General features: G+C 44.4%; 3 protein-coding genes and 1 pseudogene across 3 annotated transcripts in view; all 4 read left to right on the top strand.

The window, feature by feature from the left end:
- LOC146041618 (5-hydroxytryptamine receptor 3A-like) overlaps window positions 1-38246 on the top strand; it is a 51603-nt gene extending 13357 nt beyond the window's left edge. The window contains exons 3-10 of the mRNA XM_083161556.1: window positions 11481-11638; window positions 14272-14316; window positions 16853-16962; window positions 27372-27541; window positions 33270-33427; window positions 35736-35940; window positions 36128-36355; window positions 37978-38246. Coding sequence (XP_083017682.1) covers window positions 11481-11638; window positions 14272-14316; window positions 16853-16962; window positions 27372-27541; window positions 33270-33427; window positions 35736-35940; window positions 36128-36355; window positions 37978-38246 — 1343 coding nt within the window. The remainder of the gene's footprint in view (window positions 1-11480; window positions 11639-14271; window positions 14317-16852; window positions 16963-27371; window positions 27542-33269; window positions 33428-35735; window positions 35941-36127; window positions 36356-37977) is intronic.
- Window positions 38247-43957: 5711 nt separating this feature from the next.
- On the top strand, window positions 43958-108297 carry LOC146041617 (5-hydroxytryptamine receptor 3A-like). Its single transcript, XM_083161555.1, has 9 exons — window positions 43958-44009; window positions 52663-52820; window positions 67884-67928; window positions 70033-70142; window positions 76642-76811; window positions 84559-84716; window positions 86527-86731; window positions 105110-105334; window positions 108032-108297. The coding sequence occupies exons 1-9, from the start codon at window positions 43958-43960 to the stop codon at window positions 108295-108297; spliced, it is 1389 nt and encodes a 462-aa protein (XP_083017681.1).
- LOC146042943 (uncharacterized) lies at window positions 99220-101791 on the top strand. Its single transcript, XM_083163229.1, has 3 exons — window positions 99220-99241; window positions 100273-100590; window positions 101670-101791. The coding sequence occupies exons 2-3, from the start codon at window positions 100383-100385 to the stop codon at window positions 101780-101782; spliced, it is 321 nt and encodes a 106-aa protein (XP_083019355.1). The 5' UTR covers window positions 99220-99241; window positions 100273-100382; the 3' UTR covers window positions 101783-101791.
- A 3829-nt stretch (window positions 108298-112126) lies between the features above and the next one.
- On the top strand, window positions 112127-113750 carry LOC146041616 (splicing factor 3B subunit 4-like; annotated as a pseudogene).
- The last annotated feature ends 4134 nt before the right edge of the window (window positions 113751-117884 follow it).

Here is a 117884-nt window from a genome sequence, read left to right as displayed (position 1 = left end):
ATATATGAGAGAGAGAGAGAGAGAGAGAGAGAGAGAGAATGGCTAAACCCCGGAACTCCGGATAAAAGGATGTCATACCACACCCAACTTGGGTGCCGGACGGCTCCTCGACAGTCGGGATTCCGACAGTCATTACTCCGACATCGGAATCCCGACTGCTCACTCGACCCCCATGGAGGGAGAATAAAATAGGTGGCGAGCGCAGCACACCACCGTGCCCGCAGCGTGGCAAGCGCAGCATGGCGAGCTCCCCCCGCTGTGCAGTCATTGAGCTCCCCCCGCTGTGCAGTCGGGATTCCGACATCTGAGTAATGACTGTCGGAATCCCAACTGTCGGTGTGTCATACCACACCCGGTAACTTGCCTGGAGCCTTCCAGAATGCAGCTGATGAAGCAGATTCCGGGTATAGCATATGTATGTGGACAGCGGCACTTTGGACCTGTAAATAAATCTCAAAACAGCATATTTTTAAGTCAACATTTCAGCACCGTGGTGCTTTTATCAAAGACGGCATGAATGTTCATACTGTTCTTCATAAAAGCACTACGGCACTGAAATGTTGACATACAAGTTTTACACGTCCTGAGTGCCACCACCAACATATGCTATATATATATATATATATATATATATATATATATATATATATATATATATATATATATATAATGTTTCCTATATGTATATGCTGAGTTATATGCAATTGAGGTATATTTACTTAAGAAGTTATAAATGTTGAGAAAGAATAAATGTGCTTTAAGAGCATCCAAAATGTCCCCAATAATAAATAGTGTTATTTTTATACAATAAAGACCGTACAACAGTATTATATTGTCTTCCATGGGTCCACAGGTGCTTCCAACCACCAATGTGAGCCCAAAAGTCCGCAATGGGTTCAGTATATGTGTGATCCTTATTCTTTTAAGCAGTATCTTTCCACAGACGTGCTACAAAAACAAACATAAAACATATAATAGTGTGATACTCTTATTCCAAAGCAAAATATAAATCCACACTAAGGGCCCGATGTACTAGGCTTGACAAGTGATAAAATGGAGAGTGATGAAGTACCAGCCAATCAGCTCTTAACTGTCATGTCACAGGCTGGGTTTGAAAAATGACAGGAAGGAGCTGATTGGTTGGCGGTATTTCACTCCCCATTTTGTCACTTTCAAGCTTATTACATCTTGCCCTAAATGTTGGTAGAGCTCATAGCCTCATACCAGAAAATACAGTTGACTGGATTAAGTAGACAAATTAACGAGAAAAGGAAAAGGCTGTGGCTTGTTAGGTACTGGTCTCATCCCTCTGTCCTTTTACCTCTGGTATTCACATTCTTCATACTCCCAAATGCATATTAAGACGGAAAAAAAGAAACTCCAAATTGTGTGACACAATATTTACTTAAATCAGTAAGAGGGACAAATTGGACTCTCACCTTTTAGGTAACTCTGCAAACAAAAACAGACAAACAAAGCAGAGCAGTGGTAAAATAATCACCAGGCCTCACCGGAAATTCCTATCTGCCAGCCTGGTCTGGTCCAATGTTCCCTCAAAGAAGAATCCTCCGACCAGTCCGCCCCTACTTCCTTTCTATCCTTTTTTTTTTTCCTCTTTCTTTTCTTTTCTTTTTTTTCTGAATTTTTCATTATACTCTATTTTTTCTATTCTGTTTCAAATAATATAATAATTCAATGAGTTGTCTGAATTGAATGAGGATTATATGCATTTAGAGAATATGATTATAATTTGAATGCACTAGACATATCTACATGTGATATTTTTTATTGTGTTCTTAAAATTTCATTATTGAATGTAAACATATATGGAAAATTGTAATGCTTTTTATTTGTATTCAACGACTTCTCATTAATAAAATGTATACAAAGATAAAGAAGAATCCTCCTTACCAACAACTTGTTTAAATACCTTCCTCATATGGCTGATAGATGTGAATTTCCAGGGACTCCCGGTGTTATTATATCACTGCTACTGTACATAGGTGGCTCTGAGGGACCACCACCAATAAAGACATCTGTCTGTGGGACTGGCAAGTTTGAGGTCACTACCTGAATATTTAAGCTGCCCTGCTGCTACTTGGAGATGTTCTGCGGTAGAGCAGAGAGAGTGATGAGGAGTGATGGTCTGTAAGAGTAGATGATGAGAGGAGAGTAGTGATGGTTTGCTGGAAGAGCAGAAAGAGATATTCAGTGATATATACAGAGATAGCAGAAGTGGAAACTGCCACAGTGGGCCTTATTCTGATCGGATTGGTGAAACGTGCATACGGACGTGCACACCGAGCGTTTTTCTCACTCTCACGGTGAGCGTGAGTCCGCCCACAGAACAGCCGCACATGGACGGTCACAGACACCGACAAAGGGGAGTGGCGTACATATGACCGTACGCCAACGTGCACGGGATGGATCTCAGCCTTTTTCGCTAGGAGACTCAGCGTGTCTCCCCGATCGTGAAATTTATGTCCAAGGTAAATATTAGTGAGATTGTGGGCAAAATAGTGTCCATGAGCATACGACATTTAACAAACATTGCAAGTAGAAATGGTGAACCAAAAACCAGAGCCGGATTAACAATGGGACTGATGGAGCTACAGCTCCAGGCCCACTCTCTAAATAGGCCCATTTTGTAGCTGAGGGTCAGGGCTTTCCAACGAGCCCAGCCCCGCGTCTCTAGCCCCCCGGGAACCGGAGATACTGCCAGGCAAAGCTGGAACGTTTTCCTCATAGGATAACATGAGACCCACAAATTCTGACTCCCACCTGGTTCCAATGGCATCACAGAAGCTCAAGGTTGATCTCAGTCTAACCCAAATTGGGCCTTCAATCTGATACTAGGCTGGTCCATATGGGTTCATTGGTTTTAGAGATATTTCGTGTAAACCGGATTTTTTTTTTTCATTTTTGAAATGTAATTTCATGGTTGTTCATGTTGTTTGAGGACAGATTTCTCTGGAACCAAATGGCCCAGTTTCACAGGACCAAATTAATTTGAAAATAATTCGAATCCCTCGTGTAAATGGGTCAGTTGGTTCCGAAGATATAGCTGGTTGTTTAAAGGGGGGAGGGTAGTTTTCTCTCCTCCTCACGCCAGAAAATGCAGGAACTAGGCTGGTGTAAAAGGGGCCAATCCGGGAATGTCCCTGCATGATCCTGGGTCAATATTCCTGGGTAAATCCCTGCATTTTCTGGTGTGAAAGGGGTATTATATCAAATAGCTGGGACCTACATTGCTCTGAATACAGCCGGGCAGCCCCCTGCTCTCTGTCCGGCTGTCAATGGCTGTCATTTCTGCCTAGTGGCGGCTGTCCCTCAGTTACCACAAGCATGTATTCCCCCTTGGCAATGAGCATGTAATCCCACATGGCAATGAGCACGGAAACTCTGGCAATGAGCATGGAACCCCTGGCAATGAGCATATAGGTAAGCAGCACTTATGTAGCATAATTTTTAATAGGCATTATGGTGTTTGGCTTAATACGTAATGGACATTATGGTGTGTGGCTTAACATGTTATGGATATTATGGTGTAATTTTTAATGCACAACTTTGGCGCGCAATGCCCGTTTATGAATCATATTGTGCATTTTTCCTATGTCAGCCCCCTGCTTTTTCCAGGCATATATGATTAGTTGAAAGTATTTACAAAAATAGAGACACACCCATGAGCAGACCACCCAACCAGAACACTGGTCACGCCCCCCCCCCCCACATTATTAGGTGCTGGCCACAACCCCTATTATTGCGCATAATAGGCCCTTGATCATTTTCAACTCCAGGCCCATTTAGACCTTAATCTGGCTCTGCCAAAAACACATTGTTGGTGTTAGATGTTAGATGTGATAGATGTGTTTAAAAAATACATTAGCCTTGTATGTTTGTGTTGTAGTGAAAAAGTTGACACATGTCGACTCCTATGAATTGTGTTTCCTGCTTTGTAAAGATGTAAAACACACTTTCACTAAGGGTGTAGGTCAGGGCTGGGCAACACCGGCCCTCCAGATGTTAATGAACTACACATACCAGGATGCTTTGCATTAGTTTTGCTATGTGGCCATGCTGAAACTGATGCAAGGCATGCTGGGATGTGTAGTTCATCAACATCTGGAGGGCCGGTGTTGCCCAGCCCTGGTGTAGGTGGTTAAAAAACAACTACCTGGACATATTGAAATGTGTATTTGGATAAATACTACATACAAATAAACCAACCTTTACATGGTAAGAAGTGTAGAAAGAGAACCTTCCTATGTATTTCTGGCCTGTGTGTGGCTTGCAGATAGTGAAATGAGGCATTTCACTTAATGGCCTGCAGCATTGCTTAATATTGCAGTCAGGAGTATGCAATTTAGTTGTAATTGGCGTTTATTAGCAGACCAGGGTGTCCGCACTCAGACAGAAACTATAGGAGTGGTATTAAGCACTCTTTGGCGTCCAACTGTTTTTGGCCCAAAATGCACGTTGCGCTCGCCGAGCGAGGCGGTTGTCCCTCCGTGCAGTTTGAGTGCACACCCCCATGTACGCCCAGGTATACGCCAAGTTTTGCCCAGTTTTCTAGCATCTCCCCTAAAAACGCCCACATCACATCCACTATCACCGTGTGATTGTGGATAGGATTTTTTGCTTGGGGCAGTCCGTTCATCAGCGGTTTGCTGACGCCGCACATGCGCATACCGAATGATACGCATGTGCAGAAGAAAAAACCTCCGGACCGTGCGAACACGGTCCGCCCGCACCAACCAGGATATCCCCCAGTATTATTGGCCACAGCTCCTCCAATGTTGCAAATATGTGTTGCAGCCAAATGTCTACTTCCTGTTTTGATGTTAACTATATGGGTGTAGTATGACCCTCAGACAGTCGGACCTCCGACAGTCATTTGTCCGACATCGGTATCCCAACTGACGGGACCCTGACAGAGGGTCAGGGGGTCACTGCGCTCAACAAGCTATGGGCTCGGTGGCTCGCTGCGCTAACCACAGGTTCTACTCTCCCTCTATGGGGGTAGTGGACGCCATTGAGTGAGAATAGCCCCTGTAAGTCAGGATCCCAACTGTTGGGCATTTAACAGCTGGGAATATGATGTTGGACTAATTATCGTCAGAATATCTGGCTGTCGGAGCCTCATCCAGGACCCCAACTATTTATTGTATTGTGACAGCTTTTCCACATTGCTCTTCTCCTTTTCCTTGTCAGCACTGCTTAAGTAGGAGAGCTGTGATTGGTTGATTGGTACTTGTGGAGTATCACGGCTCCCATCGTATGGCATCGTATGCCATATGTAGTGGCATACGATGGCATACAATGCGATGCGATGTTTTACCGATTTTTGAGCATTTTTGCTAAAAAATCGTATGCCATCGCATGACATCGTATGCCATATGTAGTGGCATACGATGTCATACGATGCGATATGATGTTTTACCGATTTTTGAGCAAAAATGCTCAAAAATCGGTAAAACATCGCATAACATCGTATGCCATATGTAGTGGCATACGATGTCATACGATGCGATACGATGTTTTACTGATTTTTGAGCAAAAATGGTGAAAAATCGGTAAAACATCGCATGGCATCGTATGCCATCGATGCGATACGATGTTTTACCGATTTTTGAGCATTTTAGCTCCAAAATCATATGCGATCGCATCGGATGCCATACGATGGCATCCGATACGATGCGATGGCACCCGATTTTGCACTGAAATGCATCAGAATGCATTGAAATGTGTATTAAAGTAGTGAAATGCCCCCAAATGCCATTTTTCATAGTGCACCACCCCCACTATCAACGTCAACCCGAAGCGTGGCGAGCGTAGCGAGCCCGCGAGGGGCGGCGGTACGCGTCCTACGACCTTTTCATACCCCCACTATCCACGTCGGCGTGGAGTTGAGAATAGAATAGTGTGGCGAGCGCAGCGAGCCACCGAGCCCGAAGCGTGGCGAGCGCAGCGCGCCCCGCGAGGGGACGCGGATACCTGTAAAGCCCGCGAGGAGATGCGTATAGCTGGGAAGGTATCCGCGTCCCCTGCGCTCGCCACGCTTCGGGCTCGGTGGCTCGCTGCGCTAGCCACACTATTCTATTCTCAACTCCACGCCGACGTGGATAGTGGGGGTATGAAAAGGTCGTAGGACGCGTACCGCCGCCCCTCGCGGGCTCGCTGCGCTCGCCACGCTTCGGGTTGACGTTGATAGTGGGGGTGGTGCACTATGAAAAATGGCATTTGGGGGCATTTCACTACTTTAATACACATTTCAATGCATTCTGATGCATTTCAGTCCAAAATCGGGTGCCATCGCATCGCATGCCATCGTATGGCATCCGATGCGATCGCATACGATTTTTTAGCTAAAATGCTCAAAAATCGGTAAAACATCGTATCGCATCGTATGACATCGTATGCCACTACATATGGCATACGATGCCATTCGATGTTTTACCGATTTTGACCATTTTTGCTCAAAAATCGGTAAAACATCGTATCGCATCGTATGACATCGTATGCCACTACATATGGCATACGATGTTATGCGATGGCATACGATTTTTGAGCAAAAATAGTCAAAAATCGGTAAAACATCGCATCGCATCGTATGCCATCGTATGCCACATGCGATGCGATGCGATGCGATTTTTAGCATACGATCTGCATACGATGCAGGTCGTGGGAGCCGTGATACTCCACAAGTACCAGTTGATTTGTTGTCATGTGCAACTAGGTACTGTGGGGAAGATTCTCTAAACTAAAAATGCAGTAAAAAACCCCATTATCTGGGTTTTTATCGCATTTTGGGATGCACTAAACATTCCCGACCAGGTTACCAGCAAAAGCTGTCGATGCCCCTTACCGCGACCCACCGACGCCCCGCACCGACCCCCCCCCCCCCCCCCAATACCTGTGTCCTCCTCCTCCCTGCACTATAATCCTCTTCTGGGTGCAGGGAGAAGGAGAGCCCGGAGCAGCAGCAGCACCGGGTAAGGGGGAGCTGCCGGGACCCGCTGGGACCCGCTTACTCACCGCAAAGGACAGCTCTTAAGGCAAGAGTTGTCCTTTGCCATAATTATCGCATATGTTAGAGCATATGTGATAATTATGTAGGCGATGGGCGGCGATGTAGGGGGGCGTAGCCGGGCTGCGAATGTTAGAACATCCCCCCTGTATATGTTATACTCACTGGAAAGCTGACATTCATTTCACTTTGTGTTATATCCACCCTACTATATGTCATATCCATCTCACTGTATGTTATATCCCTCATGCTATATGTTATATCCATCTTGCTATTTGTCAGATCCACCTTGCTATATGTTATACCCATCTTGCTATATGTTATATCCTTCTTGCAATGTGTTATATCCATCTTGCTATATGTTATATCCTTCTTGCAATGTGTTATATCCATCTTGCTATACTGTATGTTATATCCCTCTTGCTATATTTATATCCATCTTGCTATATGTTATATCCATCTTGCTATATGTTATATCCTTCTTGCAATGTGTTATATCCATCTTGCTATACTGTATGTTATATCCCTCTTGCTATATTTATATCCATCTTGCTATATGTTATATCCATCTTGCTATATGTTATATCCTTCTTGCAATGTGTTATATCCATCTTGCTATACTGTATGTTATATCCCTCTTGCTATATTTATATCCATCTTGCTATATGTTATATCCATCTTGCTATATGTTATATCCTTCTTGCAATGTGTTATATCCATCTTGCTATATGTTATATCCTTCTTGCAATGTGTTATATCCATCTTGCTATATGTTATATCCTTCTTGCAATGTGTTATATCCATCTTGCTATACTGTATGTTATATCCCTCTTGCTATATTTATATCCATCTTGCTATATGTTATATCCATCTTGCTATATGTTATATCCTTCTTGCAATGTGTTATATCCATCTTGCTATACTGTATGTTATATCCATCTTGCTATATGTTATATCCTTCTTGCAATGTGTTATATCCATCTTGCTATACTGTATGTTATATCCCTCTTGCTATATTTATATCCATCTTGCTATATGTTATATCCATCTTGCTATATGTTATATTCATCTTGCTATACAGTATGTCAGATCCATCTTGTATATGTCAGATCCATTGTTCTATATGTTATATCCAGAAAGCACCATTTAGCCATGTCATATCCAGAAATCTGTAATTTTGCATTGAACCCTCATAGATAATCTACCATATCAATATTTACCCCAAAGTGCAATAATCAAGCACATGTTAATCATTATGTATTGTGGTTGTTAAAACTATCAATATGGGTGGAAAGTTATTTCATTCAGTCAAAACTTAACACCAGAAAGTAAAACACACAAACCAGGTGGCAATTAATTATACATACACACCAGGATTAAACATGATATAGTTATTAAAACAATTTACAAATAAAAAATCAATCCTCCTAGAGGTTATAAAACAACATCAACCTAAAGGCATATGTGTACAGTATATTTGCACATAGGCAAATTGTACATAGTCAAAACTGTAAGTGAAGATAGTCAGAATTGTGTAGTCAAAATTGGCCATAAGCCAGAATTGCACCGAGTGTACACAGCTTTATACATATATTCAGCACTATGTGTTAATAGGTGAAATTGGATGTTTACTAGTATAGATGAAAAGCCATGAAATAGCTTATAAATACAAATAGAACTATGAAATGTCCAGAACACCTGCGCAGCTGATTACCAGGCTAGTATCCCCGCAATAGCTTAATTAGCAGATATAGGGCCAGATGTACTAAGCTTGAAAAGTGATAAAAGAGAGAGTGATAAACCACCAGCCAATCAGCTGTTAACTGTCATGTCACATGTTGGGTTTAAAAAATGACAGCTGATTGGCTGGTTGTTTATCACTCTCTATTTTATCACTTTTTGAAGCTTAGTGCATGTGGGCCATGTAATGCCCACTTGCTTATTTGGCAGGAAGGAGATAAGTCTGTGTCACTTGGCTCAGTCACTGGTATCATATAAAGTGCTATTTGGAGCATTTAAGTACTAAAGAACAGGTATACATTTACATAATATGTGGCTGATATGTGAGACAGAGAGACTACTCCCCAGTTCCCTATTATTCCAATATCTGGAGTGTGGATTTACTGAACGTCAGATCATTTACATCACTACGCATGATACTGGAAAGCCAAGTGGCCCAGACTGCCAGCTTCTACTTTTCATTTTATCGAATGTAATTACACAGAAACATAGGGGGAATTCAATTATTTTGTGTTTGAAACACCCCCCCCCCCCATAGAATTTGACAGCACTTAAGAGCCAGTTGGCCCATCTAGTCTTCCTTAAACATGCATTTACATACTAGGGTTAATTCTATGTGGTAAGCCAAGTAACCTATCGATATATTTTTGGATTGTGGGGGGAAAACCACACAAGCATGGGGAGATTGCACAAGCTGGGATACAAACCCATGGTGTCAGTAATGTGAGGCAATAATGCTAATCATTACATCATGTATACTGCCCCCATGACATACTTTATCTAGAAGCTGACTGATTGCCATAGGAAACTTTGAGGTCTATGAGGCTTGTAATACCTGCCTTTATCACACAAGCATCTCTTCATTTTTTAATTGACTCCATTCTTGGCATGACAGCATTTGTACAGTATATAGGAGGTCATTCTACTTCATATGCTCCCCTGCGCATTCGTACAGGGGGGGAGGGAAGGGCGATGTTTAGCTACTGCGCAGGCGCACAAACATTTATGCGCATGCGCGGCCTCTTTTTGCGAACGGGTGCGGCAAATTGATTATTCAATGTCCTGTTCGCACCCAGCAGTGCAGACAGGGGGCCTGGGCTCATGTGTACTTGACGGGATGGGTACAGCCAGGATGACGATGGTCAGAATACCAACAGAGGCATCCCGACGGCCAATATCTTGACAATTTTTGGAAGGTAAGCTAACCCTACCCCTTACTCTCCCTCCCCAGAGCCTAACACTAACAATCCCCTCCCACGGACTATCGAGATGCCAGCTACATCACAACTTGACACACTGGGCCAATTAATGTACGATTTAAGAACTAGATTTAAAGCCATTGTTTAAAGGCAAAATAAACTGTTTTGGTCCCTCCAAAATTTTCCACTTTAAGTCTAGTGGCTACATTGACAATATATCATCTCTGCTTCCACCTCGCAGGCATGGGTAGTCCAGTTTTGCACTGTGGGCTACTGAGACGCTCACTGGCTGCAGCATTAATCAATCATTGTGCATTCATCAAACAGTTGCACTATCAAAGATTGTTACAGGCCTTTGGAGATGCAAAATCTAGCCATACACACCATTCTAACAACCACCCAAAAATGCCCTCGAAATTGCATGTATCTCTATCAGTAACTGTTGGTATGCAATGCATGTGGCATGGATGGAACCCAGACTGAAAAAATATCAACTGCTTTTGCCTAATGCCACTACAGCATCCACCTCTGAATCAGACCCCATATGTTTCACATAAAATCCCAGTGCCCGAATAGATGCAACTTTCCTCTTGCAATAAAATAGCTTAATATTAGATCATCTTGTTTAAACTGCAATCATTTATGTATTCCCTGTAAAATTGTGTATATATGTGTAGGTACAGTATATATTTATATATATATATATATATATATATATATATATATATATATATATATACTGTAGCTTGTAATGGCTCCACCAAGTATAATCAGGCAAATGATAGGCGTCACTCTGGGTCTCGTGCAAAACAAAGTAACTTTACTTGTAGTACAGTCTACACCGTTTCGGGCCACTGCCCGTCATCAGGACCATCATAAACCCTTATTGGCTATCCAAAATGTGTGACAGCCGATAGCCAATAAGATCCCGCTATGAGAACCCTTGAGTAAATCCGGATAACATCGAATCCGCACATCTCTAACAGGGTCCGGTATGGGATCCTGGTGGTCAGAATCCCGGTTGTCTAAATACGGATGCCGGGATCCCAACCACCACAATCCCGACAGTGGGGCGAGCGCAATGCTAATTTATTCTCCCTCTTTGGGTGTCGTGGACACCTACAGAGAGAGAATATGTCGAGATTGTTGTGGTCGGTATCCCGGCGTCGGTATTTTGACCGCCGGGATCTTAACCGCATCCCGTCTAATATATATTATATTAGAGATATGAGATAGTTTGGTTTTGGTTTTAGATCAGGATTCATCTTCCGGTTTTGGTTTTGCAAAACCACCCTTGTGTGTTTTGGTTTCGACTCTACATTTCTTATAAATATAATATATAAAAATAGCAACAATGTAATCTAAATTCTGAGCCTTGGGGAAATCATAACCATGACAAAGATTTTTACAGATTTCCTTAGGAGATCCAAACATTACAAAGGTCTATCCGAACTCACAAAATAACTATACTATTAATTCACTCAGTATCTTTTTGTCATTTCTTTTTTTTGAAGGTCATGACAGAAATGGATCAGAACCACTTAAACCAGCCCTTGTCAGACTTTCAGATCACTTGATGGATGGCTACAGGAAGGGAGTAAGACCAGTGAAAGATTGGAGATGTAAAACAACAGTGTATATAGATATAATTATATATAACATTTTGGGAGTGGTAAGTTAATATTTCTAAATGTTTACCTATCTCTCTCCAGAATTTTTTTATTTTTTTCATAAAAATATTCTTTTGCCTGCCCCTAAAAAGGCATACATTCTGTTTCTTTTTTCATGTTGTATTTCCACAACCTTTACATATTAAAATATTTGTCCTATATGGTAGGGATTTGTAACTAAATTCTAATCAAATGACCAGCCCACAATGCCACCACAAATGAACATCCTAGGATGATATCCAAACTCACAGGAAATCACATCCTTACCTCATAGTGTATCTAAAAGGCCTCTAAAACAACAATACACATGTTCTTTGTGACTTGTACGACATTATTCAAATGTTTTTAGATTGAAATCACAAATAAGGAAAACATTTTTTTCTTCAAATTTGGAAACCAATAATTTGTTTAGCAAAATAACTCTTCCTCCGGTTAGTGTAAGAATACATGTGCCATGTTTAAACTTTATATAGCCCATAAATGTTGTTTTTCTTGACAAAGTTATCCACTCTAGCTCTCAAAGCTAGATTTTCACACAATTTACTGAAATAGAATGTTAGATTTCCATCAACTTTATGAAATCGCAATTTACTGAAATAGAAAGTTAGATTTCCATCAACTTTATGAAATCGCAATTTGATTTTGTTTTTCCATTATTGAATATTTAAAAGGATTCATATGGACCCAATAAATCCATTAAGGGAAGATGTATCAAACCATGAAGAGAGATACAAGTACAGTACCAACCAATTAGCTGTTAACTGTCATTTTACAGATTGTGTTTGAAAATTGGGTACTTGTTTCCTATCTGGGCGCCCGTCGCGGGCATCGCGGGTACATTTATGCCTGCCCGCGACGCGACCGACGCGATGCCCGCGATTTTCCCATTGAAAACCATGTTAAACCTGAAAAATCGCGTCGGTCGCGTCGCGGCCGGCCATAAACGTACCCGCGATGCCCGCGACGCGATGCTCACGATTTCCCATAGGGAACAATGTTAAAAGTCGCGATGGACCCGATTTTAGTGTTAAATGGCTCAATCAACCCGATTTTGCCATAGGAATCAATGTTAAATGGGCCACAGAGCCCATTAACCCTTAAATGTCCCCCCCAATTTTTGACGCCACCCCACGATCGACGCCAACCCGAAGCGTGGCGAGCGCAGCGAGCCCGCGAGGGGCGGCGGTACGCGTCCTCCGACCTTTTCATGCCCTACTATCCACGTCGGCGTGGTGTGAGAATATAATAGTGTGGCGAGCGCAGCGAGCCACCGAGCCCGAAGCGTGGCGAGCGCAGCGAGCCCCGCGAGGGGACGCGGAAACCTTCACAGTTATGCGCGTCCCCTCGCGGGCTTCACAGGTGTCCGTGGCGACCCGGACACCTGTGAAGCCCGCGAGGGGACGCGTCTACCTGTGAAGGTATCCGCGTCCCCTCGCGGGGCTCGCTGCGCTCGCCACGCTTCGGGCTCGGTGGCTCGCTGCGCTCGCCACACTATTATATTCCCACACCACGCCGACGTGGATAGTAGGGCATGAAAAGGTCGGAGGACGCGTACCGCCGCCCCTCGCGGGCTCGCTGCGCTCGCCACGCTTCGGGTTGGCGTCGATCGTGGGGTGGCGTCAAAAATTGGGGGGGACATTTAAGGGTTAATTGGGCCTAATTCAGGGTTAATATGGCGAAATCGGGTCAATTGAGCCATTTAACAGTGAAATCGCGGTCAATCAGCCTTTTTAACATTGTTCCCTATGGGAAAATCGCGGTGATCGCGGTCATCGCGGGCATCGCGACCAACCAATTTTACCCGCGATGCCCGCGATGACCGCGATCACCGCGATTTTTACCCCCGATGACCGCGATTTTGATCGTGGGCGCCCAGATAGGAAACAAGTACCGAAAATTGACAGTAGGAAGTTGGTTTTGGTACTTTTCTCTTTTCAAGGCTTGAAGAGAGATAATCATTCATCTTTAGCCACCATGTAAAACTATGGTGTCTTAACTGGTTGGGTTATATACAGTATCAAAAAGTTATGGTTAAATATTCTAAGATTTCATTTGTTATATTAATTCTGAATTTCAATCAAAACACACCAACATCTTTCCTATACCCCATGCCAGTCACACATAAGTGAAATGAGTACTATGCCAGTTGGCTAAGTGGATCAGGCATGAATTTGCACTGTGCATGTCTAGTACACTGGCACATGGGGCCTTATTCAGCATGAGTTACAATTTTGCTAAATTTAGCAAAATTAAAACTCCCTGCGGTAGGTTGCAGGAGGCTACCCAGGACAGGGCAAGGCGCCCCTGATTGTCAGATTCCACCTTGTAAAGCGCTCACAATATTTTGCAGGCCCGTCGCTGAAGCACTTACACATCACTGGCTGCGCAGAAAGAACTCCACAATCATATCAATATTGAAAAGTATAGTTTTACGATAAAAATCTGTTTTCATCTCATCCCTACAGCACACGTTTTGGAGAATTATTATTTGAAAAGTATTGAATTAGATTTGGATTTCATTTTTTCTTACCTTGCTCACATTTCTCTGTCTGTACTTACACCATCTACTTGCATGCGTGTAGTTTATTTTGTTTTATTAAAGTTAACTGCAGGTTCTTCAATATTGTCTCCTTAGGATGAAATACACCAATATCTGAAAACTTACCTCTGGCTTAGACAGGTAAATAACTTCACTAGCAAATGTAAGTTTACTTTCTATATGCGAATAGAATGTCATATTTCACAATTCACTGGCCTAATGCATTAGTATATCAGCAGAAATGTTGCTTTGTTTGCAATGAGGGACATTGCATTATAACCCAGAATCCTTTGCTGGTGTGTAGATAGTGTACACTGCAGTAGACTTTGGAAATTGTGGAACGTAACTTAAAACATAGCATTTGTATATGTGTCTCTCAGAAAACACAAAACATTAATGTCAATTTATATAAAGACTAAAAGAATTATGACATATACAGATGGAGCATGGCTTGTCTTTGGCCGGCGCTCGCCAGATCCCTTGCACTGGTGAGCACTGGCGATAGAGACTGGGACGCGCGTGCGTCCCAGTATCGCGGCGGCTGGGCAGCGTCTCCCCGGGGAGACGCTGTCCAGTTCGTGGGGGGGGTCGGGCCGGCGAGGGGGACCGGTGGAGATGGCGGGGGAGGCATCGAGGACCCCCGCCAAGCTCTGTTGCCATGGGGCGCTCGGGTGTCTCGTGCACGCTCCCCCTGGCAGGAGCCGGCCGCCGGCGTGGATGGCGGTAGAAACCCCATTCACTGCAAGGATAAAGCCGGCTCCATCTGTATGTAGCGTAATATAACGTACTTAAACATAATAATATAATTAACATGACATAGTGTGCATATAGTGAGTTCTGATATATCTCCTTGGGTATTAAAAGGACTCCTATCATATAAGGTAGAATAGTGGAGTATACGCCACCTGGTCTGAGTAAAATCCCGCCCCGTGTAAGTCTGAAAAAATTGCGCAGCAGCTGCGATAGAAACAGGCTGTTCGGGTCGGAGCTGATGTCCCACAACTTCCCCTGAAACGTTTGGGCGTGTCTGCATTTTCCCTAACACTCCCAGAAAACATCCAGTCACCATCTCCAAAGGTTGACTCTCTGTAAAACTCCTTGCAAACGGGCAGTGTTAACAAAAAAAGTAGCAGGATTTTATTGCAGGATGGCCTCTCGCATGTGTACTATGGGTATTATGGGCAGTATGCATGCGCCGTCTATTGATAATCACCAGGCCTGCTGATTTGCAGCCATGCAATCATGTCTGAATTAGGCCTTATATATAATTTGATGTTTTTCATGGAGCTCTCTCCCCTGTGAAGATAATCTTGAAAATCATCTTGATAAATGTTTGAGAGCTCCATGAATCCATAGAGGCCATCACTCTGAGCATATCAAAGGAGGACATACAGGATGTTAACCCAGAAGAACATGATTTGTCCATGAAGTTCAGCAAAAATATATATACAGCATACCCATCTTCCTCCGCTTGTTCTGGTATTGCCCCTTGATTGCAGGTAATCACTGAATTGATCTGCTTGATATGTTTGAAGTACTGAAGTTATGTATGATGAGATTTGTGGAAAAAGAAACCTTTATGTGCATACTGAGTACTTTATGTGCTGAGTGCTTAAAAGAGTAACTTGGCCACCTAAGTTGGAGTTAGAAAAGAAACCTTTATGGGTATGTTGCTGAGAATGCCATTGTAAGTATCAGTCCATATTTTGTAAGAGCAAAAAGAAGATCTCTCTTTATCACATATAGACGTATTTGTGGTCTAATAGATCCACACTGCGACATTGCATCATATTCTATTTATTTTATATGAAGCTTTGGTTGCTTTTCATTTTAAACTTTGCCTAATATGTTAGCATTTATTTTTGTATAATTAACAAGATTGTTATGTAAGCATGAAATGAACAATTCTAGATCACTATAATGCGTAATATATATATATATAATTTAGCACCACTATGCTATAGTTAAAAAAAAATCATTCACATCAGGCACGGCCCAAATTGGAGTTGACATATGAAATTCCCTAATGCACATGGTAAGGTCCATCTTCACAGAAGCCAATTAAGCCTATAGTATATGAACTGTGGGGTGATCTGGAGGAAGTTGAGAAAGTACGTAAATGTAAAATCAAAGGGTAATATAATAACTACTTACAGATAGTGCCCTGGTCAGACTCAAACTCACGCTTATTTTTGTGAGCAGCAGCAGCGTATGGCCATCCATTCCCCCTTGAGCCGCTCCGGACCACCTTACGCTGCAAGCTTGCATGCAATACATTGCATTTGGTGATTTGACATGTGATGCATCGCATGCGACTCCGTTCCCCACTGCTGGGAGGGAGCCTGAGTCGGAGGTTGGATGTGCTGCAGGTCCATCCTCTGATTTTGATCCAATGCACATGGGACAAAGCATCAGATCGGATATCAAACTCATCCAATTTGGCAATTTTTCACTCGATTTCTAGTCCCGATTCGTTGGAAGCGAGTGAAAAGTTTTGAAATTGAACTAGTGTATTGGAGACAGCAATTCTAACCACTGTGTGCATCATATTTGTTTGGAAGTATATTTGATGCTGTAGTTATTGATTGTAGTACAGGTGTGAAACGATGGTCAAGTTTTGAGCTCTGGCCTATTTTGCATGGTTGATGTTGTTTCTTTGTCTTTGTATTTTTTTTAGTCTTGGACTGATGAATTTCTCAAATGGGATCCAAAACAATTTGACAATGTAACTCAAATTTCCATTCCTGAACGAATGATCTGGTTGCCAGATATAATGGTATTGGAGTTGTAAGTATCGTAGAAACTATTGGGGATGAGAGATGAGAGATTCAGAAAGTGAAAGATTTGGTAAACAATCTCCAGGTTTTTCTTTAAAGCTGCAATCATTTACACTGCAAAACCACTTTGATTTTGAAGTGTAAATGATTGCCACTTTAAAAAAACTGGAGAATCCTTACCAACTCTCTCACTTTCTGAATCTCTCGTCCTATTAAATTTTACCCAAAGAGTTTTATTACAGAAAACAATACACAAGTCTATTTAGTGTATCCCTTTTATTTGTCTTGGATGTTAAACCTTTGAGTGCCAAGTGAATTTGTCAAAATAGGGGTGAAAATTGGCACGCAAACATTTTTGTTTATCATAATGACCTGTAATGTTTACCTTATATAGGAAATATAATCTTTTTTTACACAACATTTTTTATTTTCATTTATATAACAAATGTGAGTGGCCGTGGCATTTTTAGTGGAAATTTTGTACATGTCCCACAGAGATGTTGGCACTCAAAGAGTTAATATCTTAACAGCATCACCATTGTTTGTTTTATGCATTCTGAAATAATTCTGAGAACTTAATTACTGTCCCATAGATCGACCTGCTTAAACACATGTAGGTATATCATTTCAAACTTATAATAAAACTTATAATAAAAAATATGATTATAAAGAAAAGTGTCAAAATATTTCTACATTAACATACAAATACATAAAATCTTCTAAAAAATCATTCACCCACAATTATGTTACCCAGTTATACAGGACCATGAGCAAGCACTATGAGAACATTGTTAGATTAAAATTATAATTAATTTATTAAGTTTATGCAAGCAAATTCCAGTAGAATCCAAACTCTTTGTGAATTTCTCAGTCCCACATGACTTTTTATGAATGATTAAAACACTGCACTGTATCTTAAAAAGGATGATTACTTTAATTTATGGAGCATTCAAACCAAACGTTAACAGATTTAAGTCATTGTTCTTACCGATTTAAGTCATAGTTAACCACATTGAGAATATTTGTCTCTGGCATTGAACACACATGATGATACATGAATTGGAATTCACATTTTCAGTCTAATTTGCAGAAACTCATAGTCCAAGCTCAACATCTCCTTCTGTTTTTATTATTTATGGTGCGTTTCGTCTTTAACAGGGGCTTCCTCAAAGTGTATCATTTCATTAGGTGTATTCTGCCATAAATATATCCGTAGCTTTGTAATTAGGGCCCTTCTTGTGACATTAATTGCCACCTGCTAAGCTTTCCAATACATTTAATATCCTATTATAATATAATCTAAAGGCTTTTCTTTGTAATAACCCAAACGAGTGTATGTGATATTTATTTATTTCAAGGGAACATGCTATTAACTGTTCCTCTCCGAGAATATATTGGGCGAGATGTATCAAATGGAAAATGCGGTAAAACCCCGGTTTTACCTGATTTTCCAATGTATCAAAAATTATACCGCACTGAAGGGTATCGCCACCTTTGGGTGGCGATACCCTATAGAAGCCTATGGGCTTCTTTTCGCCGCCTGCCAATGCCGACGCAGACCCGCCGATTCGCCGACCCCCCTCTGGCTTACCTTCCTGAAGGGTCCTCCTGGATCCCGGAAGGTAAGCCCTGCCTCCCCCTAGTGAAGCAGCCGGACATCCTTCCGGCTGCAGGGGGGAGGAGGAAGTACCGGGGACAGCATGCATAGCTGTCCCCGGCATGAGGGGAGAGCGTGGAGGCAGGGAGGTGACGGAGACCCCCCCGCACACCAGTGTACAGGTATCGCGGGGGGGCCTCCGTCACCGCACCGCGATGCCAGCCGCATATGTTAGTACATATGCGGCAGCATCACGGCGGGGGGGGGGGGGGGGGCGCGGCGAAGGGCGGCGATGTATTTTAATACATCCCGCCCATTGTCTGACTTTATAAATCCATGGGCACATTAACTCTCACTACAGGTGGAAGGAATTAAGACACCTGACTCTCTGTTGCATACAGGAATTACACCCTGTCGGACTGGTATCGTTTTGGTCCCTATATTATTTAAATATTTATCTTTGCGCATTGTCATTTTTCTCTATTCACATTAAATATATCTATTTAACTTTCTTGTCACCTCTCTAATATTAGTGTAAAAACATACCTTAACTTATACAGAGGTTTTTATTTAAAATAGGGTGCCCTTCAGTAAAAGATCATGCAAATGTGTATTTTTAATAGTTAATTTAAATACATGCCTGCTGTTGCTGTGTTTACATACTATAAAAATCGATCTGCGCTGCACCTCGGTCCGCCCCTGAACTTTTCTGTTGCAGTGGGAGTGAAGAGGAGTGTGGTGGTGAGTCGCGTGACTGTATCGCCTGGAGTCAGACTGACTCTGCAAAGGACCATGGGAGGAGGGACTGCTGCTGGGCATGCCCTCCTTTTGACAAGCGCCATTTTTTTTAGTGGCATACAGCACTGCAGCCCCTCCAGCAGCCGCAGCACTAAGTACCCGCTCCCACTGGTGGGCGGGCAATTCATTTCAGCTGAGCGGCCCACTAATCACCAATGGTAAAGGACAGAGCCGGCCCTAGCCTAAATGATGCCCTAGGCAAGATTTTGGCTGGTGCCCTCTAGCACTGCCAGTAGTTCCGCCTCTGACTCTGCTCTCCTTTCCCAGCACCATCAACCCTCATTATAGCAGTCATCATTTTGGTGCTCCTGCCCGCAATATTTTAAATAGAAACAGTGCACACATTCGGTGCTCAGCCCAAACAGGGATGTGTTCTTTCTGGGAAGGGGCATGGCCACACAATAGTACCCCCAATTCAAATTATGCCACACAGTAGTGCAACTTTATTCACATTATATCATGCGATGGTGTCCCTTATTCACGTTACATCACACAGTAGTACCACTTTACCTTATATACATTACTCCTTACATTATTCACATTATACCCATAGAAAAAAATCCTGAGAAAATAATGTATATTAAGCATCTCCATGGCCACACTGCAACCCAGCACAAAGCAATGTGTGCTGGGCAGAGGAGAAGAGCTGCAGCTGCTGCTGTCACTTAAGGGGAGGGGGCCCAGGGCTGTGTGTGACTGTGGCTGTACCTGAATACGGAATTTTATGTTACAGTGATTTCCATGAATACACTATTTCATATGCAGATACAGCCTCACTCACACAGAATATAGGCATGCTGCATATTATTTTAATCAGCAGAAGCTGCTGATTCCCCTAGGCATTCCAAATGCCCTAGGCAATTGCCTAGTTTGCCTATGCCTAAGGCCGGCCCTGGTAAAGGAGGCTGCCCCTAGGCATAGGCCGATGCCCTAGGCAATTGCCTAGTATGCCTATGCCTAGGACCGGCTCTGTTATCACCCAATACACCACTAAGGGGCATATGTATAAAACAGTGGTAATAGAGGAGAAGTGAGCCAGTGGAGAAGTTGCCCATGGCAACCACTGTAACATCTATAATCTGCACAATATAAAATAATACAGAGCAGATTGGTTGCAATGAGTCACTTCTCCTCCCTTATCATTGCTTCGGTACTTGTTTCCTAGCACGGCCACAATCGCGGACATCGGGGGCGAAATGTAATAGGGTGCGATTTTTTAGACATGTGCGATTTTTGGTCAAAAACGGCCGAAATCGCACATTTTCCGAAAATCGCACATTTAATAGGTTAAAAATCGCGGTAAAAAGCGCACTTTTTACCGCGAAATCGCACATTTTAAAGATGCGATTTTCAGTCACACTGAAAATCGCATCCAGATGTTTTCCCATAGGAAACTATAGAACTCGCATATGTAATAGGATGCGAGTTCTAAAGTCGCATATGGGACCTTACCAAAAAACGCAAAAAAAATAGACCAGCTTCTTGCTGGCGATTTTTACAGAACCATGCACAAATCTGTGTGATCTGTGCATGGTTCTGTCCAAAAAAAGGCTAAAAGTTAAAGTAAAAAAAAAAAACGGCGTGGGGTCCCCCCTCCAGAGCATAACCAGCCCCGGGCTGAAAGAGCCGGTCCTGGTTTCATAAAATCACAGGAACAAACAAGTTGGGGTTCCGTGCATTTTATAAAACCAGCACCAGGCTCAAGGGCCGGTCCTGGTTCCCAAAATACGGGGGACAAAATGACTAGGGGTCCCCCGTATTTCAAGAACCAGCACCGGGCCCAACCAGCCAGCAGGGTAATGCCACAGCCGGGGGGAGACTTTTTATACAAGTCCCCCCGGCCAAAGCATTTAGCCCTCTGACCGGTCAGCATGGGCAGGGGTCCTGGGGGAGTGGGGACCCCCCCAAAGAAGGGGTCCCCCCCCTCCAGAACTTACCAGCCCATGCTGAAGCCTGGGGCTGTCCTCGATGCCCCTGGGCGGTGGGCATCGAGCTGATATTTGGTGTAAAAAAATAGATAAACTATTGTTTTTTACTGTGGCACTACAAGTGCCAGCAAGCCTCCCCAGCAAGCTGGGACTTGGAGAACCACAAGTCCCAGCCTGCTGGGCATTAAAGGGCCCGCTGGCACTTGTAGTTCCACAGTTAAAAAAATAGTGCACAAAACACACTGACACACATTTTAAATAAAACTTTAATACACACATTACACACATACTAATACTTACCTATCTTCTTCCCGTAGGTAGCCCTGGTCCTGATGTCCTCCGGTCCTGTGTCGGCGTTCCTCTTCATGTCGACGTCCTTCTTGAAGTCGACGTCCCTGTCGGCGATGGCGTCCGGTGTCCGGGTCCGACGAAATCCATGGAGGAAGCTGTGGAAGGAAACCATACTCACCTGTCCCAGCGCGACGTAGTCCAGGTAAGGGTCTTGGAAAAAAAAAAAACCGACACCCGAACCAGACCGGACTGACGGAGACGCACGTGTGTTTACATCGTGCGGCTCCGCCTCCCGAATGCCGCTATTGGCCGCCTTGCGGCCTAGCGGCCAATCAGGAGCCGCTAGGCCGCAAGGCGGCCAATAGCGGCATTCGGGAGGCGGAGCCGCACGATGTAAACACAAGTGCGTCTCCGTCAGTCCGGTCTGGTTCGGGTGTCGGTTTGTTTTTTTTCCAAGACCCTTACCTGGACTACGTCGCGCTGGGACAGGTGAGTATGGTTTCCTTCCACAGCTTCCTCCATGGATTTCGTCGGACCCGGACACCGGACGCCATCGCCGACAGGGACGTCGACTTCAAGAAGGACGTCGACATGAAGAGGAACGCCGACACAGGACCGGAGGACATCAGGACCAGGGCTACCTACGGGAAGAAGATAGGTAAGTATTAGTATGTGTGTAATGTGTGTATTAAAGTTTTATTTAAAATGTGTGTCAGTGTGTTTTGTGCACTATTTTTTTAACTGTGGAACTACAAGTGCCAGCGGGCCCTTTAATGCCCAGCAGGCTGGGACTTGTGGTTCTCCAAGTCCCAGCTTGCTGGGGAGGCTTGCTGGCACTTGTAGTGCCACAGTAAAAAACAATAGTTTATCTATTTTTTTACACCAAATGTCAGCTCGATGCCCACCGCCCAGGGGCATCGAGGACAGCCCCGGGCTTCAGCATGGGCTGGTAAGTTCTGGAGGGGGGGGACCCCTTCTTTGGGGGGGTCCCCACTCCCCCAGGACCCCTGCCCATGCTGACCGGTCAGAGGGCTAAATGCTTTGGCCGGGGGGACTTGTATAAAAAGTCTCCCCCCGGCTGTGGCATTACCCTGCTGGCTGGTTGGGCCCGGTGCTGGTTCTTGAAATACGGGGGACCCCTAGTCATTTTGTCCCCCGTATTTTGGGAACCAGGACCGGCCCTTGAGCCTGGTGCTGGTTTTATAAAATGCACGGAACCCCAACTTGTTTGTTCCTGTGATTTTATGAAACCAGGACCGGCTCTTTCAGCCCGGGGCTGGTTATGCTCTGGAGGGGGGACCCCACGCCGTTTTTTTTTTAATTTTATTTTTTTACCCAAAATCGCATATATGAAAATGCGCACATTTTCATGACTGAAAATGCGCACATTTTCATGACTGGAAATCGCGGCAAATCGCATTTTTTGCCGCTAATTCGCATCTCATTACATATGCGAATTCGCGGCAAAAAACGCGATTTTTAAAGGTGCGATTTCTGGCGAGTTTGGAACTCGTCCAAAAATCGCACCCTATTACATTTCGCCCCGGGTGTCATTTTTAGTGGTATACGACGCGACCGTCACGATGCCCCCGATTTTCCCATTGAAATGCATTGAAAAAAGTCAAAATCGCGTCGGTCGCGTCGTATGCGGCTAAAAAAGGCTTAAATGGTCCAGACGCGATGCCCCCGATTTCCCCATAGGAAACAATGTTAAATGGCTCAATGTACCCGCGATGCCCCCGATTTCCCATAGGGAACAATGTTAAATGCCTCAATTTCACCAAATCATCATAGGGAACAATGGTAAATGGGCCAGAAAGCCCCCAAAACACCCCAGAACAGTGAAATGTCCCCCCAAAAGTAGTTTACGCCACTCCACGATCAACGCGAACCCGAAGCGTGGCGAGCGCAGCGAGACCGCGAGGGGCGGCGGTACGCGTCCTCCGACCTTTTCATACCCCCACTATCCACGTCGGCGTGGAGAATAGAATAGTGTGGCAAGCGCAGCGAGCCACCGAGCCCGAAGCGTGGCGAGCGCAGCGAGCCCCGCGAGGGGCCGCGGATACCTTCACAGGTAAACGTGTCCCTTCGCGGGCTTCACAGGTATCCGCGTCCCCTCGCAGGGCTCGCTGCGCTCGCCACGCTTCGGGCTCGCTGCGCTCGCCACGCTGAGATGGAGGAGGCGTATTCCGTGAAAAATACACGTGCGGTCCGTTCGGCCAGCTTCTTACCGCGTACGGACGGAGTTGGCGATCCGTATGGAAGGCGGGGTTTCGCACGCACGGCCCTGGCCGCATATTCGGATCCGGCCGCACCGATCAGAATAAGGGCCTAAGTGACCTGAGAGTGATTCGATGGTTAATGGGGGAGGGGCGGCCCAGCATTCACCCGGCAACTCCACGCCGTCGTGGATAGTGGGGGTATGAAAAGGTCGGAGGACGCGTACCGCCGCCTTTCGCGGGCTCGCTGCGCTCGCCACGCTTCGGGTTCGCGTTGATCGTGGGGTGGCGTAAAATACTTTTGGGGGGACATTTTACTGTTCAGGGGTGTTTTGGGGGGTTTATGGCCCATTTAACATTGTTCCCTATGATGATTTGGGTAAATTGACCCATTTAACATTGTTTCCTATGGGAAATCGGGGGCATCGCGGCTAAATTGAGGCATTTAACATTGTTCCCTATGGGGAAATCGCGGGCATCGCGTCGCGGCCATCGCATGCACTAAAAAAACGATTTTTCCTCACGATGCCCACGATCATGATCGTTGTGGCCGTGCTAGGAAACAAGTACCATTGCTTCTTACATCTGCCCCTATGTAACCCATTTTCACACACAAATTCTGATAAAGACAAAGCATACTGTACTGTAGGTATATTTATATGTATGATAGATAAAATCCTTATGGTTTATCATATCCAATTAAGGCTTCTTACACACCAACATTTCCAAAAATAATAGAAACTATCATTCAGTCATTCGGTCTGTAAAAAGCAATTTAACCACTAATGCAGAAGCCTTAATTTATCTGTTTCTTAGACAAATAGAAAAACTGTGTTAAACCAATAGCCAATCAGTTCCTAAATCTCATTTTTCAAACCCAGACCATAACATGGCAGTTAGGAGCTGAGAGGCTGATGATTTATCCATTTTATCACTTTTCAAGCTTAGTACATCTGGCTAATAATCTGAAGGGTTCCTATGGGCAACATGCTTCCCATCTTTAATAGAATTCCCATCTCAGTAAATTTACCCCACGGGGTTTTCTCCTTATTTGTTTGTGCTAGTCAGGTTAAGTGATCCACAAAATTTTAGTTGTTCAAGTCAATGTATAGTCTCATCACAGATGCATATGAGGAAGGTGTTAATCTAGACAAAAATAGGCCATCAAAATATCCCCAGCACATTTCTATAGGCAGATATTTACACCCTACATAATAATAAATCATGCAGAGATCATAGTTACATACATTTGCAAGAAAATGGCAAGTCACCAGAACGGGCAAGGCATCTCTACTTTGGTGGTCCTACGCAAAAATATAGTAGCACCTACAATGGGTCAGATGTTTATGTATTTCTAACTTGAGAGATAAGTTACCTGGAGGCCCACACAGATCATCAAATATGGCACTACAAGGATAGATATGTAGTTTCACTCTCTGCCAGCAGATAGCAGTGTTTTGGGGACTCACGAACACTAGACGTATATATATATATATATATATATATATATATATATATATATATATATATATATATATAGATGATTGCTTTCTATAGTTCTAACAAAATACAAAACTATCAAACAATCCTATGTAGCAATGGTCCACCTCCACTCACATGGAAATAAAAGAAGATATTTAAAACAAAAGATGCTTTTATAATTCCAATCTGTTTAAAATATAATAAAATATAAATAGAATAAGTCTCTATAGGATATTTTAAATGTATCCAATAGGATTCCTATATCGAGTGATCTTTCAAGGTTAAAATACTGTAGTTGATTAAATGTCAAGTTGATAGAGTGGTCACATAGGTATTATACTCACAGTACAGGGACGTAGGACCTTATTCGCAAGGGGGGAGAGATGTTTTGCATCTGCATGTGCAGACGCAAGCTGCGTGCGGCCACGGTGATCATGGCGACACCAGATGTCAGCTGCCCGCCCACTTCCTCCTGAGGTTGCACACATATCTAAGGCCCTTATTCTGGTCGGTGCGGTTATATCCGCGTGCGTTCGGGCCGCTGATGTTTTGTGTCTGCGCATGTGCAGAGGCGTCTCTGCGCATGTGCGAGCGGGGCGTACGGCCAAATCCTGCATGATATGTGAACACTCCGAACAGGGGGTGGAGAGGGGCGTGGGGGCTATTTGGGCTCATTACCATATGCATACGCCCGCTTTTCATGGGCGTTTCCATGCAAACGCTGGGCGTACGTATGGTAATGCGCCCGTGACGCACATGTAGGGGGCGGACATATGACATCGCCGGATGTCAGCTGCCCGCCCAGATCCCTGCTTTTGCACGGAAAAATGTCCGTGTGGTCTGAGGTTGCGGGAGCTGGTGGACCAGTCGGTCCTGCATTCGATGGTCAGCGACCATCGAATGATGGGGGAGGTTCCCTGAGATGGAGGAGGTGTATTCCGTGAAAAATACACGTGCGGTCCGTTCGGCCAGCTTCTTACCGCGTACGGATGGAGTTGGCGATCCGTATGGAAGGCGGGGTTTCGCACGCACGGCCCTGGCCGCATATTCGGATCCGGCCGCACCGATCAGAATAAGGGCCTAAGTGACCTGAGAGTGATTCGATGGTTAATGGGGGAGGGGCGGCCCAGCATTCACCCGGCAGAGTTTGGTGGACTCGCAAGGCTGCAAATTTGCAGCCTTGCGAATCAACCAGAATAACCCCCGTATTCCATAACACTTCTGAGTGATAGGAGTCCCTGTTGAATCCTTCCTCCTCTTCAGTTTGTATTGCCATTTGTATATAAAACGAAAGCTCACAATAGTGAATTGTCCAGCTTATTGGAACACCAGGGCCGCCGAAAGGGGGGTGCTGTGGGTACAGCTGTCCCGGGCCCCGGCCTCTGGAAGGGCGCGGGCAGCTCATTTTGCCCACAGCAACCCTCTGCTGTATGCTGCCTGCTGCCACAGCTTGGTTTCTTCAATGCAGGAAGCCGGTGGCCAATTAAAATGTTGCCCTGGCTTTTGAGTCAATCAGAGCACGGGAACCGTTAGCTAATCAGAGCGACTGCCGGGACACAAGCTCTGAATCGCTCACCCGCTGGTGCTGCATTTTAATTGGCCGCAGGCATCTTGTGTTGAGGAAGCCAGGCTGTGCTTCGAGACCTGCTGAGTCAGGCGATAATTGAAGTGAGGGGGGGGGGGGGGGAGATTGGGGTCCCCCGAGGGGAGGGGGCCCATGGGGCCTGGACTGAAAATCAGTCCCGGGCCCCAAAATTCCTGGTGGCAGCCCTGAGGAACACAGACACATTTTGGCACTTGTTTAACATCTACACGCATTAAATTTCAAACGTATCATAGACACATCATAGCAACTAAGCAATATTTCCCTTCCAATGCATGCCACTCACGTTGCTTTCCTCAGGTGCACCGTAATCAGTATTTCCGCATGGGTTGTGGAGGTGGAACATGAATAGCAGTACAGATACTGAACATACTGTATACATTGCTACATTACATTGTTGAATTATCATTTGCATCATTAGCATATTTTGTAATGATAATAAATTCCATAAATATGGTTTTATGGTTTTCCTTGTGATAACTGTTCGGTTTCTGACTTTAGTGTGGACAATATACAAGCCCCAGAAACGCCTTATGTTTATTTGAACTATAAAGGAAGAGTCTACAACATCAATCCACTTCTTATAGCTACTTCCTGCAGCCTTGATATCTACTACTTCCCATTCGATACACAGAAATGCACAATATCCTTCACCAGCTGGCTACACAAAGGTATGTGTGACGTCCTTCTATTAGTACTCTTACATAGTAAAGTGTGTACTATGTACCCGATTCAACAGTAGATGGATTGGCAAAACCAGACACAAGCAGCTTGCGGCACTTGCGATGAAAACGCTGTGACCGAGGTCGCAGCCTGGGATCAACATGACAACTAGGGTTACCACCTAGTCCCTTTAATTCCGGACACATGTTAATTACACAGGTTCTGTGGCAGTTTAAAATCAGGTGAAGTGGAGTCTTGAAGTCAGCCAGCCACAGAACCTGTGTAATTAATATGTGTCCGGAATTAAAGGGACTAGGTGGTAACCCTAATGACAACTGATAGTTTCAATGTTTCCCGCATATGGCCAGCTGATTAAATGTCCGATTGTAAACCACCGATGGTCCATGGTTTATGGTTTGCCCTTAATGTTGGATATATGATGATTCTTCTCAGAGTTTGGTTGGTGACGTGTTTTTTTTTAATCCCTGCATCCTTTCGTATTCTACTTATCACTACATTCTGATTATCCCACCACATTAACGTAAGGCACAGTAATAATGCTCATCAATGGTTGCAACTTTAAAAATGTTCATCTAATGGTTTCCCGCCATGGATGTAAACAGCTTTGGGTGTCTTCCTCCAGTGAGACAGGTCACAGGTTCTAATCCTGGGTAGAAATGTGTTTGTGTAAAATAAACGATAATATAAATAAATGTGGTGCAATGTAACAGGATTTATAGAATAGTTTCTGGATTTTTCTTTTACTTATATAAGATTGTGGGGGCATCAATTTGTATCTTGCCTCCGAGCAACTCGGACAAAGTTACACCACTGGATGTACCGCAAGCACCATCAATAAAGGCCATACATTTTTATTAATTAGATTTTTTGTCGTAAACTGTGTACTTCACATGAGTACCAGAAATCATATTCATACAGTACAGTACATCCATTATAGCTTGAGAGAAGAAGCATCTGTTGACATAAACTAGTAGCATCTTACTACAGTAAAGGTGTCTTCACATACTGTAATTACAACACAACTAAAAGTGCACTTATCCAGAGGAGACATTTATTTATATTGAGTTTCGTCCATCTGTTTTCATGCCTCAATTGATATTTCTATTTGGACTAATGCAGGAAAGAATAACAATGGTTTGTAAAACCCAAAAAATCATGAGCTCCCAGCAGCCAAAAGTGGACAACCTCTAAACGATGAATTTTACTATTTCATCAACAACATACTGAATGAAAGGGTCCCTTGAAGCTCTGATTTATAGATTTCCTTCTCTCCTTTTACTGTATATGTTCCAGATTTTCTTAAGAATGGTGACACTCAAAAAGAGAGAAACAAAGGTGCAATAGTGTAATACTGCTTTCACATTGCAGAAATGGGTAATGACACGGTATTCTTAAATGGGACTTTAAAACGGGTCTGAGCCTTGAGACCTTTCACATTGCAGGTGAAAACCGTTTTAAAAATCATTTAATACCATTCAAACATTCAACCCGTTTAACCCCCAAGGGACACGTTTCAAGCCATTGAAATAGAGCCATTCACACTGCCTAAAAAACGGCTTTAAAACGTGTAGGACTCTGCTTTTTAACCGTGTTGAAATACCAGTTAACTTTAACCGGTAAATCAACTCTGGCACTTTCACATTGCATCCTTAAACGTTTTAAAATGTGAAAAAAACGGCAATATACCGTTTTAAAAGTACGATGTGAAAGGGGTATAAGACTGTCACATTCCTGATTGTGTTGGTAGTTCACAATGATAATGAGATTCATACCGTGTTATTAGTCTACAGTATATTGTAGACAAAATCGCTTAATGAAGTTATAGTTACCTATCATTGGAGGCTACCTACTGTATCATTGGAGGATGTCTATCATTGGAGGATGTCTATCATTGGAGGCTGACTATTATTGGAGGATGCTTATCATTGGAGGGGGCCTATCATTGGAGGGTGCTTATCATTGGAGGTTGTCTATCATTGGAGGTTGCCTATAAATGGGGAGTGCCCATCATTGGAGGATGACCATCACTGGAGGGTGCCTATGCTTTCCTAATGCATTCAATTGCAGTAATTGTCATTGAATAAAACCATTAGCATTAAGGACAATGCAACACTGTTGCTGTTCTCTTGGACCTAAGCAGAATACTGGGTTTAAGCGTCAATGGAAATAAATTCCAATTTCAGACTCACTTTTGTGAAATGTACTTGTCACATCCACCATGGCGTTTACCCAAAGACCCCTGTGTCATGCTTAGCCCTGGACCATCTAGGTACACTTAAACCATGGCGCTCACCTTTGCTCATGTCTCTGGCTTCACAGGGGCACATATGGCTGGGATGTCACCACGTGGTGACACCGGTGTATTGTGCTCCAGTGCCATGCAGGGTGTGTGTGGCGTACTGCCATGTGTGTTTGTGCCTGGTCAGCATCTGAGTAAAGGCCGGGGATTGCGCAGCTGCGTATCATCAGGGCCGGCTGGAATCCGTCGCCCTCTCTGGTGGGTGCCATCTTCTTGGTTTCCCCAGCCTCTCCTGCACAGCTCCGCCTCACTCCCTGATTGCCTGACCAATCCCGGCACAGCTCACCTGGTAAGTACTGACTGCTCAGGCTAGTCCGGCAGTCAGTACAATGATGTCCACCCGCAGCATCATTGCTCTCATCTGGCTCTGTAGTACTTGCTACGTTCTTGAGCTTTTCCCTGAAGAGATCCTGCTGGCCGTTCACTGCTTCATGTACCACCGGACTCTGCCTACCGCCAATGTGGACCATGCAAGGTCAAGTCCTTTAAGGGGTCTCACCTTGCTACTCTACTGACGGTTACTTCCATGGTTAACTCTGTCAGCAGCTACGACCTTATACAGCAAAGGACAACTCTTCTCCATTCATTATTCTTCATTTATTATTCTCCCTCAACCAATCTTCCAATCCTCCAATCTCCAACCAATCATCCAATCCTCCAATTCTCAACCAATCTTCCAATCCTCCAATCTTCAACCAATCGTCCAATCCTCCAATCTTCAACCAATCCTCCAATCCTCAAATCTTCAACCAATTGTCCAATCCTCCAATCTTCAACCAATCTTCCAATCCTCCAATCTCCAACCAATCATTCAATCCTCCAACCTCCAACCAATCATCCAATCTTCCAATCTTCAACCAATCAACCAATCTTCCAATCTTCAACCAATCCTCCAATCTTTCAATCTCCACTCAATCATCCAATTTCCAATCATTCATCCAATCTTCCAATCTGCAATACAATCTTCATTCGTTCTCCAAACCAGCCAATTCTCAAATCCTTCTACTACCTTCAAGTATTCAACTCCAGTTTATATTCACTTCCACTCCTCAAATTATATTGCAATATTCTTCAAGTACCAAGCTCCATCATTTATTACAATAACCTGCTTTACAATTGACTTTATATTTGCATGTCTGCCATATCCCAGTTATACCATCATTATCACTGTTTGCAATATCTTTATTAAATTCATTATATTTTATCTTCATTGTTTCCTCTACTCTGTCGTGGACACATCCTCAAACGTTAAAGCACTCAGCTTACGATATTCTACAGCTGGTGCTTTTACGTGCGTGACAGTACTGTACACATAAGGTGTGATTCAGAGGGGGGCGTATGTAGATCACTGGGTGCAAGCATCTGATATGTTGCTTCTGCACATGTACTGTATATGAGATGCATTGTACATGCATTCCGATAATTACCACCGAGCCATGCAAATCAGAATTGCATGGTTATTTGTGCAGTTTTGCAAGACCTTCAGCAGGGGAGGAGAGTGGCTATCATCAGTGGACATGTCAGGAGTGTGTCAGTGTGAAGACTGCATCAAAATATGTAATTCCACTGGCAGTGGCAGCCATGTTTCAATGGATGTTCGGAGAAACCACAAGGTGTGGTTTGAAGTCAGATCAAAGGTTTGTCTCTGAGCACACATTGGCAGATTCACTCAATGGCTGGTGAGTGTTTCAGTAGGAGCCCCATAAGCTGTGGCAGTAGCATAGAGATACAGTTGCAGCTGCTACTCTAAAGAATCCAACTTGGAATCACCCCAAGAATGTATGTAAGTTGTAGGTCTGTACATACCTCTTGGCCAGAAAGTCATTCGCCCTAGGTGCTAGTCTAGGTCGGGGCTCAGCCCAGAACATTACATAACAAAATCAACCAAAATGGGGCTAGCGAGTGCCTGACTGCAAATTATGTCAGCCTTGCCTTCTGGTCTGAGCTTCTGGCTCTGTTATGGAGCTCAATTGATTTTAAGGCCCATAATGGCTGGACTGGCCATCTGCCAATCCTGGCAAATGTCAGAATGGCCAATGACCTGGTGGACTGGTCTGACTATCTGGAGGCTTGGCTGAACAGCTCTGCCTCCTGGCACTTTGTTTATCTGGCAGGCTTTCTCCAATTCACAGGTGTGACATGACATCATGGGATCACATACTTGGGTGCCTCTCAAAAATAATGGAGGGCCATGCCCCAGAGAATCTGTCACAGCACACCAGACCCTGGAACGTGTTTACCTGGTCCAGTGGTGCTTGATTACAGACAGGCAGTGGACGAGGCAGAAGGCCTGGTGCCCCCACCACAGCAGGGCTGCCAGCATCCTCTTTCCCTACCTAGCTGCAGCACTTCCGTGTTGAACTAGAGACTCTCATGGGGAAGTGTGCTCCACTCTGAACAGAGAGCCAGGCATGGCAAAAATGAACTTCACTTTGGGGCCCATAGTCAGACTCCACCAGTAAAAGTAATCCCTGGGAGTATAGGATCCCAAACCTTGTTCTAACACCAGCCTTGTCTTACCATGTTTCTCCATTAAACTACATTCCTGATTCCTGTTTCCCTGTGCTGTTCCAAATTCCAGTGTCTTGTGCTCAGTTTCAGTTCCTACTCCAATCCTGTTATATCTCTTCATGTTCCATCCGATACTCAGATGACAAGCTTACAACTGGAGTATGCAGGATTTAACCAGTGTACTGGTCTGCATCCACAATCCATCCGTGATTTTGTAAAAGAATCATAACCATTCCCCTTTAAAATGTATGGAATTAATGCCAGGGTTTATTTTCAATAGTCCATCCCAGGGCCAAGAGATACATCACACACAACATCATGATATCATGATACCACAGTGCAGCTGAGCAAGTACCTCACTTTGCCAGGGATGTCTGGAGACACCCTGTGCATGTTGTTCACACACCTCTGGCATGCAGTGGCAAAAGGGATGCGGTTTTGTGGGTTGGGGGCTTGGCCTCATGGGAAGGGACATGGCCTCATGACCTGAACCCCCATTTTTATCACTCCAGGAGTCCTTAAGATGTGGGATGCTCCCAGGGATCAGGCTTTGTGTGCAGTGCTGGCTCCTACACATTAATAGGAGCTGGGTGCTGCACATAATGTAACAGTGCAAAACCTGGCTCCTGTCAATGAGCAATAGCTGTCACTTTGGTGTCACCCTTTGGCAGATGACACTCAAAGCCAGTACCCCGCACCTCCCTTGTGTTCCTACTGGGTGTCTGTACTCCTAGATATGCTACTTGCCAGTGGGTATGAGATCTAACACTGAAACTCTTAGAAACCCAAGTGAATCAAGGATTTTCATTATAATGTATATATTTTATCACTAATTCCTAGATCTTTTTTTTAGATGTATTAGAATGAAAAATGACTGACCCAAAATGTACATTTATTATCACTAGCTTATGATGTAAATGTTTCATTAATGGAAGAAAAAGATGATCTGAATGAATTCAAGAGTAACTACATGACTGATGCAGAGTGGGACCTTATCAACGTCTTTCCAAATTACCGTTTCATGAAAGACCACGAAGTAACTTTCCGTAATATAGAGTATGATGTAAGTATTTCATTTTTATTGTTACTGAAGGACTTACAAAGAGACTGTGGGTCAGACTCTTAGTAAAACACAGGTAGATTACAGCCACCCCTCCAAAGTAAGAGATTACTGACTGCCCATACTCAGAATCAGGTATTCGCCACTGATTGCTAGTGGTCATATTTGGACCGTAACTGTTCTGTCTTGTGGAAGTGTTATGGGAGAGTCATGGGCATGTAAGCCAGCTTTAATGCTTTAAGAATAATTTATTCGGTACTTGTTTCCTAGCACGGCGCCCAAGCGTTAATTGCGTAAAGGGCTATTCTGCGTGAAAAAAAATTGCATCGCATGCCATTTTAGTGGCATGCGCTGCGTTTTCTTTAGTTAATTTATTCACTGCTTTTATGTCCCCAGGCCATCTCATCGCATTGCATCACATGCCATTTTAGTGGAATGCGATGCGATGCGATTTTTTAGTTAATTTATTCACTGGTCTTATGTCCCCAGGCCCATCTCATCGCATGGCATCGCATCTCCCGCAAAATTGCACGATTGTTTGATCGCATGAGATTTTCTGGGGTGCTATGCCATGACATTAGGTATACAATAATATGATTGTATGTCCCAAAAGTAGGTTTAACGCAACCCCCCCCCCACTATCCACGCCACCTGAAGCGTGGCGAGCGCAGCGGAATGCGTCCTCCGACTTTTTCATTCCCCCACTATCCACGTCGGCGTGGAGTCGATCTTATATAGTGTGGTGAGCACAGCGAGCCACCGAGCTCGAAGAGTGGCGGGCGCAGCGAGCCCTGCGAGTGGACGCGGAATACATGTAAAGTAATCTGCGGCCCCTTGCGGGGCTCGCTGCGCTCACCACGCTTCGGGCTCGGTGGCTCGCTGCGCTCGCCTCACTATATAAAATGAACTCCATGCCGACGTGGATAGTGGGGTAATGAAAAAGTTGGAGGACGCATTCCGCCGCTCCTCGCGGAGATCGCTGCGCTCGCCACATTTCGGGGTGGCGTGGATAGTGGGGGGTGCGTTAAACCTATTTTTGGGACATACAATCATATTATTGTATACCTAATGTCATGGCATCGCACACCCTATAAAATCGCATGCGATCGCATGTGATTTTGCGGGACATGCGATGCGATGTGATATATAATGGCCCATGCGATGCGATGCAATGCGATGCGATGCGATTTCCCTACAGTGCCGTACGTAGGAAATCTGGGCGCCGTGCTAGGAAACAAGTACCATTTATTCTATTTTGTAACTTCATATTTTTATTTTAGGAGTAGTTGTGTATAGGATATATGTATAATATACTGTATGCATATATTTGACACTGACCAATCTTCCATTGTCATTTAACCACAATATTCTATGACAGTGACATGAGTGTATATCTAATTGGCATTTATGGGTGATGTGGAGAGATCTGTTGGCATGTAAGGAAGTGTGTAAAGTGGGCCTGGTTCAGTACTGATCGTTCATCTTTAAAGTTGCATATTCAGACTCCACTAATAGAAGTAATCCCTGTGTCAGAATATTGGATCCCAAACCTTGCTCCTACATCAGCCTTGTCCTACCATGTTTCTCCGTGAAACTACATTCCTGATGAATGCTTCCCTGTACTGTTCCAGATCCCAGTGTCTTGTGCTCCATTCCAACTGTGCGACAGAGACAGGTTGATTGAAGCCAGCGCTGATGTCACACACCCACCCTTAAAATTCCTGAGCACACCTGAGTTTTTTCAGACACTTCCAGAAAACAGCAGATTGCCACCTCCAAACGCCATTCAGTCTAATTACATGGGGATTGCGATTAGATCCTTTGACTATTTTTGTCACTATTTTGGCTCGCGCGTGCAAGCTATGACCTGTACACATGTGCAGTCAATCAATAATCAAACAGATTGTGTATTCTGACATCACCAATCAACTCTGAATCATGCCCAGTATGCGGTAAAGTCTGAAGGTTATTTGAGGAGGCTGAATGGGCATGTAATGGGCATGCTATACACATCAGCAATGTCGAGGGGACATCACGGTATGCATTTTCATTTGGCTACAGGGCATCAACTTCCACCTGTACCTCCACCGGACTCGTGTGTGTAAGGGGATTTGGTTTGTGAAGAGTGGATGCACCCTACATTTTTTAATTTGTTGATGCCTAATTTGGACATCTGCATAGTGCCTGCCATCAAGCTCAAAGGGGACTTACTCACTAGAGTGGGTTTCAATGTAACTGTGTAGAAAAAGAATACACTTCAAGTAGCAATGTCCTTTTATCTTTTTTGATATTTGTCATTTTTGTATGGCAGATCGTCATCAAAAGAAAATCTCTTTTCTACACTATAAACCTGATTCTACCCAGTTTCTTCCTTATGATCATGGATATTGTCGGATTCTACCTTCCCCCAGAAAGTGGAGAGAGGATTTCTTTTAAGATCACCCTTCTTCTTGGTTACTCAGTCTTTCTCATTGTTGTAAAAGATACTTTACCGGCAACAGGAACTCCATTAATAGGTGAGAAATAAAATCCATATGGTGAACTGAAGATAATTCTTAATGATTCTTAATGATGATTCACTAACAATTGTGTTGGTGGAAGTGTCCACAAAATATCTAAATAATTAACATTGGGTAAAGTCACAGTGTATACATGTAGTATGTATGTTCAGCCTCTACTGTTGTCTTTATCATGTCTTATTAGGTGTTTACTTTATAATGTGCATGGCACTGCTTGGGATAAGCCTTACGGAGAGCATCTTCATAGTTCGGATGGTTCACCAGCAGAATATACATCCACAAGTTCCAGGATGGGTGAAGAGCTTGGTCCTTGAAAAGATGGCTTCCTTGCTCTGCATTAAAGATATGGAGTTTGGAATTCCCCCAAATAAAACCAATCCAACATCTCATCAGACGGAGAATTGTGGAACTGGTGAGTTTCAAATCAAAGTTTACTAAATAATGTAGAGGAGGGACACTTGATCATAAATACTGTATTATGGCCTTCACTGCTAACACTGCTGTATAGGCAAAGTCAGTCCAATGGACAAGTGGTTTCTGCAGATACAGTATTTAAATGAAACCATGATCTGCAAGCAATAATAAGGTACACCATCACAAAATCATAAATTAAGAGAAAAGGCCAAATGGCTATTTTTTTACTTTAATGAATTACACTGGAAATTTTTATTTGATTTTGCAACATATATTTCACACAGCTATTACCTGGTCAAGTAGTTTTAATCTGCTATTATGGTAAGTATTTAGTGTCACCTTTAGAGGGTCTTTTTCATGATGTAGTGATATATTTACTCTTTTACTGAGTTCTTGGCTCTCTGTAATTCGCATGAACACACCTGTTCATATATGTGTCACAACCAATGGCATGATCTATGTCCAATTTGGCCACACACAGTTGTTAGCTTAGTCTGTGGGACTGTGTTTGGGGCGCAGGGCTCTTTGGGCTGCTGTTGCTGGGCTGCTCCATGGCATCATATCGTACACTTTCCATCACCCCTTTAGTTTGTTTAGTATATATGTAGCACCCTCCACATTTATTATTACCTCTTACCTAGGTAAGTCTTATCACATATAATTTCCCCTATCCATCTTACTATCACTTTAATTTCACACTAATGTGATGCCATGGGGTGGTTCTGCTGGGCTGGCCTGGGGGGCCCTGTGCCCTGGACCTGTCTCAGAGTAGTGTTATGGACTTGTCCTATTGAGGTAACCTGGACGCGGTGGACAAGCGGATAATAATGGCCATCATTATGCTAATAACCTCAGAAATACAATATAGCAATGATATTTAAAGGTCTAGCATTTATATTTAGTGTGCACCTGCAAACTCCTCCTCCTGCTTGCTGCACTACAGGTCTCAGCAGGTAGCACTGCATATGTCCAGGGTGTGCAGTTTAGGGCCCCTTCCCCTATGTACAGTTGTTAGCTTAGACACTCTCCAAAAAAAGTTGCAACACGTCTCCCAGTTATCTCCCACAAAATTGTCTCTTTGTGTCAATCACTTGAAAGTGAATCCTCGCTGCGAGCAACAATGCTGATGGACATTGGCACGTGTGGCATGCATTCACAACACATGCACTGTCAGGGTATAACTCCATAAATATCAGCATAGAATACAACTTTAATTCCGGCCCACCAGGCCAAAGGTAATAAGTTCTGAGTTTGGAGTTTTTTAAAGGGGCAATCATTTACAAAACATGGTTTTGCCTTGTAAATGATTGCCCCTATAAAAAGTTGGTCCGCTGAAATCAGAGGCTGTTACATTTGGTCGCTTATATAAAAAAAAAAAACATTCCTCCTTGTTATCTTACAAACATTATCCAAACAGAATGGTGTGGGAACATTTGTAATGGTGGCACATTGTGACGTCAACATTGCTCATGAGCAATGTTGCGCCATCATATTACCTTTTTATGTGAATGACAATGATATTGCTTCATATTTAATTGTCCTGTTAAAAAAAAAAAAAATGTACCCATTGACAATAACAATATCAATACTTAAAAACTTTAACTGTCGAATTCTTCCCAGACAAAGTGACTGATTGCAGTAAAGGAAATGCAAAAGAAAACAAACAGTCATCAGAAGTGGCTTTGCCAGTGACTGACAAGTTTAAGTTGCTGACTTGCATCCTGAAAGAGATTGTATTAATCAAAGACCAAGTGGAGAATATTGGTGATCAGAGAATTACAAAAGAATGGCTGCAGGTTGGATACATCCTTGACGTGTTCCTCTTCCGGACTTATGTTTTTGTAGTGTCTGTGTATGCCATTACCTTGGTGACAGTATGGTCCATTTGAGATTTATTAGGGAACTCCATCAATTATCTTACCAGACAACATTTTTAAGTGCTTTTTAAATGTTTTCCAATCCATCTTCCATTAAACATTTTATTAATATATGTATAAACCTCTGCAAATAGTGTATCATCTTCTAATGATTACAAATTGTGTATGATTTGGGTAGGCGAAACACGGTTTGAAAGGTAAAGCTGAAGAATAAAGTAGATGTCTTATGATACATAAAAAAGTAGTTTACAATGATGATGATGGCATCCAAAAACAAGTAATCAAGGTTAGTAGAAATGAGAAAGGAGAGTGGGAGGACTTTCCCAATTTACTAAGCAATGTGTATCGTTTTCATGATTTGGATGGAATCTTTTTTTTTCAAACCTTGGTTACCAGTTCTGCCTTTTTGAAAGCATCATCCAAATATCTATCTATCTATCTATCTATCTATCTATCTATCTATCTACCTATCTACTTCCATGTATCCAGCACTCACAGGGTGAAACCAAAAGGCCAAGTACCTTACCAACAAAATATATACAATAATGTAATGATAAACAAATTATTTATTTTACTTTACTAGCTAACCCACTATTTTGAACATATTAAATAGTTTCCCTCCAACTGAAAGTAATATAGAGCACTACCCAGACTTATTTGGCTATATTGGGTTGTTTTTCAGCTGAAGGGAAACTATTTAATATGATCAAAATAGTGTAGCAGTGGTGGCCGTTCACCCGCATCCCCATGACAACAGAAAGCGGAGTGTATCTCCTATAGCCCAGCACAGGGCTTCCGGTGTCCGTACTTCTGACAGAAACAGGGGAAGAGGTAGGCAGCGTCATGCCAACGGGAACGCTGTGCAGGTCTATCATTGCACGGACCGGCACTTCGGGCTGATGCACTTCCACTGGCAACAGAATAAATAGATAGATACATACATACTGTACCGACATACATACATATATAAAATCAATCAACTTTCAGTAAATATACCCCTTTGAGAGTCTGGTATTGTTTTGATTCATATCTCTCGATCTTTTTGAATAGCAGTTCAAGTGTAAAGGCCCCCATACACATCTGCCCAAGATATTGGGTGAAATTGGCCCAAATAGCATGTGTCTGAGTTACGAACCAATCCGATGCGCGGTCCCATGCACATCAGATCAGACACAGAAATCATATGTGCTGCATGTAAGGTCTCCAGGTCAGAACCCCTCCCAGCGGCAAGAAGCATAGGAAAAGTCACATAGTGTATGGGGACCTCAGGAAAGGAACATTTGAGGGATTCCCTCACTTTTACACATGATAGGTTCCTAAACTGATGCTTGCTTTCTTATATCACAGTTAGGGACATTATCGACAAATAATCATTACAGAACATCTTCTTGACACTTTTCGTCTCCATACACCTGATAATATAGGGTAGCGTTTCTCAGCACAAGCTGTCAACTAGCCCCCAAAAGTCTTGTTTTTAGGATATCAGTCCATAGAACCAGGGATATTTACTGACCCAGGCAAACGGAGTAATTGTGTATTATTCAGGAAATAATCAAATCAGAAATTCTTATGGAGCCTGAGGATCAGCGTAGAAATCTCTACTGTAAGGTATATGGATCTTAGATAAAGTGTTTTTTTGTGGGCTAGTAAAACATATGTACTACTAATATAAAAGTTGGATTCATATTAATTTGCTAATGGTTTATGGAGTCGTTGCTCCTAGTTTTGCCTAAAAAAAAGTCATATAATCCTAGAAAACAAATTATTTGGAAACTTAAGTAAATTGGGTTAAAGTCAGGCAGTAAATCTATCAGAGAGATAGCTTAGATAACTGCTATTTTCTATCAGGCTAAAAAGTAACATGGGGCCTACCTAGGTATGGCGTATGTACTGTGACAATACTTGTAATAATGCCAAAGAAAAATCTTAAGGCGTATCATTGTAAATGTTTGTTTAGTAGGACCCAACAGACTATGCTTTATAGCAGTCATTACAAATGCCTGTTAGGGACCCCTAATCCACCTGTTAGTTAAAATGTAGGCATAGAGGACAACATAAACGTCTTTTTGATCATGTAAAAGATTATTATACTTTGCTTTGCTGTTTTAGTTACTGTATTATTATTAATTTATTATTAATGTAAACTGAAGTGTGAATAAAATTGGACATTTAAATGAAGAAACATGAGTATAATTGTTGTCATGATACAGGTAATTATTAATTAATGCAATTGTTTTTTTTTTTTTATTCCATGTGAAGTACTTCTTGCGCCTCACTCTGTTGTCATGGTTGCAGACATGCTTACTGACATGCTTACTGACAGCTGTTGCATTACCATTTACTATATATAGAAAGTATTTTTCCTTGGTCTGGACATTATATCTAAGATGTCATACAGTATAGGGCCGGATTCCGAGTTGGAGGCCATTGCCGCAGTTGTACCTCAAAATGTGCAAGGACTGAGACTTCTTGCATGTCATCGGCAACACCATCAAATCCTTCACAAGCCCAACTGAAGGTGAAACTTCTCTTTCCGAGTATGGCCACCTGTGTCTTTGAATGCAGCCAATTGCAGTGCCATGCCTGTGACGTTCCCCCATGATGCATCTTGTGCATCTAATGAGCCACTCCCCTGTTAACTCCCTGTTGCCATTTAGGAACGGCCAACATGAGTCATAGCGGGATATTCTCTAAACTAAAAATGCGGTAAAAACCCCGTTATCGGGTTTTTACCGCATTTTGGGATGCTCTAAGCATCCCCCGCTGGCTTATCGCGACGGGGGGGGCATTGCCAGAAAAATCTGGCGATGCCCTATAGAAGCCTATGGGCTTCTACCGCGACCCACCGCTGCCCCAAATTGTCCCCCGCCACCCGCATTGACCACCCCTCATCTGTGTACGGGCAGCACAGTGCTGTGCCGCCCAGACCTGTGACCTCCTCCTCCCTGCACTATGATCCTCTTCCGAGTGCAGGGAGGAGGAGAGCCCGGCGCAGCAGCACTGGGTAAGGTAGGGAGGGGGGAGCCGCCGGGAGCTGCCGGGTCCCGATGGGACCCACTGTCTTTCACCGCAAAGGACAGCTCTTAACGCAAGAGCTGTCCTTTGCCATAGTTATCGCATATGTAGGCGATGGGGGGCGATGTGCGGCGGTAAGGGGGTGAGGATGTTAGAACATCCCCCCAAAGACCCTGTATCCACATCTGAACTATGTATCTGTACAAACACCTGTGGAACGCATGCCCTGTACCACTCAGATGTATGCACATACTGTATGAAAAGCATTGCTCAACCGAGTCCAGCATCAATGTTGTGCCTGAATTAGACGATAATTAGACGATAAATCACAACAGTTATGATAAATATTGGAACTTTTCTAAAAAGTTTTATTGGGTTATTTGGTACATGCTTACAAGTCTATTATCTCAGTTCACTAAAGCATATATGATACTGGCTCCAATATTCTCTATTAAGAAAATAATGTACTGTGTGAATCCTTTAGTACTCATTTGCGTAAAAGTGTAACTACAAGTTTGCCTCGTTCAGTAGTGGGAATTATGTTCCAATTTCGAACTCTACAATAGTGTGTTCATGGAAAATGCTATAAAAATTTTTCACAGTTGCCAAGAAATAACAAGACACAGGTACTATTTGATGTTTAATAGCTGATAATTTATAATTATTACATTTATCAATAGATAATACATCATTATTTACTGGGTTTTCCTACAATGACCAGTCATGCCTTTGCTGTACTATTTGCAATGTTATTTGGGTAGTTACTTTATAGACCCACGTTACTGGTTGAGTGTGAAAATTAGAGGTGAGGATTTGTTAGGATGCATCGCTCACCAACAGTCAGTAGAAAATCACAGAATACCATATATACTCGAGTATAAGCCTACTTTTTCAGAACATTTTTTATGCTGAAAAATCCCCCCCCGGCTTATACTCGAATGAGGGTCCCACTTGAGTCAATACGTTTTCCCAGTTTTTTGTTGTGAAATTAGGTGCCTCGGCTTATATTCTGGTCGACTTATACTCGAGTATATACGGTACAATTTAGGGTCAGCTGATTAACATATATATATATATATATATATATATATTCTATAAGGACCATTTGTAGTCCACGATCGATGGTGTACTGCATCTTGGGACCCCAGCTAAAAAGCATGTGAAACAGACACTTTTTTGTTTTAATGCATTGCATAATGCATGGATGTACACAATTACATTTGTGTTCAAAACAGAGGGTGCTGGAAAGTTTCTTGACAGTCGGGATCCCGACAGTCATCACCCTGACCTCAGGATCCCGACAGTCAAAACCCTGACACTCGAGGTCCCGACGGCCACTGGCTATTCTCCCTCATGGGGGTCCACGATCCCATAGAGGGAGAATAGAGTAGGTGGTGAGTATAGCGAGCCACCGTGCCCGCAGCGTGGAGAGCGCAGCGAGCCCGCAAGGGGCTTTGTTGTGTTCGCCCTGCTGTCTGAGTCTGGCCAGTCAGGATCCCGACGTTGGTCTAATGACTGTCGGGACCATATACCACACCCCAAAACAGAATAAGAGGGGAATACAATCTGCGCCGGCATAAATAGCGCCACTCGCCTATTTAATGCTACGGATACCTTTTACCTAACTTTTTTTAAGTCATATCTGTTTTGTCAGAAATGGCCGCGCACTGACGAATTCACATCCGTGTTTCTACAATCTGCAGCCGTATTCGCTGATCCACGGACTTTCCGACACTCGACAGTTGGAACATTGAATTCCGACTGTCAAGTTACTGTCGGATATGACCAAAAAAAAACGGCTCAGGAGTCCGACTGTATGGATGTTCCGAATCATGTATTGAATACCCACCTAAGGATTACATTTAAACCGTTTACTTTTTTTTTTTTTTGCAAATAATGTAATAATATGTAGTTATGGGCTTAAATTACTAAAGCTTCTACAAGGTGATGTTGCCCATGGCAACAATCCAGATTCTGACTATAATTTCTCTGTTGCATCCTAGGAAATGAAAGACAGAATCTAATTGGTGGCTGTGATCGACATCACTTCTTTTAATTTTTAGAACGTTTTAGTAAATCTACCATTATGTGTATTTCTTATTCTATAGTAATTGCAAGGATCAGAAACACTCCTTGAGGTATTGTCATTTTATAGACTGCGTTCCATCCTCTGCATCCTTTTCTATTGCAATGATCTGTGGAAGCCCCTATGGCAGAAGGTTTCTATGAAAGGCATACGAGTGCTAAATAACAAGAAGGAGGGGCCATAGAATATGTCAGATTTCTTCATTATACCACTGAGAAAATAAGAGGAGCGGTCACCAGGATGGGTATATATATATGGACAGTCCTTCACACAGCATAGAAGAATCAGAGGAAGGAAAGTGGCATTAGACGCAATAAAAACTAACAGATACAGTACTGTACAGTAGTACTGTCAGTACTGTAGCAATAGAGAAAGGTAAAAAGCGTAGGTGAATTCTAAGCTGGATCTGAGGAGCAACATAAGATTTTTGATTACAAGAAGCCAAGAAGAGTAGCATTAAATTAATTGTGAAAGTTAAACAACGCATCCAATAGTATAATTGACAAAATATTGGGAGGTCCTCAATGAGTCTGTATTAAGATAAAGAGATAGATACATTATCAGTAGGACTGTTTAGAGGAAAGCTCTTGCGTAGATTGTTCTTTCTGGGCCTTTGCAAACGATGGCACACGCCTGGATCCTGTCCACCGTTCTTCTGCTTATAATATGGACAGGTGAGTCCTTTATCCACTTACGTAGATCTTGTACATACTGGTGACTATGCTTTACTTTACTATTTTTGTAAAAAAAAACACAAGGATCTGATTTAAAATACAAAAGTCCTTAGTACCTTATTGGCATGCTTATTCAGTTCGTACAGTAGCTGTCATTTATAGAAAGTGCATCCTAAGGATAATGTACATGTTAGTTTATGACTATTTCTGTCAAGTCATTTGGTACTTGTGTATTATAGCGGCGCCCCCGATGTGCATTGCGCGATGTTTATATCGCGTCGCATCGCATGCCATGCATCGCGTAGCATACGATGCGATGCAACGCGATTTTTGCCCCCTATGCGATGAAAGATTGTATAAGCACCATAAAGGGTGCTTTTAAGCACCCTAATGGGTGCTTACAATGTGAAATGCACCCCCACGCCACCCCCCCCCCCCCACTATAAACGTGAACCCGAAGCGTGGTGAGTACAGTGAGCCCGCGAGGGGCGGCGGCGGTATGTCGGCGTGGAGTTGAGAATAGAAAGTGTGGCGAGCACAGCGAGCCACCTTGCCTGAAGCGTGGCGAGGGGACGCGGATACCTTCACGGGTATCGGAGTCCCCTCGCGGGCTTCACAGGTATCCGCGCTCACCATACTTTCTATTCTCAACTCCACGCCGACGTGGATAGTGGGGGTATGAAAAGGTCGGAGGACGCGTACCGCCGCCCCTCGCGGGCTCGCTGCGCTCGCCACGCTTCGAGTTCACCCATTAGGGTGCTTATACAATGTTTAATTGCGTCGCATCGCATTGTATGGCATTGTATGCCATGTACAATGTCATACAATTTAAAAAATTGTATGACATTGTCGAGCATCGCGCGATATCGCGTCGCATCACATACCATCGTATGCCTTATGGTATGCGATGCGATGGGCGCCGCCAAAATACACAAGTACCAGTCATTTACTATATTATTGCTTCATAACAGTATTGTCATGGACTTCCTGACCAGAGCATGTTTTCTGATCTATCAGATACCGGGCCACATGTGTATAAATGATGAATTACTAGGTAGGAATATCAGGAGTATATGACATTAGCATTATTATTAATATGATTTCTAAAGTCACAGAACTTTATTACACATAGTAATAAAACATGAGATGGTATCAATGACACATCAATGAATAAGAACATGGTGTGAATGCTTACAATCTATAAGAAAGTAGACATATGATACATGATGTTATGTCACATTAAGTGCCACAGATTTGACATCAGCTCAGACAGATTAAATGGAAAAAGTGTGTATTGGGAAGTAATGACCCATTCCCAAAGCGATGCTGATTTCAGGGTTGGTAGCTTTTTTGGAACAGATTAAAGTGCGTTTCTCATGAACTGTGTAGAGGGATGATAATCAGGCAGAATTTTTAGGGGAGGATAAGAAAGCGTTTAGGGTACTAGATACATTTGTCTACAGAGGTGTGTATTCAAGAAACACATGATAACTACATAAAAAGTCTAGATAGATAAATAGAATTCCTTTATTCGTCTCACAATGGAGAAATTTACATTTTTGTACATTTTTTACATTTTTTACATGAATTTTTTACATTTCAAAAAAGTCTTATTACAAAGGATGGCTTTTATTAAAGTCAGATCTGTTTTGTCAGAAACGGCCGCGGCTTCGTCGAATTCATGGCCGTTTCCGACAAATTTGCAGGTTTTTCGACACTCAACAGTTGGTACATTGATAGCAACTGTCCATGTACTATCAGATCAGATGAAAAAAGGCTGGGATTTCTACTGTCGGGACGTTTCGACACTCAAAATCCCGGATTGATTACCCTAAAGAGGAAGATATTTTGAGACAGGATAAGGAATGTACTGTAAGATAGATTTGTATGTTAGTAGAGGTAAATCATTTTATATTGGATTTTGTAAGGTAGAGGCAACCAATGTTTTGGTATGCCAGAGCAGTAGATGAAGACTTGTGAAGGCATCACTCTATGTCTTACTACTAGTGTCATATTTTGTATGGTATTGCAGTGATACTAATAAATATGCCATTGGTATTTTACACAACTTATCTCTTTGGCAAAGTCCGACAAGGACCAGCAACGTCCCCCTCTGCAGCAGAGACATTCGCTTTGTTGTTGGCAGTCTATCCCTGTAAGGGACAGGCTGCTGTGTCATGCAAATGCATGATGTCTAGTCCAGATGGTGTCAAAATCCCGGTGGTCAAAATACCGCTGCCGGAATCCCGACAATTTCTCCCTCTATGGGTGTCCAAGACACTCATAGAGAGAGAATAAAATAGTGTACCAAGCGTAGCGAGGCACCGGGCCCGCTGCGTGGCATGTGCAGCGAGCCCACACGGGGGGTGATCCACGCCCCCCCCCCTGTCAGGATTTCGGCGTCTGTATTTCGACCACCGGGATTCCGACTGCCGTGATTTAGTACTGAATCCGTCTAGTCTGTACATGCTCAAGAATCTTTCAACCAGCTTGGTCCCCACTGCCAGCAATGAGGACCATATTGTTTTGGACTATATCGCACATTTCATAAGCCGTACAGTAACAGCGGTAAGCTATGTTTGATAAATATCGAAGAGGACCGATAAATGTTTTTACAATGTTCTAAGATATGGTAAGTGTGTATTGGGGAGGTTTTTTAAGATGCCTGTACAGTAACAGGACTTGGAGATACATTACATTTGGGAACTGTAGAACAGTCAGGAATGACAGGCAGAAATTTTGAATGTTTTTTTGTCCTTTTGTTAACAACAGTACAAATGTCAATTTATTTTCTACTGTATTCACTCAAAGAACCGTTATTAGATCAGTGTCTAAGAATGAAAGTAAGGTAGAAGGATAACATCAAAAGACAATGCCGATTAGCAAATGCAGTAAGGTAAAAGGTTGGATGGGTAAATTTACTAAGTACATTTTCCCAGATTGGATACAGTGCAGGTTACAGTGCGGGACAAACACTCTGGAATGGATTCAGTGAAGATTACAATGCAGGTCATAAAAAGTGCAGGTTACAATGCAGGTTGGATACAGTGTGAGTCAGATACAGTGGCGGTTACACAGTACTACTCTCAGTGCTTGCCATGCCTGGTTTGTTTGTTTCTGCAGTGTATCAGCAGCATGTGGAAAAAATGCTTCAATTAGCAATGTCATAAGCTCAGGTGAGGTGCTGTGTCCATTGTCCCAGTCAGGGACACTTTGGTGGATCATCTGCTCCCATATGCCATGGAAGCTAAAGAATGGTGCACTGACCAGGTGCAAACACAGGATTTACAAAGAGAGGTCTCCAAGTATCGGGGTGGAGCCTGAGGTGACCCAGTATATGCAGGGTTGTATATTAAACTACTGTGTATATATATATATATATATATATATATATATATATATAAGCATACAACGGTGGAGTCGGCACTCTTCTAATAATATGGAACTTGGCACCGGTGCCCTCCCAGCCAGCACTGACGTGGGTCACATCAACGTTTCTTTTCGCAGGCAGGAAATTTTGTCAGGATACCTACCGAAATTTCCTGACTGCGAAATGAAACGTTGATGTGACCCACACCTTTGAGTCTGTTTTTTGGGGGAACCGAGTGCCACCTGCTGGGATATATATATATATATATATATATATATATATATATATATATATATATATATATATATATTTATATATATATATATATATATGTTTACAAAGGTGGTGCAGTTTGGCGCTGCACCCAAATTCAACCACTGATACAGTGAGACCAATACCTAGACCACTAATAATGTTTCACTGTCCTGGAAATATATATGCACTTCCCCCGAAGCTGCCACCTCTCCAAAGGGTACTTGTCCTGACCTCAAAATGGATCTACAAAAAAGGTGAGAAGTGGCACCTTCTAGTGCAGTATATTTTTGGACAATTGATATTTACCATCACCAAAATGGTCAACCTAAAGATAAAATACTGTAGTACCATTGCAAGTGGTTCCCAGACCACTTGTGTAATGCTTAACGATGATTGACTCCATTGATAGCAGCAACCGTCCTGGAGTCATTTTGTCTCTCGTAGAGATATCTTGATTCTCAACTGTGGCTCAACTATGCTGACTATCAATTGTCCAAAAATATACTGCACTGGAAGGCTCCACATCTCACCTTTTTTGTGTATGTATGTGTGTATGTATATATATATATATATATATATATATATATATACACACATATACACACACACAAGCCGGCACTCAAATGGATGGCTCAAAACAACTGGCCCTGGTGCCCGAACAAACACTGCACATTTCTCCAAGTAAGAACAGGACTCCAGAGGCAATAATAATGAAGAAAAAGGATCTGTATCAAAGCACAAGCTTTCAAGGTTTGACCCCCTTCATCAGGTAACAGTCCTACAGCAAATGACAATCAGTACTCACCCTCCTCATATACCCCTAACATGCCTGTTGCTCCCGGGGGTGCCATCACGCCACTGCCACACAGACCTGAAGTCCATGCCAGATGACTTCTGGGAGATGACAGCCGGATGTTGCTAGGCAACCCCAAGGCTTGCGCTCCACCTCAGGCACCCCATTTTCACAGCTGTTGGGGTCATGGGCAGTGCTGTGAGAGCTGATGGCCATGCCCGCTGTCCCTCTGCAGTGAATAGACGCTGTGGGCATGCGCACAGGGTCTATTCCCCACTGCTCTGTTAAGCAGAACAGCGGCATGCAGGGGGTATTCCCAACTGCCCAAACCCCCTCATAACCCCCCTCTGCATGCATCACTGTTACCTGCTGGATATGTAACTGGTACCTCTTGCATTTAATGTGGGTATGATTTTAGCTAGTGTCAGTTGTCTTTTATCAAGGACAATTCTGGCTAGATGCTGCTGGTCACATTCGTTAATCACCGTGATCAGCTACTGGGCTGTCAATACCTTCCATGAGGTATTCCCAGTATACACATACACCATAGTAATGTTGAATATACAAACATACTTGCTTCATTAGAACTCCGATAATTCACATTGTCATGCCATGAGGAGCCTTTCCGGTGTTCAAACTGAGTCACAAGATGACAGATTACAACTGATGCACATCCGGGTAATTGCATTCTGACCAGCAAGTCCTGATTTACAAGGTCTGCTGGCAGCTGCAGTGCATCAATAGAAATATATTTAAAAATGACTAAACACACACTATAAACATAATGCCACCCACCGTAACGCCCATTACACATAATGCCACCCACCATAATGCCCATTACACATAACGCATAATGCCACCCACCATAACGTTCAGTACTAATTATACCACACAACATAATGCCTACTACACACCGTAATGCCTATACATATTATGCCACATAAGTCCTGCATACCTACATGCTATGGGTTTCATGCTCTATAGCAGGGGTTTCAATGTTTCATGCAGTGGCGTAACAATAGCCCCGCAGTCCCGTGGTTGCGTGGTTGCTGTGTAAGTGCAGGCGCCGGGGGTCTGTGGGGCCATTGTAATGCCGCTGTGCTGCGGCCGGGACTTGCAGATTTACCTGTCTGCACAGCGGTCTTGGCTCTCCTCCTGCCCTGGCTTCTGCTGAAATTAAAATGCACCATCATAGAATGTCTGCCCCCATACAGCAGACAGTTCTCCGAAACTGTCTGCTGTATGGGGGAGGACATTTTGTGATGGTTCGTTTTTATAACAGCAGAAGCCAGGGCAGGAGGGGAGCCGGGACCGTAGACAAAATCTGTGGGTCCCAGCCGCAGCACAGCGGAGGGTAAGGCACGGGGACATGGGTTGTCATCTTTACTGGGGGGAGGCACTGCTGAAATTTTCATGAGGGGGGGGGGGGGCGCGATTTTTATAGCTACGCCACTGGTTTCATGCCAGGGGTTCCATGCTCCATGCGAGTGGTTGCATGCTCTAGGCTGAGTAGGAGGGCCCTGCTAGGGCAGGGCAGCATGGGCCAGGAGGTGGGAACTTAGGGGAAGGCTCTCATGATCTATACAAGGGGTTGCATGCTCTAGGCCGAGTAGGAGGGCCCTGCAGGGGTCAACATAGGCCATGGGGGTCAGCAGGGCAGCAGGGGGCAACAGGGGCCAGGGGAGCAGCAGGGGCCAGTGTGGGCAACTTAGGGGAGCACAGCCACAGATACTGCTAGTCTGACACAGCGACAGCCACAGGGGGTAAGGGGCGGGCCACACTCAGAGCTGACTGAAGCCTAGAGCACAGGCACAGTGCAGAGCACACACAGATGAGAGTGAAGACTAGTCACAGACTCACACAGTTGACGAGTCCCAGCTGAGCCGTCCGCCCCCGCCCTTCCCCCCCCCCCCCAGCATTGCACTAGTCGCATGCTTGTCAGCTCAGTGCCGCTGTTCTGGTCTTTAGGAGGTGCTGCAATTGTGCTCCCTGTGCGCACGCCTGATGGAGGACACGTGACACTGACTGCCGGGGAAGACATAGGGTTGCGCGCGGCTGCAGGCTCAGCCAGGCGGGTGGGCAGGCGCAGAGCAGCACACAGTCAGGCAGGGTAGGCACAGTGTCAGCGCCCGGGTGATCATTTGTGGTGCGCGATGCCACCCTGCACCTCTTCAGTGCCCAGAGCTCCGCACTCCCTACGCCCCTGAGGTTATTCTGATTTCTTTGGTCCCCCATGCGTGCACATAAGGGACTGATGTTTTGTGTCAGGGAGTCCCCATGAAAATGCTGGGTGTTCCCATCTGGTGATGTGGGTGCAGGGGGGGGGGGGGGCAGCTGACATCAGCAGATGTCAGCTGTCCTCCCGCTTCCCACACAGGGCGCTCGCAGGTCAGAGACCCCATAGAGGTGTATCTGATCTGCGAGTGCTGGAGAAATCATTTCAAGGTCGCCGACCATCAAGTGGTTTCTCCCCACACCCAAGGCTGGGAATGGATGATTATGCAAATTGTGGGGATCGTGGGTGCGAGGGGGGGGGGGGTGGATTCTGCAGCGTTGCGTGTGGACCAGAATAAGGTCCATGTTGTAGAATACTTTGAGGAAATAAACACATAGATAATGCTTGACTAATCCTATAGGGATCGCAATGCAGATTACAGTTTTATGATGGTTTTTGCCATAGGAATGATTGAGAGTCCTCTAATTTGTCATAGCAAACCCGTTGATTAGGAAATTTTCCCCCAGAAGAGGATGGACATATTTCATCGGCATATACTGTATATAGGTGATATCATAATGGGAGAAGTAATACAGACAGAGCAGCGAAGAATTAGAAGCATTCATGTTTTATTGAGGAACTTGCTTGTGTTCTCGGGAGATAAACATTTAAGGTACCTTTTAAATTTAAGTGTTTTCTTTTCTTTTTTTCTTGTCATAATACTGTATTTATTAAGTTTGAGGGTTTATCTAAGGGGATCCATGTGTTAATTCAACAGTGTCTAGATCTACAATCAATAGGTCAACCACAAATTGTGGAACTTAAGTCCATTTTTACAAAATGTTGACATGGTCAATAGGTCAATATGCTTAATAAAACAATTGTGTCAAAGGTTGACAGGTTTATATGGTCTATATGACAATGGTCAACACACTTATTAAAAAAATATTTTCCATTTTTATTAACTTTTTAATATTTTATCATTCATGTTGACTATTATTGGGAACATAGACCTGTGAGTTCAGTGGTAGTGGAGCAAGGGAACAGGAAGCAAGATGGCCCTGCTCTAAGGATCTCACAGTCTAGACTAGGGTGGAGGAGAAAGACAGGTGACACAAGGTGCAGGCAAGGAGGCCTGAAGGCTGAAAGTGAGCATGGCATGGATCAACAAGACATGGGGCAGAAGGTACGGGGTGTAGCCTTAGTACTAGTTTATGCAGATGGGTACGCTTTAATGAACAGGTGGGTTTTTAGTGCCCATTGGAAGCTTTGCAAGGTCAGGGAGAGTCTAATAAAGCAAGGAAGCTCATTCCAGTGAAGGGGCATGGTGGGAAAAATCTTGAATACGCACATGGGTTGCAGTGATCAGGGTAGAGGAGAGGCAAATGTCATTGGCCAAGCAGAAAGGGTAGGAGTGTGTATGTGAGGGTGAGGAGTCTGAAGAGGATTCTGTAGTGGAATGGGAGCCAGTGCAGATTTTCTTGAATGGGCTTTTCAGAAATGGAGCAGCGGGAGTGGAAGATAAGTCTAGCTGTGGAGTTGAGGACATAGTGGAGGGGAGGGAGCTGGTCGTGTAGGAGGCCAGTGAGGAGACTGTTACAGTAGTCAAGCCATTAGATTACCAGTGAGTGAATCATAAGTTTAGTCGCACTCTGGGAGAGAAACAGCCTGATGCAAGCGATGTTGCGTAGCTGGACCCTAAGATGGGAGTTCTATTTTACATGGGATGTTGCTATGGGCAACCAATCAGAATCTGCTTATTATTTATTTAGCACCTTGAATGGAATTTGCACTAACACTGGCCACAAGCGGGCACCAGATAGAAACAACTCTGCCGTTCGCTGTACTATAGATGGAGGGGAGCATCAGTGCCAGAACCCCCAAGCCACTGCGAGGTCTACAGGGTCTAATATTTTGCCACTATTTTCCGGTTGTCGTGGATGCAGAATTTTTTTAAATATAAGCAGTGTTTTCATTTACAAAGTTGTAGATTTCAAAAATGTTAAAATTACTTTTGCAGCCAAAGAGTCTCATGCATCAAATTCCAATAAATCAACCCTAGTGGGACTTTTTGCCCATTTGATGAATGGATACAACAAGGGTATAAGACCTGTAAAGAATTGGAGGAAACCCACCACTGTGTATATACAGATAACCATATATACTATTCTTGGAGTGGTAAGTTAATTCCTTTGTATGAATTATATAATAGACATGTCTATAGTGTACAGATGTAGCCGGGCTCATCTTTGCAGGGGATGGCGATTCTACCGCCATCCCCTGCCAGTGGCCGGCTACCGACAGGGCGCACGTGCATGAGGCGATCGCGCACCCTGTGGCAACGAAACTTGGTGGGTGTCCCTGCCGGTTCCCCCGCCGTCGCCGCCGGTCCCCTCGCCACCCCGACCAACCCCCCCCCCCGAACTGGGCAGCGTCTCCCTGAAGCAGAGATGGTCAGGGAGACGCTGCCCAGCCTCCGTGATACTGAGACGCACGCGCGTCCCAGTCTCTATCGCCGGTGCTCGCCAGTGAAAGGGATCTGGCGAGTGCCGGCCAAGGATGGCAGCGGCTCCATCTACATCTCCAGATGCTTTTGAACTACACATACCTGCATGACCTGTCACAGTTTTATCACACTAATGTAGGGGACAGACCAGTGCGACATGATCGTGAGGATCATGCATACGATCTGATCACCATCTGTACCCAGTTGAAGGGGTCATTTTCAAATCCTGACTGCAGCAGGTAGGATCTGAAAAACAACCAAGCAACCATAGGGGACGCTCATCAGAATGAATCGGATCTAAAACATGCCAAAACATGCCCAATTTACGTACAATGGATCAAGATTGTATTGAAATTAGGGGAATTGAGACCAAATCGTTCTGTTATTTACCCAACATAACAGTAAAACTGTGGCAGGATTTGTTGGATGTGTGGATCTGTTGCACATCAGATGGATTGCTAAGCGTTGACTACCTTGACACCGAGGTGTTTGTACAGAGGAGGCCGGCAGTGGTCAGACAGGGGGTTGGCATATGGGGACGCTGGGCATGCCGACAAAAATGGTGAGTGTGCCCAGAAAAATGCTGGGCATCCAGATGCAAACATAGGTGTGTTGAAGTCAGATCAGACTGACATTTATCTACGAGCCAGCCTCTGGCTGGCGGTGGCTGGCGATTGGCGATCCAACCCCCGCTAGATGAAGCAGTCTCCATCTGTATCTTATACTAGGTGCAAAGATTCACTGGAAACATGATAATTTACACTTCTGCACAACAGGTTTGTGTACATATGTCTAGCTGTTTGCCCATTGTACAATACACCTATATTTTGAAAGTAACACCGTCACACAGTCTTTGAATAAGAAGTTGACATTGGCACCATCAGTCGCACATCCATTGCACCATTGAGCATTAGAGCAGCTCAGAATATCTGCCGGAACATTCCCCCAGACCACTAGATCTAGGTATTGATTGGCAATAAGGCCATTTACCAAGATAATGAGTGAACTGTATCTGCTAGTGAAGCCCGATGCTGTGTCTACAGGGGCCCCTCTTTCATATTTTTAAAACCAGGGCCGGCTTCAAGAGCACAGTGCTGGTTCATTAAATGCAAAGGGCACCTACACTTTTTGTAACATGTATTTTTTCATTCTGGGGGCTGCGGTCTTTGGGCCTGATTCAGACCTGATCGCTGGGCTGTGAGCGTCCGTAGCCCAGGGATCAGGTAAATACCGCCACCCCGCATGAGTGAAATCCCACCCATGTGCATGGCTGCAAATGCGATTGCTGCCATGAGAAGATGGGGAAATTCATTGGAGCATTGAGTGATTCCTTCCCCTCTGTGTGCAGCGCCGAGTAAACTGAGACATACTCATGCTGCGATGGCTGTAGGGAGATCAGGACCGCTGATGATCTCGGCGTCCTGCCCTCCCAATGGCACTCCCAGAAAATGCAGACGTAGTACAATTTAAACATGCTTGGGATAAGCATATTGATATCCTTACAAAAAAATAAGGATCAAATATGGTTTGAGGTAACATGTTTAAAAAAAAGGGGGAAGACTAGATGGGCCAAGTGGTTCTTATCTGCCGTCAAATTCTTTTTTTTTTTTTTTTTTTTTCAAATATGTTTTATTGATCCTCACATATTGCAGTTATTACAAACAGTAGTGATAACAGACGTAAAAGTGTTAAGTGAGGAGCAATCCTCCATTTTCTAATTTTCCACAAACATATACTAACAATGACCATAGAATGTCCATGAAATAAAAGGAAACTTAACATGGCAACTCCGGTTAAAGCATAGCGGTGGTTGAGCATTGATTCGTGATCAGCATCACTGTATATAAGGTATAAGCAGTGTTGGTCATTTCGAGACTGGGAGTTACCAAAAATGATCAGTAATATAAAAGACTGGTCAGAAAACAAAAATAAAAGAGAAAAAAAAAACAAAAACAAAACAAAACAAAACCAAACAAAAATTTAACATTAAGCAGTAGTAGCAGGTAAACAACTAACTAATAGCCCGTTCCGAGATCCAAGCCATCAACCCATCCATGGACCGATCCAGCCGTCCAGCAAGAGATAGATCTGCCGTCAAATTCTATGTTTCTATGTTTCTATGTTACGCCCCCAAATGCTCGGCAACTGTCATTCAACTTGCGAACGGTCAGGGCCGGCGCCACCACTAGGCAAATCTAGGCATTTGCCTAGGGCGCCAGCCACTGGAGGGCGGCACTTAGCCCCTCGTCTCTCGCATGGAGGCTGCAGGGGTGTCCGTGCCGGGTACCTGCGGCACTGTGTGATCTGGCGGCGGGGTCCCTGCAGTGATGCGCGCTATCCGGCAGCCAGGCGGCGGTGCGGGAAGCGCTGCTGGGTTTGAAAACATTCCGCATGCTGATTGGCTGCGATTCAGCCAATCAGCGTGCGTCGAGTTTTCAAACCCATCAGCGCTTCCCGCGCCACCGCCTGGCTGCCGGATAGCGCGCATCACTGCAGGGACCCCGCCGCCAGATCACACAGCGCCGCAGGTAACCCCCCCCCCCATAGGCACCGGGGCGCCCCACCCCCACTCTCCTGGGGCGCTCTGGTGCCTTGCACCGGCCCTGCGAACGGTCAGCAATGCCTGTGTTTGGAATGATGGTGTACAGTGCGCATGCGCCGTTGCTCTATAATCGCTTGGGCTGCGATTTCACAGACCAAAGATTGGGTTAGAATCAGGCCCTTCTTTGTAAGTTTACCTAATGAAGGCATTATGCAAATGTGTTGCAATATGTGTATTTGCCTAAACTGTGAAAAAGTAGCATTTCCCACATGGTTGTAGCTTCATAACTACACAGTAATGTATTTTGTAGGCTCTGGGTGGTAAATGGTGAGGAAGGGGCATAACATGTAATTTTGTACCTGGGCTCCTATGATCTTGACTGGTTAATATATTCTAAGCAGCAATGTTCTGCCTCATTTATTAAGTTAACATAACACAAAGAGATACATTTATGATACAGGAAAACTATTTAGAAACCACAAACAAAAAAAGCCACCAAACTAGGCCATGCGTAAACCTCCTGTCTCAACTCCACCATGGTTAGCTATTAGTCAAATGTTACAGGAGAAACCAAAGGGAGATGTATGTTTCTAAGCAAATCGCCCTCCGAATAATCTAGCACGGGTCATTTGTCTTACAGAACACACTTTGCACAGCTCTCCACTCACTATGTAAAATAGTAAATGTGCAAGTTATCTTAATAACCAGAACACGTAGTAAATAGATGAATCTCGCTTAATATGTGTGTGTTATTTGCATAAATAAAACAGATGGGAGAGACAAAGTTTCTTCTTTGCTAGATTGCACTGATCAGCTGCTGTGTATACAGTATCTATCTATATATATATATATATATATATATATATATATATATATATATATATATATATATATATATATATATATATATATATATATATATATATGGTACTCTTTACTTAGAAGGGCGCCCACGATTTTGATCGTGGGCATCGTTAGTAAAAAATCTCGGGCATCTCGGGCATTGAATGCACTAAAAAATCGGGTGCGATCAACCGACGAGATGCCCGAGATTTCCCATAGGGAACAATGTTAAATGTCTCAATTGACCCAATTTTCCTGTTCAATGCCTCAATTGACCCGATTTTTCCATAGGAAACAATGTTAAATGGGCCACAGAGGCCAAATAGGCACCCTGAAGTGTATAATGGCCACCCGAATTGTTAACGCCACCCCACGATCAACGTCAACCCGATGCGTGGCGAGCGCAGCGAGCCCGCGAGGGGCGGCGGTACGCGTCCTACGACCTTTTCATACCCCCACTATCCACGTCGGCGTGGAGTTGAGAATAGAAAGTGTGGCGAGCGCAGCGAGCCACCGAGCCCGAAGCGTGGCGAGCGCAGCGAGCCCCGCGAGGGTACGCGGACAGCTGTGAAGCCCGCGAGGGGACGCGGATACCTGTGAAGGTATCCGCGTCCCCTCGCGGGGCTCGCTGCGCTCGCCACGCTTCGGGCTCGGTGGCTCGCTGCGCTCGCCACACTTTCTATTCTCAACTCCACGCCGACGTGGATAGTGGGGGTATGAAAAGGTCGTAGGACACGTACCGCCGCCCCTCGCGGGCTCGCTGCGCTCGCCACGCTTCGGGTTGACGTTGATCGTGGGGTGGCGTTAACAATTCGGGTGGCCATTATTCACTTCAGGGTGCCTATTTGGCCTCTGTGGCCCATTTAACATTGTTTCCTATGGAAAAATTGGGTCAATTGAGGCATTGAACAGGAAAATCGGGTCAATTGAGACATTTAACATTGTTCCCTATGGGAAATCTCGGGCATCTCGTCTGTCGCATCGCACCTGATTTTTTAGTGCATTTAATGCCCGAGATGGCCGAGATGGGCGCCCTTCTAAGTAAAGAGTACCATATATATATATATATATATATATATATATATATATATATACACAGTATATATGGTACTTGTTTCCTAGCACGGCACCCCCGATTTTGATCATAGTACATCTTATACAATCGCATCACATCGCATGATGGGTGCTTAGAATGTTAAATGCACCCCCATTGTCAACGCCACCCCCCCTATCAACGGCAACCCGAAGTGTGGCGAGCGCTGCGAGCCCGCAAGGGGCGGTGGTACATGTCCTCCGTCCTTTTCATACCCCCACTATCCACATCGGCGAGGTGTAGATTTTAGATAGTGTGGCGAGCACAGCGAGCCACCGAGCCGGAAGCGTGGCGAGCGCAGCGAGCCCCACGAGGGGACATGGATTACTTTACATGTATTACGCGTCCCCTCACCACTCTTCGGTCTCGAATTCCACTTCGCGTGGCTGGCTGCGCTCGCCACGCTTCAGGCTCGGTGGCTCGCTGCGCTCGCCACACTATCTAAAATCAACTCCACGCTTCGGGTTGGCGTTGATAGTGGGGGTGGCATTGACAATGGGGGTGCATTTAACATTGTAGGCACCCATCAGGGTGCTTGTATAATTAAAAATTGCATTTGATGGCATGCAATGCTATGCGATATTTCATTGTACAAGCGCTCCTTTAACAGGAATATCGCATCGCACACCACTTAGTACGGTATGCGATGGGCGCTGTGCTAGGAAACAAGTACCATATATAGATATATATATATATAAATATATCAGCAGCAGAAGAATGGTCGTCACTCCGGGTCTTGCATAGCAAACAAATATGGGTTTATTATGTGCTTAACCGTCTACGCCATTTCGGGCATCCGCCCTTCATCAGGACCAAACACAACGTGTTTTGGATATATATATATTCATCAGTGGTGTAACAATAGACTCCGCAATCACTGGCACTGAGCAAATGTGGGAGCCATGGGTCTGCGGGGCTATCTCTGCACCGCTACTGCCTGCCGGGACCTGCAGTTCTACTTGCCTGCAGTCCAGACTCCTGGTGCCCCCTTACAGCAGACAGGGATTGAGGATGCCAGAGGAGACAGCAGCAGGAAGAGCATCGGGACCGCAAGCGGAGGACGGGAGGAGTGAGTTAGATTAAACTTTACTGCGGGGAAGGGGGATAGAGATGGAAGGAAGGGGGAGAGAGGGGTTATTAGGGGGCACTGCCAAAAAATTTTCGGCAGGGGGGTGCTTATTTTGTAGCTATGCTACTGATATCCATACAGGATACCACCACACTTGCCATTGCTATGAATGGGGTGCCCACTGCACTAGCCATTCCCAGGTTGACCATAACAAACTACCTTAACCCCTTCCCGACATTTGACGTACATTTACGTCATGGCCGGGATGTACTTCCCGACACATGGCGTAAATGTACGTCATGACTTTAAAGTGCCACCGCGTCTAGAGACGCGGTGACAGAGGGACGATGTCTGCTGTCCCTGACAGCAGACATCTTCCCTCATTGCCCAGGGGGGGCAGCTATACCCCCCCCCCCCCGGTCGGCGATCGCTGTGATTGGCTGTTCAATGTGAACAGCCAATTACAGCGTTTTCTATGTACCGGCGAATAACGTTCGCCGGTGACACAGGGATCGGTGGTGATTGGTGCTGTAAAGTACAGCACCAATCACCACCGGGTGTAAGGGTGACACTGGTGTCACCCCACCTGCCCCCAAAAGGCTGTGATTGGTCCGTCGGACCGACGGACCAATCACAGCCATTTCACCTCAGATGAAATAACGGAGACAACCCTGCAGCCGCCATTCCGGTCAGGAACAGCGTGCAGAGCGGTCTCCGTGCCTATCTGTGCCCTATACTGACCTGATCGTTGGGGCATCCGTGCTGCCAGCTCCTGGTGTGACTTCCTTGTGACTTCCTTGTGTTGCTGCTGCTGCTGCTGCTGCAGCAGCGTCATTGTGGCAGAGATTTAAATTGTGTGCTATTATTTTGTGCTATAATTTTGTATCTGCTCCCCCCTGCTGCCCCCCTTTTGTGCTGATCACTATAAACTAAGTGATCAGCACCTTTTTTTGGGGTGCAGGTTTTTTTTTTTTATATATACCCTGTCAGGTTGCACCCACAGTTGTGTGCCTGCTGCCCCTCACTGCTAATCAGTGTTGCATCACTGTGTTGCATCACAGTGTTGCATCACTGATCAGCAGTTTTTTTTTTTGGAGAGTGCTGTGGGGTTATGTTTTTACACCCACGGTGCTTTTGTGGGTGTCCTGTGGCTGCTGAGCGCTGATCAGTGACGTACATCACTGATCAGCATTTTTGGCACAGGTTTGATCTAATTTTTTTTTTTTGATCAAATTTCTGTTGCCTTTGAGTCATCAGCAGTTTTAAAAAAAAAAAATTTTTTGGAGAGTGCTGTGGTTTTTTTTTTTTTTAAATTGTTTTTACACCCACGGTGCTTTTGTGGGTGTCCTGTGGCCGCTGAGCGCTGATCAGTGACGTACATCACTGAACAGCATTTTTGGCACAGGGTTGATATAATTTTTTTTCGGCAGTTTTTTTTTATTGTTTTTTTTTTGGAGAGTGCTGTGGTTTTTTTTTTTTTTATTGTTTTTACACCCACAGTGCTTTTGTGGGTGTCCTGTGGCCGCTGAGCGCTGATCAGTGACGTACATCACTGAACAGCATTTTTGGCACAGGGTTGATATAATTTTTTTTCAGCAGTTTTTTTTAATTGGTTTTTTTTTGGAGAGTGCTGTGGTTTTTTTTTTTTTTATTGTTTTTACACCCACGTTGCTTTTGTGGGTGTCCTGTGGCCGCTGAGCGCTGATCAGTGACGTACATCACTGAACAGCATTTTTGGCACAGGGTTGATATAATTTTTTTTCTGCAGTTTTTTTTAATTGTTTTTTTTTGGAGAGTGCTGTGGTTTTTGTTTTTTAAATTGTTTTTACACCCACGGTGCTTTTGTGGGTGTCCTGTGCCCGCTGAGTGCTGATCAGTGACGGACGTTACTGACCAACATCTGTGCTCAATTTATGGCGCAGGAGCTTTTTTTTTTTTCTTTTAAACTTACACGTGTTAAAGCACTACATACACACTACATACCCCCCGTGTTGAAATAAAGTTTGTACCCCCCCCTACACTATACACGTGTTGAAACACTACACTTAAAAATAATAAAAATGTCCCAATCATCGCAAAGACTGTTTTCAGCGGAGGAGGCATATGCCCTTCTTGGCCAACCCAGGAATCCAATTTGATAGTACAGGCCTCAAAGAAATTGACTTTTTCAAAGTCTTTTTCTCTGATGATTTTATAAATTTAATGGTGGACCAAAGTAATTTATATGCCCAGCAGTTTATTGCCCAAAACCCCACGTCATCATTTGCTAGGTGGACCCCTGTAGATGCAGTAGAGATGATGACGTTTTGGGGTCTGGTGTTACATATGGGCATAGTTAAAAAGCCAGAAATTAGGCAATATTGGAGTACAGATGTTCTGTACAGCACCCCACTTCATCGTATGGCCATGACCCGGTCTCGTTTTGAGACAATCCTTAAATTTTTGCATTACAACGATAATGCACAGTGCCCACCCAGAGATGATCCCACCTTTGACCGGCTATTCAAAGTCAGGCCGGTCATTGATCATTTCAGCGCCAAATTTGCTGAGATGTACATCCCCCAAAAATTCATTTGTGTGGACGAGTCACTTATACATTTTAAAGGAAGGGTTAAATTCCGCCAGTACCTTCCCAATAAGAGGGCAAGGTATGGCATAAAAATGTATAAGCTGTGCGAAAGTACCTCAGGGTACACCCACAGGTTTAGGGTATATGAAGGGAAGGACACAAGAATTGAACCGCCAGAATGCCCCCCCTCCCTCGTAGGTGTTAGTGGAAAGAATGTCTGGGATTTAGTGCACCCCTTCCTGGATAAAGGTTATCACCTCTATGTGGATAACTTTTACACCAGCATCCCCCTGTTTAAGGCCCTTGGTTCAAGAGGTACAGCAGCTTGCGGTACTGTGCGCAAGAACCAAAGAGGCCTCCCAAAAACGCACGTTGCCCAATTACTGAGAAAGGGTGAAAGCAGGGGAATATGCACCGAAAATATGTTGTTGGTCAAATATAAGGACAAGAGGGATGTCCTTATACTGACAACAATTCACGGAGACAGTACCACCTCCGTCCCTGTACGAGGTGCCAGTACCCACACCTCAAAACCTATTTGTATCCTAGATTACAATAAGAACATGGGCGGAGTGGATCTTTCAGATCAGGTACTGAAGCCATACAGTGCCCTGCGGAAAACAAAAATATGGTACAAGAAGCTGGCCGTGTATATCATCCAGATGGCACTGTATAACGCTTACGTACTATTCCGTTCTACCAGCCAGATGGGGACATTTATGCACTTTCAAGAGGAAGTCATAATGGGCCTAATATTTGGGAACCAGCAGGCAGAGGGCCCCAGTACTTCTAGTACTGGCCCCAGTACTTCTAGTACTGGCCCCCGTATTGTATCAGGGCAGCATTTTCCAAACGAAATCCCCTCCACTGGAAAAAAGGGCAGGACACAAAAAAGGTGCAAAGTTTGCTATAAAAAGGGAATACAAAAGCAAACTATTTTCCACTGTGAAACTTGCCCCGACAAACCCGGCCTATGTATGAAGGAGTGCTTTAAAATATACCACACATCTATGGATTATTAGGTTCATCATTTCACCGTGCTTCGGGGGTCTTGCTAATGCGATATAGCACCCACCATTCATTCCACCAGAATCTATGCTGCAAAATCCAAATATCACTCCTTCCCTTCTGAGTCCTGCCATGCACCCAAATGGTATTTTTTGGTCACATATGAGGCATTGCCGTACTCGGGAGAAATTGGGGCACAGATTTTGGGGTGCTTTGTCTCCTTCATTCCTTGTGAAAATGAAAAATTTTGAGCCCGAACTGCATTTTTGTGTAAAAAAATTGTAATTTTTCATTTTCACAGCCCAGTTGTACCACAATTGGTGAAACCCCTGGGGGTTTGAAATGTACACTATACCCCTAGAAGAATTCCCTGAGGGGTTTAGTTTGCAAAATGGGGTCACTTGTGGGGGGGTTCCACTGTATTGGTGCTTCGAGGGTCTTGCTAATGCAACATAGCACCCACCATTCATTCCACCAGAATGTGTGCTGCAAAATCCAAATATCACTCCTTCACTTCTGAGTCCTGCCATTTTTGGTCACATATGAGGCATTGCCGTACTCGGGAGAAATTGGGGCACAGATTTTGGGGTGCTTTGTCTCCTTCATTCCTTGTGAAAATGAAAAATTTTGAGCCAGAACTGCATTTTTGTGTAAAAAAATGTAATTTTTCATTTTCACAGCCCAGTTGTACCACAATTGGTGAAACCCCTGGGGGTTTGAAATGTACACTATACCCCTAGATGAATTCCCTGAGGGGTGTAGTTTGCAAAATGGGGTCACTTGTGGGGGGGTTCCACTGTATTGGTGCTTCGGGGGTCTTGCTAATGCAACATAGCACCCACCATTCATTCCACCAGAATGTGTGCTGCAAAATCCAAATATCACTCCTTCCCTTCTGAGTCCTGCCATTTTTGGTCACATATGAGGCATTGCCGTACTCGGGAGAAATTGGGGCACAGATTTTAGGGGTGCTTTGTCTCCTTCATTCCTTGTGAAAATGAAAAATTTTGAGCCCGAACTGCATTTTTGTGTAAAAAAATTGAAATTTTTCATTTTCACAGCCCAGTTGTACCACAATTGGTGAAACCCCTGGGGGTTTGAAATGTACACTATACCCCTAGATGAATTCCCTGAGGGGTGTAGTTTGCAAAATGGGGTCACTTGTGGGGGGTTCCACTGTATTGGTGCTTCGCGGGTCTTGCTAATGCGACATAGCACCCACCATTCATTCCACCAGAATCTGTGCTGCAAAATCCAAAAATCACTCCTTCCCTTCTGAGTCCTGCCATGCACCCAAATGGTATTTTTTGGTCACATATGAGGCATTGCCGTACTCGGTAGAAATTGGGGCACAGATTTTGGGGTGCTTTGTCTCCTTTATTCCTTGTGAAAATGAAAAATTTTGAGCCAGAACTGCATTTTTGTGTAAAAAATGTAATTTTTCATTTTCACAGCCCAGTTGTACCACAATTGGTGAAACCCCTGGGGGTTTGAAATGTACACTATACCCCTAGATGAATTCCCTGAGGGGTGTAGTTTGCAAATGGGGTCACTTGTGGGGGGGTTCCACTGTATTGGTGCTTCGGGGGTCTTGCTAATGCAACATAGCACCCACCATTCATTCCACCAGAATGTGTGCTGCAAAATCCAAATATCACTCCTTCCCTTCTGAGTCCTGCCATGCACCCAAATGGTATTTTTTGGTCACATATGAGGCATTGCCGTACTCAGGAGAAATTGGGGCACAGATTTTGGGGAGCTTTGTCTCCTTCATTCCTTGTGAAAATGAAAAATTTTGAGCCAGAACTGCATTTTTGTGTAAAAAAATGTAATTTTTCATTTTCACGGTCCAGTTGTATCACAATTGGTGAAACCCCTGGGGGTTAGAAATGTACACTATACCCCTGGATGAATTCCCTGAGGGGTTTAGTTTGCAAAATGGGGTCACTTGTGGGGGGGTTCCACTGTATTGGTGCTTCGGGGGTCTTGCTAATGCGACATAGCACCCACCATTCATTCCACCAGAATCTGTGCTGCAAAATCCAAACATCACTCCTTCCCTTCTGAGTCCTGCCATGCACCCAAATGGTATTTTTTGGTCACATATGAGGCATTGCCGTACTCAGGAGAAATTGGGGCACAGATTTTGGGGTGCTTTGTCTCCTTCATTCCTTGTGAAAATGAAAAATTTTGAGCCAGAACTGCATTTTTGTGTAAAAAATGTAATTTTTCATTTTCACAGCCCAGTTGTACCACAATTGGTGAAACCCCTGGGGGTTTGAAATGTACACTATACCCCTAGATGAATTCCCTGAGGGGTGTAGTTTGCAAAATGGGGTCACTTGTGGGGGGGTTCCACTGTATTGGTGCTTCGGGGGTCTTGCTAATGGAACATAGCACCCACCATTCATTCCACCAGAATGTGTGCTGCAAAATCCAAATATCACTCCTTCCCTTCTGAGTCCTGCCATGCACCCAAATGGTATTTTTTGGTCACATATGAGGCATTGCCGTACTCGGGAGAAATTGGGGCACAGATTTTGGGGTGCTTTGTCTCCTTCATTCCTTGTGAAAATGAAAAATTTTGTGCCAGAACTGCATTTTTGTGTAAAAAATGTAATTTTTCATTTTCACAGCCCAGTTGTACCACAATTGGTGAAACCCCTGGGGGTTTGAAATGTACACTATACCCCTAGATGAATTCCCTGAGGGGTGTAGTTTGCAAAATGGGGTCACTTGTGGGGGGGTTCCTAACTTTTAGCATCTTATGGTGCCTAGAAACCTACATGGTGCCTAAAAAATAATCTCATAAAAAGGAGGCTCCAAAATCAAGTAGGTGCTCCTTCTATTATGAAGCCTGTGGTTTGGTCAACGTGCACACTAGGGCCACATATAGGATATTTATGAAAACAAAAGAATTGGGGGAATCAATTTTTAGTCACATTTCTCTAGTAAAATCTACTGTGTTCCTTAAAAAAATGTATTAAAATTGAAAATCTGCTAAAAAAATGAAATTTTGAAATTTCACCTACACTTTGTTTTAATTCCTGTGAAACACCTAAAGGGTTAACAAACTTCCAAAATGCTGTTTTGAATACTGTGAGGGGTGCAGTTTTTGAAATGGCATCATTTATGGGGGTGTCTCACATACAAGTCCCTCAAAGTCACATCAGAACTGAACTGGTCCCTAAAAAAATCAGTGTTTGAAATTTTCTTGAAAATTTGAGAATTTGCTATTCATATTTTAAGCCTCCTAGTGTCCAAAAAAATTTAAAGGAGGTTGAAATAATGATGGAAACATAAAGTAGACATATGGTCTATGTTAGTTATTAACTATTTTGAGTGGTATGATTATTTGTCTCACAAGCAGAAAATGTAACATTTTGAAAATTGCTAAATTTTCAATTTTTTTTTACGACATTTTGGTATTTTTCACAAAAAAACACAGACTGTATCGACCAAAATTTACCACTAACTTGAAGTACAATGTGTCACGAGAAAACAATCTCAAAATCACTGGGATAAGTAAAAGCAAAAAAAAGTTATCCCCACTTAAGTGATACATGTCAGATTTGAAAAAAAGGGCTCTGTCAGGAAGGCAAAAACAGGCTGCGGCGGTAAGGGGTTAATATACAAATAATCATATAAATAATGGGAGTAAAAAGAAACAATTTCACATATGGCGCTGTAATCTCCAAGCTGCACAAGACAGAAAGATAATGGTCAACGGACCATCCAAAAATAGACAATGGCAAAAGTACAAAGTTCTGTCTCCTTGCGCTAGAAGTGTCCCAGAGTGGTCTCCATTATTTTCCTCCAAATTCCAGATACAGTATGGATATATGAAACAAAAGGAGAATACACAAAATTTTATTATTTATATTACATTGGATTTTATCTCCAGAAACGTGTGGGGGGACAATCAGGAAAGGTGTGCTCCCAAAGTTTCCAGACGATCCAAAAGGGGTCTCTATAGGGTCACCCCACTCGTGCTTTATAGACAGATGCTTACACGTATGCTTACATAAAGAGGTTAGGGCGACTCTTATCAAGGTATCTTTTCCAGATATAAAATCTTCCAATATTTCTTTCCAAATAAAACAGCTTTATTTCCAATAAAACACAATAGAGGCTCACATTTCTTCCAGCAATATGTGTAAGCATAAGTTTAAGCATCTGTCTATAAAGCACGAGTGGGGTGACCCTATAAAGACCTCTTTTGGATCGTCTGGAAACTTTGGGAGCACACCTTTCCTGATTGTCCCCCCACACGTTTCTGGAGATAAAATCCAATGTAATATAAATATTACAATTTTGGATATAAATAATGGGGTTTTGAACAATTCATTAACTAATTGTTCGTGTCTTGTCTCACGTGTTGTATAGTCGCCAAGTGGGAATGTACTAAGAAGACCAATCACGGCAATATGCAGTACAAATGGGATCAGCTGCGATTGGCCAAAAATATGGCCTGACAACTTGTGAAATTTATTAAGCTGCTGACTTCTCAAGATTCGTATTTTCCGATACTGAAATCATATAACCAAGACCAGTCGAAGAGCCCGGTGCTGGTTTCTGAAATACAGGTGGACCCTATTAATTTTGACCCTTGTATTTCTGGAACCAGCACAAGCTGAAAGTGCCTGGGGCTGGTAATACTCATGTGGGGGACTCTACCCTGTTTTACTGTATATCTTATTTTTAGACATAGAAGCATGCACAAATCTAACTGATCCGTGCATGCTTCAGCAAAATACAGATGAAAAATATGGTCTACTCTATTGTCCATTCGTATTTTGAGCTGAATTCGCAGACAAATAAGTATAATCGTAAATTAGATGATCTGATAGAACTCTATGGCCATTGGAACCAAGTTCGATCGATGGTCTATTCATTCATAAGGCCAGCGACTTTCTCATCATCGCTGTCCATACACGCTGGGAAAAATCGCTCAATGTGTATATGGACCTTTTGTCTGCGTTTGTTTTTTATGTTTTAGCTTTCTAATTTTTTTTCTTGTTTGTATAGTTCTCTTAAAAAACAGTCGTGCCTGGTGAGCGGGTTTATAATTTGCCACAGACCAATTGGATGATACCATTGTCAATCAGTTTTTCCTGTCAAAACCAATTCATTTAGACACTGTTTCAGCATGCATGCCTGTCTGAGCTTTCTGTCATTTCGTGGAATCCAGGAGCTTGCTGACAATTTACATCTGTTTCAAAAACGCTTGATAAATCAGGGACTTCCATTCCATTGTGGTTTATCTGCACTTTTGTAGAGGTTTTGCAGCAGTTTTGGCCTTAGTGAATAAGAAAGTTGCAAAACCGCCACAATACCACCAGAGAACAAAAGCTGCTGCCTAGTAAGCCTAACCAGGGCCGAAACTAGGATTTCTGGTGCCCAGGGCAAACAAGTAATTTGGTATATTTTCAGTATTTGGCAACCCCTAATAAGAGATGATGATGATTATATCCCTTGAAGAAACTACTGTACCTCATACAGCTATTTTTTTTTTTTATTGAGTACTAACTACTAACAGTATCTTGACTTGAGAGTTGTGTAACTGTATATTCAGCTGATTAAAACCTATTCTTACCTTTTTTCCCCGCAGGATGAGAAGAATCAGATAGTGAAAACTTATATTTGGTACAATCAGGTAATATAACATACAATGTTTTGAAAGTGTCCTTTACACTGACTGCAAGGCCACTTTGTAAGTATAGTTCATGGACCCAGTTGGATATGGCACTAGCAACTTTCCTGTTTCATTGAATATATAAATATATTTTACATGAGAGTAAATTAATTTAAGTGTGTTGGAAATACATGTGGCCCCAGTCTGCGCTTAGCAAGGTCAGTCCACAAACGGTCAGTTAAAGCCAAATTCTCGCGCCACCCACTAAACTGTTCTGTTTCCTGGAAAAACAGGTGGTTCAGCAGAAAAATAGGCACATACTGTGGGGTCTAATAAAGAGCTACAGGAACTCCACCTGCTGGTGTTCACATACAGAGGTGTATTCCATGTGGGGGTGGCAGCTGAAAATGAGCTATACAGAGAGCAGCACTGATAGCTCACAGTCAGCATTCAACTCAACCCCCACACTCGCCGTTTCCACCTTGACTGTTCCCTGTAGCGAGTTGGAAATGGCGAGTGTGGCCTTCAAAACTGCGAGGCTCATCTCAAATGCAGCAGGTTTGCTGCATTTGCGGTGAATCTCACTTGATGGCGAGGATGGCTTTTCCTCACCAAAAAAAGCCATCCTCGCCATACAATCACTCCTCCCAGCCGCTCGCCGAGCGGTACTGAATATACCCAATAGTAGGGCCTGATTCAGACCCGATCGCTGCTGTGGAAATTCTCACAGCGGTTGTTTATCAATACACTGCGCATGTAAATGGCAATGATATGCATTTGCGATGCATGCTAGCCAAGAAATTCTGCCACTTTTTCTTTTGCTAGCCATTGACATGGTGATTGACAGAAAGTAGGCACCTAGGGGTGTTAACTGGCTGCTTAGTGGGAGTGCTAAGAAAAACGCAGGTGTATCTAGGAAAATGATGGGCGTGTCCAGGAAACCAATAGGCATGCCTGGGAAAATGCAGGCATACCAAAGCGTTTTAGAGAAGGGAGTGTGACATCAGCTCCAAGCTGGATATGCCTGTTTTCATCGCAGCCGTCGCGTAAGTCTCTGGTTACTCCTAGCTTGCGATGACTGGTGCCCAGTGGTAAAATTATTCAATTTGATCCTATAACAAAGGTTTCTGGAAATTTTTGCTCGGCTGCGAATTGTACGATAGACAGAACACATCCATTTGCATTGCGAGCACATTACTTCACAAGGCAGGATTTCCCCTTTTAGAGCAGCGACTATCTGATCACTGGACACTGCTAATTCGCTCAGTAGCGATCAGGTCTGAATTACCCCCATAGTTCATTGATTATTTTCCACTGAACAATAATTGCTGAATACCCCTGTGATGCATCTCTTACACAGCACAGAGTGTGCGCATAGAGGTGCTGTTGGGATCAATATAAGAAAGTTGGCGGAAAAGTGGCAGCAGTGGCTGAAAGGTGACTGCTATTGCATAAAATACAAACCATTTTGCGGACATATATTATTTTTTTTTTATTTATTTATTGCCAGTTGTTTATATAGAGCACACATATTCTGCAGCACTTTACAGAGAATATTTGAACATTCACATCTGTCGCTGCCCCAGTGGAGCTTACAATTCTATAATCCCTACCACATGTACACGCACACACAGACATTCTAGGGTTAATTTTTGTTGGCAGCCATTTAACCTACCAGTATATTTTTGGATTGTGGGGGGAAACCGGAGTACCCGGAGGAAACCCACGCAAGCATGGGAAGTACAGGCGTATCAATACAAGAGGATTGCAATCACAGACACAAGTATAGAAGGCCATGGTCATGTGGAGAAACTGGCCATGCCATACAGTAGGTCTCAAACCACCCCAAAGGTCCAAGTATATTCATTGTGCAACACAGATGGATAAATCAAATTGATTGAGGTACAAATTACTGTAAGTCACTGAGGCCAAGCACGGACATATTTAAACCTGGAGCTTTGGGTTGTCTTGAGGACACTTCTGGGAACCTCTGCTGTAGTCCATTTGCATTAGCTTGCATATGGTCAAGTATCAAAGAGGTAACAAAATGTAATTTTATGTTGCTCTTATCCATTGGGTTTGTATGAAGAATGTAATTGTTTTGTTTTTATTTTCTCTTCTGTAGTCTTGGGTGGATGAATTTCTCATGTGGGATCCAACTCAGTTTGACGATGCGACTTATATTTCGATCCCTACGCATTCAATTTGGCTTCCCGATATTATGATTGAAGAAGCGTAAGTATGAGCAAATTCTAATACTTTATCTTAGAACAATGAGTAAAATCTATGGCCAATTATTATAAAAATAGAAAGAAAAAAAAAAAAATAGATTAGGTACTTGTGGATTATCACGGCTCCCACCATGGCCATCGTATGCGAAAAAATCGCATTGCATCGCATCGCATGCGATCGCATACGATTTTTCACTGAAAAGCATCCAAATGCATTGGAATTAGTATGAAACATGTTCAATGGCCCCCAAATGGCATTTTTGAGGCTGTACCACCCCACTATCATCGTGAACCCGAAGCGTGGCGAGCGCAGCGAGGGGCGGCGGTACGCGTCCTACAACCTTTTGATACCCCCACTATCCACGTCGGCGTGGAGTTGAGAATAGAAAGTATGGCGAGCGCAGCGAGCCACCGAGCCCGAAGCGTGGCGAGCGCAGCGAGCCCCGCGAGGGGACGCGGATACCTTCACAGGTATCCACGTCCCCTCACGGGCTTCACAGGTGTCCGATGCGATCGCATGCGATGCAATTGCATGCGATTTTGACAAAATAACTGCGTAACTGGAAATTCAGTCCGAGTGGCTTTCCAGGGCAGTGATAGGTCTTACCACTAGAAATCAGAAAGGAAGGACACTTTCAATTTATCTCACATTCAGGTACTTGATCCCAGGGGCGGATTGGGCCTGGAAAGCGGCCCGGGAGAGTGGGGGGTGGCGGCGGCGGTATGCTCTAATGCATGCGGGGGGTTGGGGAGGTGGTGGCGGTATTCCCAGGGGTTGGGGGGTGGTATGCCTGGGGGGGAGGAGGGGGTGCTTGCAGCGGCGATATGCCTGGGGGGGGAAGGGGGTGCTGGGGCCGCGATATGTCCTAGCGGCTCATCCTGCCGCTGTTCTTCTTTTTTCTGCTGGCCGGGCGGAGGGGAACGGGAGCTGGGAGCCTGGGAGGTGCTGCGCGCGCATGCACAGCAGCCGTCCCACGGCCATTTTTTATTTGGACAAAGTGCTGCGGACGCTACCCGTGGCCCAGCCAGCCCAGGGGGGAGCGTGGCCGGCCTATTTTAATGAATTTTGGCCCGGCCCACCGGGAAATGGCCCTGTTTCCCGGTGGGCCAATCCACCCCTGATTGAACCTGAGATATTGACAAATCATACAGTACATTGTACAGATGTGTCAGGCATTTTTTGACACAAAAAAGTGATTATTATAATATATATGAGAACCAAACCAAACATCTTGTTAAAAATAAAACCTCCATCGACAGTTCTGATTTTGCTTAAATAAGATAGAAAATATGGTCAACTAGTGACCTTCCTTGACTGATACATAAGTTTTATTGATTAGTCTGAGACCACTGTAATGCAAGCATTTAACCAACCACCAATCATATCTGAATATAGTCATTTAGCTCTCGTTTTCACTAGGTTTCCTGTCAAATTCAAATAGAAAACCAAACCATCACCAAACTATCATCTGACACTAAGGGGGGTATTCAAACACTGTCGTGCTCCCGCAGCCATCTCCCGACGGGGGAGATGGCTGCAGGGCCCTATTCAATGCTGTCTTCCCCGACAGCATTGAACAGGGTTTCTCCGCAGAACGAGCCCGACATCACAAGCTGTCGGGCTTGTTCTGCCGAGAAAAGCCGGAAATAGGCAAGCTCCTGGCTGGAGCTCATCTATTTCTGCCCTCAACTCGCGGCCACGCCCCCTTCTTGCCGCTCGGCGGCCGGGACATTGAATCCCAACCGCCAAACTCCAGTCGAGGTAGGAGAGAACGGGACAGGGGTACGGCTGTTGCGCTAGCTCGACAGCCGGGCCCCTGACATTGAATACCCTCTAAAAGTGTGTTGCCTATAATTCAATATACGTAATTTTGGTGGAAACTATACCTATAAATCCTGATGAGGAAACGACAATTGCAAAATATAGTTAAACCTGTAGTAAATTGGGAGAGTGTCCTGGCAACCTGTTAATAAGCCCAAGGGGTAAGCAAGGCCAGATCAAAAATGGTGCAAAAGGTGCCACTGTCCATGGTACAAAGCAGAGTGGTACAGAGTGGTGCCACTGTACATGGTACAAAGCAGACTAGCCCATTACTTGTCCCAGTGGTTTTGGAAGAATGGAGACAAATGGTGGAGGGCCTACCTGCCTGCTGGTACGAGGTTCCAAAATATTCGGGTTCAGCACTGGGGGGGGATCCAGATATCATGTATGAATTTTTTATTTTTTTTAATAATTATATTTATTACTTGTAAATTAATAAAATTACTCAGAAATAGTTGATAAGATCATGTATCAAAATAAACAGGCACAGTTCTATTTCAGGGGTTACAGCAAAGACACTAAACTATGGCACTGCAATCATTTGATGATCTGTGAATTAAAACTAATTTAATAGCGCCAACAAAGGAAGTTAAAAAGATTTGATTCATTTTAATTCTGCCTGTTTTTTAGTAAACTTTACTTTTCTTTTGTCCTCTGTACATGTCATCTGATTAGATGGCCTGGGGGTTTGCTTCAGGGTAATGTAAATAATTGTATTTGAAGCCAGAAAGTGAATTTTCATCATTATTTGTAGTCATTTATATTTATGCTTATATAGTATGTTATAATAGATAATTTTTTTAAATACTTACTGTGAATAATTTTGATATCCATAATACGGAAGATTATTTTCAGCAAATGTTAGCATAGAATATGTCCGTTCATAGTCGATTCACTACACCAAAATAAAAATAGCTTTTGCATTAAATAAAAAAAATTAGGTGTATTTTTATGTAAAATAGTGTGGCTGGTTGTAAGATAATATTTACAGTTAACTTTCCCATAAGTTTGTCTCTTAATTATGGTTCAGATAATTGTTATTTGGCCAGCATGGCAACCACAGTCACGTTGCATAAGATGAAGTGGTCAGGCACACCTTCCTGAGCTCTGCTTTCTGGGCATCCGCTTCCATCACGTGACCGGTGACAAACATTAATTTACACATCAATGTAAAAATGCTGTAAAACCTCCCAAAACTGACATGTTAATAGATTTACCTAAATAAATGTATTTAACTATGGGGGTTATTCTAGTTCACTCTTTCTGACAAATTCCTTCTTAGATGGACAAAACCATGTGCACTGCAGGGGGGGGGGGGCAGATGTAAAATGTGCAGAGAGAATTTGATTTGGGTTAGTTATTTTGTTTCTGTGCAGGGTAAATACTGGCTGCTTTATTTTTACACTGCAATATAGATCTCACTTTGAAGTAAAACCCCACCCAAATCTAATTCTCTCTGCACATGTCACATCTGCTCCACCTGCAGTGCACATGGTTTTGTCCATCTAAGAAGGATTTTGTCAGAAAGAGTGAACTAGAATAACCCCCTATATGTATTAAAAAAAGGTTTGCAGCATATATAAGAGATTATCCAACCATGACAGCAAGTACCAGAAAGCATAATTTTCTGGATCTTCTTTTCTATAGAGGATGTTACCTATAGAAACTTAGAGACCCAGCCTATGGGGCTAATTTTAGTAAAAAAAATGAAAGGTGTGTGTGTGTGTGTGTGTGTGTGTGTGTATGTGTCTGCTCTTCTCTGTAAGTCTTCTGTTAGTAATGCTGAACATTAGAATATCATAAAACAAATACAGAGGGAGCACTCAATAATGTATCTTTAATAATACATATTAATTATAAAACCTTATTAAAAATAGATGTTCAGGGTCAGATGGAATGTCTTTGTAAGCCCTTGGAATCTTGATAGAAAGGATTGATGTTCTTTAGACCGTCTTCTTATAATAACTCCAATGAGATTCTGAATGTGAATACATACCTTGTAGGTTTAAATAGGTACAAAATAAACCCTCATACCAGTAGGAACACCCCAGAAATAAGACCGATGGCATTTATTGTTATACACTGGTAACATGTAGTAAAACAACAAATGACGCAATAGATCAGAACAATTCTAGGTACTGATCTTTCTAGCCTCCTGTCTCACCCTATGTCCAGGGGGTGAGCTCACAACAGTGTCCCCCTTTTGATGGACAATACAGCATACTTAATGTACCATTATGGTTTTGTCTCTGTATGAGACCTCTTTAGAGGTGTATCAAACAAAAACAGTTTTGTAATATGTCTCACTGTAAATTTATATGAATAAATTGAAGGAATATTTATATGTGTAAGAAAGGTAGCCAACCAAACAGATACAGACTAAATAATATATCAAAAACTGTAGCCAACTGAGTCAATAGTATACCTTCCAAGTTTCTCTAATTCCCAACATACAGAGGGACGTGAAAGCTATACTAGTGACTCAGTAGAGGATACCATATTGTTTGAATATCTGGCGGTGACCATTTTTGAGCTACAATTGACTACTGTGCATTCGTCTTTATTGTTTACAATTTATACATGGAAATCCATTGCTTTAATTCTTTTTTGGTCCCAATTGAGTCACATTAGTCTGTGGTACCATGGCCAGGGTTAATTCTGGGTTGGTTGGAAAGTGGAAAAGGAAAACAGGGAACTAAAAAAGAGTCTACTTTCTCTTATTTTCTTTTTCCAGTTTTAACTATTAACTCTGGGGTGCACCAGCGACCAATATACTTCCCAATTTCTTTGAGCTAATGTACTACGTTGGTCTTTTTATAAAATTTTCTTAATGGCATAATAAAATGGAGTTAACCACAATGAAACCCCTGGTTGCAAAATGGACTTAAATTACTAAAAACAGAAATATACACATAGAAGAGGATAGTGGTGCCGCGCTCTGCCCCTATAGTCCTTTTTGCTGGTGTGATGTATATGAACAAATGATGACTGGAAACTCTGGTCTATTTTGAAGAATATTGTAACTTTACTCATGAATAAATGTGAACATTGTATGCATTCCAAACGCTTTCACAGATAGGTTTATACAGTGTTAGTATCCACGGAAATTGTTACAAATAAATAAAACAATGAAATGGGGATTAGGATAAACGTACAGATTAACAAATGCAAACACATCTATGCAGATTCATAAATGCAATCATATAAATGCAGATGTATATTTCTGTATGTGAGGGGTATTGGGCGGTGTAGGTGGGGGTGCACAGGGGGTCTGCAGGAAGGTGGATGGGGGCGTCCTGGAACGGAGATGGGCTGCCTTGCGGGGATGTTGTTGCTCGTCCCGGTAGATCTGAATCTACAGGTTCCCCGTGCTGGTCAGGGGGTGCTGGTATTCTTGTGTTGTCTGTTGTTCGTGTCGACCGTTTTCCTGGCGTCAGGTCTGCGGGTGGATGTCAGGTCTGTGGGTGGTAGCGGTGCACTAGCGGGTTGGGGGTTGGTGGTGGTTGGTCCGGAGGAACCTTATGCCGTTCCTCTTCAGGGTGACAGTTCAGCGCCGTTCGCCGTCCAGGTTGCTGCGCTGTCTGTCACTCCTGTTCGGTCTAGCGTGGTTCTTCTGACAGGGAGGCGGGAGCGGTTGGCGCTGATTAGCCGCCTGCCGCTGCGCTCTCCTGCCGACAGAGTGCCTACTCACCTACTCCCTCTCCGTTACGCCCGTGCTGCGAGTCTCTGCACCCGCCGGTGTTCTTCAGCTGTTTGGTCTTCACCGTGTCCTCGCTCTTTGTGATGCCGTCAGTTGGTGGTCTCGGATCACTTCGGGTGATGTTTGCCAGCTGTTCCAATCTTTCTCTGCTGTTGTTGATTTGTGCGGCCCCTGGCTGGTGAAGGGGTGGGGGTTTTTCAGGGTTCTTGGGAAGGCTGTGGATTGTGGGTGCTTTTTGGTTCCTTGGTGTCTCTCTCCAACGCGTTTCGGCCTTTGGATGGGCCTTCTTCTAGGGAGCTTAAGGGGCATTTGTTAATCTGTACGTTTATCCTAATCCCCATTTCATTGTTTTATTTATTTGTAACAATATCCGTGGATACTAACACTGTATAAACCTATCTGTGAAAGCATTTGGAATGCATACAATGTTCACATTTATTCATGAGTAAAGTTACAATATTCTTCAAAATAGACCAGAGTTTCCAGTCATCATTTGTTCATATACATCACACCAGCAAAAAGGACTATAGGGGCAGAGCGCGGCACCACTACCCTCTTCTGCATTTATCAAAACTAGCCGTGCCAGGTCAAACGGCTGGTGCCGCCGCTAGCACCGAACAAAGCACAGTGCGCAGGTTACCCCCAAGTATCTACAGAAATATACACATGTCAAGATAAGAGCAGTGTCACATCAGCAGCATATGCATCTGATTCCTGCCAGGTCATCATCATTAATATGGCACAGACTCCCATGTTTAAAAAAAATGGAAAAGTTTTTTTTTTTTAAAGCGGCGATCATTTACATGGCAAAACCAGTTTGATTTAGCAGTTTAAATGATTGCCGCTTAAAAAAAAAACTGGAGATATCTTACCAAATATCTCACTTTCTGAATCTCTCATCCTATTAAATTTCACCCTCTGTGCATGATCCACACATTGGGTAATCATTCCTAGAAAAATGTTGATAGTTCTCTATTCCAGAGTGGGACCCAGAGAGTCTTCAGATGTCCCTTATGTCTATGTGAACAGTGGAGGAAGAGTGTTCAACAACAATCCCATTCGTCTAATGACGTCCTGCAACCTTAATATCTACTTTTTCCCTTTTGATATTATGAATTGCTCCCTCTCATTCAGCAGTTGGCTTCATACAAGTAAGTATCCTTTAACCTGTAACTTTGTAAATACAGGACTTTATTGCTTTGGAAGTACATATTATTTCTATAATCATTTAATTAATTTTCTGGACATATTTTCAAAACAAGTTCCTTGTAAGTTTTATTTGTGAATAACTATGTATGAGTTGTCATGTAACAATGATGGGCAATGTGCATCCCACCAGCCTTCAAGAGAGCTGCTTATTATCATTATTATCAATAATCAAATAACAGCCTCAAAACAACACTCATCCCAAACTGCCCCTCGCTGGTGCATAATTCCAACATATACTGTACCACTCAGAACCTTCCATTTGCAAAAAATGAGAGAGTACCGGCAGCCAATCAAAGTGGCTGTTGGTATGCGAGCTCTCCTTGGTTCACCAGCCGGTGATGCATTTTAATTGGCCACCGGCATCCTGCGCGGAAGAAGCCTGCACTCCGGGATCTCCGGGCTGCAGTTCAGCGGAAGAAGAGATGGAGGAGCGGGAGCCAGGTTACAGTAATTAAAGTGAGGAGGGGGAGGGGTGGCCAGGGGCCCAGACTAGAAATGAGTTCTGGGCCCCAAAATTACAGTTATCTACTAAAACACAGAACCAATAGATTTTACACAAGACACAGAACAATTGGGGTTACTCAGACCTGATCGCACGGCTGCATATTCAAAGGCAGACCGACTGTATGGGTTTGCAGCAAATTGCAGGCCTGCAATATTTTTGCTTTGTGCAGACTTGCACAGGGCTGGATTTCACTCTGGCTGGGTGGTGATCACCTGATCTCAGGGCTCTACAAATTAGCAGCGATCAGGTCTGCATTACCCCAATGACAGGATGTCTTACAGTATATAGATAAGTGTGTATGTTAGTTTTTTTTAATACATGAGAAGTAAATTGTGTAAAGAAATCAAACATTTTGCATATTTGGTGACCATTTATGAAATTATGTGTGTAATTAATTGTATAGATTAATTTTTTCTAGGAGAAAAAGGTTACAAATTATGAATTGTGATAGGATTCTGGGGGTGATTCAAGTTAGTTTGCAAAAGCAAACTTCTACTATAATGGACAAAACCATGTGCACTGCGGGTGGGGCAGATGTAACATGTGCGGGTGTGGTATAACTACCCGACAGTCGGGATTCCGACAGTCATTAGTCAGACGTCGGAATCCCGACTGCACAGCATGAGGAGCGCAATGAAGCCCCTTGTGGGCTCGCCGCGCTCGCCACGCTGTGGGCACTCGCCACCTATTTTATTTTCAACGTCGGAGTAATGACTGTCGGAATCCCGACTGTCGGGGAGCTGTCCGGCACCCACATGTGCAGAGGGTTCAAACTGAAATCAAAATTGCAGTGTAAAAATTAGTGCACCGGGCACTTTTAGTGTTTCGTGAAACGTGTTTTTGATCTGTATCTCTGGCAGTGTTATGTATCTGGATCTCTTCCAAAACATCACCCTTCAGAGTTTCATGTTTTGTGTTTTGGATTTGCATTTTGTTTTTTAAAATATAAAAATTGCAAAAATTTATAAAAATTTTTTTGCTATTATTAATCTCAATAACATAAATTTGCACTCATTTCCAGTCTATTCTCAATACCTCACACCTCACAATGTAGTCTTTAGGCCAAAAGGTTGCACCGAGGTGGGTGGATGACTATGTTAAGCGACACAAGTGGGCGGCACAAACACGTGGCCCATCTAGGAGTGACAGACAGGATGGCAGTTTGTAAAATTAGGTCCCAAAGAGCACATAATGCCAAAAAAAGAGGTGCAAGATGGAATTGTCCTTGGACTCTCCCACACCCACCCATATGTCGCGTAAATAGGACATGCCCACTGTCTTTAACAAACCAATCATTTCAGCGACAGTGCCTGCCACAAGACTGTAGCTGAAATTATTGGTTTGTTTGGGCCCCCACAAAAATAGAAGCAATTCATCTCTCCCTGTACAAAACGGCTCTATAGAGGCAAGATGTCATCATCATCCTCCTCTGATTCCTCACCCCCTTCAGTGTGTACTTCCTCATCCTCAAAGATTATCACTTTGTCTCCACTGGACTCCACAATCACAGGTTCCTCTGTAGACTCTGAAGGCAATTGCTGGTCTTCATGAAGAATTGATCATTCATTTTTATGAACATCATCTTCTCCACATTTTGCGGAAGCAACCTCATATGCTGCTATCTGACCAGATTCCCGGCTGCACTTAAAACTCCTTTGGAGTACACACTGGAGGGGGTGTAACTCAGGTAAAATAGAGCCAGTTTGTACAGGGGCCCCCAAACTGCCTTTATTTCCTGCCAGTACATGTACGGACTGTCTGACATGTCTACTTGGTCCTGTCAACAAAGAAATCCTCCACTATTTTTTCAAAGGTGACAGCATTGTATGCAGTGACAGTAGACATGTCAGCAATTGGTGGCAGGTTCTTCAGTTCTGACTAGATGTTTGAACTCGCCCTGCATCACCACCAGTGGGTCGGGAAGAAAATTTGTGCTGTTTCCTCATAGCCACAGGTGTGGGAGAAAATAAAGGAGGAGCTGTTGCCATTTGCCTCTTGTTTGAGGTGATGGCAGAGCAGGTTTATAAGTATTTGATGTTGCTCCAGTCTTCGGTAGGCAGTGGCAGAATGGCGAAAGTGTCCCGCAATATTGCGGGCCACCACAAGTATCCCCTGCATGCTCCTGTCACTTTTGAGAAAATGCTGCACCACCAAATTTATTGTGTGGGCAAAACATAGCACATGTTGGAAATTGCCCTTACTGTATGTAATTCCTGCAATATGTAATGCCTGCAAGATGTAGCAGTGTTTTGACTTCCCCTCTGGGATGATGAACGATTCCCAACAGGAATAGCAGTAGCAGTAGGCGCAGCACGGCAGGATCCTCCAAAGGAAGAGGAGTCAGTCATGCCTGGATTAAAGGAGAAAATTGAAGAGGAGGGACTTGCTGGTGTGGTTTTCCGGCATTTGGATACAACAGAATCAAGGGATTTAGGTGTCCCTGGACTGATTATGGTCCTAGCCATAGTTTCTGAACTAAACAGTGACTTAAGTATATAAGTGAGGATGTCCCTAGGTGGCCAATGACCTTACCCCTTCTTTTTTTTTTTTTATTACAAACAACATGACCCCCCCCCCACATACTTAGTATACTTGAAATGTATATGAGACAGAGTCGCTAAACTAAACATACGTTGCATAAAGTGTTGATGTTCAAAAGGAGAACATGGATGAGCCAGGGTTAATTATACATTCACAATATTCCAGAGCATCACAGGATGTATATGTGTATACCCGAGGGCGCCTACTCGGGCATAGTTTGAGTTTCCCGTGCAATTAAGACATAGACATGTTCATATTGAACTTGCTCATCTAGGAGGAGCTAAATTTACCAAGCATTGCAGCGGTTGGCAGTTAAAAAGTATTTCACCAACATTAGCTATAACAGCCAAACGATTCCGTCCAATCCTATTATTATGAGTCATCAAAAATACCCCCCCCCCCCAAACACCCAAAGCAACCCACCTTTATAACCCCCCTCCCTGTACTACCCAGCCCCAACCAGGGTGCACTTGGATCCCTGAACTGTACCCCCCAGCTATCTACCTAACTTTTCCCTTCCCCCTCCCAACTTGACAAACACCCCCCCCCCCCTTGCTAATACAGGATATTATATCATAATAAATGTAGTAGCTTGGGAGCGTGGCCCCCATACTCCAAAGGCATCAGATAAAAAAAAAAAAAATTCAACTTCCACATGAAATATGTCAGACAGCATTATATCCAGTTTCCTAATCTAAACGGACATATATAATAGGTATTTTGTAATAGGGATACAATGAGACACTAAACGCAGGCATCAATAAAATGTAAAAATAAGGCTATAACGGTGTATAACAGAAATAGCATGGTATTAAGAGAGATACGAGAGTAGTCGGGACCAAGAGAAGTGAAAAAACATATTATGCCTCCATGCTTTGTTTGAGTCTAGTCCGGCCAGTCCTTCAATCCCAGAAAGGAGCTATACATGGCTTGTAGCAGGGGATCATGTACCCACTTGCAACAAATGATCAGGAGCATTAAGTATAGATTCGGAGATATCACCGCGTTATCAGGACCCAGATGGATATGGCATAGTAGATGAGCAAATCTAGATAGGACCAGCAGGCAGGATTTCCCCGGGGTTTGGGGGGTCCCAGGTTCTTCACGTACCGCCTCAGGGTGACGACAGGGCGGCAAAGCATCCACACAGTCTGTCTCTAGTGTGTAGTCCTTCGTAGGATGCACAGAGGCTGTAACCGGATAATTCTGATATTTATAATCCATGGTATGGAGCGCTCCCCTTGAACGTATGAGGCCCCGTCCTCAACCAGGAAGGTATCAGGAACATGGTCTTGGGTTGTAAAAGCAGGGTTTTCAATAGGAGGATTAGCAGGAGCAGATTAAGTAATATAAACATATGCATGTACTGCAGGCAGACACAGGCTATCAGCAGATTCATTTATAGCCTGCAGTATAATTTGTAAAGGATTCATCATTTTGGTAGCAGGACTACACTTATTCTGGGTCTGACTTAGGTACACAGTCCACCTGCCTGGATGGGGTTATTTTTAAACAGAGTGTCTAGTACAACACCAGATCAGTAATATTAGGTGGCAAACAGAAGGACTCTGTAACATTCAAGAGGGCAGTGGACCTCACCTCTCCAGCTCCAAATAAGTTATAAGCACCTGTTGGTTCCCACGGCGCATGGAGGAGTAATGCTGCAGAGGTACCTCAGACCTGGGGTCCGACGAGCGGGACCACGCTGGTGCCTCCGGCCGGCCAAGCAGCGCGCCTCAATAGAAGCGGCTCCCACTCATTGCCTTCAGTCCACCGGAGAGTCAACGGCCGCCCCCTCCCGCCGATACACCGGACCGGGCAACAGTGCAGATGAGTTGTGGGGTCGCACTTCAGGAGCACCAGAGCTGCCGGAGGATCCAAGATGGCGACCGCACCCGGAGAGGAGGACCCACAGACTCCAGCAGGCCCGACCAGCCGCTCAGCCCTCCGTATACCGCTCAGAGGAGATATATTCGATGCAGGTGAAACATGAGCACATCCGGAGCAGGTGGGGGTACGAGTACGGAGTCTCAGGGTCGCGGGGAAGTGTGTTTGGACAGGATATTGCCGGAGCCCTCTTTCCTCGCGCCCGCTCACGTTGCCGGCCAAGCCACGCCCCGACCTTACCCCTTCTTATTGCAGCATTACATAAGCTACATACAGTATGGCGAGACAAGTGTCCGCATCTGGCTAAAAATTATTCCAGACCAAAGAGGTGGATTTGTTGGTCTTCTGCCCAGGGATGGTGATGGCCTTTTGCATCCCATGGACAACAACTGTCTCGCCCGGTGCCTCATTTAAGCATCCACACCACCATCAGCAGCATCCTCCTCGTCAACTCTCTCCTCAGCGCCAGCTATATCAATATCCTCCTGTATACAACATTGCATTTCAATTTCAAAATCAGGTACTGGACTGTTGGTGATCCTTCCAGCATATACAGAGAGCGTGCTGCAAATGGTGAAAGTAGCCACCTTTTCCCATATAGCAGCATGACCAAGATAGCTCCACTAATGGCTGCCTAGGAACTGTGACGCTCAGCCATATGTACCCCCGTGTCTCCCCTGTCTCATACACTGCAAAGCAACCTATAACCATACTGTCTCTGCTTGTAGTGTTACCTGCCTGGCTGTTGCAATGACCAGTGGTGCCACTGATGGCTGCCTAGGTGCTGTGCTGCACAGCAAATATATGTTCCTTGCGTCTATAATCCCCAGGGTACATCCAGCGTATTCCTGTATGTGTTACGTATATCTGTACTGTCACTGCTGAACTGTTACCTTACCGGCTGTTGCACAGCAATCCAAACCCAATTCCTAGTACAGATGGAGCGGGACTTATCTATCCAGGGGATGGCGATGGCGACGCCAGCCGCCATCCCCTGCCCCGCGCCATCTGTATGCCGGATGGGGACGCGACGAGGTGCGCGCGCGTCCCCTTCCGACGGTGCTGCCGGGTCCCTGCACCCCGACGGTGCTGCCGAGTCCCCGCACCCCCCCACCCCCCCCCCCCCCGCAGCCCCCTGAAGCCCCCGGCAGCCCCCTGAAGCGGGAGGTGGACAGGATTGCGTCCGCCTCGCCGCCCGGATACCAAGACGCGCGTGCGTGGGGGACACACGCGTGTCTCAGTCAGATGGAGCACCGTGTTGCTGGCGGATCGCCAGCAACATGCTGCTGGCGATTTGCCAGCAACAAATAGACCCGCTACATCTGTATATGCAATCGCCAATAAAGCTGATTCTGATACTTTCATAATGGTTTCTTACGTATCAGGGATTATGGAATCCAGATATAATTGACATTTTAATTGGCTCCACATTGAAGACTAGTGCCCAATTGCAATAGTCTCTGACTTGCCGGACCCGGTGTACTGTAATTCCAGTGATATAGCTTCAGTGTTTAAAACAGCAATTCATTTCAAGGCAAAGCCTGGTTGTTTTTCTTTAAAAACTCATTGGTACTTTTTCATATGTTATCTGGCAGCTGTTGGAAATCCCAATTCCCTGCTGATCAATGCTGCTTATTCATAGATATTATTTATTATGGGCTATTCTTGCCGCTGAGACGCCTCAATGTCAGCGCTGCGGGAACCCTGCTCCTGTCTGTGATCAGATAGATCCGCAGCTCAGGAAAACTCGGTGGAGGGTATAATAAATAATGTCGTAATGCGATTATGGGGTGATTCAGACCCTCTAGTTTCTGGCCGAATTCGCTCCCCTGTCCGATGTTAGGGGTTTGACCATACGCAAGAGTTTCACGCTTGCCAGGACATTCGCTCCAGGATGGGAGGGAAGAGGGCGGGCAGGGAAAGGACGCAGGACACAGTCCAGCATTTCATGGGCGTGCCCCAAAAACGGTGGTCATACCCATAGAAATTCTGGTTGTACCCCTGCGAATGTAGGCATGTCAAAACATGTCGACTTTTTTTCACTGTCGACCTTACCCATGTCGACCTAATTACCCTGTCGACCTTGCCCATGTCGATCTAACGACCCTGTTGACCTTACCCCTGTTGACCTAATGACCCTGTTGACTTAATGACCCTGTCGACCTAACCCATGTCGGCCATTACTCATGTCAACCTTTGTGCATGTCGACCTTAACTCATGTTGACCTTAAGCCATGTCGACCTAGTGGTGTCGACCTAATGCTTGTCTAACAACTTGTTGTAGACCAAATGATCCATACCTGACCATAGGGTATTTTGTAGTACACCCTAGGATCGCCGCAGCAACTTCTTGTAAACCGCTAACTCAGTGCAGTCTTATAAACGTTTTCTTGTATGGGATGCAGCCAGTGCAACCCATAGAAGCCAGGCTTACAGTATGTGCATGTGCAGTACTGTCACCACTACTGCGCATGCAGCAGGCTCGGACTTCATTGCATAGGTGCCAGGACCCTGGCCAGAGGCAAGGACAAGAAGGTGGAGGTCCAGCAGTCCGGCTAGTGGCAACCCCCCTTCTACGCTCAGTTACTTTTACATATTGGCTGTTGTACGTTTGTGTCCCACAGCACCTACTATTTTTATGTTTTCAATTTTTTTTTATTTTAGTGTTTACACATATTTAATTTATTTTTACAAGTATGTGTTCCACGTGCACAAAAAGTTGGGAACATTAAGGATCAACTTAAAATATATTTCAGCTCAAGATATAAACATAACATTTTGGAGAACAACAGAAGATCTGACATTGCTCAAAAATCCATCCGTGACCGAAGGCGAGTGGGACCTTGTAAACGTACTGCCCAGCTACACCGAAATTACTGATAATGACAGCAAATACGGAAAGATTACATTCTATGTAAGTTGATTCTGCTGTTTTTATAACACCGATTTATGTTTATTCTAGTATTGCAGACCTATCATACTCCAGTTCACATCAGTCTCCACCTTTCCCCAATGCTCTGGCTGCCCCCATGGTTCCGGCCTAACCCACGTCTGTCAGAACTCCACCATGACATACACATTTAACATACCCTGATGCTCAGTCCCCAGGGCCGGTGCAAGGCACCGGAGCGCCCCAGGCGAGTCGGGGTGGGGGCGCCCCGGTGCCGGGGGAGGGGGGGTACCTGTCCTGCGGCGCTGTCCGGTGTCGGGGGAGGGGGTACCTGTCCTGCGGCGCTGTCCGGTGCCGGGGGAGGGGGGTACCTGTCCTGCGGCGCTGTGTATTTAAAGCTGGCGGCGGAGGCAGCGGGGGTCCCTGCAGTCCATTACAAATAACAAGCGCTATCCGCAGGGCTATGCGGAAGCGCTTCTGTTGTGAAAACACTGGCAGCACGCTGATTGGCTGCGCCGTGCTGCCAGTGTTTTCACAACAGAAGCGCTTCTGCATAGCCCGGCGGATAGCGCTCGTTATTTCTAATGGACTGCAGGGACCCCCGCTGCCTCCGCCGCCAGCTTTAAAAACACAGCGCCGCAGGACAGGTACCCGGGCGCCACGGGGGGGGGGGGGGCAAAATGCCGCCCTCCAGTGGCCGGCGCCCTAGGCAAATGCCTAGATTTGCCTAGTGGTGGCGCCAGCCCTGTCAGTCCCCCCTTCCCCACCTCCCATACTTACCACAGCAGCCGATCCCTGCCAAAAGCACTAAGCTTGAAAACTGGAGAGTGATACACAACCAACCAATCAGCTCCTGCCTGACATTTTTCAATGTCTCAGTCTGTGACATGGCAGGTACAGTAGGAGCTGATTGGCTGGCTGTTTATCACTCTCCATTTTAACTCTTTTTGAAGCTTAGTGCATCTGGCCCAAACCTGAACACCACTCTCACGTTATATTATTATATAGATGATCATTATTTCTAAGCAGTATCGATGTCAACCACACTATATTTACTACAAAGTGCATTGGGCATACATTGCTATGAAAACTTTTCAATTGGGGAATATTAATACCCCATGTATCAAATTGAAAAGAAAGCCAACAGATACATTTTGTACTATTTATTATTAATATTATCACCATCATAATGATTAGCATCATTAGTAGTAGGAGAGGTGGTAGTAGTAGTACAGGTTGAGTATCCCTTATCCGAAATGCTCGGGACCACGAGCATTCCGGATAAGGGAATATACCGGTTTTTGGAATTATATTTTTTTAGCCATACTTACCTGCCCCTGGTGGGTCCCCGATGGTCCCTCGGCGTCCATGGAGTCCTCCGGCGTCCACGGCAGGCCACCAGCACCGTCTCCGGCGTCTCCAGCGGTCCCAGGAGTGCTTTGCGCAAGTTCCCAGGCGCGCCGGTGACGTCACCGGCGTGCGCGAGCACTCGCGCAAAGCACTCCTGGGACTGCTGGAGACACCGGAGAGGATGCTGAAGGCCTGCTATGGACGCCGGAGGACTTGGTAAGTATTAAAAGAGGGTTGGGGGGGGGGGGTTGAATTATTCCAAAAAACCACGGTTTTTGGAATAATTCGGATATGGGATACCCGACCTGTAGTATAATAATGGAAATAATGAATTATATTTCTGTATTTTAGTTAAGATCTATTATAGAGGTTTAAAGTCCATCAACAATAGAACTTAACATTGTCCATCCTTAAACTGCATGTGTATATGAAATGATAATGAAGTCTGGTCTCTGGTTTCTCCTCTACCTTCATCTTCCAACAGATTGTTTTAAAAAGAAAACCATTGTTCTACATGGTGAATCTAATATTTCCCAGTGTTCTTCTCATGATCATGGACATGCTTGGGTTCTACCTCCCTCCAGAGAGTGGAGAGAGAATATCTTTCAAAATCACCCTTCTCCTTGGTTACTCCGTCTTCCTTATTATTGTTTCGGATACATTGCCTGCGACTGGAGCTCCATTGATAGGTAAGACCATACACCATCTACATTACCGAACAGTCAGACAGTAAAATCATGCATAACATTCTTACCATGTCTGGTAGAATAAAAATTGATGTGCAGCACAATACATCACTGTTTTCTGGTAATAAAATAATCATAAAGCATAATGAATAAAACACAAGTAAATTACGGAAGAAACATCCTGTTCCTGTATTCAAAAGAAAAAAACTTGGCGTATGCACAGATGTATGCATAAAACAGATTTAAATGTTTAGGGATTAAAAATAATTCAAAACCGTTTGATTTCCCAAGTAACGATACCAAAGATGTGCAGTTTATTGTAAATACAAAGGTGTTTTTTTTTCAGTTTTGTAAATTAACTTCACTATTTTATTATATTTTTTGTTAACTTGTAAATATCTTGGTTTGTCTATGGTCTTCCATTTTGCTAGCACTAATGTATACCTGTCAACATTATGAATGTTCCAAAAGGGGGTGTGCACTTGGGGTGTGGTTTAGTGGGAATGATGAGATCGCAAGCTACGTCTGTCATTTGTTGTCACTGTGGGGGCATGCCCAGTGCTCTGGACGGTTCTGGACAGATCCTCTCTTCAGTGAATAAGCAGAGCAGCGAGTGACAGGGGGACTCCCAACTGCTCCCCTCCGCTGCAGGACACTGCTGCCCGTGGGTGGGATTCAGTAGTGTAAGTTCGTCCCAGTTGCAAGATGTATATTGCCCCCCCCCCCCATATACACACACACAATCTTATATAAAATATATATAAATTGTATCTTATGAAATATATATATCTATATATATATATATATATATATCTATATATATATATATATATATATATATATATAGATATATAGATATATAGATAGATAGATAGGGCGGTATGTACTAAGGGGACAATGCCGTAAAACCCCCGTTTTACCGCATTTTCCTATGTATTAAAACCCCGCCGCCTCATTTACACAGGGAAAGGTATCGCCACCTTTGGGTGGCGATACCCTATAGAAGCCTATGGGCTTCTTTTCGCCGCCCGACGCCTCCGCCGCAAACCCGCCGACCCCCCTCTCCCTCTCCCTCTGGGTTACCTGGTGCAGATCCTCCTGAATACGGAAGGTAAGCCCTGCCTCCCCCTAGTAACGCAGCCGGACATCCTTCCGGCTGCAGGGGGAGGAGGAGGCGCCGGGGACAGCCTGCTTAGCTGTCCCCGGCGTGAGGGGAGAGCCAGGCGGCAGGGAGGTGACGGAGACCCCCGCACACCAGAGTACAGGTATCGCGGGGGGGCTCCGTCACCGCATTGCGATGCCAGCCGCATATGTTAGTACATACGCGCTGGCATCGCGGCGGACAGCAGACGAAGGACGGCGATGTATATTAATACATCCCGCCCATAGAGAGAGAGAGAGAGAGAACACATATTTTAGAACTCAGCCACAGATGCTATATTAATGGCTTTCAATTAATGAATTTAAACTCACAGGGGAGGAGAGGTGCCCCCTTGGGAGCAGGAGCCCGCCGGCAGATGACTCAATTGCCTCCCAGAGTTCTGCCTCTGGTGGGATGGCAAGACAGTCTCAAAAAATGGAACTGTTCCACAAAAATCAGAACAGTTGAGAAGTATACTAAAGTGGAAAGACAAGAGGGGATGGACCCGCTACAGCTTAAATTAGATTAGTTCAGAAATAATCTTGTACCAGCGTAATAAACCACTTAGGCTGATGCTTGTGATTCTGGTGCTGGTGGTGCGCCCAGCGTTCAGTAACTAAACTGAAAATAGGGGATTTTTTTACCTTGCAGCGGTGCAAAGAAAAAGACAGTAAACGCTTTGTGGGCGCACTCTTGTAATAAAAATTAATTTGATATGTAATGAAATTAAGTTAAAACTTAGCTTTTATTATAAACTCTTAATTAAAATAATAGGCGCGTTGAAAAGATTTTGGTATTTAATTGCTTGGGTTTTGTTGTGTGATTGTATGTGATATATTCTAGTATAATATATCTAATGCAAAATAGGTTACAGTCACACTTTTATATATCATTCAGTGCATATAGTCATCTCAGGTACATGAGCCCGAGTGACCGTAGGCTGCAAAAATGAGTTGAATCCCCAAGATGATTATTATTTTTATGGGGGGGGGAAATTTGCTGCCCCACGTCACGGGCAATTCTGTAGTATACAATGATAAGCCTGAATTGGCTAATTAGTAAGGAACACAAGCAGTAGGCGGCTCTGAAACCACTGAATGGTGACACCCGGACCCCACACACAAAAAGATACCACACCTGGACTTCTCCAGGGGTCACCCACCTGAGTACTGTCCAGGCCCTTCACTGCTTGGCTTCCAAGTTCGGAAGGATGTTGGGCAGGCCAGTGAGGTATGGTGGTATACTGTATGGGGACCCTAGTCACCCCCAGTGGTCCCAGTCAACTGCTTGCGTATCCGAGATTATTGCTGTAACAGCTATGCTCACCAAAGAATTTGTTATTATTATTACTGCAATTAATTTAGTAAAGAGATAGATCTCTAAAGTCACTGTACTCCCTAATACCTCCGGGTTGTATCCACAGGATTTTACTATGGGTGGTGGTTATGTCAGATGGTACTTTGTGGAGGTAAATAATTACAGCACGATTTCTAATAGCAAAAAAGTCATCCAATATATTGTACAGATGTTTAGAGATTAAGTTCTCCTTGTGAGCTGTGATGGTTTTAAGTATGCAGCTCACAGTCAATTAATTGATCACACACCAAGATTGAGTATACTGTGGCAATCAGGTTGATGTGGGTTAAGGCTAGACAATGTTGTAACGTTAGCATAGAAATAGATACACTGTTGCCACAGTAGATACAATATGGCAAAACCCCTCCTCAGTGGCAGATAGATGAAGGTTGTAAGCCGATGATATGAGGTATAGCAATAGTTACTATAGACGGAGCCAGACTGGGACACTCAGTGAGTCCGCGGTCTGCTCCCGTACCTTAACCTGCTTGTGCTCCGGCAGGTGGATGGCGTCTCGTGAGAGAGGTGACACTGAAAGCTCCTCCGGCTGTGCCGGTGTTAGTTGCGAAGTCTTCCGGGTGATCAGCCGCAAGTGCAGGCTGTGGATTCCCGGCAGAGACGTCGCTGATGAGCGCTGGTCAGTAGCAATCTCGCTGCTGGTTCTCTAGTGACGTGGGGGGCGGCTGGACACGTGTTTCGCCTACGACGGCTTCTTCATTTTAGTATACTAAAGTGTAGGCAGTGCTGTGTTAGTGCGCACATTACAGAATTCTTATTATTATGTTAATGTTACTACCTACTGTTTGCAAGATAGTGTACCTACTATATGCAAACACACTCACATATCATGTCATGCACTTTCTTATATATGGCCATAGAAATCACACCTTCCTAACACATACCACCACTGGAAACAATTATTCATATTCAACTACTGTCGCATGATTTTACTGTCACTGTGGTACTGTATAATGTCACCCACATCACATGAAATAGATAGAGTATTCCTAGATAGTTGGATAGTGTCAGTATGTTTGTTACAGGCGGATATTGTGTAACCACATCATTATTATAGCACATTAGTGACTATTGCTTGTTATTGTCTGGTATGCATCTGCTGTACTTATGGTGCTCACACACGGGGCCTTATTCTGATCGGTGCGGACTTTTCCGAATTCTTTCGGATGGCGTTTTTTAGCCGTCTGCGCATGCGTGGAGAACGCTACGCGCATGTGCCACGCATGGTCTCCGTACTTGTTCTCACTAATACCGTACAGAAATGTGCACCGCATACATTCGGGCAATAGGGGTGTGTTATGGGCGTCATGCGGAAAGACACAGGGGCGTAGTTTCAAAGTGGGCTAAACTGGGCGGAAACATGGGCGGACACGGGGGAGTACACATATATTGGTAGGCGTGCATTTGGACAGCACGCCGAATGCACACGAACAAAAAGGGAAGAAATGTGCGGTGTCCAAAAGGTTACTTTTGCTTTGCGGACACCACTCGGTCATGCGCTAGGCAATCGGAACGCCTAATCAGGACGGACGCACCTCAACCAATGTCACCTGAACCCAATACAATCACATACTTTACCCATGACTTGTTAATTACACGCTTCTCACTGCTACAATTGGAAGCATTGCAGCTTAAAGGGAACATTACATGCTGCACTTGTCACACACTTTAACACTGCAAATAATGCACACAACTTAATAATATTAATACTAATACACATGCCACTTCTGCATGTCTAAATTAATACAGACATTTGTGGGGCCAAAATAACATTTATTAAACAAACTTTGCCAATAATTGAAAATACATAACAAAACAAATGGTACCATACCAGGACAAAAATTACATAATAAATATTAAATAGCCACAGCAGAATCATTGGGAACACATCAGGTGGCTTCACAACAAAAGTACAGCACCAACACTTCAAGTACAGCACACTGAAACAGGGCAACAGAGGAACCAAACATGACATTTGAACCGCGGGAAAAAGTGGTGACCCTGGGCACGGATTTGGGCCCTTATTCTGATCGGTGCGGACTTTTCCGCATTCTTTCGGATGGCGTTTTTTAGCCGTCTGCGCATGCGTGGAGAACGCGACGCGCATGTGCCACGCATGGTCTCCGTACTTGTTCTCACTAATCCCGTACAGAACTGTGCACCGCATACATTCGGCCAATAGGGGTGTGTTATGGGCGTCATGCGGAATGACACAGGGGCGTAGTTTCAAAGTGGGCTAAACTGGGCGGAAACATGGGCGGACACGGGGGAGTACACATATATTGGTAGGCATGCATTCGGACAGCACGCCGAATGCACGCGAACAAAAAGGGAAGAAATGTGCGGTGTCCAAAAGGTTACTCTTGCTTTGCGGACACCACTCGGTCATGCGCTAGGCAATCGGAACGCCTAATCAGGACGGACGCACCTCAACCAATGTCACCTGAACCCAATACAATCACATACTTTACCCATTACTTGTTAATTACACGCTTCTCACTGCTACAATTGGAAGCATTGCAGCTTAAAGGGAACATTACATGCTGCACTTGTCACACACTTTAACATTGCAAATAATGCACACAACTTAATAATATTAATACTAATACACATGCCACTTCTGCATGTCTAAATTAATACAGACATTTGTGGGGCCAAAATAACATTTATTAAACAAACTTAGGCAAAAAATGAAAATACATAACAAAACAAATGGTACCATACCAGGACCAAATAAAATAATAAAGAATAAATAGCCACAGCAGAATCATTGGGAACACATCAGGTGGCTTCACAACAAAAGTACAGCACCAACACTTCAAGTACAGCACACTGAAACAGGGCAACAGAGGAACCAAACATGACATTTGAACCGCGGGCAAAAGTGGTGACCCTGGGCACGGATTTGGACACAGGCTGCTGACACACACAGCTCAATGGAAGATTTGGGAAGACATAACGGTGGAGATTAATGGGGACACAAGTTCATTTGCGAGCACGTTTGGCCCTGGCAGGCTCCTTGCCACGTGCAGCAGCTCTTGTGCCTCGTCCACGGCCAGAGGCTGATGGTGGCTCATGTGGAGCGCATGCTGGTGAGGGGGTGGATCTTCTTCCCCCTCTGGCAGCAGGGAGTGATGAGGATGGTAATGCACCCGAAGCGGGTGACATTAGGGCCCTATTGCTGGTAACTAGCTCCACCATAAGTTCATTATGGCGGAGGAGGAGGTCGTTTTACCGCAGGGCTTGATCAGCCAGCACCTGCAGGCTACCAGCAATAGCTTGTTGGCTGCCAGCCATAGCTTGCTGGCTGGCACTCATAGCCTGCAGGCTCTCAGCAATACTCTGCTGGCTGGTGGTCAAACCCTGCAGCACCTCCTCGGCCCTACGCACCCGCTCGAATGCCGACTCTCCCTGCTGCACAATACTATCCAGCACACGGCCCCACATGGACAATTCAGCCACAGACAATCCCGGCGGCTGCTGCACGGGCCTGCTACTGGGGCCAGGTGGCACAGACTCCACAACCTCCTCAAGAGAATCTTGACCAAGCGGTGGCGATGCTGTTGAACAAGAAAATTGAAATTACCACACATTCCATGCAAAATGTTAAACATCTACTTATGGCCTTGCAAATAATTACCTTCTAGAGTAGAAGCCATCACTTCCGCTGGGGACTCGCTGTCTATAGTGCTCACCCCCCGGACCTCCTCCACTGCTATACAGCACTGGGCCATCTCTTCCAGGGGGGTGAGCTTCAGCTTGGATGGCATGGGGCCAGCCCCAGAGGTCTGGCTGTGTTGCCACCGGTCGGTCAATTTCTTCTTGAGGTTGCCTTTGAAGTCGTGCCACCTGCAATCAAAGTGTACATATTAATACATGTAACTCCTCATGTTTGCTGTAGCACCCATTGCAATCTGAAACATAATACAACATGTGGCTACTGACACCAAACTTACATTATATTCTTTTTTCAAACCAATCCTTAGAAGATACAAAAACAGTCACCCTCCAATAACTATCAATTCAATGTCATGGCCTACATGTCTGTGCGTCCAAGCAACGTGAACACCCATTGCCCAACTAGATCTAATATTGAATGTAAACATTACTGGACTTGTACTACTCTAATGTAACACACATGTACTTGCCTCTTCTTAACATGCTCTGCCTGTCGAACTTGTGGAGCCACTGCATTAATCTCCGCCGTTATCTCCTCCCAGATCTTCCATCTCCTTGTGTGTGTCAACTTCACCGCTGGACACTCAATTAAATCACGTGCCCGGGTCACCAGGATGTCAAGCTCCCGCGGTTCATATGCCATGTTTCTTGTTGTTGGGTTCCCGTGTTGCCCCACTGCGGCCACGGGCACTGGCACGGGCACTGCCACTGCCACGGCCACGCCCACCGGTTGCTGTACCTGAAGTGCTGGGCTGGCTACTCTGTTGGGAAGCCACCTGCTGTGTTCCCAATGATTCTGCTGAGGATGGCCCAGCTGCTGATTGGCCTGCTGTTGACGGGCCAGCTCGGTCCTCTGGGTTGAGGGGTACATAGGTGGTGTTGGCCTCCATGCGGGCCAACAGATTATGCACCACCTGCTCTTCCTCTGAGTCTGACCCTGCCATGTTTGCAACAAGTGTTTGCCTTTCTAGGACCACTTTAAATACTATTTCTGTAATTGGCGTTAATCAGCTGCAAGCTGCGTTCCGTACGGCCGCGTCCCGTACGCCAGCGTCAACCGTGCGGCGCATACGGGCCGCCCCTTGGTGTGGAAAAATATTCCCAAAAAACCTGGCAAACTCAGTAAGTCTGATTTATTTGCTAAATGCAGATTCCAACACCAATGACCAAATACAACTGAGGTCAGACATGACATGTATATTTGAATGTACTTCTGTACTGTGCACTTGTTTGCTATGTAGTACAACTGACACTACCCATTCCATATGTCAATCCAGTCCACCACTTAGCCACAAGTAATCAGTGCTAGCATCCAAATCACATGTGAAAGCACTCCAAATTCAGGCTGTATGCTAGCTACTTTTCATTCCACCTCTGTATTAGGGGCCAGTAGAAGGTAAGTGTACACATGGCAGCATGGGCAAATTTTTAGAAAAGGTCTGCCACTATTTGCTATGTTTCTGTTGCATAGCTTTCATTATAAAATACCTGTTTACTACCTTGTCCGCATATTCGCCCGCACACATGTGCGGAGGACCATCGCCCAACTGGAGAGGCGATGGTCCGACCTGCGGAGGCGGGAGCCGGAGCGTCTGCAGGCTCTGAGGCGGCGTCTGCAACGCTGTAAGTATTTTGGGCAAATACATATAATTGACAGAGGGCAGGATTCGGTCTGGTTCACAATTTTTAAAATGGAAAGTAACAAACAGGCAGCCAATCAGCTCCTACCTGGCCTTTTACAACTACAGTCTGTGACATGACAGGAAGGATCTGATTGGCTGCGTGTTTATCACTCTACATTGTATCACTTTTGAAGGCTAGTGCATCTAGGCCATTGAGTGTTTGCATTTTAACATTATTAAATATTAATATTACATGATGTCAATTGGGAGTTTATGACATAGAAAAGCCATATACTATATGTGTGATATATAACACATATATATTGTGGTTATGAGATGTACTTGTTAGAGTTATTTCAATGTGAAATGACACTCACCCATTTTTGTATGTTTAACCCACAGCACGGGAGAGAGCAAGACAGGCCCGTCAGGAGGCCCAGGAGGTGGCCAGTGCGGAGGCCACAGAGGAGGTGGCCAGTGCGGAGGCCACAGAGGAGGTGGCCAGTGCGGAGGCCACAGAGGAGGTGGCCAATGAGGAGATGGCCATTGAGGAGGCCAGACAAGCGGGGGCCATTGACGACGAGTCACAGGACCTGAGCTATGTCACAGAGGAGGACACAGAGGAGGCACAGGAGGTCGGGCAGGAGGTGGAAGTGGAGGAGGAGGAGGTGCCCCTACCCCTGGAGGATGTTCCACCACCTCCCAATGTGGAGGAGGATGACCTGGTCGAGCTGCCTGCCAGGGGTAAGTAGACATAATGCTTCATTAGTGAGTTAGGTACAGGTTGTTATGTCGCACAGCTGATTCAATTTTCCTATAATATAGTAAAGAGTAGTCCCAAAAAATGGAAAACAACAGACACACTTTGGTGTTATAGGCCCATGCTGCTAACGTGCAATCTGGATGCTCATGTAGGTGATGAGTGTTAATTTATGGATGCTCTTTGTATAGAAGCAACAAAAACACTTCTATGGAATATGGGCAGGCCTGATTTATACTGGAGTCCCATGTGGACAGTTTGCATGGGCCCCCCTCTAGACAGTGTGCCCGTTTTGTTGTCATGTATTTTTGTAAGGTATTATGTATGATGTATTGAGCTTAGAAATTGATAGTTGGATGGAAGCGGATTAGTTCTGCCCTTTCACCTATGTGTCAAATGTGACAAGGAATCATGAAGTAATGGGCAGAGGAAGTAGCCGAGCATTTTCCTGTGGTATCTATTCTATCTATTCTATCTATTCTATCTATTCTATCTAGCTATCTATCTAGCTATCATGCAGTTTAGCTATTAAGCAGTAACATGCAGGTATATATGTATGGGTCAATGTGGCATGTTGTAGCGGGTGTATGTTTTGAGTTGAGTGAGGAGTCTTTGGCCAGGACAAGTGTGAGTGATCCTCAAGTGTGGTTGTGTTTCTGATATAGAGATTGTGAAATGTATATGTCACACAAGTGTGTGGGTGTGGTGGCAGCATCATGATCATATATTTCATGACATAACATACAAGAGTGGATAAGGTTTTTTTTGTATGTATGATTTTGCATGGTGTAGGTCATGGGTCTTCAACCTTTGGCCCTCCAGATGTTGTGAAACTACATGTTCCAACATGCATTGCCACATTTGTTCCTATAAGAGCATGTCAAAAAACCTCAGGGCATGCTGGGACATGTAGTTCCACAACATCTGGAGGGCCACAGGTTGAAGACCTGTGGTGTAGGTACTTAGGATTGACTGTACAAGGTGTACGTGAGTAGCATAATTAATGCTGTACCCCCTTTCTCATGCACACAGATTACCAGGAGCCACCCCAGGGAGTGAGAGGGGCTCTCATGAGGTTGAGAGAGGACCTGAGGCGCATGACGGCCCATGTGGAGGACCTCTGTGTCCTGCTGCTGGACCAGTGATAGGGGTCCTTTTTTTTTTGTTTTATTTAATAATTTGCATTTTTGAATAAAAGTTTGCACTTGTTTAAGAAGTTGTCTGTGTGTTATTTTAGTCTTTAACATTAAAAGTATAAAAAGCTTTTAACACACAAACATGTGGATGTTTAGATATGTACACAGCAAAAGGGTAGATCACATTTTTATCCCCATAGGGAATGTTAGGGTTAATGTATAGTGCTTGTAAGTGTTTAAGGATCAATTAGCTAAATAACAGATGACCAGGAGCAACAATCTGTTCTCAAAGTGGTTTGCTAATTGCATAAGTGTGTCATGTGATCTATGTGGGAACTTTGATAACAGTAGTCTTGTTGTATGCGGATGTACACCGCATCTGTGCGTAGTGGCCGGTTCGCGTCCGTTCTGACGCGGGAAGGCCGTGCATACGCGGACAGACCGTGTAGAATCTGAGTGTTTCCCCCGCACACGCATGGTTTATATGTCGTCCGTACACACGCCCTGTTCTTACAGAGTGAGTCCGTCCGAATGCGGAGGACACGTGGGCATTTCTACGGACGATGGCCGCACGCTGCCGCACAGCGATGCGTGCGGGCCGCACCGAAAGAATTCGGGAATATCCGCACCGATCAGAATAAGGGCCTTGGACACAGGATGCTGACACACACAGCTCAATGGAAGATTTGGGAAGACATAACGGAGGAGATTAATGGGGACACAAGTTCATTTGCGAGCACGTTTGCCCCTGGCAGGCTCCTTGCCACGTGCAGCAGCTCTTCTGCCTCGTCCACGGCCAGAGTCAGATGGTGGCTCATGTGGAGCACGTGCTGGTGAGGGGGTGGATCTTCTTCCCCCTCTGGCAGCAGGGAGTGATGAGGTTGGTAATGCACCCGAAGCGGGTGACATTAGGGCCCTATTGCTGTTAACTAGCTCCACCATAAGTTCATTATGGCGGAGGAGGAGGTCGTTTTGCCGCAGGGCTTGATCAGCCAGCACCTGCAGGCTACCAGCAATAGCTTGTTGGCTGCCAGCCATAGCTTGCTGGCTGGCACTCATAGCCTGCAGGCTCTCAGCAATACTCTGCTGGCTGGTGGTCAAACCCTGCAGCACCTCCTCGGCCCTACGCACCCGCTCGAATGCCGACTCTCCCTGCTGCACAATACTATCCAGCACACGGCCCCACATGGACAATTCAGCCGCAGACAATCTTGGCAGCTGCTGCACGGGCCTGCTACTGGGGCCAGGTGGCACAGACTCCACAACCTCCTCAAGAGAATCTTGACCAAGCGGTGGCGATGCTGTTGAACAAGAAAATTCAAATTACCACACATTCCATGCAACATTTAAAACATCTACTTATGGCCTGGCAAATAATTACCTTCAAGAGTAGAAGCCATCACTTCCGTTGGGGACTCGCTGTCTATAGTGCTCACCCCCCGGACCTCCTCCACTGCTATACAGCACTGGGCCATCTCTTCCAGGGGGGTGAGCTCCAGCTTGCCAGGCATGGAGCCAGCCCCAGAGGTCTGGCTGTGTTGCCACCGGTCGGTCAATTTCTTCTTGAGGTTGCCTTTGAAGTCGTGCCACCTGCAATCAAAGTGTACATATTAATACATGTAACTCCTCATGTTTGCTGTAGCACCCATTGCAATCTGAAACATAATACAACATGTGCCTACTGACACCAAACGTACTATATTCTTTTTTCAAACCAATCCTTAGAAGATACAAAAACAGTCACCCTCCAATAACTATCAATTCAATGTCATGGCCTACATGTCTGTGCGTCCAAGCAACGTGAACACCCATTGGCCAACTCCATCTAATATTGAATGTAAACATTACTGGACTTGTCCTACTCAAATTTTACACACATGTACTTGCCTCTTCTTAACGTGCTCCGTCTGACGAACTTGTGGAGCCACTGCATTAATCTCCGCCGTTATCTCCTCCCAGATCTTCCATCTCCTTGTGTGTGTCAACTTCACCGCAGGACACTCAATTAAATCACGTGCCCGGGTCACCAGGATGTCAAGCTCCCGTTCAAATGCCATGTTTCGTGTTGTTGGTTCCCGTGTTGCCCCACTGCGGCCACGGGCACGGGCACTGCCACTGCCACGGCCACGGGCACCGGTTGCTGTACCTGAAGTGCTGGGCTGGCTACTCTGTTGGGAAGCCACCTGCTGGGTTCCCAAGGATTCTGCTGAGGATGGCCCAGCTGCTGATTGGCCTGATGTTGATGGGCCAGCTCGGTCCTCTGGGTTGAGGGGTACATATGTGGTGTTGGCCTCCATGCGTGCCAAGAGATTCTGCACCACCTGGTCTTCCTCTGAGCCTGAGCCTGGCATGTTAGCAACAACTGTTTGCCTTTCTAGGTCAACTTTAACTACTATTTCTGTAATTGGCGTTAATCAGCTGCAACCTGCGTTCCGTACGGCCGCGTCCCGTACGCCAGCGTCAACCGTGCGGCGCATACGTCCCGCCCCTTGGTGTAGAGAAATATTTCCAAAAACCTGGCAAACTCAGTAAGTCAGATTTATTTGCAAAATGCAGATTCCAACACCAATGAGCAAATACAACTGAGGTCATACATGCAATGTATATTTGAATGTACTTCTGTACTGTGCACTTGTTTGCTATGTAGTACAACTGACACTACCCATTCCATATGTCAATCCAGTCCACCACTTAGCCACAAGTAATCAGTGCTAGCATCCAAATCACATGTGAAAGCACTCCAAATTCAGGCTGGATGCTAGCTACTTTTCATTCCACCTCTGTATTAGGGGCCAGTAGAAGGTAAGTGTACACATGGCAGCATGGGCTAATTTTTGGAAAAGGTCTGCCACTATTTGCTATGTTTCTGTTGCATAGCTTTCATTATAAAATAGCTGTTTACTACCTTGTTGAGTTAGGTGTTAGTGTCTAGTGATGCAGACTATTTCACCTGGTGCTTATACCCATGTTTGGTGAATGTTATAGATTATATATAATGTGTTTACATCTTAGTTTAGACTGTGTGTTTAGGATGGGGGTGCGATGCAATGGGTTAGCCGGATGTTCGGGCGCATACACGCTGTTAGTGTAAAAATGAACAATAAAGTTAATACCAAATATCACTCGAACCAACCAATGACAGCACATGATAGTTTGATTAGTGCCACTCCTAAAATGGCTTCCTACCAGCGTGCAGAACCCTTCTCCACTGCGGAGCTACTGGCGCTGGTGGGAGTTATGGAGCGCAGACTGGGGCAGGCAGGCCCCTTCATTACTAACCGCGACAAGCGCCGGGCATATGTTGCGGCCCGGCGCCGCATATTCGCCCGCACTCATGTGCGGAGGACCATCGCCCAACTGGAGAGGCGATGGTCCGACCTGCGGAGGCGGGAGCCGGAGCGTCTGCAGGCTCTGAGGCGGCGTCTGCAACGCTGTAAGTATTTTGTGCAAATACATATAATTGACAGAGGCCAGGATTTGGTCTGCTTCACAATTTTTAAAATGGGGATGAACAAACAGGCAGCCAATCAGCTCCTACCTGGCCTTTTACAACTACAGTCTGTGACATGACAGGAAGGATCTGATTGGCTGCGTGTTTATCACTCTACATTGTATCACTTTTGAAGGCTAGTGCATCTAGCCCATTGAGTGTTTGCATTTTAACATTATTTAATATTAATATTACATGAGGTCAATTGGGAGTTTATGACATAGAAAAGCCATATACTATATGTGTGATATATAACACATATATATTGTGGTTATGAGATGTACTTGTTAGAGTTATTTCAATGTGAAATGACACTCACCCATTTTGTATGTTTAACCCACAGCACGGGAGAGAGCAAGACAGGCCCGTCAGGAGGCCCAGGAGGTGGCCAGTGCGGAGGCCACAGAGGAGGTGGCCAGTGCGGAGGCCACAGAGGAGGTGGCCAATGAGGAGATGGCCATTGAGGAGCCCAGACAAGCGGGGGCCATTGACGAGGAGTCACAGGACCAGAGCTATGTGACAGAGGAGGATACAGAGGAGGCACAGGAGGTCGGGCAGGAGGTGGAAGTGGAGGAGGAGGAGGAGGTGCCCCTACCCCTGGAGGATGTTCCACCACCTCCCAATGTGGAGGAGGACGACCTGGTCGAGCTGCCTGCCAGGGGTAAGTAGACATAATGCTTCATTAGTGAGTTAGGTACAGGTTGTTATGTCGCACAGCTGATTCAATTTTCCTATAATATAGTAAAGAGTAGTCCCAAAAAATGGAAAACAACAGACACACTTTGGTCTTATAGGCCCATGCTGCTAACGTGCAATCTGGATGCTCATGTAGGTGATGAGTGTTAATTTATGGATGCTCTTTGTATAGAAGCAACAAAAACACTTCAATGGAATATGGGCAGGCCTGATTTATACTGGAGTCCCATGTGGGCAGTTTGCATGGGCCCCCCTCTAGCCAGTGTGCCCGTGTTGTTGTCATGTATTTTTGTAAGGTATTATGTATGATGGATTGAGCTTAGAAATTGATAGTTGGATGGAAGCGGATTAGTTCTGCCCTTTCACCTATGTGTCAAATGTGACATGGAATAATGAAGTAATGGGCAGAGGAAGTAGCCGAGCATTTTCCTGTGGTATCTATTCTATCTATTCTATCTATTCTATCTATCTATCTATCTATCTATCTATCTATCTATCTATCTATCTATCTATCTAGCTAGCTATCATGCAGTTTAGCTATTAAGCAGTAACATGCAGGTATATATGTATGGGTCAATGTGGCATGTTGTAGTGGGTGTATGTTTTGAGTTGAGTGAGGAGTCTTTGGCCAGGACAAGTGTGAGTGATCCTCAAGTGTGGTTGTGTTTTTGATATATAGATTGTGAAATGTATATGTCACACAAGTGTGTGGGTGTGGTGGCAGCATCATGATCATATATTTCATGACATAACATACAAGAGTGGATAAGGTTTTTTTGGTATGTATGATTTTGCATGGTGTAGGTCATGGGTCTTCAACCTTTGGCCCTCCAGATGTTGTGAAACTACATGTTCCAACATGCATTGCCACATTTGTTCCTATAAGAGCATGCCAAAAAACCTCAGGGCATGCTGGGACATGTAGTTCCACAACATCTGGAGGGCCACAGGTTGAAGACCTGTGGTGTAGGTACTTAGGATTGACTGTACAAGGTGTACGTGAGTAGCATAATTAATGTTGTACCCCCTTTCTCATGCACACAGATTACCAGGAGCCACCCCAGGGAGTGAGAGGGGCTCTCATGAGGTTGAGAGAGGACCTGAGGCGGATGACGGCCCATGTGGAGGACCTCTGTGTCCTGCTGCTGGACCAGTGATAGGGGTCCTTTTTTTTTTTTGTTTAATTTAATAATTTGAATTTTTGAATAAAAGTTTGCACTTGTTTAAGAAGTTGTCTGTGTGTTATTTTAGTCTTTAACATTAAAAGTATAAAAAGCTTTTAACACACAAACATGTGGATGTTTAGATATGTACACAGCAAAAGGGTAGATAACATTTTTATCCCCATAGGGAATGTTAGGGTTAATGTATAGTGCTTGTAAGTGTTTAAGGATCAATTAGCTAAATAACAGATGACCAGGAGCAACAATCTGTTCTCAAAGTGGTTTGCTAATTGCATAAGTGTGTCATGTGATCTATGTGGGACCTCTGATAACAGTAGTCTTGTTGTATGCGGAAGTACACCGCATCTGTGCGTAGTGGCCGGTTCGCGTCCGTTCTGACGCGGGAAGGCCGTGCATACGCGGTCAGACCGTGCAGAATCGGAGTGTTTCCCCCGCACACGCATGGTTTATATGTCGTCCGTACACACGCCCTGTTCTTACAGAGTGAGTCCGTCCGAATGCGGAGGACACGTGGGCGTTTCTACGGACGATGGCCGCACGCTGCCGCACAGCTATGCGTGCGGGCCGCACCGAAAGAATTCGGGAATATCCGCACCGATCAGAATAAGGCCCACGGTGAGATGTGGGCTAGGTGAGATTTGAGCCATACGATGTGTGCTATGCAATTTGAACTTTATACACTGTGCGATCTGAGCAACATAAGATCTGAACTACATAAGATCTGAACTACATAAAGGTGCCCATACACGCACCGATTTCCCGGTACTTTTTGTGCTAAATCGCATCGCATCACAGTGCATGCGTTGTGCGTGCGTGCGATGCGATGTGCCATTTATATTTCACACTAAAGACCAAAGGTGCCCATAAACGCACCACTTTTCCCGGTGCAATGTGTACTATGAGATGCGCGCTGCACATACTTTTTGTACTGTGCGATGAGATGCCGCGGGAGCACACATTGCACCGGGAAAATCGGTGCGTGTATGGGCACCTTTAGTCTTTATTGTGAAATATAAATGGCACCTTAATATGGAGGGCCAGCTATCAAGCTTCAAAAATGGAGAGTGATAAACAACCAACCAATCAGCTCGGGATACAGTCATTAGGACTACAAGCATTATGTCGACACCACTAGGTCGACATGCATTAGGGTCAACATGACTGAAGGTCAATTTGGGTTTAGGTCGACAGGGTCATTAGGTAACGCAAGCATTAGGTCGACATGGGGAAGGTTGACATGCGGTTGTGCCGACAAGCAGTATTTCATGCCCTACCATCCACTAGGATGTGCTGAGAAAAAAATAGTGTGCCTGAGGTGCTATGTTTCACTGTCCATGTCAAATGTGTTGACATTCGGGGGAAAAAAGTTAAAAACCCCATGTCAACCTTTTGACTGTCGACCTTCCCCATTTCGACCCAATGCTTGTGTCGACCTAAGAACTCTGTCAACCTAAGCCCATATCGACCTTCATGGATGTCGACCTTCATGCATTTTAACCTAGTGTTGTCAACCTACAGATGTAGAAGCTCTCAATGGAGCTGCTCCTGGCGTTAAAATCGCCAATCGCTGCCCCGCACCAGTCAACGGAAGGGGGCACGCACACAAGATGCATGCGCGCCCTGTTCCATTGGAACCCTCTGCCACCCACAGCCAGTCCCCTGCATCACCCAGCAGCTCCCCTGCAGCTCCCACTGGCTACCCCCACTCCCTGCCCGTCTCCCAGAAGCGGAGACGGGCAAGAAAGCCGCTCCCTGCCGCCTTGCTGATGGGGACGTGCATTCTCTCTGCACATGTTACATCTGCCCCCCCCTGCAGTGCACATGGTTTTGTCCATTAGAGAAGGAATTTGCCTTTGCGAGTGAACCAGATTAAGGGCCTTTGTGCATTGGCATCCATCTCTGAATCTGGCTAGATTGTGGCAAGGGATACGGAGGGATGTGATAGGTCGCACACGACACATTGGTATGTTGGGTGAACCCCCTGGGTTTTAGTATGCTGGAATAATCATAACATATGTGGGGGTGTGCTACCTCGGACATGAAATTTAACAAGAACAGGAGAAGAGAAGGATGTCCTATGTTGGTGCACCAAAACAGGATAAAATATAACCTTTATTATTTTCTTTTAAGAACTGCGAGATAAAAAATATACATACTGTATAATAACAGACAAGGGTAGGGTAACACACTTTAAAACTAAGGTGGCAGGCAGATGTTTGTAATGAGATATGGTATATGTGCTGATTCAACTTAGAACAGTGTGCTCTTGGTCTGTGCGGACTGAAATAGACCGACAGACCAGGTGTGAGCAGTGAGAACGGGTAATAAACCTCTTGTGGTGGATGCTCTGATTGCCGCAAATTCACTCGTGCCAGTTAGGATTTGGCATGTTTGTAAGATCGTTAGTGATAATCAGAATGGGTTGGCATACACTTAATAATCGCACAGTGTATGGGTGAAAATCACTCTGACTCCCGTGGGAGAATCCCTTTCTGAGTCACTATCTCTAATGATGTGTGCCCAGTGTGGAAGCACTCTACCAATTAACAACGTGAGCTCCTATCGGCTGCAGTATCTGCCTGATACAGGAGTCTGTTTGGTAGGGTAAAGGTGCCTCCTGGGTATGTATTCACTGTGCTAGTCCAATGGAGTCGCCTCCAAGTGGACCATAGCTGGCTGCACTGAACGCCCTTAGCGGTGCGCGGGCAGATGTTTGTAGCTGTTTGTTATTTTTCTTATTGATGCATTTTGATTACCTGTTGAACAGTGCCATGCCGCAATAGCCCTTCTAAGGGCGTTCACTGCAGCCAGCTACGGTCCACTTCGAGGCGATTATTATTATATAGCGCATACATATTCCGCAGCGCTTTACAGAGATTAGTTGAACATTCACATCAGTCCCTGCCCCAGTGGAGCTTGCAATCTATTTTCCCTACCACATGTACACGCACACACAGACATTCTAGGGTTAATTTTTGTTGGAAGCCAATTGACCTACCAGTATATCTTTGGATTGTGGGAGGAAACTGGAGTACCCGGAGGAAACCCACGCAAACACAGGAGAAGGAGCAGTCCAAAATTGTTAACCTCTTCCTGACAAGCGTATTGTGTTGATCAGTGTAAAACATAAAAACAATCATTTTGTCTATTTAATTGTTTTAGACAGCTTATTGTAACCTAGGAGTCATTGAAGAACTTTTAAAATCCTGTAAGCCAAATTGGCTTATCAAACAGGACGAATGAATACCTGTATTGATTATATTATATTTTATTTTGTTTTAACTACTTATTTTTTCTTAGGCTTATACTTTGTGCTGTGTATGCTGCTACTTGTAATAAGTTTGTCAGAAAGCATCCTAATAGTTCAGTTAGTTCATCAGCGTAATCACAGTCCTCCTAAGTGGATGAAAACTTTGGTATTGGAGAAAATGACCGTTTTACTCTGCATGAAGAACAAGTATCAGTGTGGGGCACCATGCAGTGGTAATCCTGGGATATCTCCGCAGATTGAGACTGATAGTACAGGTAAGGGTTACAAGTGTTTCTAACTAACTACAACATCATGTAAGATAGCTCCCATATATGTATTTCATCTATTTATTTATTATTTATTACCAGTTATTTATATAGCACACACATATTCCGCAGCGCTTTACAGAGAATATTTGAACATTCACTTCAGTCCCTGCCCCAGTGGAGCTTACAATCTATATTCCCTGCCACATGTACACGCACACACAGACATTCTAGGGTTAATTTTGTTGGGCACCATTTACCTACCAGTATATTTTTGGATTGTGGTAGGATACCGGAGTACCCGGAGGAAACCCAGGCAAGCACAGGGAGAATATTCAAACTCTGCACAGTAAGGGTCATGGTGGGAATCAAATCTGTGACCTCAGTGCTGTGAGGCAAAGCTATGTACATGCTTTTATTGTCTAGGCTCTTGAGAGTTAGAGATTTCCATCATTTTAATCAGCAAGCTTATTACAGGTGTAGCCACCTTCATCTATTACGCACCAATCCCGGCATACTACTCCCGTGGCGATTGGTACAATCTCCTTGCTATACTTGTGAGTGTAATGTGCTCCCGCTGCTCATAGAAATGCATTGAGGGGCAATATTGCTCTGTAGCAACACCGAGCCCCGGGTGCAAATTTGGCGTGACAAACAGGAGCGAACCGTGGCAATCGGGGATAAATGAGCATGGCTACATCTGAAAGTGCCTGAGGTTATGGGTTTGATTCCCACCATGGCCCTAACTGTGTGGTGTATATTCTCCCCGTACTTGCATGGGTTTCCTCCGGGTTCTCCAGTTTCCTCCCACAATTCAAAAATATACTGGTAGGTTAATTGGCTCCCAACAAAATTAACCCTAGAATGTCTGTGTGTGCGTGTACATGTGGTAAGGAATATAGATTGTAAGCTCCACTGGGGCAGGGACTGATGTGATTGTTCAAATATTCTCTGTAAAGTGCTGCGGAATATGTGTGCGCTATATAAGGAACTGCTAATAAATAAGTGCCAAGCTTAATATACAATAGCTACATTGCAATATATGACCAGGACTTCTGTACAAGTTAGTAGGTGGCAACCTGTAAATATGTAACGGCAACCTGTAAATATGTAACCTTAGCTCAAAAAAATAAATTATATACTGTATTTCTTTTCAGGTGTTGGAACTTTCCGCATAAAATGTTCCAAATTGTAATATCCAATAGCTACTGTATATGTATAACCTCAGTACACAGTATGAGAAAATAATATTGGTACCTGTAAAATACTTTGTTAATCTTTGTGCCAAATTTAACATGCATGCCCACTGGGGGTAATTGATGTACAACTATAAATACTATAAAGTACAGGTAACAAGCATCATAAGGAATTGGTTAAGTAGCTGGAAATCTAAAATAAAGATTACAATAGAGAAAAGCAGCAGCAAGTTATTCACAGTCAAAGATAATCTTAAAATTACTTCAGCGCGCACATTACTATCAAAGATCAAATGGAGATGCTGCGTACAGATTCAAATTAAGACAATGCCAATAGTGCAACTCAATGGAAGTATTCTTCTAGAACAGTGGTTCTCAAACCAGGACCCCACAGAGTTTACCTTCTCCAGGTCACTTGGCAAGAGCACTGTGTATTTGCCCTATTTTAGATCCTCAGGTGACCTGGAAAATATAAACTGTGTGGGCCCTGCGGATTGAGTTTGAGAACCTGTGTTCTAAAATATATGTTTCATAAGAAGCTATGACCATTGCTCATCTGCAAGTAATCATCTGACAAAAACTGAGAATAATTATTGTCCAGATGACCCTTCCCTACTAATTTATTCCATTAGCCTAAGCATAATCTGCCCTCTCTCACCCTAATTCAATCCTCGTTAAGTGGATTCTCACCCTATCTTCCCAACACAGCCTAACACTAATCTCCTCACATCTTAACTCGAAACATAGTTTACAAGTGATAAATAAATTGGATGGAGATAAATTACCAGCCAATCTGCTCCTAACGGTCATTTTATGGGATGTGTTTTAAAAATGACAATTGGAAGCTGGTTTGTGCATTATCTCCATCCTTTTTCTTTCTCTCAGGCTTAGTACATATACCCCCATATCCTGTAGCCTAAAGCTAGGGGGTATTTCTAGGGGGTATTTAATCCTGAACGATATTTCCCATAGTCGGAAATACTAGCACAGACCCATTCAATCTCGACAGTTGTTGGTGGGCAGCTGCAGATTCGGCTCTTTGAAATGGCCGCTAAATTGTCCAATTAGCGGTCGATTCCAAAAATCAGCATGATTACGTCAACTGCATCACCTGGATTCTGCACTATGGCTCTTATTCAGATCTGATCACAGTACAAATATGTTCTCGAAATGGGCAAAACCATGTGCACTGCAGGTGGGGCAGATGTAACATGTTCAGAGAGAGTTAAATTTGGGTGGGGTGTGTTGAAACTGAAATCTAAACTGCAGTGTAAAAATAATGCAGCCAGTATTTACCCTGCACAGAAACAAAATAACTCACACAAATCTAACTCTCTCTATACATGTTACATCTGCCCCACCTGCAGTGTACAAGGTTTTGCCCATTTTGAGAACAAATTTGTCCTGCAATCAGATCTGAATAAGGGCCTATATGAATAGCACACCTCTTTTTTCCCCTAATTGTGTATTTCTCTGTATACTGCTTGACGTTGTGTTTTTCTGTATCCAGGAAAACCGCCTGACAACAAAAGTGAAAAGCCAAGTGACTGTATGCTAGCACAAGTGTTGTTGGCCTGGACACGAGTTTTGGAAGTGTTAAACCGCATTGTTAAAGAGGTTGAGTCTATCCGGGAGGACATGAAGAAGACAGCCGGCCATGATGTGCGTGAGGAGTGGCTCCAAGTGGCCTACGTCCTAGACACATTCCTCATACGGACATACCTTGCATTGGTGATTGCATATGCTTTCACCATGTTATTTCTTTGGTCTAACTAGTCTAGAACAGCACATACAACTTTAAACTAGAGATGTGCAGAATCTGATTTACTCAGATTTACTCTGATTTCAAAGCAGGATCTTATTGGCTATCCCAAATCACATGACAGTTGTTGACAGTTGATAACCAATAAGATCCTGCTTTGAAATCAGAGCAAATCAGAGTAAATCAGAGCCTGCACATACAACTTTAAATGTTAATATATGCCTATAGATAGAATGTTATGGGAGATTACAAATGAGAAAAACAAATGTCTATAATGAATAAAAATAGCGAAATGTACAGTACAAGTTAATGATCGCACAGTCACAAGCAGTCTTGTTAAATAAAACAATATAGTATCAGGCTACAATTAGATCCTAGGATTATAAAGAGAACTATTGTTATCCAAAGTATCATTTAGAACATTTTGAGTAGCTTCATATAGTTACAGATTTGGAGCTAACTGTGGGGGTTATTCTGATTAGATCACTCCTCCGTGACTACGCGTGGGGGGAGCGATGTTTAGAATCTGCGCATGGGCTCTTATGTGCAGGCGATTGGTGCGACCGGGCACAACGAACTGCTTGTTCGCCGTTCTGTTTGCACCTAGCAGTGTGGGAGGGGGCGTTGGGCGGCGGCGAGGGGTCATGCCCATGGGAACTCCCAACGTTTTATGAGTGAAAACGGTGGGTGTTCCCATGTTAATGCACCTATGATGCTGGTGCGGGGGGTGGGCGGGGGTGGGCTGGGGGTGGTGCCCACCCGCTTCCTGCACAGGGCGCTCGCAGAGGTGTCTTACATCTGTGAGCGCTGTAGTAATCATCCAATGGTCGCCGAACATCAAATGATTTTGCCCCCAATGAGCGAGGCGGAGGCGGACGGTCATGCGGGTGGCATTTAATCCACACGCAAAGCTGCAAAATTCACAGCTTTGCGTGTGGACCAGAATAAGGTCCTATCTATAAGAGCCTGTCGTATCACTGGGTTATGTCCAGCTATATTTGGAAATTGTAAACTAATGTACACAACACAATTAAACTGATTACTGTAACGAGAAAGCACTTTCATTTAACACCGTACTGTGTAACCGTTATAGAATAGTCATTGTATTTATTGCTGATGCCGCACAGGAGAGCTGCCCAAGTGCTCGCAGAGAAGTGTCAGGTTACCACAAAATGTTTGTTGTCCGAATAAAAAATGAAAATAAATGAGACTGTGTTGTCGGTGATGTAACGGCCATGTCCCTCCCACAGCACATTGAGTGGGTAGCTCTGACGGACTGTGTGCCAGAACAATGTAGCAAATACAGTTTTAGCGCAGTGATATGTAACATAAATAAATATCAAAAGAATAAACACTGCTTGCAAAAAAGAAAATGCAAAAACCGAGCCATTGAGCAGTTCTTTTTCCAACTGTGCCAGTCTAGTACTTCCACTAATCTGCTAAAGAACCATGCTGGAAGTGGTCATCGCTGATGTCAGAGACCCATCCCAAAAAGACCTGGACACACCTAAGTTTTCACATACACACCCAGAAAACACCATGTTTCATTGGGTCGACCCGATTCAGATCGACATACATTGGGTGGACCACTGAAGGTTGACAGAGCTTAGGTTGACACATGAAATAGGTCAACATGGCTAAAGCATAGCTACCTACACTCCTGCATTCTGCAGGAGACTCCCTGATACAGCAGCAATCTCCCTCTATCCCTCATTAGACTAGCAATCTCCCTTATTTCACCTAGCCCACATTACACTGTTACATCATAGTTACCTCCCCTCCTGCATTCTGCAGGAGACTCCCTGAAATAGCAGCAATCTCCCTCTCTCCCTCATTAGTCTAGCAATCTCCCTCATGTCACCTAGCCCACATTACACTGTTACATCATAGTTACCTCCCCTCCTGCATTCTGCAGGAGACTCCCTGAAATAGCAGCAATCTCCCTCTCTCCCTCATTAGTCTAGCAATCTCCCTCAGGTCACCTAGCCCACATTACACTGTTACATCATAGTTACCTTCCGTCCTGCATTCTGCAGGAGACTCCCTGACATAGCAGCAATCTCCCTCTCTCCCTCATTAGTCTAGCAATCTCCCTCATATCACCTAGCCCACATTACACTGTTACATCATAGTTACCTCCCCTCCTGCATTCTGCAGGAGACTCCCTGACATAGCAGCAATCTCCCTCTCTCCCTCATTAGTCTAGCAATCTCCCTCATATCACCTAGCCCACATTACACTGTTAAATTTTTGGGGTAAAAATGGAATAAGAGACAGATACATTTACATTGAGTCATCAGCACCATTTCCCAGCACATTACCAAGTACAGTATCTCTATCTAACTGCTTTGGGGCTCATCTACATTTGGATATAAGTCATTTTAAAAGATTCCTCTCAGATGTAGCAGTACACACCCACGCTTCTAGGTGCCACGTTCACAATCCCTTTTCACAATCTCTCCATATATGGAACTAGACACGCCCTTTGGGAGGAGCATGACACGCCCCCTCAATGGGGCGCTTTGAAAAATTCTATTACCAACTATAATCTCCCTGAAACTAGTTTTCAAAAGTAGGCAAGTATGGGCTAAAGTCGACAGGGTCGGAAGGTCAACACAAGCATTAGATCAACAATGGAAGGTTGACAGTCAAAAGGTTGACATGCGTTTTTTGTTTTGACATAGTCATGTGTCGACCTTAGCATTGTCAACCTTCAGTGGTCAACCCAATGTACGTCGACCTAAATAGGGTCTACCTAATGACCATATCCGTTTCCACCCCTGAACACTGGCTTCCTGTAAAACTGCAACATCTATGCCACTGCTGTCCGTACGGATAATTAATCACCAATTAAGGCCATGTAGGGCAATGCTAATGCTCTATTGATATTCAAATGGATTTAGGCAAGCCTGGAAACATTTTGTTAAGTACACATGGACATGTATACCAATGTGTGCGCACCTTGTTTCCACTGTCCAAGATAATGCATCCCATTTCCTTATGCCAGCCAGAGGTATATTTTGTCGATAACTAGAAGACTGTGTGGTGTCTTTACCATTGCTCAAGATAACCATCACATTTACGGTACTCTTTACTTAGCACGGCGCCCACGATTCTGATCGTGGTCATCGGGGGTAAAAAACCGAGCCCGAAGCGTGGCGAGCGCAGCGCACCCCGCGAGGGGACGCGGATATCTTCACAGGTAAACGCGTCCCTTCGCGGGCTTCACAGGTATCCGCGTCCGCTCGCCACACTATTTTATTCTCAACTCCACGCCGACGTGGATAGTGGGGGTATGAAAAGGTCGGAGGACGCGTACCGCCGCCCCTCGCGGGCTCGCTGCGCTCGCCACGCTTCGGGTTCACGTTTATCGTGGGGTGGCGTTAACAATTGTGGGGCCCATTTCACACTTCAGGGGGCCTATTTGGGCTCTGTGGCTCATTTAACATTGTTTCCTATGGAAAAATCGGGTCCATTGAGGCATTGAACAGTAAAATCGCGTCCATTGAGACTTTTAACATTGTTCCCTATGGGAAATCGCGGCCATCGCGGCGGTCGCGTCGCACCCGATTTTGTAGTGCATTCAATGCACTCGATGGCCGCGATGGGTGCCGTGCTAAGTAAAGAGTACCACATTTACTTCTCAAGACTGATGTGACTATGGACCAGAGTCAGCCTTTTGAAAACTCCTCTAAAAAAATTAGCTCCACGATCTCCTGTCGAAATTACCTTTTGACATTACTAGTGCATTGTGTCCTCTTCTTAGGAGCTGCACAAACGTAAGAATGTATGCCACCTAGTGGCAGATTGTAATTCCTACAAAAACAAATAGGTCAAAAGATAATGGTTGAGAAAAGTTCACCAGCTCTAAACTTCAGGAATTTCGGTAAAAAATTTGTACTCAAAGATAGCAGAGTAGGTACAAAAATAAATTCAAGCAAATTAGTGATAAAGGGCAGAAAATGGAAGATGTTTTGGCCAAACACTCAATTTTTTTCAAGGTTGAAGTAAAATCATATGTCCACATCAAAGTGGAAAACAAGTGAGACAGTTGTTGAATTGCATAGATGAGTGAAAAGCATCCATTGAAATCAGGTTCAGTGTGAGAAAACAATAGCCAAAAATGATGAAAAATTATGAAAATTGATGAAAAATTATGAAAAAAATATGCAAAAATGCTAACCGGTCCTATGATGCATCTTCTACACCTAAAACTAAATTCAACTGCATGCAGTGTCATCAATCTTTATGTCCAGGGTCCTTCCGCTACTTCCACCTCAAGCATTATTCCTCAGACAGCAAACTCAGACATAAATGAAAATATTTGTGTTATAAATAATGAGGATATTTTATCAAGTAAATATAGTTGTATACTGTAAAGAACATAAAAGACCCATCTTTGGGAAAATAACCAAGCCTAATCTGTCATAAGAAATAGCAGAAGTGGCACAGTAGAGGCGCAAAGTGAAAGAAGATGGTGGTGGGCCAATCTCCAAGTGGAATCGGGATGCCACGGTCTTTGTTGGAGGCCTGGATGAGAAATTCAGTGAGGTGCTCCTGTTTTTACAAGCCAGGCACGTGGTGAACACACACATGCCCAAAGACAGGGTCACTGGGCAGTACCAAGATGATGGCTTTGTGGCGTTCCTCAGTGAGGAAGATGCTGACTATGCCATAAAGATGAGGAACATGATAAAACAGTATTGGAATCCCATCAGAGTAAATAAGTTCTCAGCAGACAAGAAGAACTTGGATGTTGGACAAATATATTAATGTGCAACCTGGTCCCTGAGGTTGATGATCATGCAAGATCCAGATATGGGTAACTCCAGGGGCTATGCTTTCAACAACTTCGATGCATCTGATGCATGAATGTACAGTGTTTATAACAGGCATATCACTGTATCCAATGCCTTTAAGAAGGACTCTAAGGGTGAGGTGGAAGGTTCTGGAGCTGAGAGGCTGCTGGCCATGCAGAACAAACTTTCAAGGCCAACAAGCCTCATCAGCTCTTTGCAGAATCTCCTCTGCCTCCTAGCGTCCCCGCTGTCATCACCTCCTTAGCCAGTGTGGTTACTGCAGTTGTACCTACCTTTCCTCTAGCCGTTCCAGCCAGGCATTACCGGCTCACTTTCCAGTCTGGTGCCATGCCTTTTGGTTTGCATATGCAGGTGCCACTTAACACCTGGGACCTTCACCAAATCAAATGGTGGCATATACATATGGTATGACCAACCCAGACACCCCTTCAATGGGCATGCCACCAAGAGCAACACCATTTTGAGCAATGGGACATCCTGCTATGCCTCCTAGGATGCAGCAACCACCTCTGACACCACAACACAAGGGTACAGCAGCCCACCCAGCCCTCCACCATAAAGTTACCAGCATGGGCCCCCTACCACCTCCACACCCAACTCCTCCATATCTCCTGACACCCACAAGGCCACTGATGATAACACAGTGAACATCCTTTATTTTTTATCACTGCGCACCATGCCATATTTCTGTATAAGTCTGCCCCATGGTATCTGCGCACTTACTAGGGAAAAATCTCTGTATGGTTTGGAAATATACAGATAGGAAGATTTAAAAAAATAAAATAAAATTACATATCCAAATGAGTGTGACCATTAAACAAGTGGAGTCATATCGTTAAATTCTCAATGAAACCCTGAACAAAAACACTGATATATAAAGAATAATTGTGTATTTGCGCTTGTTATGTGTTTAAGTTAGCTGCTTTGATAAAAAGGTTAAGGAAATATATAACAAAAAAGCGCTTATTTTGTGTGTGTGTGTGTGTGTGTGTGTGTGTGTGTGTGTAAGCAACACCAAAAAATAGATTTAAATAAAATTTAAAAATTTAAAAACAAACGTAAACTTTAAGCTCTTTTTGCAAGGTGAATACATTTGCAGGTATTGTGTATGACTTACTGTCATATAACTGCGAATTTACCAAATTGCTTAGCCACCGCCCACCCGGAACCTCACAAAAAGTGCTTAGACATTACATTTGTTTTTAACCTGTTTTTGTTGTCCCACCTGATTACTGCGGTCTGTAGATGAAGGACTTTTAGTAGTACCTAGGATCTCCCGTAATTCACCTGGGGGTCGAGCGTTTGAGAGGCCCCCACTGTAGAATGCTTCAAAAACAGACTCAAGACATTCCTGTTTACTCAAGCATTTACTTCATTCCCTTAAGTATTGTTTATGAAAAGCTTTTCTGTACTTTATTGTTTCTGTACTGTATTACAGGCTTATCTGTTAAGCCCCTTGAGTCCTATTGGAGAAAGAGCTCTACAGTATATAAAATTATTATTATTATTATTATTATTATTATTATTATTATTATTATTTTATAATATTACCTGCACAGAAACTAAATAACTCACATAAATCTAACTCTCTCTGCACATCTTACATTTACCCCACCTGCAGTGTTACATGGTTTTGCAGATCAGAGAAAGAGTTTGGGGTGCTTGTTTCCCAGAACGGCGCCCACTAAGCAAATAGCTTAGTGGGCTATTCTGCGTAAGAAATTCGCATCGCATGCCATTTTTGCATGGCATGCAATGTGATGTGATGCAATTTTTATGTAATTTATTCACTGTTCTCTGGCAGTGAATACATTACATACGTCGCATCCGATATAAAATCGGGTGCGATCGCATTTAATGTACATACAATGTCATTTATTAATGTGATTTAGGCCCCCGCACTATCCACGGCCCCCATGAAGTGTGGCGAGCGCAACGAGCCCCGCGAGGGGCGTCAGAACGCGTCCTCCCGACCTTTTCATACCCCCACTGGAGTTGATTTTATATAGTGTGGCGAGCGCAGTGAGCCACTGAGCCCGAAGCGTGGCGTGCGCAGTGAGCCCCGCGAGGGGGCGCGGATTTCATTACATGTATTACGCGTCCCCCCGCGGGGCTCACTGTGCTCCCCACGCTTCGGGCTCGGTGGCTCGCTGAGCTCACCACACTATATAAAATCAACTCCACACTGACGTCGATAGTGGGGGTACGAAAAGGTCGAGAGGACGCGTTCCTCTGCCACTCGCAGGGCTCGCTGTGCTCGCCACACTTCGGGGTGGGGTGGATCTAATTGTATAGTACATAAAATGCCACTGCACCCTGTAAAATCGGATCCAATATCGGATGTGATGTATGTAATTTATTCACTGCCAGAGAGCAGTGCATGCGATGTGATGCGATTTCACTACGGTACCGTATGTAGTGAAATCGGGCGCCGTTCTAGGAAACAAGTCCCGATTTTGGTTTGAGATCCTTATTATTATTTTTTGGGAATTTTTATCACCTTGCACTGCTAAGTGGATGTGTACTATGAGAAAATACCCCTGAACAAAATGAACACCGGACACACCATACGAAATAATATATTTATATGGTTTGCATTGAATTAGTTATTTAATAATTACAATATAATAAAAATAGATATAAATTGTACAATATAACAATTAAGAGATCTACACATATAAATCTTATCATGCACCAGTAATATATGACAGTCACGTATAGTGTAGAAATCTCCGTAAATTAAGCAGGTTAAATTTGGGGGTTAGTAGCGGCCAGTGAGCAATTAGTAGGGGTAAACTTGTTAAACCAAACCGGTTATTGGGAGTCAGTGGAAAAAGCCAAAGATATGCACAGAAGCCGTTTAGCATGTAAACTGAACACGCACAAGATAGTCAGTGGCAGTAGTACAGTCTCATGGCAAAGATAATCTCACCCTTTATAAGGTTGATTGTGGATTTGGTTTGGAAGCTGGGGAGCCGGATGGTCCGGTGGCTCAACCCTCCAAGCGGTAACGATGACCCAAATAGGTAGCTCAGATCAGCAGAATCAATGCGGCCAGAGGCTTAATGGCCCGCTCGGTTAGTGCGTCTGCTAGCGTGGTTGCAGAGCTGATGGTCATCCGGGCTTGCTGGATGAAGTAACAGGGACGGGCAGGTGGCTGCGTCTCAGAGGCTGAGAAATGCAGCCAACAGCTAATTGAACAGCAGCTCGGATCACGGAGATTGTAGACGTGATGTCATAGAGCGGAAGTGACGGATGTCAATGCGTTTTGTTTCCAAAGTAACGAGAAACTTTTTCAAGACTCTTGAAAAAGTTTCTCGTTACCTTGGAAACGAAACGCAAGGTGATAAAAATTCCCAAAAGTTTTTTTCTTTTTTATTATGAGTTCAAGCTAACTCATTTTTTCATCTGCAGCAGCGGTGGTACAAGATATGTCAATTGAATAAATATTCTATATTATATCTTTAATACTAAGCGTTAGAGTCTGTCGGCTGTGAGTGGTCTCCCAAAACCACACACCACCTTCAGAACCCCCCCTTATCCTTATTATTATCCTTTATTTATATGGCACCACAAGGGATCCTCAGCACCCAATTACAGAGTACATAAAAAAAATAATCAATAACAGTGATTACATTCAAATATACTAGGGACCTTTTTCAAGTCCGTTTGCATGGCCGCGTGCATGACCGATGTTTTGTGTTTGCGCATGCGCATTTCTGGGCATGTGGATGCACTTATTGCGTGTGGCCATGGCGAACAGAATATTCGCTGGGTGCACGCACCCAACCTTGCGACCGCTGGGTGGGGTGGCCCATTAGCATATGGGAATGCGTTTCATGGGCGTTCCCATGAGAACGCTGGGCATTCTCATGCAAATGAGTCTGTGATGGGCAGGCGACATCACCCGATGTCAGCTGCCTGCCCACTTCCACCCGAGCGTACACGTGTATGTATCGTTGCCCATAGAAACCTTACATATGCGGGCACCTTCCACATCTTTTGATGGTCGGCAAAACATCCATTTGCAGCCATTGCGGACATACATGCCTTGCGAATGGTGGGTCAGCATACCGCAAGGCAGAAACTGGTTCACTCGCAAGGATGCAAATTGGTATCCGAGCGAATGAACCAGAATAACCCCCTAGAAGACAAGTAAAGAGTACATAACTATAGCTGCATCAGCATCGGGCACTGGAATTACTAACAGCGTGGCAGAAAACCGCAGGAGTTGGTGCCATTAAAGATGGTACAAGTAAGGGCAGGAAAAGCACATGAGGGAAGAGTGCCTTTCTTGTGAGAGCGTACATTCAAAATTATTGAAAATACCTTGTTGTGCCCAGGCAGTGTCACCCGCCACCCTGCTCTTGCAGTGGCAAGCACCGTGTTCAAAGGTATTATATGTATTACTGTACTTTTATAAGCAAAAAGACAAAAACACTTAAGACTTGTAGATGCAAAGAGCATATAATAAAATAATCGCCTTAAATGTTTACATCATTCAATCACATGTTAGAATTCATATGTGCATTACACAGCATACGGGTTGGCATAATGGCATATACGTGAATACAAATGAGAATAATGAAAAAACACAATCATGGTAAATACTGTGTTTCACCATAGTACAATTACATCGATGCAATTCAATAGTACTCAAACAGCAGGGTGTACGAAGCCTAGGGAAGAGCAAAATAAAAGTCAAATCTTGAAAATAAAGAAAATATAAATAAATGCAAACACTGTATTGTAGCACAGAATCAGGCTGGGGTCTTCTTATG

The sequence above is a fragment of the Crinia signifera genome, chromosome 19 (genome assembly GCF_055691185.1).
Source record: "Crinia signifera chromosome 19, ASM5569118v1, whole genome shotgun sequence".
Classification (NCBI taxonomy): Eukaryota; Metazoa; Chordata; class Amphibia; order Anura; family Myobatrachidae; genus Crinia; species Crinia signifera.
The sequence above is the reverse complement of the archived record's forward strand: the minus strand, read 5'-3'. Positions and strand labels throughout refer to the sequence as shown.

Coding starts and splice junctions, on each gene's coding strand:
- LOC146041617 (XM_083161555.1), top strand. CDS start 43,958: ATGGCACACGCCTGGATCCTGTCCACCGTTCTTCTGCTTATAATATGG. Junction 67,929..70,032: donor CTTATATTTGGTACAATCAG/GTAATATAACAT, acceptor TCTCTTCTGTAG/TCTTGGGTGGATGAATTTCT. Junction 86,732..105,109: donor GACTGGAGCTCCATTGATAG/GTAAGACCATAC, acceptor ATTTTTTCTTAG/GCTTATACTTTGTGCTGTGT.
- LOC146042943 (XM_083163229.1), top strand. CDS start 100,383: ATGGCCATTGAGGAGCCCAGACAAGCGGGGGCCATTGACGAGGAGTCA. Junction 100,591..101,669: donor GGTCGAGCTGCCTGCCAGGG/GTAAGTAGACAT, acceptor TCATGCACACAG/ATTACCAGGAGCCACCCCAG.